The sequence below is a fragment of the Suncus etruscus genome, chromosome 3 (genome assembly GCF_024139225.1).
Source record: "Suncus etruscus isolate mSunEtr1 chromosome 3, mSunEtr1.pri.cur, whole genome shotgun sequence".
NCBI classification, from domain to species: domain Eukaryota; kingdom Metazoa; phylum Chordata; class Mammalia; order Eulipotyphla; family Soricidae; genus Suncus; species Suncus etruscus.
This window is the reverse complement of record NC_064850.1, coordinates 127,537,549-127,679,419: the sequence shown is the minus strand read 5'-3', so window position 1 is coordinate 127,679,419 and position 141,871 is coordinate 127,537,549. Positions and strand designations below refer to the sequence as shown.

Here is a 141,871-nt window from a genome sequence, read left to right as displayed (position 1 = left end):
AACCAGATCCACAGACCCTGGCCATTCGGAGGAGTAAGAGTCGCAGTTCTGAAGGCCCCAGCTTTGGTTGTTTAGAGGTCAGTCCTGTTTCGTGTGATCCTTGGTGTCTTCTTCATCTGTGTATTCCGATGGCTCTTCCCCTGGCTTTAGGAGTCTACCCACATAGTCATATTTTTCTGAAAGATACAGAAGAAATAAGCTGTCAGCTACCCCTTTCCCTCACGTCCCCAGAAGGCACCTGCTGGTTCCTGGGTGCAGAGAGCCCCAGCCAAAGCAGCAGTGCTGTACAGTCTCGGCAAGCAGCCCCACCACCTCTGCTGCATCTGGAGCCCGCCCATCCTGGGCTCTGGGTTGGGTCAGGTCCATGGGTGCCTCTCAAGTGGGCACTGTGGTCTCAGATCAGCTCTAAATCTAAGCACTAGGATGTCTCCAGTCAAAGACTTGTCGCAGCAGAAGGAATTCCCAAGTCTCTAAATCCACGATGAACAATGACTGGGGGATCTGCTCTGGGGAGCATGCACCAACTTCTGGGGAGAGGTGGCAGGTAGGAAATGATAACCTGGAGGGCCCTCAGGTATCTTGAGGATGTACCCTGAGCACCTACAGCTACCTACCTGGGTCTTCACTATGGGAGATAACAGAGGAAAATGCCGGCCCCTCACTCACGAGCCAGTGGGTGCTTCTGAGGTGATAACTGGGAGTGTGCGCTGTCTGAGCACGGAGTGAGTGGGTGAGAGAAGATGGTTCTGGGACAATCATAACTATATTATCTCCTGTCTAAGGCCTGCTTTCAGGGTGCTGATGTCTGTCACAAACCCCAAGCCCCCCAGCCCCAAGTGCAGCCGGTACCTCTGAACTGCATCTCCCATTCGCGCACACTTTCCATCTGCACCGCATTCAGGTCTGACAGGTCGTCATACTCCTCTTTTAGTGCATCCTTGTCCAGGCAGAACGTCGCCAGGCCACGGGACGCATCCCTGCCAGCGAAAATTCCATAAGGGCCCGCTGGGGAGAGGAAACAGGACCTGAATAAGTACAGGAAGCCTTAGGCCTGACCTAGCGGGATCGCAGGACAACTGCCTGCTCAAGGCCATCTGGGCTCGGGGTTCCCAGTCCTGGGCAGAGCCCTGGCCCTGCTGCCCACTGCCAGGACCAAGCCATGTCCAGTGGGGGTACACTGGGTGAGGCAGAAGTGCACAGGGTCACTCAAAGACTAGCCCAGCTCACAACAGCTATGAAGGAAAAGTCCAAGCAAACAGGAGTTTTCGGTGGCCATGACTTTGGGGAAAACATCAGCTGCAGGCTGTTCCCATTCCTGTTGCCCAATGTTAGGCCACCAACCCTGGCCAAACAGTCACTATGACGAGACTCCCACCCACCTAGAGGTACCAAGGTGGGCTGGGCACAGCCTGAGTGCAATTCCCTCAGCTGACACTGACACTCAGGCCTTGTGAAGCCCTGAGGTCCAGGGAGGTAGTGGCAGAGACCCACAGGCACTTCCAGAGGGCACAGTCAACACTGGACTCTCCCCAGCCCTGCCTCAGAGTCACATTCTGCTGCTTAGTCAGTGACTAAAACACAATTCACAGACCTGAGGGTCACAATCAGGGTCAAAGCTAGTTCTCCTGTATGTAGCTCAATGTATTTTAGGGCAGTTTTTTGTTTGTTTATTTGTTTGTTTTTTTGGTTTTGGGTCACACCCAGCAGTACTCAGGGGACCATATGGGATGCCGGAATTGAACCACCGACCTTTTGCATGTAAGGTAAATGCCTTACCAACATGCTATCTCTCCGGCCCCTTTAGGGCAATTTTCAATAACCATGGACTCCAGGTTAAGAACAACTATTCGGGGGGCCAGAGTGATAGCACAGTGGTAAGGAGCTTGTTTGCCTTGCATACGGCCAATACAGGACAGATCCCAGTTCGAATCCCGGCATCCCATATGGTCCTCCGAGCATGCCAGGAGCGATTTCTGAGTGCAGAGCCAGGAGTAACCCCTGAGTACTGCCAGGTGTGACACCCCTATCCAAAAAATAGAACAACTATTCCAGGTCTCCAGCATGTAAGGCCTTGAGTTTGCCTATGGACATGCACACCCTTATTGTCACACATACAAAGATCAAGATACGTGCCTGCTCGTGTGACACCAACTCAATTTGGCTTTCCTCAACATTCTTCAGAGAAAACACAACTGAGGGCAGAGTTTATAGGTTTGGTTGTGTTGTTTTGTTTATTTTGGGCCACACTGGGCAGTGCTCAGCAATTACTCCTAATAGGCACAGAGAGGAGGGCACCCAATATGAGATGCTGAGGCTCAAACTCAGGTCAGCTGTGTGCAAGGCAAATGCCCTACCAACTGTGCTATCATTCCAACCCCAAAAATGTTTAGTTTAGGGGCCAAAGCAATAGCACAGCGGTAGGTCGTTTGCCTTGCACGCAGCTGACCCAGGACAAACCTGGGTTTGATCCCCTGCATCCTATATGGCCCCCTGAGCCAGGAGTGATTTCTGAGAGCACATACTTAGCCAGGACAGGGTGTGGCCCAAAAGCCAAAAAATAAAAAAGTTTATAGTTAAGGAATCAGCAAATCCCCTAGTTACCTAATAGACTCTAAAAATAGCATAATCAGATAGAGTGGGGTGACAAAAATCAATTTATCTTTTATACTATTCTGGTTTGGGGGAACCACACCCAGTAGCACTGGAAATGCTCATCTTGTGACTTTGGTTGAAAGGAGACATATGATCACTGTTAAATAGTCTGGGTTTTGTTTTGTTTTGAAGCCACACCTGGCAACATTTATACTCCTAGCTCTGCAATCAGAAATTACTCCTGGTGGTACTCAAGTGACTATATGGGATGCCGGGATTCGGCCCTGGTCAGGTGCAAGAGCCCTCCCCTTCTGTGCTGTTGCTCTGGCCCTGGGGTCTTCAAACTACGGCCCGCAGGCCACATACTGTATTTATTCCCATTATGCAGTGTGCATAGAAATTTGTTCATAATTTTTGTTTTTACTCTAATCTGGCCCTCCAACAGTCTGAAGGACAGTGAACTGGCCCCCTGTTTAAAAAGTTTGAGGACCCCGGGCCGGGAAGGTGGCGCTGGAGATAAGGTGTCTGCCTTGTAAGCGCTACCAAGGAACGGACCGCGGTTCGATCCCCCGGTGTCCCATATGGTCCCCCCAAGCCAGGGGCGATTTCTGAGCACATAGCCAGGAGTAACCCCTGAGCGTCAAACGGGTGTGGCCCAAAAACCAAAAAAAAAAAAAAAAAGTTTGAGGACCCCTACGTCTGGCTCCTGCAAAACAGTTTGAAAGAGTGAAGAAAATCCTCAATATCTAACAGATATTATGAGCCATACTCATAAACCATCCAATTTCTGCTCTGCTTTGGTGACAGAGCAAGTTAAAGCAAAGACAAAACCAATGCTTGGTTGGGCTGGCAAGTACGGTGGCTGGGGAAAGTGAAGGAGGGGAGGCCCAGCAGCTAATGCTGGGCAGAAGGAGAAAAGGGCTTTGTGTTGAAGACACAGGCCCGAGATTTCAGGCCTGGAGCACCTTCTGTCAGTCCCTTGCAGAGTCCCCGTGGGCACGGCCCCAATGCTGAGCACAGTGATGGCCCCGCAGGCCAGCACTTGCAGGGACTAGGGATGCTCAGACCGGTTCCTCCTCTGAGGGATTGACTTTCTCTGCAATCCTGAGCACGTTCTACCTGTTCCCAGCTGGGCGGGAAGCTCTGGGAAACTCTTCCAGCCAGATTCAGGGAGCTGCGGCAGCCCACAGTTCACTGTGCCAGACACCAAGACTCAGCTTGGAGGAGTGGCGCCACACAGGCATAGCCACAGACAGTCATGGCCACAGACAAAGTCACAGATGGTCATGGACACAGACAGTCACAAGATGGTCACAGCCTGGAGCATGCTAGACGGCCATAGCCACAAAGGTCACAGTCACAGGTGGTTCACGGCCTGAGGAGCAGTATCACACAGCCAGGGCCACAGATACTCATGGCCACAGACACAATTGGTCATGGTCCCAGAGGAGTGGCACCACACACATGGCCACGGCCACAGACACAATCACAGAAACACAGTCACAGCCAAGGATAACCATGATCAGTCACAATGACAGACACTGCCACTGTGATAGGACAAAAATGTCTCAGCCTCAGAGCAGAGGTGGCCTGTTCGAGGTTCTCCTGAGCCAAGCACAGGACAGGGACCGAGAGTGTCAGGGAAGGAGGAAGTTGTATGGGACAGTGAAGAAGACACCATCAAGCCTGAGGCATGGATTGGAGCAACTCCCTGACTTAGAGCGAGGCTAGCACAATCACCCACACCTGATGGAGCTGTGTGAGGCCCTGGAGAAAACCATGTGCTGTGTTCTGATGCTTTCTCGGGCATTTGCAGGTCTGAAGTTACACATTCTAGGGGTGCAGCACAGAACCTAGAGCCTAGGAGAGGCATGAGCTTCTGCGGCAGGAGCAGCTCAGATGGCTGCAGGTCACAAGGAGAAATCCTGAGGACACCCTGACCAGAACAAGGCCAAGATTCCAACAAAGCCCAAACAGTCCCGGGCCCAGGGCGACCATCCCCATCAGGAGACTACCTTGGTGAGGGTCGAGGCAGAGAGCAGACATGGCAGTGATGGTTGCTGCCAACCTGCTCGGAGCCCAGCAGGCACCTCCGTGTCGGGGGAGGGAGTGGGCTGGTCTGAGTTGGGGCAAAGATGGGGCTGCGGCTGCCGGGGAACAGGTCGGCCTGGGCCCATCTCATGATGCAACTCTGCAAAGCAGGGGGTGGTGCGAGGCCCAGTGTATTTCCCAAGGTGCCAGCCACAGAGCACCACCAGACCCAGATGGCACCATGCTGGCCTCCTTGGTGGGAGCAATGCGACAGGAAGGAGAGGCACACAGACACAGAAATGTGGGCTTAGAGCACGGACCAATGGCAACCTCCTGCCGCTCCCAAGAGGTCAGCAAAATGGAGCCAAGTGTTGCATTCAGCTTGGAAACCCACAGGAGACCCCAATCCATGTGGCCCCAGGAGGGGACGGGCTTGGCTCCTGAACATCCTGGGCACAGCCTGCACCTCCCAACCATTTGTGGTACCCAACAAGCTGCTCTGGGAAGAGACAGCCTGGACAGCGCAGGGTGGGTGGGGTGAGAGAGGGAATGGGGCCAGGGCTGAGCTGGCCAGTGGGACCAGGGTACTCAATTCCCTTTGCTCGAAGATCCAGGACACTCAGTCACCATCATACAAAATGGCCCATGCAGGCCCTGGGAAGGGGGTTCTCAGAAGCTGCTGGTGACAAAGACTGTCAGGAGGGCGGGTGACAGGACAGGTACCAAGGTATACAGAAGGGCCAGCCCTAGTTGGGGCCGAGCCCTGCCAGGTGTGGCTTGAAGCATGAAGCATTCAAAAGGCCGTCAGATCTAGGGCAGGGGCACTGCTCTGACTTGCTCCCCATCACGCCACAGTCATTGTCTCTCACTGACCCCTTTCTTTTCTCTTTCCTCACTTGCTGGCCCATGGCCTGAACTGTTACCAAACTGAATATCCAAAAGTAGCTCACGCCAACTGTTGGCTAACAAACATTTACTCCACTGAATTGAACTGTCACTATTGAAATGTCTCAAAACCCAGATTTAAAACATGTGGGAGTCGAAAGCAAAGACTCTTTGGATGCTGGAGAGAAAGTAGATGGAGTTTGGCCAACCAAGGTTCAATTCTCTGGCACCACATATGTCCACCCACCCCCAAAAGTAAAGCTGCCTCAATTATTCTCAGAAGCAGGTCATCAGCAAGCTGACCCCACAGCACTACCGTGAGACATGCAGGAGAGGAAACAGGTCCAGCTGCTTCCCTTAGAATGGGAGATAGCTGGTGGGTTTCGCCTCAAGAGGAAAGAATTCTGAAGACCCACACTCAACTCCTACCTGCTTTATTCAGACTAATGTTAAGGGAGATACCTCTTCTGTGAATGAGAAGTTTCTATTACCAGGGCCAGCTCCAAGATGCCCCAAGTTTCTGTGCGACCAATAAGTGCCAGGACCAGGCTCGTGTGTGGGGCCTGGAATGGGGGTGGGGAGGGGAAGGAGGAGAAGGGCCCCCCAGCTCTGCTGTTCCTGGGGCCCTCAACATAGCTGTCTGCCCGGCACATATGACCCTTATCTGAGTTTTCCATGGCTGCCAACTGGCAATGCCCTCTCTCCTGGCCCTCTGCAGATAGAGCTACAGACTGGCATAGCTGTCAGCTCCGACAGAGACAGCAACGGCAGGTCTTCCGGTGGCTGGTACCTAGAAATTTGACCTGTACAACTTCCAATCAGTCAATGGCTCCCAGGCCGAACAGGTGGGACAAAAACACCATCTAAACCCCGGACTGAAAACAAGAACCTCTTTAATTTGGTCCCTCTGTTTTAAATGCTGTACTTTGGCCGTATTCTCGGCCCACATGCTTTTGGGTAAACACAAAGAGCATTAGCGGCTCCAGTAGCTAGGGGCAGGTAGAGAGACAGCTTTCATAATTTTTTATCTCCAGAGCAAATACTTTTCAACTCTCAACGACTTGAGTTAGTAGGCCACTGTGACAGACAAACAGAAACACAAAAGCTAAAACAGACGTGACATAAGCTACACACACACACACACACACACACACACACACACACACACACACACACGTCTCGCCTTTTTATCTATCTGCAAATGAGTAAAAAAAAAAAAAAAAGAGGCCTGCAGCTGGATTCAGAAGCACGTACTTTTTCAGGTGTCGTAGTAAAAGAAGACCCGCTGGGAACCAGTCTGGGCTTCTTTCTCCATTCACCCCCCCAAACCCCCGCTCCCCTCCGGGGCATTCCTTCCTTCCTTCCTTCCATCCAGGTCGAGGGGGTTAGATCCGCACAGCCTGGAAACCCAGGGCAATTAACTGCTCCACTCCCGGGCACGCCAAGCACCACCAACAGGTTCCGGAGCCGGAGCCTGAGGCCCAAGGGGGAAAGAAACCTTGTGCCTGACAGTGGCCCACGGGGTGGGAGAAGTTAAGTGTGTCTGGCCAGCCAGATCGCCCCGGCGGACGACTGACGGACGAGGGAGGGGGACGGAGGGGTGCATCGCTCACTGCAGGTCCCCCCAAACGGTCGGATGCCGCAGGGGCACGACAGGTGGCGGGGGTGGGAGGCTGGGCGAGGTGCTTTGGAAAAGAGGCGCTGCCCCGAGGTCCCGATCGCTGTCTCGCTCTGCCCCTCGGGGCCCCGCACAGGACGAGACGAGACAAAAAGCAACAGGCGCGGGGTCGGTGCGGGGAGGGACGGCGGGAGGAGGCCGGGCGAGGCCGGGCGCGCTCAGCCAGCTAGCTCACCCGGGCCGTAGAACTTGCGGCCCTTGCTCACGTCGAACACCTTGCCGTTGACGGCCAGCAGGATGCGCGGCGAACGCGCCCCGTCGAACGGGCGCAGCTGCTCCAGGCTGAAGTCGCGCCGCTTCATGCGGGGCAGCGCCGCGGCCGGGCTGTCCTCGCTCGCGCCCGCGCCCGCGCCCCCGGCCCGCCGCCGCCAGCGCAGCCACAGCCGGTAGGCGCCCAGCAGCAGCAGCGCCACGAGCGCCGCGTTCAGCAGCATCTCCCCGGCCCCCGCCGCCAGCGCCGCCGCCCACCCGCCGCCCGCGTCGCCGCCGCCGCCGCCGTCGCCCTCAGCCGCCGCCGCCATCACTGCCCGCCAGCGCCTTCCGCCGCGCCCCGCCCCCGGCCCGGCGCGCCCCGCCCCTTTGCGCGCGCGGCCAATCCTATGGCGCGGGGGCGGGACCGGGCCGGCTTCTGATTGGCTGCCGTTCGAGGGGACGTTGTCGCCCCGCCCCTCGCGCTGCTCGCGCTTCCTTCCCGGCCCCGGGTGGGCGGGGCCCCGCCGAAGCTGTCGCGACGCCGCCCCTCTGTGTGCGCGCGCAGGGCGGGACGGCGTCGCCACTGCGCGTGCGCGGCTTTCCCTCGCCCCTCCCACCCCCGGTGGGCGCCACGCGCTCTCGGGCCCGTTCCTGCCCTGGGAGGCCGGGCCTGGCAGTCGCGGCCCTGCGTCGCCAGCAAGCGCGAAGCGGGACCGTTTGGAGGAAGTGTGGGGCAGGTTCTTCCTGGCACCTGGTGAAGTGGATGTGCGTGGATTCATGAGGTGCAAGGCTCGCACTCCCTCCTGAGTGCTCCCTCACTACTGCTCTTTTTTTAGTGCTCCCGGCTGGCGTGAAGCCCTCACGTGTGCTCCCCTGGAGTGTCCTTCACTGCTGTAGAGCTCTCGCTAGTACTCCCTCCCAAAGTGCTCCCAGCTGCTGTGCAACATCACTCACAAGCCCTTCACAGTGCTCCCCGCAGCTTGGTTGCAATTTGCTGATGCCACAGAGTTGTCTGTCCCTGACAATGCCCCTTGGAGATCTAAGCCTTGAGCGAGTGGGGATGGCGTGGCCAACTGAGGTTCAATCTCCAGCATCCCACTAAGTCTGCCCACAGCCTGCCAGGAGTGATTCCTAAGCACAGAGTCAGGAGTAATCCCCGAGAACCATTTGATGTGGCCCAAAAAGAAAAAGAAAAATAATTAAAGACTGCTAATAATACCGACAGAGCACCCGCGTTTCACTGGGGATCCGTGCTAGTGAGCTCTTGAGTGTGAGCGTGGGAATCGGTGCAGAGACAGTCTCGGAGCAGGATGGGCAGTGGCAGGGCTCCCCATGGAGTGCCCGTGTCCTGCAGAGTATGGTCATCTGTCACAGGACACGCTGTACAGTGGCAGAGTGGTCAGGCCGATGGCAGCAGGGGGATTGCAGACAGGCCTACCACCAGTTACCAGCAGTAACGGAGAAGGATGCTGGGCTCCAGGTCTTTAGTGTTGGTGCCCACGGGTCCCTGGGCACAGAGGGTGTTGCCTAGGATGTCCCATCACACTCCCTTGCCAAGTCTGAGCAGTGCACTGTGGTTTTGGGCACCTGCTTGGATGATGCTCTCTGGTCTCTCGCTTGGTGTTCAGACTCAGGAAGGGAGAGCAGAGAGCTAGAACAGGGCCCTCTCTGCACCTACAAGTGCACAACACCTTGACTCAGACCCAGAACCCTTTTCTGCACCCATCCATTCACCCTGACACAGAACTCTTCCCAGAGTTCTAGTGGGGGAAGCTAGAAGTGCGGGTAGACTGGACTTGAGGGCTCCCAAACAATGCTCAAGGAGTTTGGGAGCCATTCTGACGGTACTGAGCTTGGGGGCCATGAGTGTTGTGAATTGAACTCAGGCCCATCATGGGTGGGACAGCATGCCAGATAGAGACTCTGCCTGGAGTGATCTTACATTAATACGTGCGTGTATGTAATAGGGACATGAGCAAGTATGTGTGCATATGACCATGTATATGTATAGGCATGCATGTGTGTATGTGTGTATATGTCGTTTTATATACGTGTGTAGAATGTAGGTGTCTATGGCTGTATGCATATATATGTATTTTTTGGTTATGGGCCATAGCCGTTGGTGTTCAGGACTTACTTCTGGCTCTGTGCTCAGAGATTATTCCTGGCTCTGTGCTCAAAGAGCACTCCCAGCGGATGCATGGGTTGATGACAGATATCAAACCTGGGTGTGCCATGTGTAATACAGTGCCTTCCACTCTGTACTAGGTCTCCAGTCCCCAGAATATGAGAATGTGGATGGTGCATGAGAACTTAGCCATATTTTGTTTGATGGGTTTTAGTTTGAGGGCCACACCCAGCAGTGCTCAGGGGTCACTCCTGGCTGTGCACTCAGACATTACTCCTAGCAGGCTCAGGAAACTATATGGGATACTATATGGGAATCAGACCCAGGTAGGCTGTATGCAAGGGAAACGCCCTCCCCACGGTGCTATTGCTCTGGCCCTCTTAGTTGTATTTCTGAAATGAGCAGGAGGAAGCAGAGTGAGTGACGAGTCATTCCTGAGTCGGCCTGGGGTTGTGCGATCCAGAGAAGATTCTGATCTAGATCCACAGCACCAGTTTAGAGGACAGTTGGTTGGGGATGTGGGTATTTGGTATTTGTGGGGCTTTATCTGCATTTCTGGCTTGGCCCTCGCTGGTCCTTGGGTCACGGAGATGGGGATCAGGGCATCAGGGAGGAATCTGTCCTCCGGCTCTGTCTCAGCTCTGGGCCTTCTTCCCACAAGCCAGGATCCCTGTGATCATGATGTTGGTCCCCAGGCCCTGGGGCACTTTCCTCTCGAGTGAGCCTGAACCAAGCACTCCTGGACCTGCCCTCAGCCGCTCCTTCCTTAGCTAATCATTCCTGTGAAGGAATTTTTGTTTGTTTGTTTGTTTGTTTGTTTTGGGACCACACCTGGCAGTGCTCTGGGTCACTCCTGGCTCTGCACTCAGAAATCACTCCTGGCAGGCTCCAGAGACCATATAAGATTTGGAGGGTGAAGCCGGGTTGGCTGCCTGCAAGGGATATGCACACACACACACACACACACACACACACACACACACACACACACACACACACACACACACACACTTTGGTTTGGGGCCCACACCTGGCAGCGCTCAGGGATTACTCCTGGCTCTTCATTCAGAAATCAGTCCTAGCAGTCTCAGGGGAGATGGGGATCGAACCCAGTTCATTCCAGGTCGGCTCTGTGCCAGGCAAACACCCTACCACTGTGCTATCTCTCTGGTCCTATGCATATTTTTAGGGTAATTATATTCTGTTTTTTTCTTTCAGATAATTCCATTAATTGAATCATCATGAGATGCAGTTACAAGGTTATTCATGATTGAGTTTCAGTCAGTCTCCATACCCTTTACCAGTGACCAGTTCCTGCCACCAGTGTCCGCAATTTCTTTCATGCCCCTGTCTTGCTGCCTCTGGGGAAGATAATTCTCTCTCTCTTTCTCTCTCTCTCTCTCTCTCTCTCTCTCTCTCTCTCTCTCTCTCTCTCTGTCTCTCTCTCTCTCTCTCTCTCTCTCTCTCTTTCTCTCTCTCTCCCTTCTTTCCCCCTTTTAGGCACTGGTTTGAAATAATGTTACTGAAGGGGTATCACTTTACCTTGTTTTAGCACCCAGTTCCTGTCCAGAGCAATCATTCCCAACTCTTATGGTCACATCTCATTGTCCTTCTATGTAAAATAAAAATCCACGAGTTATGAGATCACCCCCACATGCCATGTTTCTAACCCTTTAGGTGGACAGGTCTGATAAACAGGGTAGCAAAGCAAAGAAACAATACTCCAAGCAGTCAGGAAAGGATATTCATGGTGTTTGTGGCCTTTGCCTCATGATCTCTCTGTCTCCACCTCCAAGCCAGAGCTCTTCCTTCCTTTTTAAAACCAATTCCCCAATACCAGGAGGTGACAGGTTGAGAGAGACTAAAGTTCCAACCAGTAGGCTTTACATATCAAAAGAAGAAGGTTTGGGAAGGAGGAAGTTGGGAAACACCTTTGTTTGGGATTGGCAACTGGGTTTCATCTTCTTGTGAAAGTTTCCAACCATAGTCTGGCCCTCCTCACATCTTTGTTGCCTTTGGAAGAGACCATTACTTTTATAAAATGATCCTTCTCCCTGACCCTTCCTTTGTGGGGCTCCCGAGGCTGTCAGTCACATTCATCCATGCCAAGGCCACCCTGAGCTCCAGGCAGATTTTCCAGCCTTTGTGCCATGCCACTGCTGTCCCCAGGGACCACACCCCAGGAAGCCCCACTCTGGCACCCACAGGGTACTGCCCAGTTCTCTGGCCCAACAGTGCAGGAGAATGGAGCACTGAGAGTTGGAGCCAGACTGGCCCAACAATGCCAGGCCTACATCTCCTGGGAGCGGCCTTGGTCCCGAGTTTGCCCACTGTCTTCCGTGGATGCCAAAGTGGTTTCTGAGAGGGCCCTGTGGGCCACATGCTCTGGTCCCCATGACTTCCATATTCTGACATTGAGGGGACTGTCCCTGCTCATTGGAGACTGGCCTCCCAGGGGACACACAGGCCCTCAGACACTGCCTTGACTGTGTGAAGCCTCACGGCACAGACATGGGCAGGGCCCAGTGCATGGGACCATTGCCCATGAAGGACCACAACAACCACTGCTTCTCAGCCCAGGGGGTGTCTTGGGTGGCAGCTGTAAGATGACAGTCATTTTTGGGTTTTTTCTTTTTTCGATTTTTGTTTTTTTGTGTCATACCCTGCAATGTTCAGGGGTTACTCCTGGCTCCACACTCAGAAATCACTCCTGGCAGGCTTGGGGGACCAAATGGAATGCTGAGATTTGAACCACCGACCTTCTGCATGCAAGGTAAATGCCTTACCTCCATGCTATCTCTCTGGCCCCAACAGCCAGTTATTAACCCAAAACTATGGCATTCCCCTATCTTCCTCTTTCCCACAAACCTCTCCCTGTGATATGTAAAAGCCCACCTGATCTTACTCCATCTTGTCCTGCTTGGTTGTATTTTTGTTTTGTTTTGTTTTATTTGTTTTTTCGGCCACACCCGGTGACGCTCAGGGGTTACTCCTGGCTATGCGCTCAGAAATCACTTTTGGCTTGGGGGACCATATGGAACGCTGGGGAAACGAATGTGGTCCGTCCTAGGCTAGTGCTTACAAGGCAGACGCCTTACCTCTTGCGCCACTGCTCTGGCCCCTTGGTTGTATTTTGTACTGAGTTGCATAAATAAAGAACAGTTCTGGCTTTGAGCACTGAGAGACCACAAAGGGTTTCTGACTCCATGAATCTTTTTTGACTGGCTGGTTTATTTTATCTTTGCCACTACGCTCCTTCTTCAGATCCTTCCGCCTGGGATTGGAGTTACGTGGGATGATCTCACAAACTGTGGGGATTTGTTTTACAGCACAGATGCATAGACAGACCCTGCCCCACCTGTCCAGCCCCTCTGGAAGCCTCATATCCAAGATCAACCCCCCTGTTCCCCAGTTCACTCCTTCTTGCGGCTCCTGTGGTCCTGCCCAGAGGCTGCACTGCAGCCTGGTGGTCCTGTGGAGACAGGAAAGGCCAGAAGAGCCCTGCAGTATCTCCCTAGCTCTCCCCAGGTGCTGGCAGAAGCAGGACAGGCCGGGGGCAGGGCAGAGGATGGCAAAGTCTGCCGCACAGTGCTCCCCACATGGCATGTCCAGCGTGGAGACCAAGCAGTCAGGGACAGGTTGGCAGTGGACTCTTGGACTTAGCTCCCAGCTCCACCTCAGGGCTGGAAGAGCAGATACTGCCTGATGGCCATGAGGGGCCACCTCACCTTCCACAGCGGGGGTTGGGGAGAGAGCACAGGATGGGCAGTGGTGTGAGGGGGAGAGAGGCACTGGAAGGGGCCAGGTTGTCACCCGGACAGGCACTGCAGGAAGTGGATGTGAGGAAATTGGGAAGCCACAGCTCCGCCTTTTCCTTCCTGCACCCTGGATTCAAAGTCCCTATCAGCGGCTGGGTTGGGGTGCAAAGGTGGGATCCAAGCCCCAGCCTGTCCCTGAGCTGCATGAGATGGGAGGATTGAGACAGGATACCAGAGAACTTGGGGAATGCTGTCTCTAAGCTCCGGGAGCCACCCATCACCTTCTATGGTCGCTGGAGTCTGAGGGTGTCCATTACTGTTACAAACTGGACCTGGGTCCCTCTTTATCTCAAAGTCCACAGGCAGGAGATGAGCAGGTCAGAGGGACCTACTGAAAGGACCTTCTGTGGCCTCTCTTCTGTTTGGAGTTTGGGGCACATCTTGTGGTGCTCAGGGTTACTCCTGGCTCTGCACTCAGGAGTCACTCCTGGCAGTTTTGGGGGACCATTGCTGGGGATTGAACCTGTGTTGGCCTTGAGCGAGACAATCGCTTACAAGTCATTGTATGGCCCCCGCAAGGGCATATTCTCAGGTGGGCATTACCCAACACTTAAACTCTGCTTCTCATGCACTGGAGGCACACCCCAGACCCTGGTCCTTTAGCAGCTACTGATTGGGTGGGGTACAGGGGAGGCTCTCAGGCCTGTGTACAGTAGGATCCTGTAAGAGATGCTGCCCCATCCTGCCGTGGCTGGCTTGGACCTAAAGGGTCACCTTCCTTCTTGTACTGGGTTTGGGGCACGCACAGGTTGGGGTGCTCGCTCTTACCCTTGAGACTGACTTCTGCATCTAGAACTGACCCTTATGGCCTGGGAGCTTTTGGTTATTTTTGCTTCTTCTCTTTGTTTGTTTGTTTGTTTGCTTTTTTATTTTTGGACCACACCCAGTGGTGCTCAGGTTAGTCCTGGATCTGAGCTCAGAAATCACTCCTAGCAGGGCTCAGGGGAACTTATAGGATTCTGGGGATCAAATCTGGGTGGGTCACATGCAAGGCAAATGCCCTTCCCGCTGTGCAGATGGCTCTGGCTCCTATTTTTGCTTCTTGTTCTCTCTTCTCCCTACACCCCAAGAAAATGCCCCATCTAGCCTTCTTCTTTGGGGTGAACCACTGGAGACATGCTGGACATGGCACCCAGTCCAAAAGCACTGGCCTCCCCTGCAGGATGTTGAGTCTGGGGATTTCCACCTGCTGCCTCTCCCCAAGTCAGGGGATCCTGTTGGCTTCCATGAGGACAGTTTCCCCCCTCTCCTCCAGCATAATCCCATGACTGCGGATGGGCAGCGGGAAGCTGGGCTGTCCCAGATGTCAGCCTGGACCAGGGATGGGGACTAGTGGGTCCAAGTTGATGCAGCTGCAGGTAAGCTGCTCAGGGACTGCCCAGCAGGGAGTGTCCAGCCTGGATGAGAGGCATGGCCAGACCATCCTCCTGCCCCTAAGCCGGGCTGCAGGCTTGCCTGGGCCCCACCCCTGCAGGGTGTGTATCCAGGAAACATCCTGGGTCCCTGCAGGGTGGGTGTCGGATGCACAACCTGGTCTCCCCTCCCCTCCCAACCTGCCCCCCTCACCCCTGCTCTGCCCACTGTGACTTGTCCCTTTCAGGGGACATTTGGCTGCTCTGCTGTCGCTGCTGACGCAAAGGCGACGTGGATCCCGCAGGGCCTTCTCTTCTCTCGGGGTCAGCGCAGGTTTTGCGGGCATCTTGCCGCCTGATGCAAGGGGACAGATCCACGCTGCAAGGGGTCCCTAGTTCTGTCCCTGCGCTGGGCAGAGTCCCCTGCACTGCCCCGGGTGGACAGCAGAGGGCGCCTGAGCTCTAGCCGGCCCAAGACTCAACTCCCTCATCTCTGTCACTTTCTTTTTCTTCTTTTTTTTCGGTTTTTGGATCACACCCGGCGGCGCAGGGTTTACTCCTGGCAGGCTGGGGGGAACCATATGAGATGCCGGGAATCGAACCCGGGTCCGACCCGGGCGGGCCGCGTGCAAGGCAAACGCAACTACCGATGTGCTATTGCTCCGGCCCCCTCTGTCACATTCTAAGCTGGGGCTACCCTGGGGTGCAGGGATGGAACTCCAGGGACCAGGCAGGGCTCCAAGTTAAGACCTTGGGAGATGTTCTTCCAGGCTTCCTCCTTGGAGCAACTGCTGGGCTGGTGGGGGTGGGTGAGGGGTGTGGGTAGAGACTTCCTGGGCACTGCAGCCACTCACAATACCTAGCAGCACAGTGAGGAGGGGAGGGGGCTGCCCTCTGCCCTAAGTTCCCACTCCAGGGGCTTTGGGGCCAGAGCAGGACTTTGGCCCTGCGGATCTCAGCCTCTCATTGTTGCAGGACCCTATGATCTTGCTTCAAACTACCATGGAGACTCCCCATCGTGCTGCCCTCCCTGTCTTCCCTGGTGTGTTTCTAGAAATCCAGCACTGCTCTAAGCGCTGCCGAGTGGAACCTTTTAGGCTACAGGAGAAAGCTGAGTCTGGGCCCCAGTGCCCTACTCCCAAGGCCATGATCCCACCTGGGCAGCAGCCTGCAGGGGTTGGTGCAGGTAGGACCCAGCCACACACGCCCATCCTTCCCTTTGGAAATTTAATCAAGACGTGTCACCTTACAAACAGCACGATTCCCGACTCGCCCAGCTATAGCAGGTCTCCAGACTTCCTACATAAGCTGAGATCTTTCATGTGGTCTCTTTCAGAAGAGAATCACCCCCAGTAAGTCTCATTGCAGAGTTGGCATCTGAGGTCCGAGAGAGCAAGAAGAAGATGGGCTGGGGGTGGTGATGGTTGGACGGGACTCACCGGGGCCCAGCAGAGAGCCCCACACCAGTTCCATAGTGGGGTGCCATAGACACCTGTTCTGTCCTGTCCTCCATCGCCCTCCACCCTCCATCACCATCCCCTCCTGGGGCTCTGCCCATTGCTCAGACACTGCTCTGCACCCTGCTGGCTCATGCCCTGGAGTGTGGAGACTGAGGGGAGCAGGAGAGAGGGTGAGCCGGGCAGCTGGTGGGGTCTGGGGGCAGACAGCAAGCTTGGGGGGAGCATTCACAGTGGGCAGCTCACACTGAAGCTTCACTGGAAGGGGCTTTGGTCAGGCCTGGTCTCACAACACCCCAGACACCTTGTGAATGGAGGTGTTGGCCCAGCCCCACATGCCTCTGCTGGGCTGACCTCTGAACACTGCACCATGCATGCACCAAAGGTGAGTCTGGCCAGGTAGCCTCCCCAGGACCCTGCAGCTCTGTACCCCCAGGACTCCTCTGGGGGCCTGGGGAGAGGCTCCTGTCTCATTCTGGGCCACCTGGAGGGTGGGGGCCAAGCTCCCCCATGGCCTATGACCCCCCAACTTTGGAACTGGTGTGAGGGTCTCTTCTGGGAATGTTAAGGGAACATGGCCAGCACAGTGCCTGCTCATTTACAGCTGGCATAGGGCGAGGCCTGGTGGCATTGCGAGGATCATACAGGGAATGAATGGGCTTTCTGCAGCCTGTTTCCCAGGAGGTGCTCAAGCTGTGAAGCCCGAGTTCCCGGGTGTTGTGGGCAACTGCAGGGCACATGAAGCCTTCTGAGGAGCAGAAAGGCTGCTAGGATGAAAGTCTCTCAGCCCAGCCCCTGGTCCCCATAATGCACCAGTGAGCTCGCGTTACCGGCAGGCAGGGAGGGGGTGCAGGCCTGAGGCGGAGCCACAGAATCTCGCTGAGTCCACAAAGCAGCTCGTGGGTATTTATAGCCTCAGAAGCCACGGCTGCTGCATGGCTGGCACAAAGGCCTCAAGAAGCATGCACATAGGTGGTCACCGAGCCACATACAATCAGAACCATATACACATATGCACAACCATGTAGATACACTCATACATGTGGTAACACACAACTACACACATAAACTTATGCATTTATACATGTGGCAACACATAGAGCAACAAGTCAGTCACATGTGTGCACAACCACACACATGTGGTCACGCATATGCACAATCACAAGTCACACGTGCAGCACACATATGAACACACACAATCACACATACACTCACAGCGTACTCCCACACAGTCACACATGTACTCACACAGTCATACAAACTCACACAGCCACATGCATGCTCAGTCACACTGTCACGCACAGTCACACCAGATATCCTTACACAACCGCATAGTCCTATACACTTATATTAGTCACATAGCCACACATACTTTTGATTTTTGGGCCATACCCAGTGATGCTCAGGGGTTACTCCTGGCTATGTGCTCAGAAATTGCTCCTGACTTGGGGGACCATATGGGATGCCAGGGATTGAACCAACCCAGGTTTGTTCTGGGTCAGTCCCATGCAAGGCAAATGCCCTACCACTGTTCTATCGCTCTGGCCCAAGCCACATATACTTGCTCACAAACTCACTTATACTCACACACTCATGCTCACTTAATAGATCACTTTAATTTTGGAGGGGGGGGGGCATTCCCATGACGCTCAGGGGTTGCTTCTGGCTTTGCATTCAGAAATCATTCCTGGCTTGGGGGACCATATAGGATGCTGGGGGATCGAACTAGGTCCATCCTAGGTTAGCGCATACAAGACAGATACCTTACTGCTTGCGCCACTGCTCGGGCCCCTAAATATTTTTCTAGAAGGAACAAATGAACTCACTTGAGCCATGAGCTCTGAGGGAAGGAGCCACGGCTCTGAATCCTTTTCTGTAAAATGTAATTTCTTTATTTGAAATGCAGTGAATGCAGCATGAGGACATTACAGGCTCTTGTGACAAGCCCGCCATTGTTGGCATCTGTGCATGTGGTCCTGGTACAAACCATGGTTGTGCGTACAGACCTGTTTCATATTTGTGATTCCTCTCAAATCTGCTGACATATTTTGTCACTATTTCAAGCACATAATTGCTATTTTGCTTTCACAAATGTGTCTAGAGAGTTGAAGAGATTTGTACCTCTTTGTTCTTGTGTAAGCCAGAGGAGAGAGGGGAGAAATGGGGTTATCTTTGAGGTCTGAAATGGCCAGGTGGGTCCCTATGATCCCCCAATCTTAGACGCTAAAGACTAAGGGTACATGTTTGCTGCAGCCGGGCAAGCCTGGTGTCTAAGCCCAGCTCTTCTGCTAACTTTGCTGAATTCTTTCAGCCTCCAGAGTGCTCTATGGAATTCTTGGGGTCCAGTGATGCCCGACTGGGCAGATGTAAAGGAACACAAACACCAGGTCTGATTAAACTTCTTCCACTGGACCTCCCAGCTGTGTTTGGAGGGAAAGTGCACCAAGATGATTGCCTAAAACACCTTGATTAGTTTCTGCCTGTGGCAGAACTCTAAGGAGCTTTTGGTTGTTGACTGTTCAGAAAACTTTGTTTGTTTGTTTTTGAGCCACACCCATCTGAGCTCAGGGATGGCCCAAGGGACCATATGGGGTGTGTGGGATCAAACCCACGCTGGCCACAAGTGTCCTCCCAGTACTACTATCTCTCTGGTCTCTCAGAAAACATCTATTGTTGCTGATTTTTCAGTGACTGCCACAGCAGTGGTGAGAATGCGCAGGGCAAGTGTAGCTCCTGAGTGGGGCTGGACATAGTGAAGCTGGACAGCTTGCCCCAAGGGCCACAGATCCACCCAGCACTGGAACGGGCCCTCTCAATGCTAATATGGCCACATGGCTGCAGGGCCGCCTCCCACCACCAGAGGATCTCTCAACTCTGGCATGGCCACACGGCTGCAGGATCGCCTCCCACCACGAGGGGTAGTGCTCTCAAAGTTGTTATGGCCACACGGCTGCAGCACCACTTCCCACCACTAGGGGCAGCACCACCTCTCACACATTTGTACTTGGCTCCCGCCCTTCACTCTACTGTACTCTTCTTTTTGTGCTACTGAACTAACTTCCCAGACCAGGCGGGAGAGGCTTGCAGTAATGATGGGTCCAGGTCCCTGGGTGGGGGCCGGCAAGGATGCCAAGCAGATGTTTTGGAGTGGAGTGCGGAGAACCCAGAGACCTCGGATGTGTCTGACACCATGTGTACTCTTGCAGAGGTCACTTGGGCCTACCCGAGGGAGACTCACCTCCTCACACCCAAGAGCACCTCTGAGACACGCAGTCACCTCACAGGACATCCTTGTTCTTCTAGGATGCAGTATGGGTGGGGTCCTTCCCACAGTGACTCCCCGCGCACCTCACTCTTGGCTCTCGGTCATTGCAAGCTGGAGCAGTCAGGGCCATGGGGTCCCCACTCAGACCCCTTAGCCTAGAGGAGGCCTCCTTCTCTTCATTCAGCTGGTGGAAGGAAGGAGTGGTGTGAGGTACCCCCTTCCCCAAGGCCCTACATTAATATCATCTGGATGGTCAGACCCACCCACACCTGGGAGAAGACTGCAGTTTGGAATAAAGAATATAAGGTGGGAGAGGAGCAGAAAGGCAGAACACTTGGAAAGCAGCTGAAAGGGAGCCAGAGAGCTCCTGAGAACTAGAGCAGAGAGCTAGAGGAGAACTTAGAAGCTACTTGGAATAAGCTGAGCATAGAAGCCATGTGAGGAGGGGCCAGTGAGGTGGCGCTAGAGGTAAGGTGTCTGCCTTGCAAGCGCTAGCCAAGGAAGGACTGCTGGCTCTTCATATGGTCCCTCTAAGCCAGGGGCAATTTCTGAGCGTCAGGAGTAACCCCAGGAGTATGAAACGGGTGTGGCCCAAAAAGCCAAAAAGCCAAAAAAAAAAAAAAAAAAAAAAAAAAAAAAAGAAGCCATGTGAGGAAATGCACATGGCAGATAGGCCATAGAATAAACCTAGCTGTTTCCTATGAAACTTTAACTGACTGCCTGTGAATTTCTACATCGTTATCCTGAGCCTTCAGACCCATCGGCTGAAGGGGTAAAGGCGCTATGCCAAGAAAGGCCTCACCCCAACACTAGGACTTTAGACTTTATAACTTTATATTTTATATTAAACAACAGAGTGAGATGAGTGGACATGGGGGGCACCCTGGGAAGCTCCTCCTGTTCTTGGATTTGTGGCCTCTGGAACATCTGCACAGGTACATGGTCACCCTCTGAAGTTCCAAAAAGCCTTGAAGATGGGGCCCGAGCTCTGAGCTGCTGTTGCAGACTCTGGGAAGACATGACCTCTCCGGGTCCTCCCAGGAGGATTCAGGGTCCAATAGGCTCAGGTGAGGGGGGGGGTCTGGAATCTCGAAACCACCCCTGAGCCCTGATATTCTCATCTGCACGTGGAAGTTGCCACAGGTTGGCTGCAACCCAAATCTGTCAGCTTCTGTGAAGCTGCACATGAGCCGGTGTCTCCTGGAGGGGGTTTTGCTGCTTTTTCCCACTAGCACCTGCTGTGGGGCAATGTGAGGCAGGGTCATGGGCCAGCAGAGCGGGAGGTGTGTGAAGGTGGCAGGAGATCATGCAGGAACCAAGGGCAGAAGCAATCACACTCCAAAGCCAGAGTGCCCCTTTCTGCTCTGCACTGTTCCGGTGGTGAAAGCAGGTGGTAATCAATGGTGCTCTGTGAAGAGCTCCTCAGCGTTGTCACGCAGTTGAAACGCAGCTCCCACAGTGTCGGCATCTGCACATGGTACAGCGATTAGAAACTTGCATCATGAGGTGGATCTTTCTGGAAAAAGCAACTTGGAAAATCATTGTGTTCACCGCAGTAAGAGGATGGATTTGGGACCGGGCTGGAAATGGCATTGAGCCCAAGCTTAGGAAAGACAAAGGAGGGAGTTTCCGGGGATCCACAGAAGCAGTTTGCACAGTCAGCACACAGTTAGCACATTGTCAGCAGACACCAAGCACACAGTCAGCACACATTCAGGAAACAGTCAATACACAGTTATTATATAGTGAGTACAAAGTTAATAAGGGCTGGAATTTGCAGAGAAAAAGGAATCATCCTCTGGTTTATTATTTTATTTCAAAAGGGCATAATTATAGCAAATCTTCTATATTTTGGTTTATTTTTAGGTCACATCTTGCTATGCTCAGGGGCCATGGAAACTATGGCGGATGGGCCCTGGGTGGGCTGTGTGAGACCAGCGCCCCACTTGCTGTACTATCACCCGCAAACCCTACACAGCTTATCTGAACAAGCCTATCAACAGTTCTTGAGTAAAAAGAATTTTTGCTTTTGGCTTAAAGAGATAGTACCTGGGGGTGGGGTGGGGTGGGGTGGGGACAGGATTCCACCAGAGGTGGGGTATTTCCAGAGACTGCTATTGGGGTGTGTACTGGCCTGGGGCTCTGTGGGCTGAGGACACATGTGCTAAGTGCCTCTCTGCAGCCTATCCCCAAGCATCTGTCCCTGTGATCACATCGAAGCTGACTCTTGCTGTCCGCTGGGTCCTGCCCAGGGAATAACCCTTGCAAATGGGCATGAATGAGGTCCAGTTTTTAGTCAAGAGGATTTTTGTGGGTGTAGATTTGCTTCATGCCAGAGAGAAGATGGTCCAGCCTGGCCTCCAGCACAAAGTCTGACATCTGACCTCCCCACACTTCCCTGAAATTCAAGACCACAACATGGTGAGGTGGTCTACACTCTGTTGATGGCATCTCTATGTGTGTGTGTGTTTGGAATCTACTTCTGTAGTAAGGTATTAAAAACCTTCCCAGGGGGCCCGGAGAGATAGCACAGTTGCGTTTGCCTTGCAAGCAGCCGATCCAGGACCAAAGGTGGTTGGTTCGAATCCCGATGTCCCATATGGTCCCCCGTACCTGCCAGGAGCTATTTCTGAGCAGACAGCCAGGAGTAACCCCTGAGCATCACCGGGTGTGGCCCAAAAACCCAAAAAAAAAAAAAAAAACAAAAAAACAAAAAAACCAAAAAACCAAAAACAAAACAAAAAAAAACCCTTCCCAGGGCCAGAGCCATAGTGCAGCGGTAGGGCATTTCCCTTGTACATAGCTGAACCAGGACAGACCTCGGTTCCATCCCCGGTGTCCCATATGGTCCCTCAACCCAGGAGCAATTTCTGAGCACATAGCCAGGAGTAACCCCTGAGTGTCACTAGGTGTAGCCAGAAACAAAAACAAATGTTTTCTCTCTCCTTTGAAATTGAGCAGTGGTGGTGGTGATAAAATCAGACAGCACTCAGACCCCGAGGAAGCTCAGTGATGCTTCCAAAGGCACATCTTCATACTTTGCTGGAAAAGAAACTGTCGTGTACCACAATTCCAGGTCATTAATTTGAAAGACATGTTAGATGAAATTCACACATATTGGATGGTGACCGTTGACTCCTGAGATCTAGTTCCATATGCTCAGGAATGCCCAGAAAACTGAAAGGTCAAGAATTATTTGGAAAAAAAATTATTTGGATGGACAGATGGATGATGGATAAATGGATGGGTGGATGGATGAATAATGGATGGATTGATGGATGGTTGGATTCATGGATAGAGAGATGGATGGATTGGGAGAATAGGAGCCTGGAAGGGTGGTTGGGTGGATGAATGGGTGATACAGGAATGGATGGTATGGAAGCATGATGGAAGGATGATGGTAGATGGATAAAGGTGGGTGGATGGTGGATGGATAAATGGTGATTGGCTGTAAGGCTGGGTGGGTGATGGATGCTGGATGAGTAGATGATAGAATATGGGTAGATAGATATCTGAATGAGTGAGGGGGGATTGATGCATGGACACAGATTCCTTGAGGAGAACTGGATATAAATGGGAGAGGGGCTTTCTGAGGAGGCACAACTCTGTGAGGAATGGACCTCCACCATCAGACATGCTTCTCCTAGAGAAGGGAATTCCTGGTGAAGATCCCACTGGGTAAAGCCCCTTCCCTCCTTCCAGATCCCCCCATGGAGGGGCACCTGAGGAAGCTGTATGGCAGTAAGTGATCATGGCTGCAGCCTGTTTACCTGCTGGGGAGCCTTCACAACTGTGCATTGATGGGCCCGGAGAGATAGCACAGCAGTGTTTGCCTTGCAAGCAGCCGATCCAGGACCAAAGGTGGTTGGTTAGAATTCCGGTGTCCCATATGGTCCCCCGTGCCTGCCAGGAGCTATTTCTGAGCAGACAGCCAGGAGTAACCCCTGAGCATCGCCGGGTATGACCCAAAAACAAAAAAAAAACACACAAAAACAAAAACAAAAAAAAAACAAACAAACAACTGTGCATTGGTTTTGTGAGTGATAGCAATGCCTCCCACAGGGAGGGACCTGCAGCCACAGGGTGAGGGAGCCAGGGGAAGAAGTGGAAGGGGCAGGGACAGTGCAGCCCAGGGCAGCAGAACTGGGGTCAGGGAGTTGTGGGGGGCGTTTTCCGGAGCCCAGGCCCTGGACTAACACAGCTGTCTCCACTCATCAGCCACCTCAGAGGGTCCTGCATGTGTGTGTATGTGTGAGGACAAGTCAGGTCTGTACACACGCATTGTGTAAGGAGTGCCTTGAGCACCTATGTGCAATGTGGTCCATGTACTGATGCAACTGCTTTGTGTACCTATGGGCACATGTGTGTATTGATGTTCTCTGCATCACATGTGCCCTCGATTCACACATGTAGTACACTTGTGTGCACATGTATATCTGCCTTAGTGTACATGTGTTCTGTTCCATATGTGTGCTAGAGCCAGATGTGCCGTAATTCCTGTATGAATGTGCATCTGTACCCTTGCTATGTGCAGAACACATGGTGCTTAGTCTTCAAGTACACACATGTGCATATGAAAAAGTACACACATGCCTACACATGTGCACACATGTTCCTGCATCTGTAGGGCTTATACATGTGTCTTCTTATACACTGATGTATGTGCATTCACACACATGTATGGTTGTACTAGTATGGGGTATGTTGTCGTACATGTTGCCTGTATATGTGGATGAGCATTGGTTTGTTTCCCAGTGTGCACATGAACACATGTGTTGCCAATCAGGTCCACCTGTGACCTGATTGTGCAGCCTTGTCTGTGGACAGGCTGGGTTTTCACTCCCAAAGATGCTTCCCCACAATGTCCTCGGGTGCCCACATGTCTGTCTGAAGTGCCCAGGCGTGGAAGCTGGAAAAGGTCCCTGAGTCCTCACCCACTGCCAGACCACAGTGCCTGGGAATTGTGGGGCTTGGGAACACTCTGGAGGCCCGGCCAGGCTGAGCTAAACCCAGAACTGCGGCATCTCACAGAGCTGACAGGCTGCTGCCCTATGCTCGCTGGGAGGGTGAGGCCATCTGAGTGGACAAGTTGGGGGCCCCAGTGGCTACTCTGCTGGGGCAGTTTTCTGGGTGCATCTACAGGGGAAAGTGTCCCCACCTGAGCAGAAAGGTGGCCTCCTCAGAGGGCTGGTGGTAGGAGAGCTACACATCAAAAACATCAGCCTTGTGTGCTGTGTGTGCGACTGTGTGTATGTGTGCGAATGTGTCTATGTGTGCATTGTTGTATTACTGGCCCATCCTAATCAATATTCATACTCCACCCTAGGGTGTGATCTGGTGATGAGATTATTGGATTATTCCCTATTTGGTACTCCTCTTCCACCCTAGGGTGTGGTCTGGTTCTTGTAAATAAAAGCAGGGGTCTGAGGAAGGCAGGCACTCATTCTTCGATCTTCCTCCACTAAGCTGCTTTCTTTCTTAGGAGCAGAAGGCTTGTGTGGTGGGATTCCTGGCTTGATTGTTGGTTTTTCTAAACCATTCTTCTACCTTTTCACTTTGTGGATTTCCTGAGTCAACATTTGCTTATAGACCCGCATCTCACCACATCCTCGTTTTGGAGCCTGGGGCTCCTAATATAGTATATGTGTGTCTATGTATGCGTTCTTCTGTGTGCATGCATGTGTGTGTGTTTGTGAAGAGAGAGAGAGAGAGAGAGAGAGAGGAGAGAGGAGAAAGGAGAGAGGAGAGAGGAGAGAGGAGAGAGGAGAGAGGAGAGAGGAGAGAGGAGAGAGGGAGAGAGGAGAGAGGGAGAGAGGAGAGAGGGAGAGAGGAGAGAGGAGAGAGGAGAGAGGAGAGAGGAGAGAGGGAGAGAGAGAGGGAGGGAGAGGGGAGAGGAGAGAGGGGAGAGAAAGGAGAGAGGAGGGAGAGGGGAGAGGGGAGAGGGGAGAGGGGAGAGGGGAGAGGGGAGAGGGGAGAGGGGAGAGGAGAGAGGAGAGAGGAGAGAGGAGAGAGGAGAGAGGAGAGAGGAGAGAGGAGAGAGGAGAGAGGAGAGAGGAGAGAGGAGAGAGGTTATCCAGCCGCAGAAGAAAGGGCCTGGGCCTGGGGCCAGGCCGAGATTCCAGCCTCACAAGAGCCCCTTTGTTGCTGTGTTCCTTGCAGACTAACACAGGCTTTGACCTCCACAGACAAGCGCAGTCCAGCCTCATGGCAGACAGTGGGGACAGATGGACAGACACTAACTCCCGTCACCTCTAGACCCCTGGACAAGCAGGCAGGGTGCAGCTCCTGGACGTGAGGATGGAACAGCCCAGCCCTGAGCAGAAGAGTCGTGAGGACAAAAACACTCATGTTTGGGGCACGAAGCTGTCACAGTCCTCAACTGGTTTGTGAGGCTGTGCTTTCCACAGAATGGAGGTTCTCCCAAACCCCTGAGATAGGCTTAAGTGTAAGCTCATGGACCCTGTTTCTTCCCTTGGAACATGAGACCAGATCCAGAACACGTAGTAGGCCCTGGGACACACAAGACCCTGAGATACCCAACAGGACACCCAGCAGACTGGAACACACATACACATCACAGTAAGCAAACCCATAACACACACACACACACACACACACACACACACACACACACACACACACACGCTTCTTAGTACACACCCACCCCAAGCCCAGCAGCTCTGGAACACACATACACATCACAGTAAGCAAACCCATAACACACACACACACACACACACACACACACACACACACACACACACACACACACGCTTCTTAGTACACACCCACCCCAAGCCCAGCAGCTCTGGAACACACATACACATCACAGTAAGCAAACCCATAACACACACACACACACACACACACACACACACACACACACACACACACACACACGCTTCTTAGTACACACCCACCCCAAGCCCAGCAGCTCTGCATTATGGATTTGAGAATCATGCTGTCAGGGCCCCACAGCTGGACTGAACATCACTGAGGGGTCCCTAGGCCCCTGACTCTTGGAGTTCTCTGAGATTCTTGATTAAATGCCCCCCTAACACTGGGCAGTACCCCCCCCCAAAAAAAACAAAAAAAGTGTGTGGGGGGACTGGAGAGATAGCATGGAAGTAGGGCGTTTGCCTTGCACGCAGAAGGATGGTGGTTCAAATCCTGGCATCCCATATGGTCTCCCGAGCCTGTCAGGAACAATTTCTGAGCATAGAGCCATGAGTAACCCCTGAGCACTGCTGGGTATGACGAAAGAAAGAAAGAAAGAAAGAAAGAAAGAAAGAAAGAAAGAAAGAAAGAAAGAAAGAAAGAAAGAAAGAAAGAAAGAAAGAAAGAAAGAAAGAAAGAAAGAAAAAGAAAGAAAGAAAGAAAGAAAGAAAGAAAGAAAAAAAGAGAGAGAGAGAGAGAGAGAGAGAGAAAGAAAGAAAGAAAGAGAAAGGGGGCCGGAGAGATAGCATGGGGGTAAAGCGTTTGCCTTTCATGCAGGAGGTCATCGGTTCGAATCCCGGCATCCCATATGGTCCCCCGTGCCTGCCAGGAGCAATTTCTGAGCCTGGAGCCAGGAATAACCCCTGAGCACTGCCGGGTGTGACCAAAAAACAAAAAAAAAAAAAAAAAAAAAAAGAAAGAGAAAGAAAGAAAGAAAAAGAAAGAAAGAAAGAAGAAAGAAAGAAAGAAAGAAAGAAAGAAAGAAAGAAAGAAGAAAGAAAGAAAGAAAGAAAGAAAGAAAGAAAGAAAGAAAGAAAGAAAGAAAAAGGAAGGAAGAAAGAAAGACACCCAGAGTTCAGTCAAAGCCCCAGAACCAGTGGCCTGTCCTGTCCTTGGCCCCTTTCTTCCTGGTGATCAGACTATCCCTGGGCCATGATCCTGCTTGCAGCACTGCCAGCCTGAGACACAATGGGAGTTCTGAACCACTGGCCAGGGACCCAGAAAGGGCCCAAGCTCTGAAGAGAAGGAATGAGGGCTGCCCTAGTCTCAGCCTCTGGGTGTGCTGAGGATCTGTGGCACCTGCAGTCAGATAGAGGAGCTGAGGATAGAGCTGGGCTCTCCTGGAACTGTGCAGCAGAGATGCTGGGGGAGACTCGGGTCACAGCCTAATGCAGCGACTCAGGGTCCCACACTGCTCTTCTGGCACTGGCCGTCAGATCCCACCGCTGCTTCTAGTCTTCTCCAAGATTTCCTTTCCTCTCTCTGAAGTTTGCACCTGATCTTCAGAAGGCAGAACAGTAAACATTTATGTGCTGGAGACATAGTACAGCAGGGAGGGTGCTGGCCTCCTGCATCAGACCTGGGTTCTATCCCCAGCACCCTACATGGTCCCTGAGCATCACCAGGAGTAATTTCTGAGCACAGAGCCAGGAGTCATCCCTGAGCACAGATCCAGGAATAAGCCTTAAGCACACCCAGGTGTAAAGAAAAAAATTATAATTCAATGTGTAGAAACATAATTTTACATTTTCATGATCTTCAACATTACTCTGGGACATGAAGTTATCGAATCAATAAGGTCTTAGAGAAAATTAAGGCAGTTTAGACAACCAGCCTTGATGTCTGAAAACTTAAATGACCTGATTACTGCTGAAGTCAGGAGACGAGAGAGATTTCCTGATAATTGCACATAATTATTTCATGTAAGGTGTGTAAATTATTACCACAATTCTTGGGGGCTTCCAGACTTTGTTTAGGAGACCTGGGGACAACATTTAGCCATTTGGGTCAGGCTGCTCAGTGCACACGGGCTGCTCAGAGCACTAAAAACATCTGGGGCCAGGGCAGGGTGGGGAGGGAGCAGTGGGGCCAGAGTTGGGCCTGGATCCTGTTGCCTTCATAGCTCAAGACCTTGAGCGCTGAGCATCTCCCAGCTCCTTAACAGCACATCATGTTCAGTTAAAACCTAGTGCAATTGCTCTAAATACTGTGTGAATTGGGTGTGACATGTTGTGTCACATACACAGATCAGTTATGAGATGCCTTTTTAAGTTTTTGTTAAAAGCATTTTTAAGTTTTTGTTAGAAAGCTAGAAGGAGAAATGTCAAAATGGAGCTTCTCTGGTTTCCAGGAATCCCAGACAGGAAGAATAGACAAACTTATGAAACTGTGAAGATGCGTATACATAATTGACTTTATTGGAACAGGGTCTCTTTCCTGGAGAGGATCTTAGAGTCCTGTTTATAAATTGCTTCTAGGGGTCAGGAACTGGTTTACACATCACAAGGGCGCTGAAAACTTTTCTTCATCCCTGAGCACTTGACTGCAGGCTGGACAGATGTAAACCTGGGTCAGACTTGCTGGTCCAGTTCTGCAAAGACAGAACCTGCCTGGTGGACTGAGAATTATTTCCTGGTGTAATTTGAGCTCTCCAGGAGGAAAATACAGCCAAGGAGGTCCAGGGGCCCTCACTGCCCTTCAGAGACCAGACTGAGGTCAAATCCCAACTCCAGTCTGCATAGCCTTGAGCCATGGCCTCAACTGACTTCAGAGCTCATCCCCACCCCCAGGATCCACTCTGGTTCCTGTCGCTGGACCCAGCAGGAAGAGGAACATCAACCCTGACACCCCAACTCTCCACACACAAGGCCCTTCCTGTCATCCCAAGTGACCAGATGCTCCCACTCCCATGACTCTTTCCCCTGCATGGTGTAGCTCAAGCCAGCACCCCGACTCTGCCCATTCAGGCTATGTGGGTCTGCCACATAGGAACGCTTATCAGATTTGGGGGCCTGACATTGCTTCACTGTCCTCCTCTGCCCATCTGCCCTGTCTTGGCCCTATCCCCCGAGTCAGTTCCTCTGGGGCCAGAGTCTCAGGTCTGATCTCACTAGCCATTGGACTTGGGCTCTTCCCTCCCCTGCCACTCTCCCTCTGCCTTTTCTGGCTTTTCTTGCCTGATCCCTCCTGCTCCTTCCAGCTGCAGCAAATGGCACAGCCTGGTCTTGTGTCAGCTGAGTTGGAATTAGGAGCACTGCAACTTTGCTCCACCCTGGGCTGCTGCCACCTGGGTAGCTTCCAGGTCCCGTACTGTAAATAGTTCTGCAATGAACCCTAGGGCACCCAGTACCTTTTCAAATGTTCCTGCGCTCTTTGGACAGACACCAGAAGTTCAGCAGCAGGATCCAGTGCTGGCTGTAATGAGATGGGACTGGGGCCACAGGTGGTGTGGGGTCAGCATGATGTAGATCAGCCTCTGGTAGCTGGAGGAGAGCTGGGCCTGTCCTTCTAGTCACAAGTATTCAGACCCCGCATGCACTTGCTCACAGAGCTGGAGCGGAGTTTGTGCCTTCTGACCTGGGGTCACAACTCAGGCTGACACTGACACATAGTGACTTCGTGGCACAAGTTGCAATTCCCTGACAATCAGTGACAAGGAGTATCTTCTCTGTGTATGGGCAAGCATGGGGATGGTCGAATGTTGTTGGTGACAGTATTGCTGCTTGTGGTTGTGATAGTGTTTTGGTGGTGACGGTAGTTGGTGATGGTCATTGTGATGCTAGGTCGGCATTGCTGCTGGTGACATTGTGGTGTGGTAATGTGATAGTAGTGATGGTGTGATGTGGTATGGTGTAGTGTAGGGAAGCACTGAATGTGGTGTGGCGATGACCAACTGCCCCTCTCTGGTGCTCCGCTCTCCATCCTGACAATCTGCAGCCACTTTTCACACGGGACTGGAGGGAAGAAGCAGAGGTTCCCTACTTTGGGCCAGGGGTTCTGAGCCTCAGGCAGCAGGAAGTGTGAAGAGCAAGGGAAGAGCCCTTCTGACGGTCTAATAATTGTATTTCACTCAAGAGTGGAGCAAGGCCCTATTCTAATTACCCGAATTAGTTCTCCATTCTAGCCTAATGAGCCCCAAATCAGCAGCTCATGACAGCAACACACAAACATTTGTGCTCATTGCTGCTTCTGGGATCTTTAGTTTTGGGTGCTCTGACTAGGCTCAGAGTGCAGGAGTAGGGGCTACATCCTCAGGAGACTGGAGCCAGGCCCCCAGAGAGCTCCCAAAGGTGGATTGTCTGGGGTGGGGGCTCAGTCTTTTGCTCGCCCTTTCCATGTTCGTGCCACAAGCAGGTAAAAGCAACCTCGCTGGGACACAGTATTAAGATGTATGTGTTACTGGCTGTGTGTTGGGTTGACTTCTGGCACATTCCATTTGCCAGCTCAGAAGTGTCCAGTGCACAGACCAGGGCAGGCAGTGGGTTCTGCCTCAATGAACCATGGGGAAAACCGGGCAGGCGCTGTTTTTTCTGGAACAGGTCCGGGGGCTTTGAACAGGCCCCACAGACAGTGCTGGATCATTCTGTTGGCTCTTGAGTCAACAGTGGCTGTGGGTTTGCTCTTACTCAGCCCATGTGGGTGAAACACATGCATTCTGGCAGTCTTCTACCTTGTATGGAGAGGCTACTGCCTGCCAGAACTACTGTTTTTGTTTTTTTGTTTTTTTTTGTTTTTGTTTGTTTTTGGGTCACACTCAGCAGCGCTCAGGGGTTACTCCTGGGTTTATGCTCAGAAGCTGCCCCTGGCAGGCACAGGGGACCATATGGGATGCTGGGATTTGAACCCTATCCATCTGCATGAAAGGCAAACGCCTTATCTCCATGCTATCTCTCCGGCCCCTTTATTTATTTATTTATTTATTTATTTATTTATTTTTGGGCCACACCCGGCGCTCTCAGGGGTTACTCCTGGCTATCTGGCAGGCACGGGGGACCATATGGGATGCCGGGATTCGAACTAACCAACTCCTCCCTCCTCCCCTATGCTCCCTTTTCCTCCCCTGCTCCCTCCTCCCCACTGTAGTAAAAACAAAAATTATGAACAAATTCCTATGCACACTGCATATATCTTTTTTTTTTTTTCTTTTGGCCACACCCGGCAGTGCTCAGGGGTTACTCCTGGCTGTCTGCTCAGAAATAGCTCCTGGCAGGCACGGGGGACCATATGGGACACCGGGATTCGAACCAACCACCTTAGGTCCTCGATCGGCTGCTTGCAAGGCAAACACCGCTGTGCTATCTCTCCGGGCCCCATATATCTTATTTTGCCTTACCTCTATGCTATCTCTCCGGCCCCATATATCTTATTTTGCAGTGAAGAAACAGCAGTTTAAGGACCACTGCATGGAGACACCCATCCATGCCCTCCCCTTCATGTTTGGAGACTTTCTTGTTCTCTCTGGAAGAAGCGGATAAGGAGAGCTGGGACCCAGGAAGAGTGGGTGTTGCCTGGAACTGAGTCTCTGAGTCTGAACTGGGTTTCCCTCTCTGGAGTCACCCAAGACCTTGACCTGGAACCGCTAAGGCCTTGAGCAAAGCAGGGACTCGTGGGTGTATGTGTCCTCAGTTTCAGGTGAGGCTCATGGATATGGAGGCACTGTGACCGCTGAAAGGCCGTGACTCTACACCACTAACCCCCATCACTGCCCTGGAAGCCCTTAAAAGACATTCTCTGCCTGGACAGGACCTTCCAGCAGATGCAGAGGGGGTAGTCTGGCCACCCTCGCCTGATCCCTCTGCCACCTGGACCTTTCTTCAGGGAATACTGGGCACACGGGCACAGCGGGAACAGGGCAGCCCACAGACCTGCCAAGAGGCGGTGGGCAAACGGCTCGCAGTTTACAAGCAGAGCCATCCAGAGAAAAAGGGATTGTTTGGGACTTATTTAGTCAGTCCCTCTTGCTTCTCAAAATAAACATTTCTGTGAGCAGTTAAAAGCTCTCCAAGATGTTCACAGAGACGGGGAAGCCCTTGCCAAAAGCTTGGGCAGAGCCAGACAGGGCAGCAGTGGGCAGCTGCCAGCCAGAGCTCTGGCACCCCAAGAGGTATCTATGCTCAGGGCCGCAGCCTTCGAGAAGCTCAGCTCAGCTCAGGGCACACCCCCTTCTCAGCAGTGCTGGGACTAATCCATCCTGTACTCATAGCTTTGATCCCTCTGGAGCCAGGCCCTGTGCCATGTGTGACCTTGGGCAAGGTCACATCTCTAAGCAGTGACTCTCATCCACAAAACAGTGATAAAACAGCCCGGTCGCCTTCCAGAATGTTCTGAAGATCTGTGGAATCTGCAGAAAAGCAAATCCTGTGCTGTTAACAGAGTGTGGGAGACTGCGGGAGTGGGCTCTGGCGAGCCCCACAGAGGCGCCTCCCATGTCCAGTGCTCTAGTCCATGGTGACTGTGGACCTCTGTCTCATGGGATGGGCCTGGACAGAAGCTCAGCTCTGAGCATGGCCCACCAGATGCTCTTAGGCTGACACCAGCCCATAGGGTCTGGGGTGTCTGGATATTCCCAGGCTGGAGGTTATCATGTGTCCTCCCTTTCCTCTTCTTGCCCTATTCCCACTGCTAACCCCAGGTCCTGGAGCCCTGATGTGGATTCTATCCAACTCCACATGATTCCACCCCACTCAGTGACTCTGATACCCCAGAGGCAACGACACAAATCCCTCCCTGTTCCCCCAAAATCTGTCAGAGTCACTCATCTAACTGCATGTCTCCAGAGGGACTGAGTGCGATGCCCACCATCTGTCTGTGGGAGACAGTGGGGCTGCTAGAGCTGGGCACCCCAGGCCTGTAGGACCCTCGGGTGCTGGGGATTTAACAGGTTTCATAAAGTTAAAAAGGGGGAGATGTCGGGCTAACCAGATTCCATACTATTCAGGATATGCTTGTTACTTATTGGTTGGAAGCACCTTTGGATGAAGCAGCCTTTGAATTGGACTGCTACCTCACCTATTCTCCACCCTGGGGTGTGGTCTTGCACTTCCCAATACTGGGGAGTTTGCAACACTATCCAGACATGGCTACGATTGTGACAGCTGACAGGGCGCTCAAGGTCACCTGGAAACTTGGGGACATAATGTTCCCTCCCCAGGGCTGGGGGAGAGAGAAAGGCTCTGCCAGCAGCTGGGGTGAGGGGACAGCATAGGGCAGTCCTGGGTCTGCCAGGGCTGGATGGACAGGAGGTGCGGACACTGCCTTCTGTGCTCCTCCTCAGCCTGGGGAGCTGGGCAGGGCGACGCCTCCTGGAAGCCCAACACTCCCCATGCCTACTCTACACCTGTCTCACTTCCTCCATCCTGAATGATGGTCACTCAGTTCTGTTTTATTTTTCTGTGAAATTGGAAAAGGCAAACTCTATGCCTTAAAGCAGGAGTCTCAGATGGTTTCACAGTTATAGCACGGGAGCCTGGAGAGTTGCCTCGACATGGTAAGTGTTAACATATAAAAAGCCCAAGCCTGAAATAGTCGCCTAGTATGATGAAAGTGTTTCCTCTTCTCCTGGATTCTGCTTCTTCTTCCTTTGATCTTTAGCCACGTGGGTGACTGAACTGACAGGGAGTATCTCCCTGAATTAGGGCCCGAGGACCACATAGCCCCTTGCTGGAGGCCAAAAGTGCCACCACCGGCATGTAACAGCAAGAAAAGTTGTCATCCTAAGATGTAACTTCCAGAGAAATGTGGAGGCCATTCCCTTATAGGAGTCACTGTGGGAATGAGCACGCCCATCTCAAGTCCCATCTCTGCAAAACTCAGGAGCCGGTCGGGGTTTCTAGTTCAGTATCCCTCTATGAGCTCCTTCAGAGCTGTCCTGTCCATGGGTCCCTGCTCTGAAGATCACCTGTGTTGAGGTGGCAGAGCCTGTATCTGTCTGTCCACTCGCACTGTCTTTCTGTCCATCTTTGTAGACAGGAAGAGCTTGTCTGGAATTGGTTTCAATTCCACCAATTCTTCGGGCCTCATCTCTGGGCATTACCCCATGACAAGGGAGGGAAAGTAGAAGTGTGAGTGTAAGTGAATGAGGATGTGCAGGCAGCCACTTCCCTTGGCGGCTGTTCAGCACGCAGCATTCTCATGGCACAGAAATAGAGCCTGGCCACACACTCTTTTCCTGTCCCACGCCTATGGCGCATAAAGATGAGCATCAACATTTCCATCTAAAGTTCATTTGTTGAGTGTTGGAGGAGGCTGTGTGGAGAGCAAGTGTCACAGCCAGAGAGAGTCCAGGAGCAGGAGCGCAGCCACAGTGCTAGTCTGGGTGTAGGCCTGAAGGGCACCCTCCATCCATCATGTGTCCTAGATCTAGAAAACCCCTGGAGGGGAAGGCTGTGCAGTAAGGGGGAGGGGGCTCTCAAGGACACTAAAGCACACTGAGGGAGTGTGCAGCATCTGTTATCAATGGCAGGAAGTAGGCTCTCAGTTCTCTCACCCAGCAAAGGCAGGTTAGATTCACCCCTGCCAGGCCTGGGATGCTTGGGGACCCCAAGACCCTATGGAAAGGGGAGTTGAAACATTCTCCTCAGCGTTGATTCAAACAAATGGGCCCAGTGTCCAGTTCCAGCTGGAAAGTGTCACAGGTTCTTCCCTGGGCTCCGTGCCCCACACACCATCACTTTAGCTGTCCATAGGAAGCCATGGTCAGGTCAGGGTCAGAGACATTGTCAGGCTGGAGGGCATACAGGATGGTGAGACCTGAAGGGCCTTGCTTGGTGGGACTCTGTGTGTTGAGGGCATAGGCCCAAGCCAAGGTGGAGCTGGAGCAGCAAGCAAGGGTTCCCCCACCCATTCATTGTCTGTATGTGCTGTGCCCAGGTGTGGAATGGCCTATGGGGAGGTGTATTTGCATGTTCGGGACTGCTTGAGGATTGAAAGTCACTTGAAAGCGAAGCACTGACCATTTTTATCTATTTATTATTTAGATTTCTGGGCCACACCCAACAGTGCTCAAGGCTTACTCCTGGCTCTACACTCAGAGACCACTCCTGGAAGTGCTTGGTAGACCCTGTGGGGTGCCAGGGATTGAATCTGGTCTGACCATATGCAAGGCAAATACCCTACCTGCTATCCTATTGCTTAACATGATGTTGACCCATGCTAGGGTGGGTTTTCATCTTGGATGCTTTTGGCTTCTCTCCAAATTGCTTTCATTGCCTGCTGCTGGGACTCAGCTCAAAGAGGAGTGTTTGGAGATCTTTCTGGGAGGTCATGTAAGGTCTTTTAAGTATTATTGATTTTCATCCAGCTTCAAAGGGGAGGTAACCGCATTTCAGTTCCTTCACAAGTTAGCAGCAACTCGAACATGTTTAAAATTCTGCTAAGAACTGGCCCTGGGTGTGCAAGAATGTGCATAAGGTAATAATTTTCAAATTAAGTTCATATCTCAAATGTCATCAGTTTTGGACTTCATTCCTTGTCACAAATACACACACAAACCTATGAAGAGCAAGGCAGAAGCCTGCTGAAATCTGGTACTAAATTCTTTCTGCTCAAGAATTGTTGATAGAGCCGGGCAATAGTACAGCAGAGAGGGCATTTGCCTTACATACAGTCAACCCAGATTCAATTCCTGGCATCCCCTATGGTCCCCTGAGCCTGCCAGGCGTAATTTCTGATCACAGACCCAGCAGTGATCTGAGCACAGTCAAGTGTAGCCCCAAACCCCCAAAATAAATAAATAAACGTTACTTAAAAAAATGTTGATAGGGCCCGGAGAGATAGCACAGCGGTGTTTGCCTTGCAAGCAGCCGATCCAGGACCAAAGGTGGTTGGTTCGAATCCTGGTGTCTCATATGGTCCCCCGTGCCTGCCAGGAGCTATTTCTGAGCAGACAGCCAGGCGTAACCCCTGAGCATCGCTGGGTGTGGCCCAAAAAAACAAAAACAAAAAAAAATGTTGATAGTGTTTGGTGACAGATGAAAAGTAGAGAGTTTGCTATAATTATTTCCTTTCAGAATAAAATAATACAACTGGAAGATGGGACCAAATATATAGTATAGGAGGTAGTACTTGCCTGGCATGTAGCAGACCCCAGTTGGAAACTAACAGTTCTAAGTACCTTTCCCACGTTTTTTTTTCTTTTTTATTGGGGGAGGGGCATTTTTGGGGCCACATCAGGTGATGCTCAGGGGTTGCTCCTGGCTTGGGGGACCATATGGGACACCAGAAATTGAACCTAGGGCCCGGAGAGATAGCACAGCGGTGTTTGCCTTGCAAGCAGCCAATCCAGGACCAAAGGTGGTTGGTTCGAAACTCGGTGTCCCATATGGTCCTCCGTGCCTGCCAGGAGCTATTTCTGAGCAGACAGCCAGAAGTAACCCCTGAGCACCGCCGGGTGTGGCCCAAAAACAAAACAAAAAACAAAAAACAAAATAAAGAAATGGAACCTAGGTTTGTCCTGGATCAGCCATGTGCAAGGCACATGTCCAATCCCTCCTACATTTTTAAACATGTCTTCAACTTAATGCAAGAAAACATTTTACTGTTTGTGTAATAATGTTCTGGTGATTTGTTTACAGGATATTACAGAATTAAAGGACTCTGAAAGGTTTTATTGAGAATAAATCGCCATATTATGATGCAAACTATGCTTCTCTTTGATAATTATAACACAAAGTTTCCATTCAATGCAGGGTATCCAATAATGTAATTTAGACGACACAGTTGACCCTATTTTTGACACTTCCATTGCTTAAGTGTACACATGGATATAACCCCTATATGCTTATAATGCACCTAAAGCTTTCTTTTTTTTTTTTTTTTTTGGTTTTTGGGCCACACCCTGTGACGCTCAGGGGTTACTCCTGGCTATGCGCTCAGAAGTTGCTCCTGGCTTCTTGGGGGGACCATATGGGATGCCGGGGGATCGAACCGCGGTCCGTCCTAGGCTAGCGCAGGCAAGGCAGGCACCTTACCTCCAGCGCCACCGCCCGGCCCCACCTAAAGCTTTCTTATAACAACTTTTTGTTGTTGTTTGTTTTGGATTCTTTAAATATATATTATTCTCATTTAGTGCCCTCTTTAGCCAGAATCTCATTATTGCTTCTTTTTTTTGTTTTGTTTTTTATTTTTAGTTTTTTTTTGTTTTTTGGGCCACACCCAGTAACGCTCAGGGGTTACTCCTGGCAATGTGCTCAGAAGTTGCTCCTGGCTTGGGGGAACCATATGGGACACCGGGGGATCGAACCGCGGTCCATCCAAGGCTAGCGCAGGCAAGGCAGGCACCTTACCTTTAGCGCCACCACCCGGCCCCCTATTGCTTCATTTTTGTAATAACATTCTATTTAGGTATTTTCCATATATTGGCCCTGCTAAAATAGATACAGCATCTTTCATATGGTAGGTAGGAACCAACAAGGAAAGTTTCCTTTAATTTCTTTTTTTTTTTCACTTTATGGTAAGTAGCAGGTGGGGGGGATGCATTTATAGATTCTTTCTAGGCAAAATTGTGAAGCTAATGACCAACCTGTTTCTACCAATGTGCTATGTCTTTATTTTACTAGAAATGGGAATCATGGCCTCTTCTTATAAAGACAAAAAAAATCACCATCCATCCTGCATTTAGCTGTATTCATATGTTGCATTTCTGTATTTTTTGTTTGTATTGTAAAACATTCACATAATAAACAATGTTGTGATGTAAAAAAAAAAAAAGAAGCCCTGGCACAATCAATATATGATCTCCCAGTACTGTCAGGGTCACTGCTGAGCACAGAGGCAGGAAGACACCTGAGCACTGCTGGTCATAATAATGATAATGATGATGACGACGACGACAACAACAACACTTATATTGGAGGACTTCTCTGCTACGTACAGCCCCTAGAGCAGGGGTCTTAAACTCGCGGCCCATCGGCCGTTTGTGGCCCTCCATACAACATTTTGTGGCCCGTGGCCGGCTTTCAAATATCGCTGTATTCGCCATTATTCGCTTACTGAATATTCGCAATAAAAAGTCGCATTAGTAAGAAAAAAAAATCGCATTAAACATTTGTATACCCTGAACAGAACTGCTCGGGGTATGCGAATGTTTAATGTGATTTTTTTCTTACTAATGCAATTTTTATTGCGATTATTCAGTAAGTGAATAATCGCGAACACTTTACACCTAGCGCAGACGTCATTTCCGCTGCTCCTGCCCGCTGTCCTTTTTTTTTTTTTGCCTCACCCCGACTTTGCCTCCTAAGGCCCCCAGGTAAATTGAGTTTGAGACCCCTGCCCTAGAGGCTATCAAAGCCTTATGCCATTGGTTGAAGTTTAGGGTGCTAGTGACACTGGAGCACCAGCTCAGGTCTTTGGTGATCTAGGAAGGTTCTATCTGCATCCCAGGTGTGGGTGTGAATTCAGTCTTGTGGGAAACACTAACAAATAAGAGCAGCCGCAGTGTCATCAAAGGCCTTAGAGGCAGGTGGAAGTCTGGGGGTTCTGAAACCGAAACTTGGGGATGGGTCACTACCCATTTCAGAGCCACAGGCCCCTCAGTTCTGAGCTAGTAGTGAGGAGACCACACTACTGAGGGTGCTGCTTTCCCAGGAAACAAACCTGCTCTGAAGCTGCTGCAGGGGTGCTTTCCAGAAGTGAGACTAGGGGACAAATAACCCTTCCTTCCTTCCTTCCTTCCTTCCTTCCTTCCTTCCTTCCTTCCTTCCTTCCTTCCTTCCTTCCTTCCTTCCTTCCTTCCTTCCTTCCTTCCTTCCTTCCTTCCTTCCTTCCTTCCTTCCTTCCTTCCTTCCTTCCTTCCTTCCTTTCTTCCTTCATCAGGCCGATGGGCCTTTTTCATTCTGGGGTTCTCTTCTCATCTTCTCTCTTCTCATTGTTCCTAGCTCTGATTACAGGTATCTTTCCCACAAGACTACCTGAGGAGGGAGGTAAACCTTGCCTCCCCTGAAACCTTATTATCCAGCATTGTCCTCAGACTCCACATGGGGTTTCCTCCAAATTCTCTGTCTTCGCTTTGATGAACCCCATGTGAGGAGGAGTAAGCAGTGAATGTGAGAGAGTGGGGTGGGTGGAAGTTCAGAGTGAACTAACACAATTGAACCATTTGGGCCTGTTAATATTCAGAGGTAATGGTGTGAGAGCAAATTGTAACTCCTGGGTTCTTGTGGACGACATGGAATATTAGCATCCCAACCACCAAGGTCCACGTTTCGAATTTTCATTAACTGCCCTTGGTTTGAACCACACTGTAGTTGTAGGTGTAGGTGGCCAGATGGGAAGGACGGAGGAAGGACCAGGGCGAGTGGCAGCACAGCAAGGATGCCTTCTACCTGGAACTGGGCTTATATACATTAGGTATCCTGCCCCCTCAGTCATTTCTGCTACTGGATTGGTCACACTTTATGAGGCCCGCTGAATAAAATAACCAATCTGGTTGCATTCGCTGATGAGGGTGTGGAACAACCAATAATATCACACATGTTTTTATATGTCATTGTAAGATGACCTCATAGGTTCCTCCCACCCCTGCCACACCCGATGATGCTCAGGGGTTAGTTACTTCTGGCTATGTGCTCAGAAATTGCTTCTGGCTTAGGGGATCATATAGGATGCTGGGGGATCGAACCGCTTTCCATCCTAGGCTAGTGCACACAAGGCAGATATGCCTTACCACTTGCGCCACCACTCCAGCCCCTCTCATAGTTTTTTTTTTGCAAATAAGTCCATAGGAAGGCCATATGCAAATTAGGACTCCATCCACCTAGGAGGCTGACCCCTACCTCCTCATTCGTTCTTCCTGTCACTTTCTCTTTGAAGCTGGTGAGAGTTGAATGAGTAGCCCACATGGCTGGCACCCATTTCCCATGCTTGCTCGGTAGACCCCCCACAACCCCCAGCTCATGGCCAGGCTGCCCCAGACTTTCATCTGCTTGAAGCTGGAAGTGGGAGCTCAATGGAAGAACCAACCATGCACAGCCTTCCTCTTAGATGGATCTTCCTAGAAGATACTTTGCATTAGGGCAAGAGCTTAGAACTTGGCTCTCCCTAAAATGTGAAGTCTACTCAAGTTTAGGGACTCTTGACTAATTTCTTTAGCTGTTAGTGCATGCTCAAGCAATTTAGGAGTCACACTTGCCTCTGTTTTCACTCATGCTAAGCCTTTTTTTTTTTTTTTTTTTTGGTTCTTTTTGGGTTACACTGTGAGGTACTCAGGGGTTACGCCTGGCTCTGCACTCAGAAATCACTCACTCCTGGTAGGCGTGGGGGGACCATATGGGATGCCGGGAATTGACCCCAGGTCTGCTGCGTGCAAGGCAAATGCTCTATCTGCTGTGCTATCGCTCTGGCCCCTCATGCTATCCTTCTAATCTCACTGTTAGAGCCTGTTATCAACTAATGTCAACACATAAAAAATTTGGATATGCATCTAATCTAACAATCTAATGAAGTATGTCCTTTATACTTATAGGGGCTTTCCATATACAACTGTAGGCTGTATATGGGTTGCCTTTCTCTGTGCAGAACTGGACATTTGAAATGCATGAGTCATTACCCTGACCTGTATTAATTCATCTTATAGTATAAAGTTTAATGCTCTGCTCTGTGCAACATATGTCTGTCTTTCTCTTTCTTTCTCTCTCACACACACAATCTCAATTTACACTGTGGGTCCATTTGTCTTCGTAAAGTCATTAGAACCTTTTTGATAAAGAGGTTGGGGATGGGGCCGGGCGGTGGCGCTAGAGGTAAGGTGCCTGCCTTGCGTGCGCTAGCCTAGGACGGACCGCAGTTCGATCCCCCGGCATCCCATATGATCCCCCAAGCCAGGAGCGACTTCTGAGTGCATAGCCAAGAGTAACCCCTGAGCGTCACTGGGTGTGGCCCAAAAACCAAAAAAAAAAAAAAAAAAAAAAGAGGTTGGGGAGTCTTTGGACTTGTACTGAATAAAAGTCCTTATGAATAAAAACAATAGAGCAAAATTGGAGATAGAATCTTGGCCTTCATTTCTGGAAACAGTAGCTCCTTTAAGAAAGGACCAGAATCGTTATATTTTTTTCCAGTTCTTTTTTTTTTTTTTTTTTTTTTTTTTTGGTTTTTGGGCCACACCTGGCAGTGCTCAGGGGTTATTCCTGGCTGTCTGCTCAGAAATAGCTCCTGGCATGCACGGGGGACCATATGGGACACCGGGATTCGAACCAACCACCTTTGGTCCTGGATTGGCTGCTTGCAAGGCAAACGCCACTGTGCTATCTCTCCGGGCCCAGTTTTTCCAATTCTTGCAGTACCTATTTCACTCTTGGACTTGTGGCCTGGAAAACCCCTAAGGAGAAAATAACTCTTTGCAGAAAACTCCAGAGTGGAAACAGAAAAGTTTATTGCAGGTTCCACCACAAAGGAGGCATCCTGGGATCCGAACTGCAACTACCTAGCTACCAGCAGAGAAGAAACTATGCCAGACTGGGGTCAGCCTGGACTGCCACCTTCCCTTGCCCCCGGGCTAAGCTGATGAGACTCTGCCTTCACTTTAGCACTTTTTCCCACTGGGAAGGGGGGTGTAACTTGTTTGACGTGGGCCCCTGCTCCCCTTTTAAATGTTCCCACTGTGTTTTCTGTGCTATCATAAAGGATTCAGAAACCCTGAGTTAAGGTTTTTTTTTTTTTTTTTCCATTTAATGTTTATTTTTGCAAGTTCAGCATCTGATGATGTTTCTTCCAGGTATATTATGTACAATGACTATATGCTGCTTTTATGTAAATAATGATCCCTTCGCTCAGTAGGTCTAGCTAGGCTAAAAGTCTAAGAAGTGGAAACTTTTTAGCACATGCAAATGTTTTCTCAGAAAAAATAAGAAATGTGCTTTGGGAGCATAGCTAGGAAACATCTAGAATCATTACACCCTGTTTTTGGAGAAAACTCAGATTCTAAATTTTGAAAGACTCAGTCCCTGGGTCCAACCTGGCACTTTTCTCTTGCCACCCCTGGTTCCCCTATGTGTTAATTCTCAGCTGGGTCATGTCGGACTGGGTGCTGTTAAGTACCTCCGTCCCTTGTGATTCACATCTTTGTCTTGGCTATCAGTGTAACCAGGTGCAGCCTAGACCAAGTTACTTCCAGCCTGAAGGAGTTTTGCTTCTGGTGAAGGAAACGGAGCTACTTCCCCTGTAGAGTCCTATTTTTCCTCTGTGAAATGCTTCGTGTGGCTCAAAAGCAGCCACTTATAATAGTCACGATACAAACTCATGTCTGATTTGCATGTAAAATAATACATTTTTTGGCCACAAAGCATTAGTTTACTTTGTTTTGGTGTGTGTGTGTGTGTGTGTGTGTGTGTGAGAGAGAGAGAGAGAGACACTTTGCTCAGCTTACTCCTGGCTCTGTGCTTGGAGAGTACTCCTGATGGTGCTCAGGGGACCATACAAGATGCCGGGTAGACCGTACACAAGACAAAGGCTTCCTCCCACTATTACTTTCACTCAGACCCCAATTTTATTTTTGTTTTCGAGCTACACAGTTCCCAAGGGTTATTCAGTCTTTCAAGAGATCACCTTTGTTAGTGCCAGAGGACAGTGGGGAGTCAGGGATCAAATCTGGAGCTCATGCCTGAAAAACGTGCTCCAGCCCTTTGAGCAATCTCCCAGACCCACACTTTAAAATGATCCTCAGGGGCCGGAGAGATAGCATAGAGGTAGGGTGTTTGTCTTGCATGCATAAGGATGGTGGTTCAAATCTTAGCATCCCATATGGTTCCCTGAGCCTGCCAGGAGCAATTTCTGAGCATAGAGCCAGGAGTAACTCCTGAGTGCTGCCGGGTGTGACCAAAAAAAAAAAAAAATCTTCAGAGCAAGAAATGACAGGATTAGTTTGATTTCCTTCCTTTGAGATCTGTTTTATAAGCAATACTGGTAGAAGAGTATCTTCGCATAGATTTCATGTTTGTACCAAGTTATGGGGAATGTTGGACTTTATTCGTTGGCCCCCAATGCACCAACAATATCTTTTGGCATTGCTTCTCTTTTGCATAGGCACATTAAAATGGGAAAATAATACATATGCAAACAAGTTCTTATCTAATAAAGATGGGAGCACAAATTTGGTAATGTAATTAGGTCTTTTACCCTGAACATTGGCATGATTTGGCTTAGACCTCAGAAGAATGGGCATCACCCACACACACCTGAACAATGGATACCATCTATGGAAACAACCACAATTGTCTTTAACATTACCAGGATCCAAGCCTCTACCAGGGAAGACCTACCACTGCTTTGGCATTGACTTACTCCAAAGAGTGCTCCCAACACCCAGACGACTCAGCAACACTCTGCATGCAGGGCAGATCGCTCTGCATTGAATGGTATGCTGAAACTAGAGGATGCTCCACATCAGCCTGACATCAATGAAAGAAATGCACAGAATCCAGAGTCTTTAAATATAAGAATCTGATACCAACAATAGCTAAAGTGTGAAAAAGTTTCATCGGGACCTTGAGAATGACTGGAGTTGGACAGACTGGTATGCCTGGAACCCAGAGTCTGTCTTATGCCAATAAACTTCTAGGTATAAGGCCTTTTTGTAATCAGGTCAAGGAGTTTTTCTCCATTTTCCCCATTTTTCTGGACCTATGCAAACAACATCGATTGCCACTATCACACCTTTACTATATATTTTTACTCTTATCCTTTAAGGAAAAAATAAATACAACTTACTGAAGTTAAAAACAAATAACTGTAGTAGAATGCCTGTCTCGAATATAGACAGGGGATGGGAAGGAGGGAGGGGGTAATGTTACACTGGTGAAGGGGGTTGTTCTGGTTATGACTGTAACCCAAATATGATCATGTTATGTAAATAAAAAATATATTAAAAGAAAAAAAGAAATGACAGGGTTAGAAAGCAGCTGTGCAGCTGTTCACAGCCTGTGGCCGGAATCACAAGTGGGTGCCCTGGGAATGGTGCTCACTATGGGGACCAGAGATGCAAGTGCTTCCACAAAGACCTCTGAGTACAGCACCTGCAATGGGTACAGGGAAAACACTCTGCTTTGGAACCCAACCTGGACTAGGCAGAATTCCCCGCTCTTCCCTCCCGCCCCAAACCTGCTCCAGGAGAGATGGAGAAGTGGCAGCAGCCACATGGGAGAGGGAGACTTGACCCTCATTTCTCCCCATCAACTCCCATCATATCCCTAAAGGGATCTGCATAGACCAGCAGCTGAAGTAGAAAGGCAGGTGAACAGAGTGCTGGACATCAGTGACACAAAGGGGCACTTTGCGGGATGGGGAGGAGTCTCCCCATCGCAATCTGACGGTACAGCGTGAAGGCACCTGCCAGGGGTTCAGCCCCCTTAATGGTTGGAGTAAGTCCTGAACACCACAGGCATGTGGGCATGAACCTACAGCTGGGCATTGTTGGAAGGAAATGGGATGGCTGCAGGAATGTACCCCAACCTGGGAATGCACGACTATATGGGGGAGCGGGGTTAGCTGTGGGGGTTGCACCGCTAACTGGATGGAGGACTGGGTGTACGTTCTGAATTTTAGTGCCTGCGGAGGGAAGATTCCAGAAGGAAATTCTTCCCTGCTCTTCCTACGTACTCAAGACCCAGGGGTGAGGGCCCTATAGTCCTGGGTCCCAGGGTCCCAGCGGCTGGCCACGCCCAGTTTCTCTGGATGCCAAGATCAGTGCTGGGCAGCAACAGGTCTGTTTGCCAGGGCTTATACCCAACAACAGCTTGGGGACACTCCTGCGGGGCCACCGTCTCCTCCTGCCCCTCTGCCCTCAGCTCCCATGCACTGCTTGTCTCTCCTCCCACCCCTTGTGGCTCTGCTCTGGCGGGTCACGCCCCAGTCAGCTTACATTGGACCTAAAAACCCGTGGCAGGCCAACGGAAATTCCCAACGACCCTAACGGTCGCGGCTGGGTACTGTGTGGTCTGCGGGACCCACCAATGAGAGGGATAGGAAGGCCAGAATCCTTTGAGGTCCAGGGTGCCCGTGCCCTCGTGGCCTCCTCTCCCTCCGTGAGTCAAATGCTCCAGGCGTGCACCATGTGCTCCAAAGTAGCATATGGAGGGGTTCGAGGGACGACAGCACAGGGGGGGAGGGCGTTTGCCTTGCAAGAGGCCGACGGGGGGGTTCAATTCCGGCATCCCATAGGGTTCCCCAGGACTGCCAGGGCCTGAGCACTGTGGTCCCTGCGCACAGAACCAGGAGGAACCCCTAAGCACTGCCATGGTGATTCCTGAGCATAGAGCCAGAAGGAACCCGAGTGCTGCCGGGTGTGGCCCCCAAACACAATGACACAAAGCAAAGGCCCAGAATAAGCAGCCAGAAGCGAGTTTCTTGGGCAACCTCGGCCATGACGTCTCGTGCGCCAACGCTGCGCCCTCGCACAGTCACATGTCACGTCACGGCTGCACAAGACGTCACCAGACGTCACCTCACGTAGTCCCAAGTCGCCGCAGCCGCCATATTCCTGGCTACGGTCCTGCCGGCATCCTCCGGTGCCCACGAGGCCTCGGGAGACGGCGTGGGCCCTGTCCTCGCGCTGCCCGCCCCGGAGGCCGCTTTTTCGGTAGGTGCGCGCTGCAGCCCCTGCGCCTCTGCCTTGATAGGTTCTGCTCTTTCCTTATGGTCCCCTCCACCCCGCGTGGCCTGTCCTAGCCCGTCCTTGCCCACCCTTATGGTCCTGCCACGCGTGGCCTGTCCTGGAGCGTCTTGGCGAGCCCTGGGCCATCCTTTCCCAGCCTGGCTCGACGTGGCCTGTCCTTGACCCATCCTTGAGATGCCTGGCGCGTGCTGTCCTTTCCTTACTGTCCTGTGCTCTGCCCTGGCACATCTTGGCTTGTCCTGGCTTCTCTCATCCCTATTCGCCCGGTCCTGCCCTGGCCTGCAGGTGGAAGGTGCCCTGGACAGTCTCTGGTCTAGCCCTGGCCCGACAAGGGGTCTTGTATGTGCTGCGCGCCAAGGCCACTTGCCTCACCCTGGTGAGGGTCTTGGCGCTGCTCACGCGGGGCCTCTCGGGTCCCCCAAGCACAGGGCCTCTGACTGTCCAGGTGGCCCCTGCAGTGGCCTTGGGATATGTGCTTGCTCCCAGGTGCGCCGACAGCCCTTGTGCCCATGTCTCTGTTTGGGCACCTCCGTGAGGGCCAAGGTTAGGTCCCTTTCGAGGCAGTGCTGGTGTCCGACGGTGCAGGAAGCAGCTGTTCTTCCTTGGTTCCACCGGGCTGGTTGTCTCCTTGGGGCCCTCTAAAATCCAGTTGCTGGGGAGAGAGGTGAGTGAGACCCTGAGGAAGGTGCAGCAGAAGGCGCAGAACAGACCCTGGCTGCTCTGGTTCTTGAGGCACAATACCAGGCGCAAGCCTGTTGGTTGAATAACTGAAAAGCTCGCTCTGCCTGGGCATGTGGCCTAAATGTCCCCCAAACCACTTGTGGGTGCTTGACCCACATGGACTGTTGAAATGTTAAAATTTTGAAATGTTAAAAATTTGAGAGACAGTACAGAGGGGACCATTCTTCTGGGTGTTCTATACACATTTCGGAGCACTGCCAGGAGTGATTCCTGAGAGCAGAGCCGGGAGTGGCCCAAAACAAAAGTTTTCTAAGGACAAGCCTGTTAAATGACTTGTGACCTGGAGAAGGAGAGAACAAGCTTTTTCCCTATGAAATCTTTGTGGCAGAAGCAGCTGAAGTCACTCAGAAATGACTCTCCTGCTTTTTGCTCCTTTAAACTTTGACAAGGGACTTTAAGGCAAATCCAGGACTTCATAACATTGTCTTCTGCAGGAGCCGATGCTTACTCTTAAAAATAGGTATGTTGGGCCCGGAGAGAGCACAGTGGCGTTTGCCTTGCAAGCAGCCAATCCAGGACCAAAGGTGGTTGGTTCGAATCCCGGTGTCCCATATGATCCCCCTTGCCTGGCAGGAGCTATTTCTGAGCAGACAGCCAGGAGTAACCCCTGAGCACCGCCGGGTGTGGTCCAAAAACCAAAAAAAAAAAAAAAAAAAAAAAAAAGAAAAAGAAAAAAAAAGAAATAGGTGTGTTTCCACTGTTACTCTTAGTAACACACGTTCAGACGTAAACCCAGTCACATCCATGAACACATAACCACTTGCAAATACATACTTATAATAGATACATTCAGCCATATCCACTTACAGACAGAGAGAGAGAGAGAGAGAGAGAGAGAGAGAGAGAGAGAGAGAGAGAGAGAGAACAACTGTTTATTTCAAAAGTTGTTTTGCTCCACTGAAATTTCTTTCTTTTTTTTTTTTTCGGTTTTTGATACTCCTGGCTCTGCACTCATGACTCATTCCTGGCAGGCTTGGGAGCGAAATGGGATGTTGGGCGAACCCAGGTCGGATTTGTGCAAAGCAAATGCCCTCCCCACTGTGCTATAGCACCAGCCCTTCCGGAATTTGTTAAAACCATCATAGTTGGCTTGCCTGGTGGGAACCTGAGATGAAATCCCTCTCCCTCAGCCAGTGCTGTGTTTATCTCCTGGAGCCCCGGTCTGCAACCTGATGGGCTTGACTGAGGGCTCAAGCTGTGCCCTTATCCACCCCACAAACTTTCTGGACCACTCCCCAGAGTCTGGGCCTCAAGTCAGTGAAGTCCTAAGTTTATAAACTCACTTGGCTTTCAAGGACCCACCTGCAGGATGGGCCCTTCCTCTCTGCCTGCTCAGGACCCGGGTGCCCTGGTTCCTACCTAGGACTGCGGTGGAGGGTGGTGAGACCAGCTTCCACCTCTGCCCAGGTAACCCCTTATTCCCAGAGTTAGGGGTCTCAGTGATGGCACCTACTTTCTCTCCCTGCCTAGCTACCTCTCAGAGAAGTGGCCATGCACTCCCATCTCCTGTCTGCAGGTGTAAATGCGTTGAATACCACTGGCCTAATGCCTTGGTTGGTCATGGCTGGGTAGACAGGTTGAAGGCTGCCCTGGGCCCTTTGGGAACAGAGCGTGTGGATTCTCCTTTCCTCCGACTCATTCTAGATGAATGTTTCCCTGAGACTGCAGTGCTAGTGCCTGGCACAGTGGCCCCATGACACCTACCGCACTTCTTGGACCTCCTTTGGGCTCTATTTCTGCCCTCTTAGTAGCGAGGCGGCCATTGTCCGCACTCCGCGGTCCCCAGCTCTGCTCACGGGGCCCAAGTGGGCGCACCCCGAGCCTCGGTGGCTCTGAGCTCTCTCTTGGCCTCTCTGCCGTGGTGTCCTGGGGGTGGCACCGTCTGGGGAGTGAAGGAGTGAAGGAGGTTCGTTCCCAGGTTCTGCATCTGGGCTGCCTCCTGTTCCACTCCCTGCTGAGACCCCCCTCTGCCCAGTTCCTGTTTCCACAGACCGGGGGGCCCATGCCAGAGCATGTGGGGCTCAACCCTGAGCCCCAAAGGAAGGATCTGGTTTTCAGTTGCTAATGTCGGGGTCATCAAGGTGCTTTGTGTGGGAGGAAGCTGTTCTCCAAGAAGGGGGTTGGAAGGGGGCAGGTGGGCAGTGGAGGTGGGGGGAGGGCCAGGGATGGGGCCCAGCCTGGGAAGATGGTAATGTCCCCACTAGGCCCTGATCTGGGGGGTGGGGTCATCCCCCCCACCCTCTTCCCGTCTGCCCCATTCCCTTCCAGGAGGCTAATCAGGTTTTGTAAAAACAGGCCTCTTGATTCCTCCGCTTTCAGCTTCTGTACCCTATTGCACGGGGCCCTTCCAACTGCTCCCCAAAATCTGCAACTCCCTGGGATCGTGTGTTTGCTTCACAAGAGCTCCATGTGCCTGTTGTTTATTTATTTTTATTTTATTTTATATATATTTTTTGGTTTTTGGGCCACACCCATTTGACGCTCAGGGGTTACTCCTGGCTATGTGCTCAGAAATTGCTCCTGTCTTGGGGGGACCATATAGGACGCGGGGGGATCGAACCTCGGTCTGTCCTACGCTAGCGCTTGCAAGGCAGACACCTTACCTCTAGCGCCACCTTCCCGGACCCTCCATGTGCCTGTTGTATGTTCATTGTTCATGCGTGTGACCTTGTGTTTATGAGTTCATGTTTTTGCATGTACTGTGGCTCAGCAAGAGACTGTGGGGATCTGAAGAGACAGCCTGTCGGCCCAGTCAGTACTCTGGGGTGTGAGGAGATATGGAGGAACAGGGTTCCCGGTTAATTGGCCCCATATGACTGGCTGCCCAGGGTAGCCACAACAGTGCAGTGTTAAGACGCTGCCTGGAGTTGGGGGCCTTGTACTGCTGGGAACTTGTCTGCCTTCCTGGTGTGCCGTCCGGGGACTTTGTCCAGGGACTCAGCTGTCCCCACCATCCCCGAAGTATTGGGCCCATCCAAGCCCCCACGGCCCATTCCCCTTTGTTCTTCGCTTGAGCAAACAGTGTGGAAATCGTAAAACAACCTTAACCGAAAACTTCAGAAAATGAAAAGGAGGGGCTGGAGCGATAGCACAGCAGTAAGGAGTTTGTGTTGCACATAGCCAACATAGGACTGAAAAATCCGGACGACCCGACCCCCCAGTTGCCCAGCACAGAATAGTGAAAAAGGCACGTGCTCAGCAAATTGCAGGCAAGTTCCAAGTTTAATCTGATCGATCAGAGGTTCGAAACGTGCTCAGAGCAGAGCAGAGGTTGCGAACCCCAAAGTCTGAAATCAAGGGGTTTTTATACAGTTTTCAGGTGGGCTGTGTTATTTTTACAGAGGAAACAGGAATGGGCTTTGATATGGGGGAATCCGGAGGTTTTGGGGGTAGGTGTGAGTAGGGTCCAGACTTCAAGTCTCCAAGTGAGCGGGATCCAGACATTAAGTCTCCAAGATGTCTTCAGCACAATTAATGCAGGGTCTGTAAAACCATGGGGAGCCAGCAAATGGATCAGCACCTGTAACTCAGTAGATAAAAGACAAGCAGGTAGTTAACACAGAGGGGAGGTTGAGGGGGGAACATTGCATTGCATGAGAAAGAGACAGACAACTCCCATCAGGAATGTGTAGGGGAAAATATGTTTTTCACTTCTTTCATTTCCCACTCCTTCTTGTTAATAATTCTATTCTTAGAATTAACACAGAAGTAACCGAAGTAACCACTGCTAGCCAAGAACATTGAAGGGATTTTGGGCAGACGTCTCTTCTGTAACTACTTCCTGCTGAGGTGGGGCGGAGTTGGTTTCAGGGGTTAAGTTCAAGGTGCAGCAAGTGGTTACTCAGAGTTTTGTGGGTACTTCCTGATATTGCTGTCTTAGCACCATTAGCTTAACTTCCCCCACTTGAGTGCGGATAAAAGTTACAACTCTGTTTACGATACAGGGTCCTACTGCAACTATTAAGAGTACACTTAGCAGTGGACCAAGTAGAGGCAGGAGGTAGGGGAGGATTCCTCCCCATAGAGACCATAACGGTTGATCATAGAGTTCCTCCCTTCGCTTTGCTAATTCTTCCTGGTGTTTCTTTATTCTGTCTCGTACTATTCCGGATTTATTAACATAAAAGCAACATTCTTCTTGTAAAGCTACACACAATCCTCCTTTCTCGGCTAGGATTAAGTCTAGTCCCCTCCGATTTTGCAGGACCACCCGGGCGAGTGAGTCATGCTGGTCTTGTAGGTCCTGGATAGACTTGTAAACCTGCCGGATGTCTGAGGCCAGTCGATCAGATAACTTATTATACCGGTCCAATGAAACTCCTAACCCTGCAGCTCCCATTCCTAATCCTCCGACCACACCTAACGCAGCCAGCAGGGGTAGTAATACTACAGCCCTACGAGTTCGAGTTCGGTGTCCTCCCAGGAGGTCTATGCTGGGAAGAGGGACTGGTTCAGTTCCTGGGAGAACATCAATGTTGGGTAGCAGGAAGGCAGGTGCACAAATGCCTGTGCTATTTCTGGGTAACACTGGATAAGCCAAATTTCCTCCACAGACCCAGACCTGTCCTGGGGGGAGGCATCCCAAGTCCAACGAGACTTCGGAGATGTTAGAGCACCTTGTTGTTGGTACTTGCCCTAAATCTATGGTTAGTGAGTAATTTCTAACATAGCAAGTGGAGGAGTCAAATTCCTGAGGGATTACCTTAAAGGGCTTGGTATAGGTGCAGTTTGAAAAGCTACTTATATTTGGTTTAGGCACAGGTATTGCTAATGGCCAATCGTTACTCATTTTCATGCATAGCCAGCAGTCAGCCGCTAAGCTTGGGTTGGTTTGATTTAAGAGCTTGTGAGTGTACTTTAGAATCTCGTGTATATTTGAATCCAGATCCTCATTTAGCACCCTAGCTTGAAGGGAGGGGTGCTTGGGCCAGTTTGGCATTAGGTTATAAACTTCCTTTTCGGCCCATTCTATGGCTTCCTTTTCTTTTTCTTGATCTGTGGGCCCTCCCCCATCTGATATATGTAAAGGGGCCTTTAGAGGCCAGCAGACCACATCTCCAATATTTGCTAGACAATGTGCTGCCCCGTATGGAGTTTTAAAAGTTTCAGGACCCCATTCACCTCCAGTGCTCCCCTTGTAGGTATCAGTTAGTTTCGCCACCAGGTAGAGTTGGCCATTTTTAACGCACTGCTGATAGGTTTTATAGCACCGTGAGTGTACCTGAGTTAGCTCTACACATCCTGGGGGGCAGGTTCCTTTCGTGTCCGGGGGAAGGGGTTGGGGTTTTTGCTTACATACCCACTGAGCCTTGATTTCACCTGTGGAAGCTGTTGGCTTGAGCTGGAGATAGGCCGTTTTAGTGCCACAGTCGACTGCCTGTGTAGCTCGGTACTCAGGTTTGAACTGATGACCTCCGGGGCAGTCACAGGGGTTACCGTAGAGAGTCCTTAGCAGCTTTTGGTGTTCCACTGGCCGATCAAACCCCCCTAAGACTGGGGGCATTAGAAGTAACCACAGGAGTTGAGGCAGGAGGAGCAGTTTGCTGGCGTTTAAGCCGGATTTTGAGCGGGTTTTCTGCTCGCTCCACTGCCCACTCATTCTGATTAAATTCTATTGGTGCTGGCTTTAAATGTGAGGCGTGTATCCACGCCGCAATACCGTCTACCTTAACTGCAGTAGGGGTCGTGAGGAGGACAACATACGGTCCCTTCCACCTGGGTTCTAGTGTTAGAGCACGATGTCGCCGCACGAGGACTGAGTCTCCTGGCTTGTAGTTGTGTGGTACTGTCAGGTCCCCGGGCTCGTATGCCTGCTGAAGATTTTTCCAGATGCACTTTTGCAGCGTGGTGACAGCAGCCAGTCGGGCAGCCAAGGGGGAAGAGGAAGCAAGAGAAGGTTCATAAGTATCAGTTATAACTTTTACTGGGGGAGGAGCCCCATATAGGATTTCAAAAGGGGTTAAACTACACTGGGAGGGGAGAGGGGTGTTTCGAGCCCGGAAAAGGGCTGAAGGGAGGAGGGAAATCCAGTCACTTACGCCAGTCTCTAGAGATAATTTAGTTAAAGTCTCCTTAATAGTTCTATTCATACGCTCTACCTGTCCTGAGCTGTGGGGATGATAGGCACAATGTAGCTTCCAATTGATTCCCAGAGCCCTGGCCAATCCCTGACTTACCTGGGCCACGAAAGCAGGTCCGTTATCGGACCCGATTACCTGGGGAAGTCCGAACCTGGGGAAAATATCATCTAGAATTTTCTTAGATACCATTTGCGCAGTTTCATTTTTACAGGGGTAGGCTTCTACCCAGCCGGAAAAAGTGTCCACAAAAACTAATAGGTATTTCAGTCCATATTTGGTGGGCTTGATCTCGGTGAAGTCAATCTCCCAGTGCTGTCCAGGTCGTGTTCCTCTTAATCGTTTTCCCATTTGGATTCTTCCAGGGTAGGCATTTACCAGCTGACATGGCTGGCACAACTTAACAACTTGTTCTGCAAGTCTTTTTATTTCCTCGGGGCGCGTGTCCCCCAGCCAGTCTCTTGCAATTTCTAACATTTTCCTGGGCCCTAGGTGGGTGAGGCGATGGAGTGTTTTTAGGTACTCTTGAATTCTTGAAGTTTTCTCTTGTCTAGGTACTTCCTTGAGTGGCAACAACCTTCTTGCCTCTGGGTCAGGCTCTTCTATTTCTTCCGGATCTAGTTCAGCAATTTTTGTAGTTTTCCACTCCGGCTTGAGTGGAGGTATAGGGATGTCTTCTCTGACCCATACTAATGCCTCCTCCTGAAGTGGCCTTGGTCCTGCGACGGGGCAGGGCAGTAGTCCCTCAGCTGCAGCCTTTGCCTCTGCATCTGCTTTTCGGTTCCCTGCTGCTACTGCTCCATTTCCTTTTTGATGTCCGGGGCAGTGAACGATGGCCAGTTCTTTGGGGAGTTGAAGGGCAGATAATAATTCCAGTATTTCCTTTTTATTTTTAATGTCCTTTCCCGCTGAAGTCAGCAGCCCTCGTCTTTGATAAATTATGCCATGGACGTGGGCGGTTCCAAAAGCATACCGACTATCTGTGTAGATGGTGGCTTTCTTCCCCTTTGCTAATTTTAAAGCTTTTGTTAATGCAATTAGTTCTGCCCGCTGAGCAGAAGTTCCATCTGGCAGCCGTTGGGCCCAAACCACTTTATGATTGCTTACTACTGCTGCTCCGGCTCTTCTTTCTCCTCCTTTTACAAAACTGCTCCCGTCTGTAAACCATATCACATCTGACTGCTTTAACGGCTGGTCCTGGAGATCTTTTCTGGTACTGCTTTCCTCAGCCAGTATGTCTTGGCATTTGTGCAGTACCGGCTCTGCTTCTTCTTCAGGCAGCAGAGTGGCCGGGTTTAAGGTGGCGGGTACTCCGATATGAATTCTGTCTTTGTCTAGCAGAATACTTTGATAGTGTGTAATTCTTGCGTTTGAGAGCCACCGGTCCGGAGGCTGGCGGATGATGCTTTCCAGTGCATGTGGGGCTACTATAGTTAGCTTTTGCCCAAGGGAGATCTTGTCAGCATCTTTTACCAAAAGGGCCGCGGCTGCAATTGCCCTAAGGCACTTGGGCCAGCCACTGGCTACTGTGTCCAATTTCTTTGATAAGTAGGCAACCGGTCTTTTCCACGGCCCGAGTGTTTGGGTTAAGACGCCTCTGGCCACCCCGCCTCTTTCTTCCAGAAATAAAGTGAATGGCTTACTCACATCAGGTAGAGCCAGCGCTGGGGCGGACAGCAGGGCCGTCTTGATTGCATCGAAGGCTTGTTGGCAATCAGGAGTCCATTCAAATGCTGCATCTCCCTTTGTGAGATGGTATAGAGGTGCTGCCAGGTTGGCAAAACCCGGAATCCATAAACGGCAAAACCCTGCTGTTCCCAGGAACTCACGCAGCTGTCGCCGTGTTGTTGGTGGCGGGATTTGGGCAACTACTTTTTTCCGAGCCTCCGTCAGCCATCGTTTGCCATCACGTAGGGTATATCCTAGGAACGTTACCTCCTGTCTGCATAATTGGGCCTTCTTGGCAGAGGCCCGGTATCCCAGCTGGGCTAGCTCTTGTAGCAAATCTAGAGTGGCTTGCCTGCAACTGCCCTCGGTTTCGGCAGCGATCAGCAGGTCATCGACATACTCTAACAGAGTTACCTGTGGGTGTTGTTCGCGAAAAGCACTTAGGTCCTGATGCAAAGCTTCATCAAAAATGGTGGGGGAGTTTTTAAATCCTTGCGGGAGTCGTGTCCATGTCAGCTGGCCTGAGATGCCGGCCTCCGTGTCTGTCCACTCGAAAGCAAACAACGGCTGGCTAGCTGGGTGCAAGGGTAAGCAGAAGAAGGCGTCTTTCAAATCCAACACAGTGTACCAAATTCTGTCTGGACTGAGGGTACTAAGCAGATTGTAGGGGTTGGGCACCGTAGGGTGAATGTCTTCCACCCGGGCATTAACTGCCCTCAAGTCCTGTACTGGTCTATAGTCCCCGGAGCTAGGTTTCTTGACAGGGAGGAGTGGAGTATTCCATTGGGACTGGCATTTTACCAGAATTCCTTGCTTATAGAGCTTTCTGATGTGGGGAGTTATTCCCTGCTTTGCTTCTTGACTCATGGGGTATTGCCTGATTCTTACAGGGGTTGCGGTTGCCTTTAATTCCACCACTACTGGTGCCTGTAGTTTTGCCAGCCCTAGTCCAGCAGTCTCGGCCCATGCTGCTGGTGCTATTTCTAACCACCAGTCCAGATCTGTTTTGGAGGTATGGATTTCTTCCTCAAATATTCTATACTCGTCTTCAGCTCTCATGGTTAAAATGGATGTTCCAATAGGTTGGACTTTTGGATTCCTAAAAATTACCTCAGGGCCTGTTTCCTCAAAAGTAATTTGTGCCCTTAATTTAGTTAATAGGTCTCGACCCATTAAAGGTGAAGGACAGTCTGGAATGACCAGGAAGGAGTGCTTTATTTCTCCTCTCCCCAGATCCATTGTACGACTAGTAGTCCAGGGTCTGTACTTGCTTCCATTTGCTCCCTGTACTAAAGTTATTTTGTTTGCCAATGGCCCTAGTGGTTTCTTCAGGACTGAATATACTGCTCCTGAATCTAACTCAAAATCCACGGGAGTCCCCTCCACTTTAAACTTAGCCCTGAGCTCCGGGAGGGGATTGGAGCCCCGACCCCCTCATTCGGAGTCTATTGCTAGGGTCTTTGTTGAGCGAGGTTTCGGGGGTTGGGAGCACTCCCGTGCCCAGTGCCCTATCTGTCCACATCGAACACACTGGTCCTTCTCGAGCTTGCGCGGCTTCCGTCGTGATCCTAAATCGCGACGCGGGCCTGAGCCCCATCCCGGGTTCTTACGTGGGCCCAGGTCCCTGTCTGCCCTTTCTGCACTGACTGCTACGGCCAGGGCTCTTGCTATTTGCTTAGTTCTCCTGTAATCTCTCCGATCTTCCTTCCGCTCTCTCTCTAATCTTTCTTTCTCTTCCTCTTCCTTCTTACGCTTTTCTCTCTCTTCTTCCCACTCTCTACGTTCCTTTTCTAACCTTTCTTCTCTCTCTTCTTTTGTTTCTCTTTTCTCATATATCTTTTCTGCCTCTTTTAACACATCCTGCAAATTTTTGCCTTGTATGTTTTCTAGCCGCTGTAACTTCCTTCTAATATCTGTTGCTGACTGTCCTACAAAAGCCATGATTACTGATGCCTGATGGACCTCAGAAGCAGGGTCAAATGGGGTATATCGCCTATATGCCTCCATTAGTCTTTCTAGGAAGACAGCTGGTGGCTCCTCTGGCCCTTGTATTATTTCTTTTACCTTGGCTAAATTTGTGGGTTTCCTAGCAGCTTCCCGGAGACCTCTCATGAGTGTCTGGCGATAAGTGGACAGATGTTCCCTACCTCCAGGAGCGTTGGGGTCCCAGTCAGGTCTGCGCAAAGGAAAGATGTCATCTATTTCATCAGGCCTGTCGGTGATTAAACCACCATTCCCAATCACATTTTTCCGTGCTGCGGCCAGGATTCTATTTTGTTCCTCAGTAGTAAAGAGGGTTTTTATCAGTTGTTGGCAATCATCCCAGGTTGGTTGATGAGTGTTCATTAGGGAGTCAAAAAGGTTGATTAATTTAGTAGGGTCCTCTGAAAAAGAAGGATGATTTAGCTTCCAATTGTACAAATCAGAGGAGGGAAAAGGCCAGTACTGTAAGGTAGGCATATTTCCACCATGCCCATCGGGCAAAGGAACGTTGGGGACCACTGGTCTTAGTGGCATTATAGATGCTGCAAGAGGGGCAGAGCTTTGTCCTCTTAGCTGGCTCCGGGTCCCTGCAGCTGGTCCTGTGCGTCCATCCCCTCCCTCTGAGTCAGGGGGGGAGGGTGGATAGTATGATTCCTGTCCGTCTGTTGTTAAAACAGAAGGCAGGCAAGGGGCCCGGTCATGCCCCTTGGTTAATAGTGGTGGTGGTGGCTGGGGAGGGGCAGTGGGAGCTGACAGTGTGGATGGTTCCCCTCTCCCAAATGCAGGCGCTGCGGTGAGCCGCAGCGTCCCCTGGTCTGCACTTCCTGCATTCCCGCAGATCGAGGCAGGCGCTGGGGTGACCCACCACGCCCCCCCGTTTGCCCTTCCCTTCTCCGAACTTTCACAAGTTGAGGGAGACGCAGGTTGGGCAGACGCTCCCCGCTCTGCAGACCCGGGAAGCGGCCACGCCCCCTGACCTGCTCCCTGCTTCTCTGAACTTTCGCAAGTTGAGGGAGACGCAGGGGAGACAGGTGCCTCCCGTTGTGTGGATGCAGGCTGGGCGAATCTCCGTTCTGTGGGCCTGTAAGGGGGGGGCTCGAAAAGAAGAAGATCAGTTGTATCTGGATAAATGTTGGGGAACTGTGGTGGGCATAGAGGTGAGCCGGGAGGGGCTGGCTTCGTTATCTCCTCCGGGGCGCCTCCTTCTTGGGTTCTTACGGGAAGAATGCTATGGTTAGTAGGTGGGGGTAAGGAAGAGCGCTCAGGGTCAGGCGGCAAGGCGACCAGGCTGTCGGGAGCTGTTGGAAACAGAAAGGGGCGCATCCATTCCGGGGGGCTTTCACACAAATCTTCCCAAACAAGAATATAGGACTCCTGTTCTGGGTGTCCCTCGGGTTTGGCGCGGTAGATAACGCTTTTTACTTTCCGTACCGATGGCAAATGAAAAGAGCCTTCCTTAGGCCACCCTACACCAAAGGAGGGCCATTCAGAAGAGCAAAATGCCTGCCATTTTCTCTTCTTTATAACCCAAGACTGTTTTTTTGCCCTTTTATTAACTTCTTTCCAGTGCTCTAGTGTAAGAGCAAGTGGTGTGGATTGTACCTGTCCCATTGCTGCCTGGTCTCACCAGCCTTATGCACAAACAGCTGTTACCAAGCCTCTCTTTCACACAGCAATATATCAAGCCCTCTTTCCACACCTAACAGTGTAACAACCAACAAGGAATAAAAAAAACACAATACAGAGTCCGATTTGGAACACGAAAACAAGGGTAGGGTGTTCCGTAGAGAGAAAACAACAAACTGGGATGAGTGTACCAGAATATGAGGCTGGATTAGTCCAGTTACAAGTAAGAGGACAGAAAGAACTAGTCACAGAAGACATAGAAAAAGAGAATGTCCGACCACTTGAGGGAGAAGTGTATTGCTTAAACCAATGTGTTCCTAACCGGAGCTCAGTTTGTCTTGCTGGAGGGCAAGTCTATCTGGAGAGACTTGACTGAGACCCTTTATTCTTCACCAGGATTTATCTATCGGACCACGTCTTTTATGGAGAAGACGGGGTACCTGGCTCCGGGGGACTTTTGCGGTCGGACTCAGTAGCGTTAGTTTAGATACAGTTAGTGAGAGATCTTAAACAGAAAGTTTTTCGGCTCAACAATCAAAGGACGAGCCCCAAGGGACTCACAATAGAGAAACACAATGACGATATCAGAATTGCCAGATATTCAACTCAAATCGCAAGCCAATATTCCAACAACAGTTTCAAATTCAATAATAGCGACAGAAAGCAAACCTACGACGCAGACAAACCTTTACACAGACAGACCTCCTTCCTGCAACCAGGGAACGTCTTCCCCGTTGCTTTAAATCGCCTCCTAGGCACCCTGGTGCGCGCGGCCAGGGATGTGACTTTGCGTTGGAGTTCGTCAACTCCTTTGCCACTCGGTATACGCATCGAGTGGGAACCTCAGTCTGGGATTCCAAAGTCACACACTTCCACGACTAAGCCCCTTAGTCGATTATCAGGTCTGTTTGCAATAGCGCTTCCCACAGATAAACCCAGAGCAAAGCACACGGGGAACTAGAGAGTGAGCTAAGGGGAGGAGGAGGGAGAAGGGATCCCAGGGAACTCACCAAGCAGACCTTGTTCACTCGTCCGGCTCGGGTGGGGTGTGTAAGGGTCTCCTGGCTGGCTCGCCAAAAATGAAAAATCCGGACGACCCGACCCCCCAGTTGCCCAGCACAGAATAGTGAAAAAGGCACGTGCTCAGCAAATTGCAGGCAAGTTCCAAGTTTAATCTGATCGATCAGAGGTTCGAAACGTGCTCAGAGCAGAGCAGAGGTTGCGAACCCCAAAGTCTGAAATCAAGGGGTTTTTATACAGTTTTCAGGTGGGCTGTGTTATTTTTACAGAGGAAACAGGAATGGGCTTTGATATGGGGGAATCCGGAGGTTTTGGGGGTAGGTGTGAGTAGGGTCCAGACTTCAAGTCTCCAAGTGAGCGGGATCCAGACATTAAGTCTCCAAGATGTCTTCAGCACAATTAATGCAGGGTCTGTAAAACCATGGGGAGCCAGCAAATGGATCAGCACCTGTAACTCAGTAGATAAAAGACAAGCAGGTAGTTAACACAGAGGGGAGGTTGAGGGGGGAACATTGCATTGCATGAGAAAGAGACAGACAACTCCCATCAGGAATGTGTAGGGGAAAATATGTTTTTCACTTCTTTCAGGACAAACCCCAGTTTGAATCCTGGCATCTCATATGGTCCTTTGAGCCTGCCAGGAGAGACTTCAGAGTTCAGAGCCAAGAGTAACACCTGAGTGCCACTGTGTGTGAACCCCCCACCCCCAAATGAGGAGAAGAAAGAATGTGGAGAAGCAGGACATGGTTTAGCGGGTCTGGCACAATGTGGAAGACTGGGCAAATCCCCCAATTTTGGGGCTTCCTTTCCATCCAAGTCGCAGCACCTGAAAAGTGAACAGAAATTCACTCTTTCCCATCATTCAGCTGTGAACCTTTTTTTTTTTTTTTTTTTTTGGTTTTTGGGCCACACCCGGCGGTGCTCAGGGGTTACTCCTGCTGTCTGCTCAGAAATAGCTCCTGGCAGGCACGGGGAACCATATGGGACACTGGGATTCGAACCAACCACCTTTGGTCCTGGATCGGCTGCTTGCAAGGCAAACACCACTGCACTATCTTTTTGGTCCCCAGTTATGAACCTTTAACAGATACTCGAGGACCTTGATGCTCTTCTTGAGTTTCATTTTGGATGCAAATTCCAAGTTCCAGACAACTGAAGAATGAGGAAACTGTTTGTTTCTCCAGAGGAACCAAGTGGTCAGGACTCAGCATGGGTAACAACTTCAGAACCCTCAGGAGCACACGGATCTCTGGCCACAGTCATATTCTCCTCCCTAGAAGATATAGATGAGCCCACTCATTGACCTCCCTGGGTTTAATCGGGCCTGGAGTCAAATAGGGAGTGTGAAAAGAAAGCATAAGCTTTCATCAACAAAATCCCAGGATTATGGAAGCAATAATTCTGTGGTGTGGAACCTGTGGTGGAAACTTAGGATCGTGGGGTCTTTCCTGACTGCTAACACCGAGCCTGTGGACAGGTGGGACAGGGTCGAAACTGCGTGGTAAGATCTTTCCTTCCCAGTGGTCCATGCTGAGGCAGGGGATCCATTAAGGGCTGTGAGACTGGCAGGGCAGAGTGGGCTGGTGAGGGCTGAACCTGACCTGATGACCCAGCTTCCGCTTAGAAGGCAAGACATGTCTTGTTTAGTCATCGATGGTGACGAAATGTGTCCTGTGTCCTGCAGCCCAGTTGGCCCCTGTGGGCTCCAAATGGCCTCGCTCGCTTTGGGCTCAGAGTATCCTGGGTGTTGGGGACAAGGCCCCACACCTGAATTGTGTCCAGCACCAGTGGGGGCTGTTTGTCTGTGTGCCTATTTCTGTTTTGGTCCTGCCTGGGAAGGGAGTTTGTGCCTGGGCCTTGCCCTGTGCAGTCCCAGGCCCTCTGACCTGCCCTGATTCATCCTTTGTCATGACTGATGCTTGGGATGACATGGGGGAAAGTAGGTGTAGAGCCTTAAGTGGCTTGTGTGATTGTTTTGTTGGGAGGGGAAGGCTGGAGAAGGGAGTGGGGACCAGCTGTGTCTCTGGGTGCAGTGGAAGGGGGAGCCAGCCTAGGGTCTGCAGGACTGCGAGGCGGAACTCAGCCCTCTTATGGACTCAGTTTCTAGGGGAAAAGGCCCGGAGCAGCCCCTGGAACATTTGCCCAGATTCACCTGCCCGGGCTCCTCCCTGATACGACTAAATAAAGTCTGATCCTGGGGCCTCATGTCGGACTAAAGGCAGATCCAGAACCTCTTGGCAACTTTCCAGCAAAGACCATCCGGGTGGTGTAAATACACCCAAACCTGTAAAACCAAGTTCTCAGCAGCTCCAGGGCATGTGCCCCTCCCTGTTCTCTCTGTTTTTGGGCCACACCCGGCGGTACCCAGGGTGGACTTCAGTTTCTGTTCCTTGAAGTTTCTTTTTCCTGCTGATTTTCTCCGGAATTCCGGGAGATTCCTCTCTGGCATCACTATCTGAAAAAAATCATTCCCCCGCCCCCCCCCCCCAACAGCTGGAAAGGTGATGTCGGGCTGACAACGGTGGGAGCTGATTTGAACGGTGGCGCACCTGTCTGAGAGCCAAGGTTACCCCCAACTAGGTCGGAGCCTTTGCCCTTTCTAGGAAAGTGAGGGTTCCCCGAGAGTCGAGAGCCGGCCCAGCTGCGGGAAATGGACCGTGGAGCGGCCTTCCCGGGGACTAGCTCTGTCTTCAGCAGCCACTTCTGCGGGTGGGATGTGAAGGTCGTCCAGGGTTCAGCAACGCTGCGGGGGCTGCGCACGGTTTCTCCGGGGGGCTCATGCGGGAAGGGGGGTGCACCTCCGCATGGGGGTACGACTGGATGCCCTGGAACACCCCGTGTTGCGCGAGTGTCCCCGGGCACCACGGGTCCGCGTGGAGCCCCCACGAGCGTCTGGCGGGCTCCCAGGGAACGCGAAGTCCTCGAGTTCCCCGCAGTGACTCGCAGCTCGCGCGCGCGCGCGCGCCTCCGCGTCCGTCACTGCCGGCTGCCAACTCCGGGAAACGGGGACGCTGCTCCCTCCCGCGCCCGAGCGGGGACCCCCCCTCCCGGGGGAAAAGCGCGCGCCGCGCTACTCCCGGCAAAGTGGCACCTCCACGACCCGAGACCAGCTCCCGCCCCGCCGCCCGGACCTCGCGGCCGCCTCCCTCCCCAGCGCGCACGGCGCCGCGGGGCCCCGCTGCTCCGAGCGGCGACGTCAGCGCCGAGCTGGAAGTGGGGCAGCTCGGGGCGGGGCCTGCGGGCGCCTCCCGGCTCTCGGGGCTCCCCAGGGCGCCGAGGGTTAACGGCGGAGGCGCCGGGACCGAGCGCTCCCCCCTGTGGCCGCCGTGACCCAGAAAGGAGCGGGCGGGCTGTAGCCCCGCGCGCGCGGCCGCCGAGTGCGCGCCCAGAGCAGCCGGGCCCGCCGCACTGGCCCCGGCCCCGGCCCCCGTCCCGGTCCCGGTCGCGGTCGCGGTCCTGGTCCCGGCCGAGCCGTCGCCGCAGGTGGGCGCGGGGCGAGCGAGCGGGCGGGCGGGCGGGCGCGGGGAGGCGCGGGGCGCAGCGCAGGGCGCGTTCCGGGGCCGGGGCCGGGCCGGGCGCGCGGCGTCGCCGGCGAAGGTCGCGGACGTCACTAACATGGCGCCAGGCGGGGGAGCGCGGGGCGGGCCGCGGGGCGCGCGGGGCGCAGGGCGCGTTCCGGGGGTTGCGCGCTGCCCGCGCCCCGGCCTGGCGCGCCCAGTCCCCCGGCTCCTCGCGCAGCGGCGGCCGGGTGTGGGCCCGCGGCCGGGCGGGCGGGCGCAGGGGCCGCGCCTAGGTGGGTGCGTGTGCGTGTGCGGCCCGCGGCGCCACTTGTCGCGCCGGCCCCACCAAGGGCAGCGCCTGCGAGGCGTGCGCGCGGCGCAGCGCGACGCGGGGGAGACGCGGCGCCCCGGGGCGGTGAACTTGGCGCGGCCGCAAGTTGCCGAGAGCCGTGCGGGACACGTGTGCGGGGTGCGGGGCCCTGGGGGGGACGAGGCCCCGCGGCCGGGGCAGGTGCACGGCGGCCGGCGGGAGCCGCAACTTGCGGAGCGCAGCACGTGGGGGCACGGCCGGCCCGGGCAGCCCCTAACGGTCCGGCCCGGGCGGCGCGGCACAAAGCCCGGCGCTTCTTCCCCTCGGCCCCCCAGGCACCGCCGGGCCCGGCCGTTGCGTTGCGGGCCGCGTTGAGCGCGGCGACGCCGGGATTGGTGCGCCGGCGGAGGCGAGGCGGGAGGGGCGCGCGGGGCGGCCGCGTTCAAACGCGCCGCGGGAGGAGGAGAGGAGCCCTGGTCCCTTCCTCGCCCCGCGCCGGGACACGCGCTTACCGGGCTGCAGCCGCGCGCGAGCGGGAAGGCGCGAGGCCCACCTGTGGCGGGGAGACCTTGGCCCGCGCCCCTCCTGCGGGCAGCCAGCCCCCCCCCCCCCCCCCCGGTTCGCTGCTGGCTGCGCTGTGCCGGTGTAGTTTGAGTCGCCCCGGCTGGAGGGTTTGGGGGAATTGGTGTAGGCGGTGGCGCGGGTGTCCCTGCGTGTTCTGGGGGGACACGCCACTCTGCACCTCGCTGACCTCTGATCTCACATGTGGCCGGGTCACCCTGCCCCCTCCGGGGGTGCTGGCCTTGCGTGTTGGCTGCCCGCTCTGAGTCTTTTCTAAGGCCACCGCCCATATTCAGGTCTTGCTCCTCTGAGTGACCTGAGCCTGGGTGCTGGGGGTGGTGGTGGGACAGCCTTGTTCTCCGAGGCGGGTGTCTGAGCTGGAAGGGACTCGCCAGCAGAGTCTACTGCTCTACTGCTTGGACCGAGCACTTGAGATCATAGGGATTCCCCCGGGGTGCCACCTGCACGGTCAGTCTCTACCTAGACCCCTTCGTGGGGGACACTTGGCAGGACTACCACCCACCGCTTGTTTGTTCTGAGGGCGGTGTGCTGGGGAGTAACCTCTACCTTTGATTCAGCTGGATACTGGGTACTCCCCCTTGCTGGGAGCCCCCGGGTACACCTTGAAGATGTTCTGGGAGCAGAGGCTCAATCTCAGCCCTGCAGGGACATGGCCCAGACATGGATCCCCTTTGGATCTCCTCAGGGCACCTCTGTCTTCTCCCCCCAATCCCCACCCCGCTGCTTTCCTGGATGCTGGACCTGGGGGTGGGGCTCTAGACTCCCTCAGAGAGAACACCAAAGTGTCTGGAGCTGCTCCTCTTAAGTGGGAGAGAGCTGGGTGGGGAGCAGCATCTGAGATCCCACGGACACCCTGAGCAGGGCCAGGCCTGGTCCCTGTGCTCCCCAAACCATGGGTCTGCTTGGCAGGGAGATCCCTTGTGTCTCATCGTGCACACGATGGAGAATGGCACAACTTCTGGTCTAAACAATGCTCACAAAGTGGCAGCACTATGTGTGCATGTATGTAGGTGTATATATATGTCTGTCTATACATGCATGTGCGCACACATGCTAGTACATTTGTGTGTGCGTGTATATGTGTGTGCTCAAACACTCAGCCCAGTGTCACCGCCGGGCAGGTGCTAACCTGTATTTTCTTCTGAAATGGGCAGGGGGTCAAGAATGTCTGGGGACTTTTGTGGGGTGAAGGTGCCGGTGGGGGTCACAGGCTGGGATGACTACTTCCTCCCTCCCTGCCCTCTTTTCTGTTGCTCCTCCCTGACCAGCCCCCTTCCCACTGCCCTCCCTCCCTGCTGTCCTCCCAGGTAGAGACGTGGCCAGCCCCCACAAACTAAGACCTTCTGGATCCAGGGTGGGACTGCATGAACACTCTGGGACCAAGTGTTGGGGTGCTGTATGTCCCCTGCCCCCAGTGGAGTTGCTGACCGGCCAGTGGTTGGGCCCACAACTGGTGGGGCTAGAGGACTGGGGTGTCGGGAGCTTCTGGACACAGCAGTGGGTGCCCTGATCACACAGGTCACTGAGGTGGGAGGCTGTGGGGTAGCAGGTGGAATTTCTGGGTGTTGGGCTACATGGTACTACGCCATAGCTTGAAGTCGAGGCTGGGAAGGGGCGGGGAACATTGGGCTGTGGCCTGGCCTCTGCCTCGGCCCGGGCACAGTGCCTGCTGTGGCCTCGCCAAGAAGGGCTGGAGCGGCCACCTGCTGCCTGCTCTGGCCATGCTTGTTCCTGGAAAGTACCGGCTCTTGTGGGGCTTTGGGCTCAGCTACCCTGTCCTGGGCCAGGTAGGCACCAGGCTCCTCCTGCGGCAACCTCTGACCAGCTGGGCCTCAGGCCCTCTGGGGTGGCTGTGTCCCTTGATGGCCCGCGGATGGGGGCTCATATCGGGTACCCCAAGCTGATCCCTGTCTTGGCCAGGCCCAGCTAAGGCTCCCTAAAATCCTGTAGCACATGAACATGCCCCCCACTTGCGAATACGTGTTACATACATGCATTCACTAGCACACAATGCCTGCATACACATACACATTTGCACACATCATAAGGGTGCTAGACCTTGCCAGGGTGGAGGTGAGATCATGGTGTGTGAGCACATGATGGTACCAACTGTGCAGGGTCATGGTGTAGGGCCTGTGTGGTTTGCCCTCTGATTGTCATTTGTCTCCTTTGCAGACCACCTGCTATTCCCCAGGGACCATGAAACGCTGCCGCGTGCCCAGCAGCAGTGAGGACTCGGATGCTAATGGCAGTAAGTGCCCGTGTCTGGGGTTCCCTGAACTCGAAGCTCTGTGTCTGGTTCTTTTCATGGGATCGGACGTCTGGGCCTGTGCATGAGACAAGCACCTTTCCTGTGCCTGAGACAATCACCCCCTCAGGACAGGCATTTAGGTCAGGCGTCCTTCAGGTCAGATGCCCCCTCAGTTCGGGTGTCCTCTCAGGACAGGTACCCCCTGAGTACACGTGTTCCCTCAGGATAGACATATTCTCAGGACAGATGTTACCTCAGGTCAGACATCTCTTCAGGTCAGGTGTTCCCCTCAGGTCAGATACCCCCTCTTGTCGGGATCCTCTTCAGGACAGGCACCTTCTCAGGTAAGGTGCTACCTCAGGACAAGTGCCAAAACGAGAAGACACTCCCTCAGGACAAGTGTTCCCTCAGGTCAGGCACCCTCTCATGCCAGGCTCTCCTTGAGCCAGGTTCCTCCTTGGGCCCCTTAGGACCCCTCAGGATGGGTGCTCCTTAGGAAGGTTCCCCCACTGATCAGGAGCTCCCACAAGACAGGCATTTCCTCAGGCTAGGTAATGGGTTAGTGACTGAGCCACTCTTGTTCCCTCCAGGCCTGTCCACCAGCTGGTCCCAGAGCTCCCGGGCCTCGCACAGGAGAGGCTCCTGCTCCCGCCATGAGGACCGGAAGCCATCAGAGGTAGCCCCAGGCTGCTTTGTCCCCTGAATGCCTTGTCTCCTGTTGTTGGGGGGAACCCCTGGGTGTTGTGGGAGGGAGGCTTGAGGGGTGCTGCTTGCACCTGTAGGTGTTTCGCACAGACCTCATCACGGCCATGAAACTGCACGACTCATTCCCGCTGAGCCCCGATGACTACTACGTGCTGGCTGACCCCTGGCGGCAGGAGTGGGAGAAGGGGGTGCAGGTGCCTGTCAGCCCTGCCACCATCCCGCAGCCCGTGGCCAGGTAGGCCCCAGTAGGACGTGGGCAACCCCTGTACCCAGGACTCTACATGAGCAGTCAGGACCTGGCTGAGACCCCAAGCCTGACTCTGGCCTGTGACCCCCCACATGTGGACTGAGGGGCCTGGGGACACATGGGGCCTTGGCAAGCCTGTGTCCCAGGAGATAACTCTTGTGTTCCTCAGGCCCAAGAAGCCCCTGACAGCTTCAGCTGAGGCACCTGTGCTGGGCTGCATGGACGTCCGCGCTCTGGCTGATGGCACGTGTCGCTATGATCTCAATGACGTGGACGCTGCCTGGTTGGAGCTGACCAATGAGGAGTTCCGGGCGATGGGTGAGCCAGGGCGGGGGTGACCCCAGGTGGTAGGTGAGCCCTGGGCAGTGGATGACCTTGGGTAGTAGGTGACCCTGAGTGGTGAGTGGCTTGGGTTAGTGGTTGACCCTCGGTAGTAGTTGAGCCCCAGGTGGTGGTTGACTCTGGGCAGTGGATGATCTCAGCTTCGCTCTAGCATCTCCCACTTGTTATCCTGGGCTTCTCTGGGGGTGCTGGGCCCTGGAACCTGGGTCCCATGAGTCAGGCAGAGCCATTGCCTGTGCAGGGATGCCAGAGCTGGATGAGGGCACCATGGAGCGGGTGCTAGAGGAGCTGGAGCAGCGGTGCCATGACAACATGAGCCGAGCCATCGAATCTGAGGAGGGACTAGGCATTGAGTACGACGAGGACGTGGTGTGTGATGTCTGCCAGTCCCCGGAGGGCGAAGACGGCAATGAGATGGTCTTCTGTGACAAGTGCGACATCTGTGTGCACCAGGTACGTTGGCGCCCCACCTATGTCCCTGCCTGTACGTGAGTCCCAGCACACATGTGCCTCAGCCTGCATGAATATCCCGACTTTCAAACATTTCTCAGCCTATCTGCATGTCCGTAGTCCACATGCGTATTCTAGTTGTCAGGAGTCTCCTAAGGCTACATATGGCCCAGCTTTCACATACAGTCCAGCCCACCTGCACACATCTCAACTCAGACACATGTTTCAACCCACATACATGTCCTGGCACGCACAAGTATCCTGGCCCCCACACACGTCCCAGCCCACATACATGCCCCAGCCCATACGTGTGTCTCACCCCACGTGTCTGAGCCCACACATGTACCCACCACACACACGTCTCCATCTGCTGTGCCCGGGAGCTCCGTGCTCACCAGCATCTGCTCTGCCCCAGGCCTGCTATGGGATTCTCAAGGTGCCCGAGGGCAGCTGGCTGTGTCGCACGTGTGCCCTGGGGGTGCAGCCCCGTTGTCTGCTGTGCCCCAAGAAGGGTGGCGCCATGAAGCCCACACGCAGCGGGACCAAGTGGGTGCACGTGAGCTGCGCGCTCTGGATCCCCGAGGTGGGCGCCCCGTCTGTGGTCCCCAGTTGTGTCTGTGCTTGTCCTTCGGTTCTGGCCTGTGGTCTCCCCCTTCCCTTCTCTCTCTCTCTGGTTTGTGGTCTGTCCTATGGTGGGGTTTGGGCCACTATCGCAGAGCCTCTTTCCACTACGTGTACTTGTGGAGCTGCCCCCAGGCTGCCATGCATGGCCCAGAGCTCGGGAGGGTCCTGGTGTACTTCCTGCTGGGGCCTGTGGGGGGCCTGGCACTGCCTGACACTGCTGGGCCCTGGCCACAGGTGAGCATTGGCAGCCCCGAGAAGATGGAGCCCATCACCAAGGTGTCCCACATCCCCAGCAGCCGCTGGGCACTGCTCTGCAGCCTGTGCGAGGACAAGGTTGGAGCCGCCATCCAGGTAGGTGCACACAGCTCCTCTCTGGCCTGCTTTACCCTGCCCTGCCCTCCTCTCCCTAAACAACTTTAACCAAACACCCACACTTGGCAAATCAGCTCTTGTTGAGGCTGAGAAAGATTTTGTCACATGAATGATATGGGGTTTGTCAAAGGTTCTCTTCACCAGTCTGGAGTCTGGGTCAGGGAGGAGAGCAGGTGGGGCCTGGCTGACCTCAGAGGGTTCTTGTGGGGTCAGCTTCTGTGCATGAGCTGTTGCTTTCTGGTCCCCCCTGAGTGCGATGGGGTTCACTGTGGTTACCCTGGAGGTCTCTTGCTTTGAACTGTTTGTGGGGTACACAGCTGTCTGCCTGGAGCACTGCGTCTCCCTGGTCAGGAAGGAGTCCCAGGCTCCATCAGGACACTGCCAACTGGGCTGGTCCTGAGCTGGTCTCGCCTTTCCCTGCAGTGCTCCGTGAGGAACTGCCGCACGGCTTTCCACGTTACTTGCGCCTTCGAGCGGGGCTTGGAAATGAGGACCATCTTGGCCGACAACGACGAGGTCAAGTTCAAATCCTACTGCCCCAAGCACAGCTCTCCGCGGCCGCTGGAGGACACACGGGAGGGCGGGGCAGGCGCCGGCTCTTCCTGGGGCTCTGCGCAGCCTCTGCCGGACCGAGACCGGGACCGAGACCGGGGCAGTGCTCGCAAACAGAAGCTGCAGCAGCTGGAGGACGAGTTCTATACCTTTGTGGACCTGCTGGATGTTGCTCGGGCACTGCGGCTACCTGAGGACGTGGTGGACTTCGTGTTTCAGTACTGGAAGCTCAAGCGCAAGGTCAACTTCAACCAGCCACTTATGGCACCCCGGAAGGACGAGAACGACGACCTGGCACAGCGGGAGCAGGAGGCGCTGCTCAGGCGGCTGCAGCTCTTCACGCACCTGCGGCAGGACCTGGAGCGGGTAATAATGCTGCCTATGCCTGGTAGAGCTGTGCACAGCACAGACATGCACACGAAGACACACGTGCATTAGATGGGAGCACATGCACACAAATACAAACTCACCAGTGCACACTCACAAATGCACAAACATGCTCACGCACACGAGTGCATGCCAATGCACTCACCAGTGGGCACACACACAAGTGTACACAAAAAACAAATGCACACTCACAAACAGGTGCACATGTGCACAGCACTGGTCTGTGTTCAGGGTGCCCTACAAATGCCCCACACTCTGGTGTCCCCATCCTACAGTTGGGTGTCGCAGCCGTGACAGGGTCTAGCAGGGCTGGTGGGGATTGAGACAGATCTGGAAGACGCTTGGTGCTGCCCCCCACCGCCCATGCACCAGTTCAGGCCTCGCTGGGAGGAGCAGGCCCATGCAGCAGGTTCCGGTGTGTCCTGGCCTTGGGGTTGCTGGACCGCATTCTGGGGAGTGATTGTGTCGCAGTTTCCCTGGGCTCCCGGGCTTGGGAGCCTCTGGTGACTGGTCTTCACTGAAGCTGTCCCCACTCTGCCCCAAGTCCTGCTAGGTCTCTCCTGGGCCTAAGAGCAATGATTTGTGAACAGGGCAGAGCCAGGCCGTTTTGAGTTCCTTTGGGGGGGTGTGTGGGTTGTGCTGAGTAGGGCCTAGTGGGAGCTGCAGGGGCCAGGTCTGTTTCCCCAATAAATGTGTAGAAAACGCATGGTGAGCTGTCTCCTGAGCACTGTGCGGCCGCCTCTGCGGTGTTAGCGGGGCTGGTGTTCGGGAACACTGGGCTCTGCTGAGCCCAGAAGCCCCTGTGGAGGGTTCAGTGGGTGGAAATGCAACCTCAGGGGCTTAGAGGGCCACTGGGGCTGAGGGGATGCTGTGTTGGGCCACATACCTAGTGGCTCTGGAGTGGGCTCTGGGGGACCAGGTGATGACCCTGCCCCCTGCACAAGCAAGGACCTCGTGGGTGCAAGAACAGGTAGGGGTGGGGACAGGTGGGGGTGGTCCTGTGTGCCCATCTGGGAAGAGGACAAGGCTCCTGCCCATGGAACCCCACATTTTGGGTTGGGCTGTGGCCCGAGAACTGATATCTCTGCGTGCTTGGTGTGTTAAGGGCCCTGCACTGAGTGAGGTTCACAGACTGGGCAGCTAGTGTGGACGGACACAGCTGTGCTGAACTGCCAGGCCAGTGAGCCAGGGGTTAGGCAGCCCCACATGTGGTGGAACTTGTGGGGGTCCCAACAGGCCTCTTCAGGTGCAGGTTGGGGAAGAGGAGCATTAGAGCCACCGATAGCCTGCATGAGGAGGGAGGATGGGAGGAAGAAGGGGAAAACTGAGGGTGAGTGGAGGAATGGGGGAGGCCAGAGAGCTAGAGAAGACAATGGAAGGAGGGGGTAGGATTTGAGAGTGTGACGAGAGGAGAGAGGAGAAGAGGGCTGAGAGGGGTGAGGGTAGCTGGGAGCGCCACAGCCGGCCATGGCTTCGCCCTCAGCCCCTATGCCTGCCGCAGGTGCGGACACTGACCTACATGGTGACACGGCGGGAAAAGATGAAGCGCTCCGTGTGCCGCCTGCAGGAGCACATCTTCACCCTCCACACTAAACTGCAGGAACAGGAGCGCGTTGCAGGTACGATCAGGCTGACCCCGCCCACCTCCAAGGGGCTCTTTGGCCTAGTGTTCCCCTAAGTTCTGGCAGACCCTCATCTCCCTCATCACCGTCAGTCCCCCTCATCCCCTTATCTCCCCTTTAGTCCCCCTCATCCTTTCCCAACCTCCCATCCTCCTCAGTCCTCTGTACCCATTTCTGCAGGTGTGCTTGCGTCCCCGCCCTGCCCGGCCCTGGACAGCGCTCTCCTGTTTGCCAGCCCTGCGGGCCCAGGTGTCCCGCGCATAGAAGACCTCAAGTGGCACTCGGCCTTCTTCCGCAAGCGTATGGGTACCTCGCTGGCACACTCGCTCAAGAAGTCCCCCAAGAAGGTCGGCGCTGCGGGGGGTACGCTGCTGAAGGCCCCATCGCTGGTGCCCCCGAGCCTGCTGAGCCTGGAGAAAACCCTGGCCGAGGCCCGGCTCCTGCTGACCCCGCCGAGAAATGGCGTGGGGACCCCAGGGGCCCCAGATGGCCGCAAGCCCAACCTGCGCCTCCAGCAGCGGCCGTGCAGACCTGCACATGCCCTGCACGGGGATCGGGCCCGGGGCCCCATGAGGAGGGAGGCGACGCCCGTGCGCCCCAGCGCCCCCCTATCCCCAGCCAAAGTGCCTACCACCCCCGCCGGCCCGGGGAAGAACTGGGGGGGCTTCCGGATTCCAAAGAAGGGGGAACGGCCGCCTCAGGGTGAGGCCTGCCCCCCACACTCGGACTGCCCCTGCCTGGGCCTCAGTCGCCTACCGGCCACCGACAGGCTGCACAGCCCGCTGGCGGCGGACCCGGACAACGATGGCTATGTGCCTGACGGGGAGCTGAGTGACTCCGAGAGCGAGGCCTCCGCCAAGACCTTTGGCCTGGGCCGCAGGACAGACGCCATCCGCAGGAGCATCCTGGCCTCCTGATGGTGGCCGTCTCTGCCGTTTCCCAAAGCACAAATGCGGCCCCTGACCCACCCAACCCCACACCCAACCAGCTGGGCCGCTAGGGTCAGGAGAGGCCTCAGCATATCCGTCCGGTGTTGCCCGGACCCCCATGGCTGTGCTGGCTTGTCCAAAAGCTAACATGTAAATAGAGCCAATGGGGGGCCGGGCCTGAGGGTCAGCGGGGGAGATTCAGGGTGAAGGAACGGCTGGTGACCATCCCCGATGCCTGACCTCCAGCAGGACAATGTCGACTGGCATTTAAGCCATGAGCTTCCCGGCTCTGGGCCCAGCATATCTCTGAGCCGACTACTGGTACTTACGTCCAGGAATCCAACTTCCCATGTGGATGGATTCCTTCAGAAGAGAGAAAAAAAACTATAAATAAAAAGCAAAACAGGTTATATATATGGAAAACTGTTGAGAGGCAATAAACTGCGCCGGCCTTTGACCCCGACAAGGCCAGACAGGAGGGAGCCGAGGTGTGTGGTAGCATTCCTGGAGTCGGGATTTTCAGCTGGGACTTTCCAGTTGTAAGCGGCAATAGCAAGTTCTCAGCAATAATCAATTTAGCGTTGACTTTAAGTCTGGTCTTGTTTTGCGCTCTCGGCAGTGCATCTACCGAGATGGCCGAGAGAGCCTTCAGGGTCCGTTTCTTTTCTTTGCAATTCAGTGTAGCTGCGACTCAAACTTGAGAGTTCAGTTGTGATGCAGTGTAGGATTCCGGGCACCACAAACGAGCCTCCAGGGTCCCCTGTGTGCCCCCTCAGTTTGTTAATGTCAGTATTCAGTCTTGATTCATCTCCATGCCTGTTTCCAGGGGTAGGGATGTTCTGATTCTTTTTGAAGAATTCTCAGAGTTCTCTAGTTCCCTCCTGTCTTCCATGGGACCCGCAGCCGCATGCCAGGCGTGGTGGATTTTGATGAGAGGATTAGCAGGAAGACCTGATGCAGGCCTTGGGGAGTTTTCAAATCCAGCATTTCCTTTCGCCATTGGTTTTTGTAAGGCAGGTTGGACAGAAAGGGACGACCCAGTTTTGACTTTCTGAGTGAGGGGCTTGTCAGAATGCTGTGTTGGGAAGCTGCTGCTACAGAGATGGATGGTTCTTAGGAATTCGAGTTGCACATTCACAGCGTCACTTAAAAAATGGGTTTTGTTTTGCATTCGAGCAGCTGCCTTTGGCTGTGTAGACAGAGGTGGGCCCTGCCTGCATCAGCCTGGCCGAGCTCTGCAGAGGATGGAGGAGGGCACTGTGTCAAGCCATAGAAAGGAAACCTAAATCAATTCTCGGGAGTGGACGGCCTCCCCAAATCGGAGGCCCCAGATTCATTTGCACTATTAAGAATGCTAGTTTTGTGCAAAAAGGAAAAAAAATGCCTTACCTGTTTTTTCCCCACATTTAGGTTGAAAAGCTTTCAAGAGTTCCAAGTTATGCTGAACCAAAAAAACAAAAACCAAAATGAAAACAAACACTAGACAGAACACACACAGAGACCGCCTACCCTTATGGTTCCTTCTCAGAAAGGCAGGGTTGGGGTGTAGGGTACGAAGGCATGGTTCTCTGACAGTGTGGTGGCAGGATGGGTGGGTGGTCACACTGAGGAGTTGGGGGACCCGGGTCTTGGCCAGTGCCAGCTGTACCCCCCACCTTCTGTGCGCTGCCTTCACTGAACCATTGGCTCTTTGCATTTCTCTTTTCTTTCCTTTAAAAAGAATTTCTCTTTCCTTGTGCATCTTGACCAAGAAATATCTTTGATTATGATCAATGTATTATGTCCAAATGTAGGTTAGTTAAACTTCTGTAAAGTTGCCTGGAATGTCATTTGTTAGGTTATAAAACACAAGTTGGAAATGAAGGTTCTATGTGTTTTGTTGAATTATTTGAAAATGGACAAATCTGTCATCACATTTGTCCCCCTGTACAGAGGAGAGGATCTTTCACTACGTGCCTAGCCTGGTGTCCATTCAGCTAATATCGAAGAAAAAAAAAAAGGTGCATGAAGAGTTAAGAAAAATCAGAAATTAAAGCCTATGTAGAGATAACTATTTTATATTATATCACCCAATCCTGTATTTATTTCCGGTCCCATTTGGGAAAGTATTTATAAAATTAGTCGAGGACACCTGTATTTTTTGGTTGAACTATTTAGTAGAATTGTGCCTTTTTGTCTGTGAATAAATGCTGTACATTTTGCAATACACTCCGCCCTGCCATTTGTGATCTGGTGCTGAGGGAAGAAGTCCGAGGTGACTCACCTGCCAATTTGGGTACCTGGCTTTAGGGATTGTGCCCAAGGTTACCTTAGTCTTGGTTCCTAGCCCTGAATCTTAACTCTCAGCATTTGGGTCCAGCTGTGAAAAAGGGACTGTGCCACCTCCCGGCACTGGACAGCACAGCTGGTTCTCAGTTCTGAGACAAGGACGATGTACCCAGCGTCATTTGTTGGTGCATCTGAGGCTACAGGAAGGACTTCCCCAGGGCTGCTTGCCCACACGGTGCTGGCCTGGATACCTGCACTTGGCCCCTGCCAAAATGGTCCAAGCACATCATGCTGGGATGAGCCCCTTCATGGGGCCTGTGCACTGAGCTTGTGTATATGGGTTGCCTCCAGGTCTTCACTCCCTGCAGGCCTGTGTCAGAACTTGATAATCGGGCCAGTTTCTGAGCAGTGGATTGCTGATGGTGTGGCTGGAATCTTGTCCCTCCTGTGGAAATGGATGCCCCTGCCTTCTGTGTCCTTAGCTCGTCCCGTGGGAAATAAGGTGCTTGGGCCATCACTGGCCAGACCATTCAGGAAACCCAGATCCTGCCGGAGGTCACTTCAAGGTTGTTCGTTGGTAGCCCAGTGTCCCAGATATGTGTCTCTAGGCTGACCCGTGGGGGTGGCAGTGCTTCCATCACTGCTCCCTGCAAAGGTCAAGGTTGATTCCTTAACCTCACCTGCTTGCTAGGTGCTGAATTTGGGGTCTGCTGGTTCTCGGAGTCGTGTGTGTGTGTGTGTGTGTGTGTGTGTGTGTGTGTGTGTGTGTGTGTGTGTGTGTCTGCTGGTTTCACGGTTCTGAAATTTGTTCATTTCTATCTGCCAGCCTGACTCTCTGGTCCTGTGTGCATCATCCTGGCCCCACCTAGTGAGATACGGGTGGGGCTCTCTTCAAAGGTCTGGTTGAGCCAAACTGTCTGCAACCACACCCAGGCTGTGTAAAATGGCCAGTATGTTACCCCTTCCCATAGCTGCTGGGCTAATCTGCCTCCTCTCTACTCCACTCGCATCCATGAATGCAGGGAGAGCAGGAGGTTCCAGTACCCATCTGAATGACAGACGCAGAAACCTTGGCTGTACACGCAAACTCAAAGAGCAAAAAAGGGTTTTAGAAAGTGCATGATTTATTACAGAGACACAGAGATGACTTCATAATAAAGTACTTGCAAAATGAGTGCAGTGACACTCACTCATTTCCAAAAACAAAACAAACAAAAAAAACCTTCAAAACTGAAACATTAAAATCCTAGTTTCCCTAATTTCTTTCTCATGATTAGCACTGCATGAAATCTGGCTCTTCCTTGGGAAAACAGGGCAAGAATAAAATTGAGAGGGGATGAAGGCACGAGCATTTCTTGGTGGCTTTATTCCCCTGCCACTCATGGTGGGACAGGCCCGTCTCCCTCACTGGCTGCCTGTGGTCCCTGCATGGCTCGCCAGTGTCCTTAGATGGTGTCCAGGTCCAGCATGGAGGCAGCTCGTCTTCGCTGCGCTGTCAGCACGCTGAGCTGCAGACATACAGACAGGTTAGGGCAGCGGGACTCTCAGGAAGGGCCCTGAGATAGTAGACCGTTGAGGTGGGCGGGAGGAAGGGGGGGCTTAGCAAAGACTCAGGAGCTGGGGTGTCTGGAGAACAGAGATGCCCCCCCACCCTGCCCGATGATGACTAAAGCCTTCAGGGACCCAGTCTACGGTGGCCAGAGACCGAAGACCTGGACCCACCTGAAGGTCTAAATGCATGAATGATCGCTGCACCCCTGCACGTGAATTCGGTCTCCAACAGCACCATGACCTGAGAGGCAGCTAAACTAACTCTGGAGTGGGGTGGGGAGAGGTCAGGTCACCGCTGGGCTCCTTCAAGTGACAGCCAGCCTACTCCCAACAACTCAGTGCCTCTCGCACCTCAGACATAGGGTCTATAAAACATAATCGCTGCTGGGATTCATTGACCACAGGAGCTGCTGCTTATGGAGAAAATGCTCTTTAGTGTAGAATAGCATTGATTTTTTTCTGGGCTGGAACACTGACCAGATGCAGCCAGAGATACATCTTGCTTGTGGTCTTTTTTTATTTTAGTTTAGTTTAGTTTTGTTTTTGGGCCACAGCCAACAGTGCTTAGAGGTTATTCCTGGCAGGCTCGGGGACCCTATGGGATGCCGGGGGATCAAACCCTGGTCTGCTGTGTGAAAAGGCCCTCCCTGTGCTGTCCCTCTGGCCTCAAGATTATTGTCTCTTTTTTTTTTGTTTTGTTTTTGGGCCACACCCGGCGCTGCTCAGAGGTTACTCCTGGCTGTCTGCTCAGAAATAGCTCCTGGCAGGCACGAGGGACCATATGGGACACCGGGACTCGAACCAACCACCTTTGGTCCTGGATCGGCTGCTTGCAAGGCAAACGCAACTATGCTATCTCTCCGGGCCCTTCTTTTTTGGATTATTGTCTCTTATCTCCCTCCACCTTTAGAATCTCTGGGCTGAGCTCATCTTGCTCCTTGCCAGAGGCCCACAGAGCCTATTGCACAGGCTGACATGACACTTCACGGAGGTGACATGTGAATATTACCCCTTCGAATTGCACAGAGGTTCTGGATTTTTCTCTTTAATTTCCTGTTGGGTAATTTCTCACTGTATTTTTGATTTGGGTCTTAAAGCTGACTATAGACCAAGGAATGCTTATCCACTAAGGGAAACTAAGGGGAATGGGGAAAGGCCAGCTGCCATGGTCCCCCAGCGATCTGTGGAGATACCCATGGTCCTGCAGCTTAACGGTGGGTGCCAAGGCTGGCAACCACCAACTCGGGGTGTGTGGGTCTCCATGGACCCCACTGGAAAAGGATGCGGTCCATTTCTCTCTCTGACCCTCTGCTGAAAGGGCGATTGCAGAACGTTCTGGAAAGGCCTTACCTGCTGGGCTGCGGCAGCTGCTCTTTGCTCTGCCTGGCTCAGCCGCTGCTGCAGCCTATCAGCTTTTTCTTGGTGCTCTTGAAGGAGCTGCTCACTCTGGGGGGACAAAAGGTGTGTCAGGGACTCCAGCACTTCCCACCCCTGGTGCTGCCACTAAGTAGGAAGGAAGCTGATAGTGAGGTGCCTCGCACAAACTCTGGGACATCCAGAGTTGGAAAGCACCAGGTCCGGTCTCCATGGAAACCAGGCCCCCCACTGCTGACCGCAGCAGTTAGCTGTAGGGAGACAGGCAGAAAACACTGCGCTGCAAGGGGTAGGAGGGACAGCACAGCAAGAAGGGCATTTGCTTTGCACGCAGCCAACACAGGTTCGATCCCTGGCAACCCATAGGATCCCTCGAGCCTGCCAGGAGTAATTTCTGAGTACAGAACAGGACTAACCCAAGTACTGCCAGGTGTGGCCCCAAACAACAACAAAAGACCCCTCAAGGCAGAAATCTTGACCTTTGTGTTTTAATTCTGAATGATTTTATTTTATCTTGGTTTCGAGGATTTGAACCTGGCTCAAACACACACAAGGTGAGTGCCCTGCTGCTGAGCTGTGGCTCTGGGCCTGTGAACTCACTTCTCCAGGCTGATCTGGGGACCTGACTGCTGGCCCCTAAGCTGCGGATCCCCTAGTGCTCTCAGGCACCACCCATGAGGGGCCAGCGAGGCATCAGTTTGTAGCAAGCACTGTGGCCACAGATGTTTTTTTTTTTTTGGGGGGGGTGTGTAACACCCAGCAGCACTCAGGGGTTCCTCCTGGCAGGCTCGGGGGACCATATGGGATGCCGGGATTCGAACCACCATCCTTTTTGCATGCAAGGCAAATGACTTACCTCCATGCTATCTCTCCGGCCCCCCACAGATGGCTCTTGGGACCCGGCAACCTGTTCTGGCATGCATGCTGCAGTAAGCCACTTGATTACAAAAGTCTTTATCTCTGGGGGCACAGCCAGAACATTCTAGAACATTTTAGAACAAGTGTTTGAGCTGGTGCATGAGCATCTCCTGGGAGAGCAGTTCTCTCACCTCAAGTGCCTTCTCATTGGCTGTCTCCAGCTGAGAAACCAGCTCCTGGGCATGCAGCCTCTGTCGACTCAATTCACTCCTACAAATGAGAGAGAGAGAGAGAGAGAGAGAGAGAGAGAGAGAGAGAGAGAGAGAGAGAGAGAGAGAGAGAGAAAGAGAGAGAGACAGAGAGACAGAGAGAGACAGAGAGAGAGACAGAGAGAGACAGACAGACAGAGAGACAGAGACAGAGACAGTGTTCAAATGCTGCAACAGAACACCTGGACTCAGTAGACAACCCCAGCACCTTCCTCTTCTCTCCTCTTGGTGAGGGACCATGTCAGTCCTGTCTTCTCACACAGGCCATGGCCTGGTCCCTCCCAGTAGTACCGGCCCGCGTATCCTCCTCTGTGATGCTGATGCCTAGAGCCAGGTGATAAGGGGGAGAGTGCTGACCCAGAAGCCACCCAAGCCCCAGTGGACTCACTTGAGGTTGCCGATTCTCATCTCGGCACTTTCTGAAAGCTTCCTGGCTTCCTCCCGCCACCGACTGGCTGCCTTCTGCTGTGCCAGCAGGAGCTGCCTGAGCTCTGCCGTGCTGTCCTGGTTACTGTCTTCCAGCTCCCGCAGCTGTGCCTCCAGCCCGTGTGTCTTCACTAAGAACTCGTGCTCCATGGTGCTGATCTGATGGGCCAGACACAGCACAGCACCTCCTTGCCATCACGCCAGGACATACATTCATTGGTCACAGGTGCGCACACACACAAACACACAAGATGCACAGACACATAAACATGGACACATATATACAAATACATGCACATGGGTACACACAGGGATACAGGCACATGAACACATGCAAACACATGGGCACATGCACATGAACACACATGGACACATATGAAGACAATGCTCATGGATATAGATGCATACACATAGACACAAATGAACACACTACACACATGCACACATATCAACACATGAACTTGGGTACACATAAACATGGACAAACATGCACATATTGACACGGAAACACACACATATTCACACTCCTGCCAGGCTGTGCTTTGTGGGGTTGCTCTAAGAGTCCCCTCTCTGCTCTGGCCATCAGCCTAGGGCTCTCCTGGCTGGAATCACCTTCCCCTCTGCAGAACCCACCTAATTCGAGCCCCTTGGGGTTCTCTTTGTGTGATGGTCACTTTGGCAGGGACATCTTCCACCCCACCTGCTGCTCTGAATCACCTGGACTTTTGCTTTCTTCTGGGCCTCCAGCGCAACCCTCCTCAGGCCATCCGCCTCCTCCTGCAGCCGCTCATTCTCCTGCTGCAGCCTCAGTCTCTGCTCACTGACAGAGCTGCAGCTCTTGCGCTCAGACTCCAACAGACCCTGAAGTTTCTGGATCATTTCCTGGCAGCGTGAGATCTCTTCCGAAGAGCTGAGTGAAAGAAGAGCAAGAGGTTCAAAAAGTTTTGGCTGAGGGGTATGGAGAGGAGCCTAGCTCTCTCCATTCCCAGGGGAGGCCTTATCACAGTCCTTCTCCCTTGCTCTGGGCTCCTTTTGTGGGGGTTAACCCAGCCCTGAGCAGTGTAATGAGCCCCGTGATTTCCAATGACAGGAGGGAGCAGGTCCCAGGATAGCATAAAACCCCAACTGAGCTCTGCTCACAGACCATGGCATTAGGGAAGGAGGGGGGAACTGAGGCTGATAATTGAAACATTTCCCCAGCACTCCACTCCTAAAGTTTTCAGACAAATTGTACTTAGCCCACATTTTCTTGTTATATGCCTTAGAAAGTTTTCAGGGGCTGGAGCAGTGGCACAAGCAGTAGGGCATCTGCTTTGCATGTGCTAACCTAGGATGGACCACAGATTGATCCTCTGGCATCCCATATGGTCCCATAAACCAGGGGCGATTTCTGAGCGCATAGCCAGGAGTAACCCCTGAGCATCACCAGGTGTGGCCAAAAAAAAAAAAAGTTTTCATAAAACTTCTGGCTTGATTACAGTTTGATTGCCCAGTCAATGGGGTAGTGTCTCAATGAAATGCTGTTTTCACTGTAGTTTCCACACAGGTGATCACACATGGGGTCCTTCTTGGTCAGCGACTAGCCTGGGGAATCTATCTGCAGACCTACAGTCCAATGACCTGAAGGCAGATTCCTAGTCCCTGCTTTCTTACACATAGCCTAACTTTTTTTGTTTGTTTGTTTGGTTTTGGGTCACATCCAGCAGCACCCAGGAATTATTCCTGTAGGGTTTAGGGGTCCATATGGGATGCTGGGGATCAAACCCAGGTCAGTCACATGCAAGGAAAATGCCCTACCTGCTGTGCTATTGCTCTAGCTCTATGACCCTTATTTCTATTTCAGCCTGAACTGACAAAGTTCCTCATCAGGTATGTATTTAGGCAATGATGATCTGAGCTCTGTTAGATGGAGAGATGTCAGCAGAGGAACCACCATAGATAGAGGAGTCACTAAGCAGTAGACCCCAATCTCAGTATCTGTGAAGAATCCTTTACCCCCCAAAAGGGGGACCAGAGCCATAGCACAGCAAGAAAGGGGAAGGGGCTTCCCTTAGGGCCACGATAGTTAAGCAGCATTTCCTTGCATCTGAGTCCTTCCAAGGCTGTCAACCTTGTTTCTCTGAGGAGCCCAGGGAGGATTTCCTGGTCTGGCCATTTCCCTGACAATAACCTTCTAGGGTACAAGGAAAAACCCATCACTGATATATCTTTAAACACAGGCTTTGATTTCCTCCAAGGAAGCAAAACTCTGGGAGATGAAGGCAGAACAACAACCAGAGTGGACACCCCAGACGATAAATCCATCAATATTAAGGACAACAGAACCAACAGGTCTGAGGAATCATCACAGAATGGTCAATACCCGAGAAATAGAAACAGAACATAGAAGCAGTCAGCATAAACTAGTTCCTACCACAGACACATAGTATTAAAGCCAAAACCAAAGCCAAGACTCAGGACATCGCTTTGACTGCTGATCCATCAGGGGCGTGGAGAGGGGTAAAGTCAACCCAAAATGAACTAGAATTGCTACATCCTTTCTTCCATAGTAAATCGCTTTTTGAAGAAGCCCAGTGCAGGTGCTAGGTCTTCCTTTCAGCACAGGAGATGACGGCCCAGTCAGGATCCACATAGGATCTTCAGATGCCCAGCTGGACTCACTTGACCTCCAGCAGCTTCATCTTGCTCTCGGTCATTCGCAGTTTCAATTGCAGCTCATCCTTGGCCCGTTCCGCCTGCTGCCAGTGGCCCAGCATCTCTTCCAGTTTCCCAGGACTGCTGTCACCTGCATGTCCTTGCTGGCTGGCCTGCAAAGGGGGCACATGTCACCGTGGGGCAGGGCTCCGGGCTAGGGTGTGGGATGGAGAAGCGGAGTCCAGCATGCGAATGTTGACATGGATGTGAATGTGGACATACATGGATGGATATGTGAGGGAAGTAGACATTGGTGCTGACTGTTTGTAGTTGTGTCTTACATGTTGTTTCTCCCCTTTTTCCTTTTGTTTTTGGGCCACACCCAGTGGTGCTTGGGGGTTACTCCTGCCTCTTGGCTCAGAAATCCGCTCCTGGCAGGCTCAGGGGACCATATGGGATGCCTGGGATCAAACCCAGGTCCGTCCCAGGTTGGTTGCATGCAAGGCAAACACCCTACTGCCATGCTATTGCTCTGGCCCCCATCCTTCTTACCTTTTCTAGTTCTTCTTCCATTGCTTTTTTCTCCCTAATGGCTCGATCGATTTGGCTTTGTTTTTCAGCGCATTCCTAGAAATTCAAGGAAGAAAAACGAATAGAGTGATCTGTTCACAGTGAGAAAAGCACACCTACAGCAGAGCCATGGATCAAACAAAGACAAAGAGATGGAGAGAAGGCTGGGAGTAATGAGAGCAGGAGAGATGGGGAGGGGACAGAGGGTAAGAGGCTGGGATGTGCAGTTTCCAGGTGCTGAGTTTTGGGACTTGCCTCCAATTCGAACAGATACTCTGAGACAGCACACTTGTCCTGGAGAGAATTAATGACTCCTGGGAGCAAACACAAACTGACAGATAGACAAAGTCCTTTCTCATTGTAGAGTTTCTTTTCATGGATTTTTTTTAGGGAGTACAAGGTAAAACATGAACCCAACTGTTAATTTTTTTCTTCAAAAAACTTATAAACAGGGACCAGAGCAATAGCACCACGAGTAAGGTGTTTTGCCTCGCATATGGCCAACTCAGGTTCAATCCCCAGTGTGAGATTAATTGGAGGGCCCGGAGAGATAGCACAGCAGCATTTGCCTTGCAAGCAGCCGATCCAGGACCAAAGGTGGTTGGTTCGAATCCCGGTGTCCCATATGGTCCCCTGTGCCTGCCAGGAGCTATTTCTGAGCAGACAGCCAGGATAACCCCTGAGCACCGCCGGGTGTGGGCCCCCCCCCCAAAACAAAAACAAAAACAAAAACAAAACGAGATTAATTGGAATAATCCCACTCAGTATATTCCTTATTACTCATTGGTTGGAAACATCTTTGAATGTAATACCTTGGGTTGATGTTCAGACCACCTAATCCCACCTCTGGGTGTGGTCTGTTCCTTCCTAGTAAATACTCTGGGTTTCAGGAAAACGCTTTCTTGCATTTTCGGACTTACCACAGAGCTTCCTGCCTTTTAGGAGCTGAAGGCTTACATCCTGGAACTCCTGAACCTGTTTCACCCTCTTTAGTGTGTATGTGTGGATTATTTCTTACACTGACATTTGCTTCCAGACCAGCGTCTCTCTAGCGTCCTAGCTTGGGAACCTGAGGCCTAATTCTAGCACCTGGCATCCCATATTGTCCCCTGAGCACCACTGAGTGTGGTCCAAAAAACAAAAACAAATAAAAAACACCCAAAGGGGGCTGGAGCAATAGCGCAGCAGTAAGGCATTTGCCTTGCATGCGGCTGACTCAGGATGGACCTCAGTTCATTCCGGCATCCCATATGGTTCCTCAAGCCAGGAGCAATTTCTGAGTGCATAGCCAGGACTAAAACCTGAGCGTCGCCGGGTGTGACCTAAAAACCACAACCAAACCAAAGGAAAAAGAACACCTTTATGGATAGTTCATGAAAAAAGTAAAAGTTGTTTACTTAATAGTGAAACTAGACAATTAATTTGCTGAGTGAAATATACTTAGAATACTTAGATATGAGGGAGAGAGAGAGACAGAGAGAGAGAGACAGACAGAGAGACAGTGTGTGAGATGACACCCAGCTATTAACCCAAAACAAAGGCTATAATTATCCCAATTTCCTTTTTTCTTTTTACCTAGCCTACAGGAGAAGAGAATGGGAGAAGGCCTCTGGAAGCATCTCCTTCCAACCTTTTGTAATTTGCTGCCTTCTCTCCCTGCAGGTCCCACAGGAAACCTAACAAGCACCACCCACTTTCCCAGTCACACCTGCTCTGTCCCACAACTGCTCAGGAGAGGTTTATTTTCACTTTGCACTCTTTTCTAGCACACAGCTTAGTATGAATCTTTGGAATGAACAATACAACAAACATACAGGATAACCAAGGGTGGATCTCTTGTTCTTTAAGCAGTGTATGGGGTAAAAAATAAGAAAAATAACTTTCCAATTTACCATTTGAAGTGCTGAGAGTTCTTCTGTCATTTGGGAAAGCTGCACATTATATTGTTTTCTCACATTCATCACCTGAAAATTAAAAATACTGGTGAATTCCTTAATCCTCTAGTAAAATCATAAAATACAACCCAACATTAAAGGCAGAAGTTTTTTTGTTTTGTTTTTTTTTTTTGGTTTTTGGGTCACATGAGGCAGCACTCAAGGCTCTGCACTCAGAAATCACTCCTGGTAGTTTCAGGGGATCCTATGGGATGGCAGGAATCGAACCTGGGTCAGCTGCAGGCAAGGCAAATGCCTGACCTGCTGTGCTATCACTCTGACCCCAAAGGCAGAAGTTCTGATAAACAATTAGGTGTCATGTTGATACCCTGACAGAAGATGCAGCTGCTGGGGGGGCAGAGGGGGAAAGGAGATGGGGTGGAAGGATAGTGTGTGCTGGACAGCAGTCTCCAGGCTGCGGGACACATGCCTGCTCATGGGAGGCCCAAGACCTCACAGCTCCCCGAAGTGGCCAAGCACACTGTGAGCTTGAATCACAAGCAAGAACATGAGCTCGACCTCTGATGCCTTCGGAGCAGATGTGGTGCTTCTGCAGAGGAGGAGCTCTGACATTTAAGCTCTTACCTGGAACATGGAATTTAGCAGGCAGGATGTTCTTAAAGATCAGGGGCACCCCATCAGGAGAGCTCCGAAGGCCTATTCTGTTTTCAATGTGTGTCTCATACTCATGCCTTTTCAAAAAGGTCATGAGGAACAGTGATACTAGAGTTAGATCATCTGTAAATATTTACCATCAAAGGTATTTGACAGTCGATTATTAAAGTGGATAATTTAAAAAATGCAGTAAATCTTTTTTTTTTTTTTTGGGGGGGGTCACACCCGTTTGATGCTCAGGGGTTACTCCTGGCTAAGCGCTCAGAAATTGCCCCTGGCTTGGGGGGACCATATGGGACACCAGGGGGATCAAACAGCGGTCCTGCGATCCTTCCTTGGCTAGCGCTTGCGAGGCAGACACCTTACCTCTAATGCCACCTCACCGGCCCCAAAATGCAGTAAATCTTAATCTGGCAATGGAGTTATCTGCAAAACATAGTGGTCTTATCTGGCTTCTGGTTTCCTCTTTGATTCTGGAGACCAGCTCTTGCCAGGTATGGGGTTTGGGGAGGCCCCATACCAGAGCCTTTCTCCCTAGCCTGGGGAGTGCTGGGAGGCTTGGCAGGCCCCCAGCCGTCCTTGTCTTTTTCCCCTGACTCTAGGCCTTCCCTGGGTGCCAGCTCAGGTGGCCAGAAGTGGGTTCAGGTGGACTCTTAGTGGTCCTCAGGTTCCCCCCTCCCTCCGTACTCCAGGGGGGAGATGCATGGGGAGGAGGGGGGCAGACATCTGGCTTCCGATTTTGTCCTTGATTCTGGAGACCAGCTCTTGCCAGGTATAGGGCTTTTCTCCCCTGGACTTTAGTTTTTCCCTGGGCACCGGTCTAGGTGGACTCTATAGGTGTCAACAGGCTTTCCCCCTATCTCTCCCTACACTAATGGTAATGCGCTCTGGGAGGAGGGCAGGCTGTTCTAGCACTGGTTTATATTGGGAAAGTCAGTGGAAATTTTTTCTCTTTGTTTTCATATTGATAGTATTGTGTGCATATATTCTATATATCCATAATATCCATCTTGTATTGGGACCTTGATACTGTCCTACAAAGCTCATTTCAAATATTTTACTGCCTCAGTCCTTACCCTTACTTCCCCCCATCCTCCCATGTAGGTGCAGCTCATGACATGAAGCTCACCACACAGAATGATAAGTGCAGTTAGAGAAATAACTACACTGAAAACTATCATAACAATGTGAATGAATGAGGGAAAAAGAAAGCCTGTCTCGAGTACAGGTGTGGGTGGGGTGGGGAGTAGGTAGATCTGGGAAATTGGTGGTGGGAATCCTGCACTGGTGAAGGGGGGTGTTCTTTACATGACTGTAATCATACAACTACAATTATATTTGTAATCACGGTGTTTAAATAAAGATAATTAAAAAAAACATAGTGGTCTTACATAGGCTCTATTCCAACAACCATCTGTGACACACTTTATTATAAATCATGGTACTGATGATCAATCCCCTTCCCATTGCTGAGGAGCGATGACCACACAGACTTGACTGAGGGCTTGTGTCCTCTGACACTGTCCAGAGTATCACTGTTGGATTAACTGGGTCCTACCCCAATCAGTATTCGTTCTCTACCCCAGAATGTGATCTGGTGTTGGATTACTTTGGATTATTCTTTTTCTACTCTTGGGTGTAGTCTGGTTCTTGCTAAGTAAAAAGCCTGGTTCTCAGGAAGGTTTGGCATTTGATCTCTGGTCTTCTCCCACTAAGCTACCTCAGTCTTAGGAGCAGAAGTTTTGTGTGTTGGAATTCCTGAACCCATTCTACCCCCTTTCACTATGTGGATTATTTCCCATGTCAGCATTTATTTTCAGATCCACGTTTCTCCAGGTCTTGGTTTTGAAACCTGAGGCTTCCTTCTCATGCCACTATCTCTAACTTCTTCAAGATCAGATCAAGAAGCCATTATGCTCGTTATAGAGATGAAGGTTAAAGCACAGAGAAATCAAGTCACGGAGGCTCCTAAAACATGGATTGTGACTCAGTCCTGTCCACCTCTCACATTATTAAAACAATTTCTTTGAGCCCCTAGAAACAAGGCTGCTGCCCTCCTCTCAGCACCCTGTCCCTATCCAGAGTGATCGGTTCCAATATCATTGCCAAAGAAGTCCCTTCTCTGCCCTAGCAGCTAACAGGAATGCCAATTGGCCCAGCCTTTTGGGAAAACCATATGAATATTCTTAAAAAACTACTAGAAACTGAGCTTCCACATAGCCCTGCAATAGAATCCTGGGAACAGACCCTAGAAACAATGCAGAAAAGCACTCTGCATTTCTATTTTCATTGCAGCACTATTCACAATAGCCAGAATCTGGAAGCTCAAGTGCTCAAGAACAGATGATGGGTAAAGAAGCTGTGATATGTCTACACCATGAAATACTGTGCAGTATAAAGCATGAAGTCATGAAGTTCATTTAGATATGGACATGTAGAGTATCATGCTGAGGGAGAAGTTAGAGGGAGATGGGCAGTGACACACTTATGCATTTGCGAGACCTGACAGAAGGTAATAACATCTAAGGGCCTAGTGGTAGCACAGTGGTAGGGCATTTGCCTTGCATGTGGCTGACCCAGGATGGATGCGGGTTCGATCCCCGACATCCCATATGGTCCCCTGAGCTAAGAGTGATTTCTGAGAAAGCAGAGCCAGGAGTAATCCCTGATTGCCACTGGGTGTGGCCCCAAAACTAAAACAAAACAAAAAAAGAAGGTAATAACATCCAGATACAACAGAGATGAGGGCCATGAGGGGATGCTGCTCACTCCCCCCTCCTCCCTACTGTGCTTTTCCCTCCTCCCTCTACTCCAAGCCTGAGGTGATCTTCATGGGCAGAACCTGCTGGGCCCAGTGGGTGGACACTCGACTGCCCTGTTTGCCTGGGTCTGCCCTGGGTAGGCCCTCACCTCCTTCCTGGTCTTCATGGCTGCATCCTGGATCATCTGGGTCATGGTTTCCCTCATCTTCTCTATATTTTCCTCCTTGTGCTTCTCCTCAAGCAGGGCCTGGGGAGGCCATTGGAAAAGATCATTACTGGCCACGGCACCCAATGGAGCAACAAGACATAGGCCAAAGATGAGGAGCCGACACTATCTGCTCCCCAGGGCTGGGGCTGTTGGGACCACAGGACCCCTTTCCCTTCCAGTCCCAGGCAGGATGTCCCCTGGCCCCTGACCTGGCTTTTCTGCAGGTTCGCCTCCTCCAGAAGCTGCAGGCTGCTCCGGGCCCTCTGGATGGCCTCGAACTTGTCACTTTCTAATTCACTGCACTTGGCCTGTAGCTCTGAGGTCTGTTTTTCCAAATGTGTCTTTTCTTCCCTTAGCTGGCTGGCGTCCTGCAGCGCCACACATAACCTGGAAAATGCAGGTGGTCAGTGGCTTCCAGGGCAAAGGGGGGAACAAGAGAGGCGTCTGGTACCCCCCCCCCCATTAAGTGCCGGTCCCAGCACTGGCATGGTCCCCTCTGCACTGTCTTCTAAGAATGCTGGCTACACAAAGGCTGGCAAGAACAGAGCCCAGACAGAGCTCTGTGCAGCTAGGCTGGCATCTGAGCTGAGGGTCAGTTTATCTGGGTCTTTCCTTGTGTCCCTCTCCCGAGAAAACTGTACCAGCATGTGGGTATCTCTCAGCCTTTGTCCGGTTTTCTGTACGGCATCTCATCTCACACGCATGGGCACACACACAGCATTACGAGTCTAGTAGCGTTTTCTCCTTTTTGTGGGGGTAGAGGTGGGGGCACCCCATGTATGCCGCAGACCTCCTCAGCCGTGCTCCGGTCCCCAAACAAGGACAGAGCAGCCCAGGGGAGGAAAGTGACACCCAGAAGGCGTGTCTCCTGGGGATTCTAGTGGCTCAGGGTACCTTCTCTAGGGCTCTGCCACCTGTGTTCCCACAAGCTGCCCTGGCTCAAGGCAGACCCTCCTCCCAGGAGATGGGTGATGAGGGAGGGGAACTGTCACCCCAGAGCCTCTTCCTGGCTCACCTGCCAGCCCTGCCTCTGGACTTCTCTTCGTGGCTCAGCCTCAGGGACTTTCCCTGTGTACAGTATTCAAGGGAAAAGAAATTGAGTGACTCAGAAGTTATCTCAAGAGGCTGATACTGAGACGATCCCCAGAACATTCGGGTGGTGGGCACTGTACAGTTAAAATAGAGCATATGGGCATTCTGAACCACAGGGCCTAGGAAAGTGGTGCTGAGTTATACATTTATCTTGGACTTTGAATGAGGACAGTGAGAGAAGAGAGGGGAATGTGCTAAAGGAGAAGTGTCTGAGACACACACGCACACACACAGAAAGAGACAGACACAGAAAGAGAGAGAGAGAGAGAGAGAGAGAGAGAGAAAGAGAGAGAGAGAAAGAGAGAGAGAGAAAGAGAGAGAGAGAGAGAGAGAGAGAGAGAGAGAAAGAGAGAGAGAGAAAGAGAGAGAGAGAGAGAGAGAGAGAGAGAGAGAGAGAGAGAGAGAGAGAGAGAGAGAGAGAAGCTACAGGAGTAGTAAAGGAGTGCCTGATTCTGACTCAGAATAAAATAGCCTTTGGTGAACAACATGACATCTTGAACTGGTTTTAGGCTGCTGGGGCCAGACACCTCCTGGTATTCTGTCCTCCGGAGTGAGAAGGAGTGACCAGTCAGTGAAGGAGAGCCCCATGGTCCAACTCCCTTCAACATTGCCCATCTGGAAACCTCACACTGGAACTGGGGTACCACGGTGAGGAACATTGGGTGCTGTGCATGTCTTGGATATCTGCGTGGTCTGAATTCAATAAGGAGCTGGAAGATTCTAGCTGAGGCTACTTGGCTGGGACCTCAGAACTCTGAGCAGAGGATGCTCAGACATGAACCAGGTTGGTGCATGTCCTGGGATTTTCCCATGGGGCTAGTGGCTATGACTCGGCTATCACGAACCTGGCCTCGAGCTGTCGAATGCTTGACTGTAGCTGCTGCAGGCGCCGGTCTGACGCGTCCTCTCTTCCTCGTGCAGATGCTGTGTCCTCCTCCTGCAATGTACAGAAGCTAGAAGCCTGAGCGAAGACCAGGATAGGCAGAGTGCCCAGTGGTGAAAGGTGGGGATGTGGGGACACTACGAACAGCATCATGGGCTGCAGACACTTGGTCCATGACCAAAACACAAACAAACAAGCACTACCAATGAGACGTCTTCATTGAGCTGAGCTGAGCTGAGCTGGGTCTAGGCCGGGGCAGCAGGGGTGCAGAGCCCACTCTGAGGCCATCTGCATTTTTCCGGGATCCTCCTCAACCTCTTTCCAGCAAGAGATTGAAGAAATCAGGAAAAAAAATTACTTCCCTTCAATAACAGGGATCTGTCTGCTTACAGCTCTGGGCACATTTTACTCCCCAAAAGAAAAGTGGGGTGTGAAGAAGTTCTGCAGCTAGGAATTGGGGTTCTCAAGGCCTAGACTCAAGGTTCCCAAGGCCTGACCATCTTTCTGACATGCCTGAGTACATGGGAAGGACTCAGAATCTCAGACCAGTGCAGATTCGTGGACCCAAAAGAGAGTTGCTCTGACTCAACAGTGGCAGCAAAGGCTCTTCTGGATGCAAAGCCAAGGCCCAGCCTGCACTTTCTCAAACAGGTGTTTCAGTGATGATGTGCTAAAGGCTGATAAAGATGCTTGTGGCTTCAGTGGTAAAAGTCAGTGGGAATGAAAAGTGACTTCCTGCATTAGGATGGAATTTCCTAATCTGATGCGTTAGAGGCCAGTAAAATGCTTAATTTCACCTACTAGCAACTTTCCTCACCACCTAACCCTGAATAGGTGGATGGTGAGGCTCGTAGAGAGCCAGAGACAGCAGGTACCTTCTTCTGCACCTGCTCCTGGAGGTTCCCCGTCTTCCTGGTCAACTCGCCCAATTTTGCTGTGGCACTTCGCAGATCTGACTTGGCCTCCCTAAACCAGAAAGGAAAGAAGGTAATGGTTCTCCCAGGTTGTCAAGAATAGAGGACGAGAGAGCTAAATCTGGGTAGATCTGCACTGACCGTCATTCACCTGATAAAAAGCCCAGGGTAAGCCAGAGAGACCAGATGTTCCTTCCCATGAATGGGGCGAGTGGATGAGGAATAGTGTGAGGAGAAATGGAGATGGACAGACAGAGGGCAGAAAATGGCATGGGGCTCATCCACAATTGAGCACTTGACTGTATCCCTGGGAAAGACTCTTGCTTCGTAACCAATCATGGGAGCAAAATACCAGCGAGCTAAGTGCCACACCAGAGAGAAATGATTGAATCTCTCCATGCCCATGATCCTGCATGCCAGGGGTTGACAGTGGAATGCTGATGGGCACTGGTGACTGTAGTTGGAAAGTGCACAAAATTTCCCATGTTCTGAGAAAGTCAAATTTCAAGGCTTTTCTTGGGTCTCCATAAAGAGTTGTATCAGAGTTCAAGAACTTTCTAAGGGCCTGAGAGATATGCAGGGGTTAGAACACTTACTCGCCTTACATGTGTTCTACTCTGACTTGATTCTCAGCATCAAAGATGGTCCCCTGAGCACTACCAGGAGTAGTAGATCATTGAGTGCATAGCCAAGTGTGACCTCCTTGCACTATTGGAGGTAACTTCCCCAAAGAAAGAAAATAAAAATGGTCTGAAACATAAAAAAATACTATTATTTCTTTCTAAATAAAATAACATTGCTTTATTCTATGTCAGCTTTATTAACAGATTCTTTTTTTTTTTTTTGGCCACAGCCAGCAACACTCAGGGGTTACTGCTGGCTCTGCACTCAGAAATCACTCCTGGAGGCTCGGGGGACCATATGGGATGCTGGGAACCAAACCTGGGTCAGTCCCTGGGTTGGCCGTGTGCAAGGCAAAATGCCCTGCCACTATGCTATTGCTCTGGCCCTTCTTTTTTTCTTTTTAGGTTTTGGGCCATACCTAACAGCGCTAGGGGTAACCAGGCTCCATGCTCAGAAATTGCTCCTGCAATTTCAGAGGCCCATATGGGATGCCTGGAATCAAATCCAGGTCCATCCTGGGTGGGCTAAATGTAAGGCGAATGCTCGACTGCTGTGCTATCTCTCCAGCCCCGCTCTGGCCCCTCTTAACAGATTTTTTTTGTTTTGTTTTTGGGTCACATCCAGCAGTGCTCAGGGCTCTACGCTCAGAAATGGCCCCTGACAGGCTCGGGGGACCATATGGGATGCCAGGATTCGAACCATCGTCCTTCTGCATGCAAAGCAAACGCCTTACCACTGTGCTATCTCTCTGGCCCCCTCTTAACAGATTTTTAACTAAACCTAGACATGGTGTTTTAATTTACTAAAAAAATTTTTTTTTATCGTAACACCGTGATTTACCAAGTTGTTCATATCACAATTGTTTCAAGCACTTGTCTGGTCCAAGCACTTGAAGCAGCCACCAAAGGCCTGAAGCATTATCCAGGCCTGGGAGGAAAACACGGGCCCTGCTTGGCACCTCAGATCTGACTGCATCTCCTCATGACTGCTCTGGGGACCCCCGTTGGAGAAGAGGGAGAGGCAGTGATGTGCATTTTCCCTCCACATCAGAGACAAGGCGGTTCAAGTTCATTCAGTCATACCACCTGCTCACACCCATCCCAGAATCCGAGAGAAGATGGACGGGGTCGGGGACACAGGGCAGGACCTGGTGTGGGACCCACACTCCCTCCCATTCACTTTATACCACATAGCAGCACCTTCCTACATTCTCTGTCAAGTATGGGGTATATGCAGAATATATAATATACTAATAATCCCCAACTAAAGGCACTGAAAGACACACCAGTAACCACTGTGCTCAAGTGGGTGAAGCTCTAGGTGTGTGTTTCTAGAAGCACAGTCTCTGTCCCTTTAAGGGTATGAAGAAGATACAGAAACATTCTTAGTAAGGGGGTGAGCAACTCCTTAAATGACAGTGAAGATATAAACAGCGTGAAGTGACAGGCAATGAGAGCCAGACCCCGGGTCTTAGGTGAGAAACCATTTTTTGTGCCTGGAGAGCCAGTAACTGCCAACATGGAAGGGACTGTCTCTCCGACAATCCTCACAACCAAGCATGTCTGCTGAGGGCTGCTGCTTGCTGGGAGAGATTCCAAGATACATCATGAGTCAAAACCAGGCATCTGTGACTTCCACAGAATTTTCATAACAGAAGGCTCAATATTATTCAAACAGGGACATGAAACACCTGAGAGCAGGCTGTTAACTGAAATGAAAGTGTTACGTGGCGAAGGCACACAGAGGTTAAAGTCACCAGCACAGACACGCAGTGGAGAGGAGCTGTGCCTGTGAAAGGGAGGTAGAAGCAGCCCAGGGTGGCACGGAGAGGCAGAACTGTGGCTGAGGTGCTTGTGTGAATGGAGCCAACCACGGTTCAAACCCAACTTCACTGGGAGGGATCCCGGAGTACACATGGACTGTGCTGCGTCCCAAGCACCACTGCGTAAGGCCCAGAAAACAAGAGAAAAAGAAGCAATATGTTTCTCAAAAGGACAAGGACAGTTGTCCTGTGGGGCCGGTGCCTGGGGAGAGGGGACAAACAGGAGGCCAGAGGGGACAAAGGACCAGCAGCTGGACCAAGATTGTCAAGGTCATGCTGGAGACACTGGTAGAGGCACAAGCTGGCACCAAATTAGTTCCTGTGATATATATATATATACACCTCACATATACACATATATGTATATACATATATGCATGTGTATTCATATATGTATATATAGTATGTACATATATACATATATTTTGCATCATAGTATCAGACAGCTATGAGAAGGGTGTTGTTTTCTTTAGTGCCATACAGTCTGACACAGCTCTAGACTGAGAGCTTCTGATTTAGCAGCAGTTGGCACCACTAGTTGGGCAGCGCCAGACTCCAGTATGCTCGCTTATTCCATGGTGCCCGTCACAAAGGAGCCGGGACAGGCCCGAGTGCAGAAGCAGCTGCTGGGCCGTCTGCTCCTGGGGCTGTGGCAGGAAAAGCCAGCCTGGGATGTGTGGACCCATTTCACTGTGGCACTGGAGCAGAGTCAGCAAATTGCTCCAACCCCCAACCCCAGATGGTCCCGAGCCTGCTAGGAGCAAGCTGTGAGCTCTGAGTACAGAGCCAGGAGTCATCCCCCAGCTCCCCTGGGTGTGGCTCAACCCCCACCCCCCAAACAACAACAACAACCATTTACCAAGCTGGCCTCTCTTTAAAAGGTCCTAAATTTAGGTTAAGTTTCATTTAAATTTTTTTATCTAGTGCTGATTAAAATTTTAATAATAACAATAATAATCAAAACTAGTGTAGGGCTAATTGTGAGCTGTTATTTTATAATTATTGAAAATACTTTTTTTGTTTGTTTGTTTGTTTGTTTGTTTTTGGGCCACACCCAACAGTGCTCAGGGGTTACTCCTGGCTCTCCACTCAGAAATTGCTCCTGGCAGGCTTGGGGGACCATATAAAATGCTGGGATTCGAACCACTGTCCATCCTGTGTTGGTCACGTGCAAGGCAAACACCTTACTGCTGTGCTATTGCTCTGGTCCCACTTTTTATGATTTTAATTTGTTTCAGAAAAAGCAATAAAAATGATTATCTTAAGCAGGAAACAGGAGCAACAGTGAGAACTGACACAGGATTTGAGCCCTACACACCATAACACACACACACATACACACATACACACACACACACACACACACACACACACACACACACACACACACACACACAGTCCGCTTTACTGAGATGGAGAGGTGGATCTGATTTTCAAATATCACTAGGAGGAAAAGGCTGTGAAAGGGCATGGATATCATTCAGCACAGGGCTTGTATCACTCCAGGACATGTACCACACTTGCAGGGGTCTCAAACTCAATTTACCTGGAGGCCGCAGGAGGCAAAGTCGAGGTGATCCTTGAGTGCAAAGTCAGTAGTAAGCCTTGAACATTGGTGGGTGTGACCCAAACAACTAAAACAAAACAAAACAAAAAGATTCCTCTAGGGCAGGGCCACAAAATGTTGTACGGAGGGCCGCAAACAGCTGCGGTCCTCGAGTTTGAGACCCCTGCTTTAGAGGCTGTAGAGCCATCTCTAGGCAGTGAGACCGTGGGATTTCTGCTCTTGCTGGGGTTGGGGCAAGGAGACTCGGTCTGCTCTGTTCAATGATTGATAAAGGCAATAACTTTTTGCTTGTTTGTTTTGGGGCCACACATGGCGGTGCTCAGGGGTTACTCCTGCCTCTCTGCTCAGAAATTGCTTCTGGCAGGCATGGGGGACCATATGGAATGCTGGGATTTGAACCCCCTTGGCCCTGCATCAGCTGCTTGCAAGGCAAATGCCCAACCTCTGTGCTATCTCTTTGGCCCAATAAAATATTTTTAAAATGGCACAAAGTATTTTTTCAATAACATTATTTTGTGAGGTGAAATATACCATGGTGGGAAACACCAACAGCAAAGACCTGTTCACATGTGAGGAGCCTCATTTTTTGTGGACTGTAAATGTGTTCCAGCCCATGTATCTCAGGGGTCCTCAGGGAAGGGCCCAGCATCCAGGACTGGATATGGGACTGTAGCTAATCACCATTTTTTATGGGGGGGGCGCACATCCGGGTGACGTTCAGGCGTTACTCCTGGCTATGGGCTCAGAAATCGCTCCTGTCTTGGGGGACTATATGGGATGCAGGGGGGGGGTGATCAAACCGTGGTCTGTCCTAGGTTAAAGCATGCAAGGCAGATGTCCAACCACTTGTGTCACCGCTCTGTAATCACTCTGTTTTAAGACCCAGAGAACTCCCCCTGCTTTCCTTAATCCCTTTTCCCTAATCACAGAAGCACACACCCTGTAGTAATCCCCTCACATCCACCCAATTAGCTGGCACAGAACTCACACCTTACTCTCCACCTTACTCTCCCCTAATATAAATATTCCTTTCCCACCTATAATAATAAACTGAGTTATTCTCCCAAAGTGGCTTCTTTATGAGTGCTCTACTCGCCTGAGATCCGACCTCACCAGTGACTTCTACATCCAGCAACTTCTACATCTTGGGATCTGACTTCACCTGCATCATTTACATAAGACATGGATATGCCAGGAGAGTACTAATGGGAAAAGTGGGGACAGGTACGCAAGCGCGCGCATACACACACACACACACACACACACACACACACACACACACACACACACACCAGCAGGGGCCACGCACACACACACACACACACACACACACACACACACACACACACACACACACACACCAGCAGGGGCCACGCAAAGGTACCAAGACACAAGTCTGGACCTACCTCAGCTGCCTTCGGAGCTGGCTGATTTCCGCACTCTGCTCAGACATGGTTTTCAGAAAGTGCTGGTTGGTCTGTCACACAGGAAGGGGAAAACCGATCAGATGAAAACAGGGTGAGGGCCGTCCAGCAAGTGACCCAAAGGTCACATGCAATGAGTGAAGGGCTCTTCTGAGGAAGGAAGGCTGTCCCATGCTACTTCAAAAAGACACATGAGTCCTGACTTGAGGAAATCTCAGAAGAGAACATCTACTTTTTTGGGGGGAAATCTAAGGAGGGGATGTCAGCTTTCAGATCACTATTCTTTGGGGAGGTGAGAATATCTTTCACAGCGGATATTCAGATCAGAGGCCAAGGAGTTGCAGAGCCTAAATAGAGGGTGCCTGTCACATGGGGGAGGGTGGCTCAGAGGGTCACCCTCTCTGGTCACCTCCCCAGATACTGTCTCAAAGCCTCAGGAGCTGCAGGCACTGTCTGTACCTTATTGTGCTCATAGATGACATTCTATGCACAAGCTGCCTTGGTGCTAGCACAGGGAACATACCTGTTTGCGTCTACCTGGGAGCACTATGAAGACACACAATTGAAGCAGGTACAAACTGAAGTGGTGAATTGTAGAAGATAGAGATCAAAAGTTTAACTCAATAATGAGGACCTCAATAAGCCCATTAGTGTAGGCACTGTGTTATGTCTGGATCACACCTCAGCATCCCCGAGCACGAAGGCTCCTGACAATGGGGGAAGTGGGCCAGGCAGGCTCCCTTCATCCCAGTACCTCTGCCTAGTAGATCCTGGGTCCTTCGGGTGAGGAAAGGGGTGGGACTGGGGAGGTAGAGGGAGAGACAAAGGGAGAGCCTGGATCACAGGATGCAACTGAGAAATACTTTTTACGGAGATAAGCAAATCCAAGAATCCAAATATGCTTACAAAAATAGCATCTCTAGGAAATGTGAATACTCTGCCCCAAGTATAGTCAAAATAAATATAAAATTGTGGGGCTGGAGAGATAGCATGGAGGTAAGTCGTTTGCCTTGCATGCAGAAAGTCAGTGGTTCAAATCCTGGCATCCCATATGGTCCCCTGAGCCTGCCAGGAGCGATTTCTGAGCCTAGAGCCAGGAGTAACCCCTGAGTACTGCTGGGTGTGACCCAAAAACTAAAAAAAAAAAAAATTGTACTTCTAAGTACTTCACCACTCCTGCTGTACTATGGTTCTAGACTAAAGGTAATGCAAAATTGAATAATAAAGAAACATTTTATGGCACAATCTTCTGTTCTTATTAGGTATTATCGATAATCAGCAGAATGGGGTCGGAGAGATAGCATGGAGGTAAGGCATTTGCCTTTCATGCAAAAGGATGGTGGTTCAAATCCCAGCATCCCATATGGTCCCCCAAGCCTGCCAGGAGCAATTTCTGAGCATAGAACCAGGAGTGACCCCTGAGCACTGCTGGGTGTGACCCAACCACCCCCCCCCCCCACAAAAAAAAAAAAGAATCAGCAGAATCAATCATTAAAATTAAGGTGGGAAAGAGAGAAATTAGCTGGGAAGTCATAATCATTTTGACCAACTAACAGGTAATCCCATCTGTTAAAATTAGTTGAAATAAAATGACAAGTAAAAAAAAAAAATAAAAGCAACAGGAGATCAATACAGAAAAATTGAGGGTGGGGCCGGATCAGTGGTGCTAGCCTTGCGCACACTAGCCTAGGACTGACATGGATCGATCCTCCCAGCGTCCCATATGGTCCTCCAAGTCAGAAGTGATTTCTGAGCACAGAGCCAGGAGTAATCCTTGAATATCACCGGGTGTGGTCCAACCCTCTTCCCCCCAAAAAAAAGAAAAGAAAGATTGAGGGGGCAAAAGTGAATCATACAGAAAGAGTGATCATATTCCCTTAGTACAGAATAAAGGAAAATTTTGGTGACCTGTTAGTGTTCATGGTCAGGTGATCTCCTTGGTCTCCTTTAATTGTTTTGCTTTTTTGGGGATACTTGAGGTTTCTTAGGGCTGACTCCTGGCTCTGTGCTCAGGATCAGACCAGGGTTGGTGTGCAAGGTGAGTACCCAGCCCAATGGACTCCTGCTCTGACCCCAAGTAGTCCTTTCATTTTTGGAGATGGGTCCTCACTCTGCCAGCAGACCCTCCTGTTTAGCTCAGAGCACAGGTTGTTCTGAGGGTAAGTGGCCCAAGTTCGAAGGCACATGCACAGAGAACACAGATTTCCTGGCAATGGCGCAATGTGCTACTGGGTGTGAAGGGAGAGACAGATCAGAGGAAGGTGGCTGCAGTGCTTCCTGGTTCTATGCAGTTTTGTTGTTGTAGGTGTGCATTAGTGTAAGCATTTGACCATCACTTTTATGATGATGCTTTCTGGTCATCAGCCCAACCCTACTAAATACCTGCATTCACTTACCATCTCCATGTTTTCATTAGAGACGTGAAGTTGCTGGGTCAACTGTTGAAAGTTGCTCAGCTGGTCCTAGAGGAGAAAGAAGGGCATTCATGGTCTTTTATTTGCAACGACTACAGATTTTGTTTGTTTTGGGGCCACACCCAGGGGTTCTCACGACTTACACCTGGCTCTGAGCACAGGGAGTGCTGGCGGTGCTCAGGGGGCCATTTGGGGTGTTAGGGATTGAACTTCATTTAGCCACATCCAATGGCTGCCAATACTGTCCCATTAACTATGCTCCAGCCTGTCCCCCTACCCCACATTTAAGTGATTAAACCAAAATGTCTAAAATCACTGTCTATGTCTAGATGAAAATCATTTGTATTAATTCTCATTGTTTGATTAATATTGAAGATATAGATTCTAAAAAATTACAAAATGTAATAAAGTGCCAATATTGAAAGTTATGTAGCGACTTATGTTTCAGGAAAACCATTATTTATAGAAGTCCTACCAGACTCCATCAAATACTGAAAAATCATATTCTAATGTTCTCAAACCTCTGACACCACCATAGCAGGGATTTACTGACTCTCTTCCCTCTTTTATTTTTTGTTTCTTGGGCCACAAAATATTGAGGGGTTACTCCTGCCTCTGTACTCAGAAATGATTCCTGGTTGATGTTCAGGGAACCATATGGGATGCTGGGAATGGAACCAGAGTTGGGTCTGTGCGAGGCAAAAGCCTTAACCACTGTACCATCTCTCTGGCCCCTACCCCTCTTAAATCCTCTTGGATTCAGGCTGGAGATATTGCAGCAGGGAGGTACTTGCCTTGTAGGAAACAGATTGAGATTTGATTCCCAGCATCACACATGATTTCCTGTGTATCATCAGGAATGAACCTTGAGCATAGAACCAGGAATGAGCCCTGAGCACTTTTAGGTGCGGCTACCCACCCCCATTCCCCATCAAAAATAAAATAAAATAAAGTCCTATGAATTAAGTACTTCTAAGTTATGTATAACCTGATTATATTATATATAACCTGATTCTACTGAGCACTGATGAGCAAGTGACACGAAGTTAAGAGGTCTATATGTTATAAAGTCAGGTCTACACTAGACACTGCTTTAGTTACATACCTGCCTATCAAAGATCTATTTCCTGCTAGCATAAATAAAGCAGAAAATTATGGCATTCCATTCAGGGTGAGTTTCTTACAAATGCAATTCTGTTATTGCTCTACAAGAAAAACATGCAATGCAAGATTACCTTTCGCTTCTGACTTTCAACGATGTGAATCTGGGCCTGGGTCATGTGCTCCTGGTAGAGCCTCTGCAATCTTTCCAGCTCTTGGGAAGCAGTTTGCCAGAGTTCCACAGCTTGACTCTTCTCCTACAGTACAAAGCATGGGCAGAGCATTCACCCAGCAGTAAGGGTCAACCGCCAGAGTGAATGGATCTTCCTGAATTCCTAAATGAGTCCTTCCACGAAAAGTCATGACATAGAAAAGGAAATATGGCCATACTTGAATGATTTTGATAAGAATAAGTTGAGACTAAACCTAATGATTAAAATTCCTCTGAAGTTTCTTTATTCAGATTTCATAGCTGAAAATAAAAGCTCTGGATCAAAATATAGATTTTGTTTTTGGTTTTTGGGCCACACCTGGGTGCACCCAGGGGTTACTCTGGCTCTGGGCTCAAAAATAGCTCCTGGCAGGCTCAGGGGACCATATGGGATGCCGGGGGTCAAACTCAGTCTGTCCTGGGTCAGCCATATGCAAGGCAAATGCCATACCACTGTTATCGCTCCAGGCCCAAAAATATGGGTTTAAATCACTCTCCTTGTTTCACAAGATAGTGCAAATCTTAGAAATTACTGAAGAAAAGGAAAACTTCCTGGTGATGCATAAGACTTGTTTCCATGATTGCAAAAGAAATAAAATGTTCATGACAGTTAAGTAGAGAAAAATCAAGACAGCCTGAGTTGCCCAGACTATTAGCCCTGGAGATGCTGCGAATGTGTCTATGGTCATTTCCAGGTACTGGACATAGTCCCATCTGTGACATGATTTCTATCTTTACTTTCTATGATGTCAGGGACCAAATCTAGGATCCATAGGAAACCTCTGGTAAGTTGTTGGGCTGCATTGCCTGTAAACATGACTAAATGTGAATTGGAGGAAGAGTCTTATTTATTTTTTTTTTTGAGTAAAATTGGGATATGTACGGCATGCTAGTCATTCATATGGCCTCCACCCAGTGTGTGAAATGGTCAGATTACATCCTGTTCTGTCCCTCAACAAGGCATCCCCACTGTAGTGTGGGGATGGGTGTGGCTGGGGTCCCTGAATCAGGGTGATGCTCCCTTGAAGACATGGTGCGTTTCTCCACTCTCCTCTCATGGAGGTACAGCGAGTTCTCAAGTTTGATGGTAGCATGCGACATCATTGCCCTGTGGGTTACTTGCCAACTATTTGCAGCCCCCATAGGAAGTTACTGAATATTCATTTTGTTATCATTTTACAGATTCATAAATCCTAATGAATATAGGTGCTTATAAAAGCCGTTTATTCCAGCTGTCATTTAAAGAACATGTCACTCACCTGGTTGGCGAGTTGTAACTGTTCTCGGAGGTTCCTCACAATTTCATCATCCACGTACAAGTCGTCCCCTACATCTGTGTCGACCGGCAAAGCCTCCAGTTGCCTCTGGACAGCGTCTTTTAACTCGTGGTGCAGCCTTTGGGGGACACGGAGCACAGCAGAGTCACATTCATTCTGCAACAGGACTATGTGGGAGTCAGTGAAGGAACCATGTGGGACTCAGTGAAGGAACATTAAGCCCAAAAGGCATCTTAGGCAGACTCAAGTCCAGAAGTGCTGAGCCACTGTGACAGACAATGCTGACAGAAGGCCAAGGCTCCCTAACCTGAAGTAGTGAGCTGCCAGTTTCGGGCCTTGCAGTGATGTGATGATCCTCTCTGGGCTGGCTGGAGCACATGCTATGCCTACTGAAGTCCCGAGTGCAGCCTCTGCCACCACAGGGTACCTGAGCATGGGCCTGAAGCAGCCTGTGGTATCGCCCTGCCTCCCTCAGCTACTGGGTTGCAGGTTTGTTTGTTTTTTCTGTCCCTCGATCCCGGCCTCTGACAGAGACACTCTAGGGCAGACTCAGCCCTGGGCCCCTTTCTTCTCCAACATGTCCCACTGGGATGTGGGGGAGCCTCACAGGCAGAGAAATAGGGAAATGGGGGCAGGTTTGAGGAGGTGAGAGGAAACTAATTGCAGAGGGGTTTTCCCCAGGCCAGTGTGGGCACACTCAGAAAGATACTGGTGCAAGGGGACAGTTCAAGTCAGCCATGGGGCCCAAATCCAATGACAAGAATGCCTGGGGGCATGGGAGGAGGATTCCCAAGCCAGCCCCACCTTTCGTTCTCCTGGATGACTGTGTCCAGCTGCGCCTTCAGCTTCCCCAGCTGTTCCTGGAAGAAGAGACGAGCTTGTGGGCCACTGCAGACAAGGGTGGCTATGCTGTAGCTCTCTGACATGTGAGACACCAGACTCTGGTCCTCATCTAAGGATGGACAATCATTCCTTCCTTCTAATAGGCAATATCAAATAGGTATTTTATGATACACAGAACACAATAAAACAGTCATTCTGAAGATAACATGAAAATGTTGCATGATACACTGAGAATATTTATACATGCCATTCCTAGGATTGACAGATGCTCATATTAAAAACAAATGAGGGACAAATTCCTGGAGAAAAGACTTTCTTCTAGCAGTGATTTACTCTCGTACCTGAGCTATCACCTACATTGTCTAAATCTTAGATTTTAGAACTGCTTCACTAAGAAAAATTTTAGTAGAAAGAATTAAAAGGGGCCGGGAAGGTGGCGCTAGAGGTAAGGTGTCTGCCTTGCAAGCGCTAGCGTAGGACGGACAGCAGTTCAATCCCCCGGCGTCCCATATGGTCCCCCCAAGCCAGGGGCGATTTCTGAGCGCATAGCCAGGAGTAACCCCTGAGCGTCAAACGGGTGTGGCCCAAAAACCAAAACCAAAAACAAAAACAAACAAAAAAAGAAAGAATTAAAAAAAAATCCTTGGGACCAGAGAGAGAGCATGGAGGTAGGGCATTGACCTGCAGAAGGACGGTGGTTCGAACCCCGGCATCCCATATGGTCCTCTGAGCCTGCCAGGGATGATTTCTGAGAGTAGAGCCAGGAGTAATCCCTGAGTGCTGCCAGGTGTGACCCAAAAACAAAAACAAAAACAAAATCCTTAAAATAAAAAAGAAAACATATACTATCAAGGGAATGAGAAAAAGGTACAGCACAGCAGGTAATCTGAGATCAACAGAGTGTGAGATTTTAAGAGGCAGGAAGGGGAAAGAGCAGGTGAAGAGGGAAAGTGAGGGGTATGTGTGCAGTCGATCAGTACCCAGAGGAGTTGGGAGTCAGCGTGGAGGAGGCTGAGGGGATCCGTAGATAGAGCTGGAATGCTCAGGGAGGCTGGAGCAGTGGGTTAGGCTGACACCCAGCTAGCTGAAGTCGGGTGAGGGACAGATTTACTCCCAGGGGGCTGACCATGGGGGAACCAGAGGTGGTCTCTGAGGTGGTGCTAAGGGGTTGGGACTCCATTGCAGCAATGATCCCCAGACTGTGCTCCAAAAAAAGAGCTTCACAAGGTGCAGAAACATCCACTGTTAGACATTAAGCATCTAGCAAGGAGCCTGATTAAGGAGCTGCAGGAACCAGATCATAAAGACCAAGTTTAATTTCAAGAGAAGCAGCTATTCCGTTTTATATCAGCTCTCATGTCATTATACGATCCTGAGAGAGCACATTCAGCAGAAACCCCACTTTCCCTGAGTCTAAAAAAAGAAGCAAAAACGCCATCTGTGCAAAAGAGAGCTTTCTGTTGCTCCTTAATTGTCAATTAGAAAAATTAAATGACATTATTGTTGTTGTCACAAATGATCACAGGCTTTTTGAAAACGTAGCACATGGCCAAGACTAGAAAACAATGTACTATAAACCCAAAACAGCAATGGAGAGTAATACTAGTCTCTGAAATGTGGGTTTACAGTGGCATTCTGCAGTGGATTACAGTAGAGGGTTAACCTTGGAAATGAAAGCATGAGAAAGCCAAAAACCATGACAGGAGTAAGTGCCGGAGCTCTCAGGGAGAAGAACAGAAAACAGACCACAGCCCCTGGACAAACCTGTACAGGCTCCTATTTGCCAGGCCCCTTCACCTGCTCTGCCCTACCTTCATTCACAAAACAAGCCTGAGGGGGACTGTGGGGGAGCAGGAAGGCAAAGGACAGACAGATGCAGAGACAGAGAGATGGTGTCTGTATCCTCGTCCAGAGTCCCAGCTGGGGACAAATCCTCTCCTGGTGTCCCCTCAATCTTCCTGGTCCTGCTGCCAACACACAGCCAAGACTGGGGAAGGTGGCCATGGGGCATAATCCTATATGGGGGAGGGCTCAGAGCCTCATCTGGTTGAGTGCGAGGAGCCCAGGAAAAGGTGGGGGCATCTAGTTGATACTGCACAGTCTGCAAGGTGAGAAGGTGTGGGAGATGCAAGAAGTGACAAGTCCATGCTAGCACAGCAGGGAGGGCATCTGCCTTGCCCTAAGCCAACCTGGGTCTGATCTCTGGCATCCCATATGGTCCCCAGGAACAATAATTCCTGAGCATAGTGGGGTGTGACCCCAAAACCAACCCTCCATAAAACAACAACAAAACCCGTCCTAAACTCCCAACAAAATCGAAACCCAAAGAGTGACAGAGATGAGGTGCAGCTATGCACTGGTCGCAGCTGCTCTCCAGGGTCCATTAGCACATCCAAGCCTTGGAGATTCTGGGTGCAAACTGGCAGTTTGGCCACACAGACAGACAACCAAAGAGTTGCTTCTCTAACTCCCACAGTCCTAAAGAAAAATCTCAAGACAGAGCAGCTCCAGAAGAAACACTACAGCACCGAAAACCTATGACTGGAAATTAGAGAAATATCTGCCTTCAAATGATGAGAAAAAGTAGAACAAGTCTACAGTCTTTCTTTTTTTTTTTTTTTTTTGGGCCACATCCGGCAATGCTCGGGGTTACTCCTGGCTCTGCGTTCAGAAATTGCTCCTGGTAGGCTTGGGGGACCATATGGGATGCCTGCAATTGAACCTGGGTCTGTCCTTGGTTGGCTGCATGTAAGGCAAATGCCCTACTGCTGTACTATTCTGTGGCCCCACAGCCTACACTCTTCACGGTGAGACTCCACAAGAGACCTTCTAGGGGCTGGAGTGGTGGCACAAGTGGTAGGGTGTTTGCCTTGCACGCACTAACCTGGGACAGATGCTGTTCGATCCCCTGGAGTCCCGTATGGTCCCCCAAGCCAGGGCAGGGTCAATCCGAGTGCATAACCAGGAGTAACCCCTGAGAGTCACTGGGTGTGGCCAAAGAAAAAAAAAAGACCCTTTTAAAGGGATGCGAGATGGTTTAGGAATTTTCCAGGGGAAAATAAGGAGGTTATAAAAAAAAAAACCCCAATAATGAAGAGATGCCTTGTCATAAAGCAGGAGCATGGACAGACTAAGCAAAAACAAACCAACTGAAAATAGTTCTACATAAACACACACACACACACACACACACACACACACACACACACACACACACACACACACACACACACACACTCACTCACAGTAGACCAAGGATTGAGTGTCTACAGCTAAACTAGTGACTTCCTCATTGAAGTTCTTGAGAAGAGAGAGATGATAATTCACTTTTTCTTTCTCTATTAGTAAACTTCCCAAGGTGTGTAGAAACAATGATGTTTATACCTGGTAATATTTCAGCTGCGTATTTAGCTCTTCTTGATGGTTCTCATATTCAGCAATCAGAGTAACTAAAAAACTAATGAAAAAACACACAAGTAAAAGCAGGGCAGATTCTGTTGAACAGAGTTACCAAGGGGAAACAACTGCATATGAATGTTTGAAGGCCGGGTCTGCCCTTGCCCCCAAACCAAGCATGCATGCATGGCCCTAGTGGACTGAGCTGTGGGTTGACCCTCCTTCAGGGCATGGAGGACTATCCAGGTATGTCCATCTCATGTCTATTGTCAATGACCCGCAGAGCCTATGGGGAGTGCTCCAGACAAACAGACAGAGACAGACAGACATAGCCTTTGCCTTTTCTGGTCAGCTCACTGACAGGCCCTTAAATCTACACCAAAAGGCCATCAAAGTCCCCAAACTTGATTTTGGGGGGGGGGGGGCACACGCAGTGATACTCAGAAATTTCTGGCTCCATGCTCAGAAATTGCTCCTGGCTTGGGGGACCAGGTGATGCAGGGGGATTGAATAGCGGTCTGTCCTAGGTTAGCGTGGGCAAGGCAGACGCCTTACTGCTTGCGCTACCGCTCCGGCCCAAAACTTGATATGTTTTTTTGGTCACACCTGGCAGTGCTCAGGATTTACTTTTTGCTCTGTGCTCAGAAGTCGCTCCTGGCAGGCTCGGGAGACCAAATGGGATGCCGGATTTTGAACCAGGGTCCATCCTGTGTTGGTGGCATGATAGGCAAAAGCCTTACCACTGTGCTATCGTCTGGCCCCCAAAACTTGATTCTTTTAGCAATAATAGAGAGGAAGATGGGGCCAGAGAGATAGCACAGCAGTAGGGTGTCTGCCTGCCTGCCTTCCTTTTCCTTCCTTCCTTCCTTCCTTCCTTCCTTCCTTCCTTCCTTCCTTCCTTCCTTCCTTCCTTCCTTCCTTCCTTCCTTCCTTCCTTCTCTTTCTTTCTTTCTTTCTTTCTTTCTTTCTTTCTTTCTTTCTTTCTTTCTTTCTTTCTTTCTTTCTTTCTTTCTTTCTTTCTTTCTTTCTTTCTTTCTTTCTTTCTTTCTTTCTTTCTTTCTTTCTTTCTTTCTCTCTCTCTCTCTCTCTCTCTCCTTCCTTCCTTCCTTCCTTCCTTCCTTCCTTCCTTCCTTCCTTCCTTCCTTCCTTCCTTCCTTCCTTCCTTCCTTCCTTCCTTCCTTCCTTCCTCCTCTTCCTTCCCTCCCTCCCTCCCTCCCTCCCTTCCTTCCCTCCCTTCCTCCCTTCCCTTCCCTCCCCTCCCCTTCTTCTTCTTCCCTCCCCTCCCTTCCCTCCCCTCCCTTCCCCTCCCCTCCCCTCCCCTCCCCTCCCCTCCCCTCCCCTCCCCTCCTCTCCCCTCCCCTCCCCTCTCTCCTCTCCTCTCCTCTCCTCTCCTCTCCTCTCCTCTCCTCTCCTCTCCTCTCCTCTCCTCTCCTTTCCTTTCCTTTCCTTTCCTTTCTTTTTGGTTTTTGGGCCACACCCAGTGATGCTCAGGGGTTATTCCTGGCTATGTGCTCAGAAATCGAGCACCTGGTTTGGGGGACCATATGAGATGCCTGGGGATCAGACCTCGGTCTGTCCAAGGTCAACTGCTTGCAATGCAAATGCCCTACCACTGTGCCACTACTCTGACCCCCAGGGGCAATTTCTGAATGCAGAGCCAGGAGTAACCTTTGAGCGCTGTTGGGTGAAACCCAAAAACTAATCAATCAATCAATCAAGTTTAAAAAAAAAAAGAGAGGAAGATGTCCCATCAGGCCTCCACCCCCCTCACCTTTGGTCTGCTCCCAAGTTTTCTAATGTGCCAGCTTCATCACCTTTGAAGATTGCTTTCTGGAACAGAAATATATCATCTTAGAATGTACTCTCCCATCCTTCTAGCCCATAGAGATAGTAGTTTCAACGAAATACAACTAAGAGTTTTGTGAATATAGAAAAATCCATTTATGCAAATAAAAATAGAGAATGAAACAAGCATCTCAATTGGTGCTAATTGACAAGAGTCTAGTCAGCACTAACATCATACTTAATATGCAAGTTCTCTTTTATTTGGCTTTTGGGCCACACCTGGTGATGCTCAGGGGTTATTCCTGGCTATGTGCTCAGAAATCACTCCTGGCTTGGGAAATCATATGGGACATGGTAGGATCGAACCGCGATCTATCCTAGATTAGTTGCATGCAAGGCAAATGCCCACCCTGCTTGTGCCACCACTCCGGCCCAATATGCAAGTTCTTGTCAAATTTGTTGAATGTTTCTGGTTTTCTGGCTAAGAAATAAGTACTTTATTTAGAAAATAAATTTATTTTAGGTACTGTGGGTTACAATATTGTTAATAATGTAGTTTCTTGCATAAAACATTCTAGCACCACAGCAAGGAGGACATTTTTTTGGGGGGGTTAGGGACCACACCTAGGGACAGTCAAGAGATTATTGTTGATTCTGTACTCAGAAATTACTCCAGGTGATGCTCAGCGGACCATATGGAACACTGGGGTTTGAACCCAGTCAGTTGTATGCAAGGAAAAAGTCCTATCCTCTATATTATTATTCTAGTCCCCAAGGGCTTCCTTCCTTCCTTCCTTCCTTCCTTCCTTCCTTCCTTCCTTCCTTCCTTCCTTCCTTCCTTCCTTCCTTCCTTCCTTCCTTCCTTCCTTCCTTCCTTCCTTCCTTCCTTCCTCCCTCCCTCCCTCCCTCCCTCCCTCCCTCCTTCCTTCCTTCCGTCCTCCCTCCCTCCCTCCTTCCTTCCGTCCTCCCTCCCTCCCTCCTTCCTTCCTTCTTCCCTCCCTCCCTCCCTCCCTCCCTCCCTCCCTCCCTCCCTCCTTCCTTCCTTCCTTCCGTCCTCCCTCCCTCCCTCCTTCCTTCCTTCTTCCCTCCCTCCCTCCCTCCCTCCCTCCCTCCCTCCCTCCCTCCCTCCTTCCTTCCTTCCTTCCTTCCTTCCTTCCTTCCTTCCTTCCTTCCTTCCTTCCTTCCTTCCTTCCTTCCTTCCTTCCTCCCTCCCTCCCTCCCTCCTTCCTTCCTTCCTTCCATCATTTTTGCTTTTTGGGCCACACCTGGTGACGCTCAGGGGTTACTCCTGGCTATGTGCTCAGAAATCGAGCTCCTGGCTTGGGGGACCATATGGGATGCCGGGGATTGAACTGCATCCCGTCCTAGGTTAGCTCATGAAAGGCAAATGCCTTACCACTTGCTCAGGCTCCCCAAGGGCTTTCTTTATTATTTTTTTTAAAGTTAATTTGAACTCTGTGGTAACAAGGTTGTTTTTTTTTGTTTTGTTTTGTTTTTTTTTGGGGCCACACCCAGCATTGCTCAGGGGTTACTCCTGGCTGTCTGCTCAGAAATAGCTCCTGGCAGGCAAGGGGGACCATATGGGACACCAGGATTCGAACCAACCACCTTTGGTCCTGGATCGGCTGCTTGCAAGGCAAATGCTGCTGTGCTATCTCTCCGGGCCCAAGGTTGTTTGTTTTACTATTTTTTTCACAGATAAAAGTTATTCATGATTGGGCCCGGAGAGATAGCACAGCGGTGTTTGCCTTGCAAGCAGCTGATCCAGCACCAAAGGTGGTTGGTTCAAATCCCAGTGCCCCAAATGGTCCCCGTGCCTGCCAGGAGCTATTTCTGAGCAGACAGCCAGGAGTAACCCCTGAGCACAGCCGGGTGTGGCCCAAAAACCAAAAAAAAAAAAAAAAAAAAAAGTTATTCATGATTGAGTTATAGTTATACAATGTACAACTACCTCCACCAGTGCGCATTTTCTGCGACCAATGTCAACAGTTTCCTAAGGACTTTCTTAATTTGATAAAGAATATACCTATTGGGGGCTGGAGCGATAGTGCAGAGGTTGGGCATTTGTTTTTCAAGAGGCTAAACCAGGGCAGATCTTGGTTCGATGCCCAGCATTCCATATGGTCCCCCAAACCAGGAGCAATTTCTGAGCACACAGCCAAGAGTAACCCCTGAGTGTCACCGGGTGTGGCCCCAAAACTAAAATATATATACCTATCAGAAGTTCATGTCAACTATATTCTTTGCGCATGTGTGAGAGTGAGTGAGTGAGAGGAGAGAGCGAGCGAGCAAGCAAGCAAGCGAGTGAGAGAGAGAGAGAGACTCAGAAGTGCTCAGGGCTGACTCCTGGCTGGCTTAAGGGAAATCATGCTGCTGGAGACCAAACCAGGGCCTGTCACAGGCAAGGACTTCTCCAATGTACTATCTCTCCAGCCCTTCAACTACAGTCTTCATGATTAAACTCCAGAAAACATTTCAAGTACTGCTTTAAATTCCGTAGTAATGCAAGTTTCTTTCCATTGGGGTTCATGTTTAATGTACACTAGAATTTTTAGTCAATGCAACCTGTTAAGGGAAAAAGGGGTGGTAATACTACAAAAGTTTATAAATAAGATCATTTGCCCTGAAAACTATACATAAAATCTAGCAATTATAAGATCAGATATATCGCCTAACTTAGAGGAAAGATTTCCTAAGAAGAAAAAAAAAAAAAAGGAAGATTTCCTAAATTACTCAAGATATGAAAAAAAATATACTCTGGGGCTGGAGAGATAGCATGGAGGTAAGGCATTTGCCTTGTATGCAGAAGGTTGGCAGTTCAAATTCCAGCATCCCATATGGTCCCCTGAGCCTGCCAGGAACAATTTCTGAACATAGAGCTAGGAGTAACCCCTGAGTGCTGCTGGGTGTGACCCAAAAACCAAACAAACAAAAAAACAAAGAAAAAATACTCAGGTCCCCATAATAAATCAATCATGGGACCTGTGAGCAAAACACCACTTAACTGCTGCAATCACTTTATGGAAATAACTCCACTGAAGTAACATAACCATACCCTGTAGAAACAGGCATAATATACACACATATAAGCCCACAGGACTGTGTAGGCACTGCTGTAGCAGTGTAAGAAAATTTGCTGGAGGGGCAGAGAGATAGCACAGCAGTAGGGTGTTTGCATTGCACGCAGCTGATCCAGGATGGATGGTGATTCCAATCCTGGCATCCTATTCCCCTGTGTCTGCCAGGAGTGATTTCTGAGCACAGAGCCAGGAGTAACCACAGAGCGCTGCTGGGTGTGAGATAAAAACAAAAACGAAAAACAAACAAACAAAAAAAGAAAATTTGCTGTAACTAATGTTCCAGGAAAGTCTGTAGAATAGTTTATAAAAATTCATTAGACCTGGGGCCGGTGAGTGACGCTAGAGGTAAGGTGTCTGCCTTGCAAGCTCTAGCCAAGGAAGGACCGAGGTTCGATCCCCCAGCGTCCCATATGGTGCCCCCAAGCCAGGGGCAATTTCTGAGCGCTTAGCCAGGAGTAACCCCTAAGCATCAAACGGGTGTGGCCCTCCCCAAAAAATTCATTAGACCTAAAAGTTCCTATAAATTAGTAAATGTGGGGGCCAGAGAGATAGCATGGAGGGTAAGGCGTTTGCCTTTCATGCAGGTCATCGGTTCGAATCCCGGAGTCCCATATGGTCCCCCGAGCCTGTCAGGAGCAATTTCTGAGCCTGGAGCCAGGAATAACCCCTGAGCACTGCCGGGTGTGACCCAAAACCACACACACACACACAAAATTAGTAAATGTGCAAGAATAGACAAAATAGGAAAGAAAAGTAGGAAGAAAAGAGGGAAGGGAAGGAGGGAGGTAGAAAGGAAAGGGGAGGGAAGGAAGGAAAGAGAAAAGGGAGGGAGAAAAAAAGAAAAGGAGGAAGGGAAGAAGGAATGAGGGAAGGAAGGAAAGAAGAAAAGAGGGAAGGATGAAAGGGAGGAAGGAAAGGATTTTATGAGTCTAGAGGCAGGATAAAAATCATTCCACAGGGGCCGGGCGGTGGCGCTAAAGGTAAGGTGCCTGCCTTGCCTGCGCTAGCCTTGGACGGACCTCGGTTCGATCCCCTGTCCGATCCCCCGGTGTCCCATATGGTCCCCCAAGCCAGGAGCAACTTCTGAGCACATAGCCAGGAGTAACCCCTGAGTGTTACCGGGTGTGGCCCAAAAACAAAAAACAAAAAAGCATTCCACATCGGGCCGGGAAGGTGGCGCTAGAGGTAAGGTGTCTGCCTTGCAAGCACTAGTGTAGGACAAACCGTGGTTTGATCCCCTGTGTCCCATATGGTCCCGCCAAACCAGAAGCGATTTCTGAGTGCATAGCCAGGAGTAACCCCTGAGCGTCGAATGGGTGTGGCCCAAAACCCAAACCCCCCCCCCCCCAAAAAAAAGAAAAATCATTCCACATCTATTCAACATCTGGCACGAAGTCTTTCCTGTGAGCAGTGGGCATGCAGTCCGGGTTGACATTTATTTTTTTCACCTCATCGCTTATTCGAAGAGCCTGTCAAGACTTTGGCCTGTTTTCCTCGAGGGTATTCTTAGTATTGATCTGAAGCTAATCAACTCAGTTAATTCAGAGGCGAATTAGCTGATGAAGACAGCCAGTCTTTCCTCAGGGTCAACCTGGTGTGAACTAAGGTCGAGGAAACAGCCCCAGTACGACAGCTACAAATTAAGACACAGAACTGTGGTGGCCCAGAGAAACCCCAAGCACCTGCTTCAAGATGGGCCGCACCATCTGCTCAGCTCTCCAACACCACCACCGCCATCTCTATAGACAGGAATTGGTCACTTCAGGAATGTCACGGATGAAGAATCAATGAGCCTCAGTCAAAGGCATGAGCTCCTGAGCCTGGCTTTTCTCTTCTCCACCCAGCTTCACTTCCTGCACGAGGGTTGCATCAGTCCTTCTACATCCTGCATGGGGATATGTGTCACCCTGACCCTCAGTCTCTGCAGGGCGCCGGGACTGTCTCCAGTTGAGGGCTGTTGTGAAGAAAGTGGCTCTGGATATGTGCATGAGCAGTCTCGTTGATGTTGTCCATCTTAGACGTTCGTTCAAGTTGTCATTTCCCTACAGAAGCACCAAAGATCATTGTCGGGTTTCCTTCCTACGAAAACTATAAATTGTTTTCCAAAGGATTACGTCACTGGCAGTAGATGGATGAGCCCGTGTGTTTTCTGTTTATTGGCCAATCTAGGTTTCTATGCTACAGAATTGACTGTGATGGGCTGAGGAAAACCCAAAGATGTTTATGCTCTGGTCGTTGCAGTTTCATTCTCTGGAGAAATACATGCAGAATGGATTAGAGGGGAATCTTGGCCTATGTTGGAGGGCTCCAGAGGCTTCTTGGTCAGGAAGCAGCTGATGTGGCTAAAGCTGAGAAGCAGAGGAGAATGTGTGCTGCTGGGTGTGGAGGAGGCTGAGTCCAGGTGAGTCCAGGTGAGGCCAAAGCTGCAGGATGGGAGAGGGTGGGAGGGCCTGGTGGGTCCCTGGGGTTACCCAGTGACCTGCTACCTCAAATTTTGACCTTCAAGATGACATGCTAATCGTGGGTGCTACATTTGGTTCTTTTTTTTTTTTTTTTTTTTTTTGCCACATCAGGCAGTGCTCAGGGGTTATTCCTGGTTCTGAATCTAGGATTAACTTCTGGCAGGCTTGAGGGACCATATGGTATTGGGATGCCAGGGATCGAACCTGGATTGGCTGCATGCAAAACAAGTGCCCTTCAGGTTGTACACAGCCACTCTGTTACAGTAACAATATAAAAGTATTTGAGGGGTATGATCATACCTGGTGGTGCCTCAGGGGACCATATGGGTTCTGGGGATTGAATCTAGGTACACTTCATGCAAGGCTAGAGCCCTCCCGGCTGTCCTATCTCTCCAGTCCTGTTGCTACAGTAATAGTATAAAGTATTTGCAGGGTGGGTCACACCTGGTGGTGCTCAGGGTATCAATGTTGTAGCAGCATCAAATGCAGGCCTCTTCCATATGTGTAAAATGTGTGCTCAGTTCCCTCCCTGTATCTCTCCAGTCACAAATATTTATTCAAGCTAGCGTTGGTGCACAGTCTGCCTCGCAATTTCTTGAGCAGAGAAAAAGTTTTTAACTATTGACAATAACTTCATTTTAACTTTTTCCTTGTTTATGGAACTAACACTTCACCCAGGATCCAAAGAGCATTTCCCATTATTTTCCAGAAGATTTTATTTGAGATCTTAGATTTAAGTCTGAGCACTTAAGTTTATCTTTGTATAAAGTTTAATGTTTTGATATGATTCTGCTCACCTTTGGCCTCTCTTAGTTTGTTTTGTATATGATGACAAGAAATTTAAAGTGCCATTAGCAGGAGGTGTAGACAAAAGGACCTCAGCCTAATCATCCTGTAATGCAGACAGGTTCAAGTCTGATTCTCTTTCATTCAACTATATATATTTAGTTTGATATAGTGTCTTCTCACTAATCGGCCTCTAGAAGTATGTTACTTACTTTCAAAGTAACAGAGGATTTTCTAGTAATCTTTGTTATTGCGTCAAACTTTAATTCCACTGTGGTTAGGAAACAAGTGGGGTCAAAGGAAGCCCTTTAAAAATTTACGAGACAGGGGCCAGAGTGATAGCACAGCAGTAAGCGTTTGACTTGCATGTGGCCGATCTGGGATGGACCTCGGTTCAATCTCCAGCATCCCATACGGCCCCCAAGCCTGCCAGGAGTGATTTCTGAGTGCAAAGATAGTAGTAACCCCTGAGTGTCACAGGGTGTAGCCCAAAAACCAAAATAAATAAATAAAAAAAAATCTACGAGATAGCAGACCAATACCTGGTCAGTCCTGGTTGAACTGTGTGTGGGCTGGGAAAGCACCTGTACTGTGGGTGTTGAGTTGGCTCTTCTAGAGATGTCCTTTGGTTTGCTCAGTTTAGTGTTTATGTTTTGGGGTTTTTTTTTTTTTTTCCTGGCTTTTGGGTTAGACTTGGCAGTGCTCAGGTTTACTCCTGGCTCTGCACTGAATAATCCCTCCTAGTAGGCTCGGGAGAACCTATGAGATTCCAGGGATTGAACCTGGGTTAGCTGCATGCAAAGTCAGACTGCTCCCCACTGTGCTATTGCTCTGGCCCTTTGTATTTATGTTTTACATATTGTTACTGATTTTTCTTTTTTTGGCTTGTTTTTTCCACTGAGCAAGCAAAGTATTTTAAATCCTTTCTTGAATTTTATTTATTTTTTGTTTGTTTTTGAGCCACACCGGTGACACTCAGGGGTTACTCCTGATATGCGCTCAAAAATTACTCCTGGCTTGAGGGACCATATGGGATGCTGGGGATTGAACCCAGGTCTGTCCTGGGTTAGCCGTTTTATTTTTATTTATTTTGGGTTTTTTTGCCACACCCAGCAGCACTCAGGGGTCACTCCTGGCATGCTTGGAGGACCATATGGGATGCTGAGAACCGAATCCCGGTCCATCCTGAGTAGGCTGCTTGCAAGGCAATTGCCTTGCTGCTGTGCTATCGCTCTCGCCCACTTCCCTGAATTTTATATTTGCTTTTTCCCATTCCTTTTTCTTTTATTTTAAAGCTATGTAATCACATGCCTGTGGACTCCAAATGCTTTCAAGTGCGTTGGTGTTTGGATCCTTCCCATTGTAGACACATGCTTTCTCTAGCAGCATTTGTATCCAAGGTCGGCTTCGTCTGGTACCAATTACATTAAGCAATTTTTTCCCTGGTATAACTTTTTCTTGTCTTTCATTTAGTTCGTTCGTTTATTTATTTATTTATTGAACCACACCCATTTGACACTAAGGGGTTACTCCTCGCTATGCGCTCAGAAATCACTCCTGGCTTGGAGGGGACCATATGGGACACCAGGGGATCGAACCGTGGTCCATCCTAGGCTAGCGCTTGCAAGGCAGATAGATGCCTTATCTCTAGCACCATAGCTCTGGCCCCTATTCTTTTCTTTTAAATCTTTCTGTTGTATGAGTGTGTGTAAGTGTGGATGCCCGGAAATACTGAGCTCATTCACAACTCATGTAATCACTATTCACGGTTCTTTGGAAGTGAAACCAGCCAAGTTCCTGTGAATCTTTTTGGTTTACGAAGACCTGAGCTTTGTCAGCAACAGTTGAGCACTAACCCAGCCATGGACCAGAGAAGGACACAGATCACAGATGAGGCTGTATCCAATTCACTTCCACTTCACTAAGGAGGTAGTGGGTGAGGTTTGGTCAGTGGATATAAGATGCTGAGACCCTCAGTTATGAAGTCTCTTAGGGAAAGGAAAAAATGCTCAAAGCTTGAATATCTAGCAGAGCAGAAATCTCAGACACTTGCTTCGATACCCAAGAAGCTCAAGCTGAGGCCCAGAAATAATCTCAGGCAAGTTCCAGCTGTCGGGATCAGGGTCATGGTACGTGGTGAAGGGGCAGAAGAGATTCACCAAGTTGCAGCCTATGTCTATGAGGGAAGTGCGGCTCTGGCTCTGGGGAAAGTACCAGCTGTCCAGTAGATGTTGGGCCCTTGGCTGCCTGTTAAGAGGGGAAAGGGACTCACTGAAATTGACTCTCTGGGCCGGAATGCGGAAAGATATTTATGCCAGTGCAGGACTTAAGCACAGCAGAAAAACATTGGCCTGCCTGACACCACTGAGATGAAAACTGCTCTAATGAAGCTTTAAACAAGGAGAATAAAGTCACAAATGAGAACTTCCCATGTGTCAACAAACAAAGCATGAATATGCAAAATACAAAACAGGAAATGAGATCACGAACAAAGAAAAACAAACATACCCCGGGAAAAGAGGGACAAAGAAATGACAAAATGACAAGATTGTGCTATCACTCATGCTGGTCCTGCTGACAGAAATAAGATGCCTGGTAGTCAGACCAGCAGTTCAGAGAGTGTTTCACACTGAGCCTTCTCACATTCTACCCAAAAGGATTCCAAAGTATCTCTACCTAACAGAGCGCTTGTTTGTAATGCATTTCCTAGTAAATCTAAAAAAAAAAAAAAAGAAAAATGCCACCCTCTAGGGTACAAATGGACACAACATTCAAAAATGTGTTTAAAAGTATTGTTAAAAAAATGACAGCATCAGACAAAGCCAAGGTCAAAGGTCGACTCAAGGTAGGCAAAAGTTAAACACAGTGTGTCATCATTTAAGTTTTGAAACTTGTCTGATGATCTGACAAAATGATTTTGGCTCTGAGTGTACATGGTATGGATAAATAGTGGAGGGCAGACAGGGATGAGGGAATGGCAAAGAACGAAGTGCACAGATTTCCTTTACTGCAAGATTTTATTTCTTTAAAAAAAAAAAAACAACCTAGAACATGCGGAACAAGCTGAACAGAGGGGAAGAATGGACACATCAGGCATGGCTGCATGGACATTTTTATTTTCTTCTACTGATATTGATATTTTATTTTTTAACATATTTAAAATGGTTTTCAGACGTAGGAATAATATGTATGTCAAAATGTCTGGTGTACTTCCTAACACACTGAAAGCTCTTAATCCTAGCTCTTTATTCAATTTTTTTAATTATTTGGAAAAATATTAGTTAATCGAGGACCTGTGTTACAGGCCCTTAACCAATGCCAGAAAGACAAACCAACAGGGCAGCTGGTGTGGTTTCTGCAGAGCCTCAACGGGGCTGATGGGCTCACGAGGTGAGCTGGAAAGACATGCTGGGAAGCCCAGAACCAGCGTTGGGGGTGGCTCAGGAAAGCACTTACTCAGTCTGGATTCTACAAAACAGCCAAGCACCTCTGAGAGCAAAGGGAGAGACCAGTTAGAGCTGTGAGGCTGGGGAATGGAGGTCATGAATTGAGAGAAAAGCCATGCTTTAACTTTCCATTGTCTGACCATGAGTCAAAAAGCTTTTTTTTTTTTTCCCGAGCAACCAGTTATTTTGATGTTTAAAGATTATTTTTCAAATTTCTTCTGAATTTTTATAAAAGCAAAATAAAAGTAAACTCCCAATGTTATAACTGATAGCTAAGATAGGAGGAGCTGGCCTCTTTAACTTCACACTGACCAGTTCTCACTTTCTGATGCTGCTATTTGTCCTCTAGTCTTTGCCTTGTCCACATCATTCAATCCACAGCATTTAATTCACCTCATGCATCAGTGAATTGCCATGATCCCAGCATCTAACAATGTGGCTTATAACGGGTGGAGATGTGAGAAATAATTTCTCCCGGGGTCCTGATCAAAGGAAGTCTCCTAAGGAAACTGAGTATTTCCTAGAGCTTATTAAAGCAAATCCACACTCTATACTTGGCCACTGAAGGACTATTCTGAGTAGAAGACAACCCACCCCATGCCATCATTTGTCAAATGCAGAGACCCTTCAGCTGTTGTCCATCCCTAACTACAGCCCTCACTATCCCATCCCACCACTGAGCAACCCCCAAGTGTCTCCTGAAATCCTACCGATTTTTGGTACTCTTCAGCCATCTGGACTCTGCACCCCCCACACTCTCCAATGAATTTTCCCCATCTCTACAACTACCTACCTTTTCCCATACTAGGTTTGAAGGCTCATAAGATGGAAACGATATACCCTTTGCATAATTATTAGTACTTTGGCTCATTTAATTTTTTTTCTGTTTTGTTTTTATATTTCCCAGTAATTACTACTTCATTTTACACACAGCCAGTCTTCCCTAAGGATCAGCCATCAACGTCCAGCACAAGCAGCTCTTGCTCCTTTCACCTGGATGCACCAGAGCTCAAACCAGTAAGGCCCTGACTGCAGGCTGTCTTGTGGTACAGGCTACACTCCAGAGCGGGGATAAAGCCTGTTCAGCCTGTGTGTCTGTGCATGGATTACTTAATAATGTGAGTGACATGGCTGCCTTTCTTCCAGAACTGATTCAAGACCCCACACTGAATTCTTTTGTTTTTATTCTATCCTTTCTTTGCTTCCAATTTAGTATTTCTTTCCTCCACCCCCAATGAGAACAGGTTTTTTTTTTTGGGGGGGGGGCCCACACCCGACATTACTCAGGGGTTACTCCTGACTGTTTGCTCAGAAATAGCTCCTGGCAGGCACGGGGGACCATATGGGACCCCAGGATTCGAACCAACCACCTTTGGTCCTGGATTGGCTGCTTGCAAGGCAAACACCGCTGTGCTATCTCTCTGCCCCCCCCCCCCCTTTTTTAAATGAGGACAGTTTTAAACCTACTTTGATTCTGGGCCCCTTCACATGACATCATCTCATTCTTCACCTTCCCTTTTCTCCCTCAGAGAAGGCCCACAGTACCAAACTCTGTTCTTCCTAGGGACATGCTTTAGATTTTTACCTAAATTTAGTATATGGAATCCTATTTCTTTGCTATTTCCCAAGAATTGCATTATGGCTTGAACTAATAAAGCTATTCTCTTGGGAAAGGTTACTTTAGTAAATGTGTTAGAATTCTGAAAAAAAAAAAAAAAAAAAGGGAGGGGGCAATGTTTATGGATAAAGCACTTATATTCATTGCAGAAAAACAAGCTTTCTTATAAGAACTAGAACTGTAGGCAACATTTCAAAGTATTGAGATAACATCCCATGAAACAAATCCTAATAAAAACACATCCTGCGCTTAGAGTCACGTAGTCATATCTGAACTTAGTCAGCTAGACGTGAGTTTACATACCGGTATTGTTGGGCATTTGGTACTATTTTCTTTCGGCTTTTCTCCAAGAAGTTCATGAATTCGTGTTTCTGAAACCAAGAGGAAAACCGATATGTAAGCCCATAGGGTCACAGGAAGGACTAGAAAGCAATTTACTCTCTGATCAGTACAGTGCCAACTCCTGGTCTGTGATGTTTCCCCATAACAGCCGTGAGTGTCACCCCCAGGTCTGTGGGGCTGGAGAGGAGAGGCCCCAGAATTCACTGCTAGTCTCAGGCATCTATCATCTCTAGCTCTGGGTATCACGCTCCAGACAGTCCTGAAGCACATCCCCAGGGCCGGGAGGGAGGGAATTGGGCTCGAAGGCCAGGAACCAGTGAAGAAAGGACTAGTCTGGAAGGAACACAACCCACAACCCCATCCTTGCCAGAGGATACGGCTGGAAGCAGCAGCCACAGAAAGGACTTTCCAGCGCGCTGTTCACCGGCCTTGTCCCCCGCGGCTGGTCTGTGGCTCCCGGCTCTGTCCCACTTGGGGTCCACTTTAGGGTGGGCACTACTGAAGGGCCCCAGGACCCTGCTCTGCCCCAGCCCCAGGGGGGACCAAGGGAGCCGGGTAGGTAGGGAGGCGGGTCCGACCACAGGGGTGCAGCTCTGACCCAGTAGGCTCAACTAGGCCCCAAAGGATAGGATCCCTCCGGCCACAATGACACTTCTCTTCCTCTCTGTCCCGGGGGTCTCAGACCCGGGGTGTCCCCTGACCCGGGGTGTCCCTTACCCGGCTCCCGCCGCAGAGCCGTGTCTGAGGCCATCGCGGTCCCAACCCCGCTCGGGTGACCCTGGGGCAGCCGATCAGGGGACCCGCCGCTGAGATCCCCGGTCCCGAGCGCAGCCCCGGTCGGCCCAAGCCCAGGCGACCCGCCCTGAGACTTTGAAAACGGTGCCCGCCGCGCTCCTAGGAGACGGCGACGCCGTTGCGTCATGGCCATACGTCAGCGCGCTTCTGCAAATTACTAGCTCTATTGGCTGACCGCCTTTTGGAGGGCGGTACTAGGAGGGAACGGAGCCAATGGCGGAAGCATGGAGGCGGGACCTGCAGTCGGAGGTGGGGCTAGTTGGGGCGGAGCCACTGGCGGAAGGTCTGGGGGCGGGGCCTATCATCGGAGATGAGGCCAGTCAGAGGCGGAGCCACTGGTGGAAGCTGAGGGGCGGGGCTGACGCGGGGGCGTGGTCATGCAGGGGCGGAGTCAATGGCGGAAGGTCTGGGGGCGGGCCCTGAAGTCGGGGGCGTTGCCTGGTGTCGGTTTCCGTTCGTTTTCTCCTGGAGTCTCTGCTAAGTCCCCCAGAGCCCGAATAATGGGCGGCTGCTTTGGGGCTGGAGCGAAGCAAGGATGCTGTGCCAAGTGTTGGGCGAGGCAGTCCCCACATCCATGTGGCTTGCTTACCTGCAAGCTGAGCTCGCTCCTGGCTCTGGGTCCCAGGGGAAGTGACAGCGCCAAGCTTGCGAATCTTTGCTTCCTCAAATTGCAGAAAAAGCAAACGCATGTCTTGGGCTAGAAAAAAACAAAAGCAAAATAGCCTTTAACGCGCAGTTGACAATGTTCATTTTTAAAAGTTTCTTTTGTCGGGGTGGGGGGCGGAGAGATTGCGCAGCGGTGGGCCGTTTGCTTTGCACGCTGCTGACCTAGGACGGACCACGGTTTGATCCCCGGCGTCCCATATGGTCCCCCAAACCAGGAGTGATTTCTGAGTGCAGAGCCAGGAGTAACGCCTGAGCATCACCGGGTGTGGCCCCAAAACCAAATAAATAAATAAATAAATAAATAAAAGTTTATTTTGTCTGGCTTTAAAACTCCTAGACTTCCTTTTTGTTTGTTTGTTTGTTTGTTTTTAAACAGACAACCTGGGATTATTCACTACCAGCAAAGAAAAAGCATTACCTTGCCTCTCCCCACCAGTTTCTTAATACACGATGTGTGTTTATGGACTGAAAAAAGTTCCACTACCAAACTCAGTTCAACTCTGTGCAGCAGAAAAAAGTTGGTTCAAATTTCCTGTCTTTCAGCCTTGTATATTGTTTTCATTTGATCTAACTTTGACTCAAACGAATTCATGTGATTTGGGGGTGGAAGGTTCTGAAGGGAGGATAAGAGACTGAGCCATGCAGACAGTGCTCAGTTGAGTGGAGCTGACCCAGGCTGTGTCTCTAGACTAGAATTTATCTAGACTAGAATTTATGCATGTATATGGAAATGTAAGAAAATACTATGCCTGTAATGTTTAAGGAGTTACGTAAGTTTTATGGCTTTAGATTGCCTTGTGTACTGTTAAGAAATATTATAATGTGTTACAATCTGGGGACTTGAGGGACAAAGTAATTGTACATGGATTCTGTCTTATTTATCTTAATGTTCTTTGGCTGAAATTTCAAAGTTAAGATATCAGCAAGGGGACTTCTGAGAATTATGTTATGGGTGATTGTCCTTCCACTGTAACTTTACCTTGTCCTCTTTCTTTGCACCCTTGTTCTCATAATTAAAAATAAAAATAAAAAAAATTATAAAAAAAAAAAGAATTTATCTTGGTAGTTCAAAGTCCCAAAGGCAGAACAAAGGTCCCTTATAGTCTATCTAGCTGGCACCCTCTCTGAAACAGGATTTTCTGTTTGTTTGTTTTGGTTTTTGGGTCACACCCGGCAATGCTCAGGGGGTACTCCTGGCTCTGTGTTCAGAAATTGCTCCTGGCAGGCGCGGGGGACCATAAGGGATGCCGGGATTCGAACCACCATCTGTCCTGGATCTGTCGCGCGTGCAAGGCAAATAAATGCCCTACAGCTGTCCTATCTCTCCGGCTCCTGAAACAGGATTTTTTTAATGATGGGAGTCTAAGGGCACTTTTCTGCAGAGACAGCAGACAAATCCATGTCCTTGTCCCTCTGTGGATGCTTCAAAAGTCCAATCACAACTTCGAAGGGGGGTGTTATTTAAAAGTCCCCTTTTCAGCAACTTGCTGAAGATCACAAGCTGCAGAGTGTGATCTGCCAGAACAGGAGGTCTAGTGATGTCGACGTTGAAGTCAGGGTTTGCAGTGGGTGGTATGGGGCCTGGAGTGCGCCCCGGAGACTTGACAGCAGTCGTTGGACATTTCCAGGGCTGTGACCCGGCCCTTTCTTCTCTTGGACCTTCCCCCAAAGGTCCGGAAAGTAAGTGCGTCTGCTCTGAGCTCCAGTCTAGCCGGAACAACCCAACCCGGAGCAGCTGGGCGGGTCCTGTTGGAGTCCGGGAAGAAAGAGCTGGCGGTGTTGACGGAGGAGGGTTTCCTGCTCTTCTCGGGTAAGCTCTGTGGCTCCGAACATTGCAGCGGTAAGGGGTTTTCTCCCTGTTGGGTCCTGAGCTCTGCAAACCGGCTTCTTCCCTATTATGGGCCCCTCCTTTCGTGGTCCCCTTGCACAGAGGAAGGAAGCAAGGAAACGGGAGCTTCTGGGGCCAGGGACTGTGACTCCAAAGAGCTTGCTGGGTGTCTGGGCTCCCTTTGGGCTCTGCAATACAAACTAGAGCGGGTGATTTCTGTGCATGGAGGCGTTTGGACGTTTTTTTCCTTCTTTGGATTCTCCTCCGTTGCCATCCGCGTCTTGGATCTTTCCCCTCTCTTGAGTGCCTGGAATTCTCTCGCATCTTTCCCTGGCCAAGGTCTTTACTTGGTGCAAGAAAAGCAGTACCAGGCACTTAAAAAAAAATCACAGTTGGAGAGCGAGGATGTGGAAAAGCAGCTTGAAGATCAGAGGTTGTATTGTAAGCCAGTGTAGGTCAACATTGGATGGAAGCTACAACTGTGGCTTTGTTGGGCAAATCCAAAGTCAAACTAGGTGGCAAAGAGAAAGGAGTTTATTCGGGTAGTTCTGCCAACTCTTTACTTTTATGTCTGCAAATGCGGAAGCCAGCTAAGAAGCAGGCAGATAGGCAGACACGCAGACAGACATACAGGCACAGGCAGACAGGCAGTTAGACAGGTGGACAGGTGGGCAGGCGGGGAAGCAGACAGAGAGGCAGAGAGACAGACAACCAGGCAGGTAAACAGACAGGTCGACAGGCAGATAGGCTTACACAAGCTGAATTGCCGGTAAGGCTGATGTGTCTTTGAAGAACAAAGGGTTTTGCACTAACTGTTTGGCTTCAGTTTCTAAGCTCAGAATTCTCCATTCTCTTCCTTCACTCTCCCCTTACACTACCTACATCTCTGCCCATTCCCTCAATTCTCAGATCCCCATCAATGTCCCTCAAGGCTTCTTCTAGAACCTCAACACTCCTTTTCTGGCAGGGCCCCGAGTTCATTCTGATCTCTTAGAAGAGCTTAGCGTAAACTACTAAAGAAGGCAGAGAGATTGGGAGGGTGTGTGTCCCTGAACATGGCTGACGAGGATGGGAGGCGGGAGGAAATCAGGCCCCCTGCCCAGTGCTGGCTCTATATCCCTCCCTTCCCAGCATTGCCCATGCTCGTTACATCCCTAAATCTGGTCTCAGCGGCATTTTTCAAGCTTTGGTTTCTTCTTTTTCTTCCTTTGTAGTTAGCAGGTACTAGCTAGCACTGACTTCAGAGGCAAAGACTTGGCATCTATCTTTGGAGATTGTGTTTGGCCATTTTTTTGCTTGTTTCTTTTTTTTTTTTTGTGGTTTTTGGGTCACATCCGGCAGTGCTCAGGGGTCACTCCTGGCTCCATGCTCAGAAATTGCTCCTGGCAGACTCGGGGGACCATATGGGATGCCGGGATTCGAACTGATGACATCTTGCATGAAAGGCAAACGCCTTACCTCCATGCTATCTCTCCGGCCCCGTGTTTGGCCATTTTAACTAAAGAAAACAAGAAACTTACTATTGATAAAAAAAAAATACAAGTATTGCTCCTATTCGATAAATTTAGTCTGACTCAGAGGTTATGTGGCAGCTGCCTGTGTTCCTCATCTCCCTGGAAAGAAGGGCCCACACATGTGGTCAATTATATGGGACTCATCCACAGGAAGGTGGAGGAAGGTGACCCGAGACCAAGCAAGACAGGAGCTAGACCAAACTTAAGAGGTTGGAGCTCTGTCTGTCTCTCACCCGAGAAGAACTGGGCTTCTACAGAACCTAACCAAAAGGAACTACCAGCCATTCTGCTGACTCAAAATGCTTCTCTAGAGCAAATGGAATGAATAAAATCTAGTTCCCGGGAACTCTGTTATCAGACAGCTAAACAGTTTCCAAGATAACAGCAGCACTTACACTTAGAGCTTAGAGTTATCAAGCATGCTGTGATTTTCATAGTGAACTTTTATTTGTTGTTGCAGTTTTAAAGTGATGTTGTTTGCTGCTCACAGGCCACTTGGGCTGCTGCATCCAGACTTAAGGTCATAAAGCTGCAGGACCTGCGAACCCCTTTGCTGGGTTCCCAAGCATAGGCTGACCTTTGGAGCCGTGTCCAGCCTGCACTGCGCCTGCTGCCTTGCCCCAGGTGTCTGCAGTATCTTCCTTCTGCTTACCTGCCTCCCTGCATCTCCATCTGGGTCCTGCGATGGAGTTCAAAATCAGGCACACATGGGACGGGGTTCCTGTGATGCATGAACCTGTGTGTGTGCACCTGCACCCCCAGACTGGAGGGGTGATGTTGGAGGTCACGGCTCCGCTCTTCAATGACCCCCCAGCTCCTGCTGGAGCCTCCGGGGAGCCTTTCAGTGGGCTGTGGGACTATGAAGGTGAGTGGACGCACCTCATGGCAGGCTTGGGCATCACATGCATTCTAGAGCTTTGCCATCTCCCTAAAGGCTACCCTCCCATGCTCTTCCTGCCTCTCCTGGGATGGAAAACAATGATGATGAATTTCTTCATATTTTCTTTCCCAGGGAGTATCATTTATTTTTTTATTATTCATTTAAAATACCTTTTTCTTTCTTTTTGGTTTTTGGGCCACACCCTGTGGCACTCAGTGGTTACTCCTGGCTCTGCACTCAGAAGTCACTTCTTTTTTTTTTTTTTTTTTTTTGTTTTTTGGGCCACACCCGGCGCTGCTCAGGGGTTACTCCTGGCTGTCTGCTCAGAAATAGCTCCTGGCAGGCACGGGGGACCACATGGGACACCGGGATTCGAACCAACCACCTTTGGTCCTGGATTGGCTGCTTGCAAGGCAAACACCGCTGTGCTATCTCTCCGGGCCCCAGAAGTCACTTCTTGCAGGCTTGGGGACCATCGGTTGCTGGGGATCAAACCCAAGTCAGTCCCAGGTCGGCTGCTTGCAAGGCAAATGCCCTACTGCTGTGCTATCACTCTGGCCTCTTAATTATTTTCTTTGTCCTTTCCCTATTGGAATAGAGTTATGATTTAAAAAGAAAAAGTTAATTCATTTTCTTTTTGTTTGTTTGTTTGTTTGTTTTTTTGTTTTGTTTTGTTTTTAGGCCACACCCGGTAGTGCTCAGGGGTTACTCCTGGCTGTCTGCTCAGAAATAGCTCCTGGCAGGCACGAAGGACCATATGGGACACCGGGATTCGAACCAACCACCTTTGGTCCTGGATTGGCTGCTTGCAAGGCAACCACCGCTGTGCTATCTCTCCGGGCCCTCATTTTCTATTTTTAAGGAATAGAATATTTATTGCTGGAGAAATAATTTCTTCTTTTATTATATCTTTGTTTTCAAAGTTGTGGAAGCATTCTTCCTGAATGACAAAACTGAACAGTATTTAGAAGTTGAACTTTGTCCGTGAGTATTCAACATTTTTCTAACTCATTTCTAAAGAATCTGAACACATGATTATTTAGTTATAAGTTATATGGTAAACTTTGAATTCATTAGAGGGATGCTAACTTGACTTATTCTGAGTTATAGACAGTTATTTTGAAAATCTGTTTGACTTAGAATATCTCAAGTGCACCTGGTAAGTATTTGAAAATCCTGTATTGAAATTAGTTTCATTTCACCAATATAGTTTATTCTAATAAATATGAAAATTATTTTGACTGATAAGAAACTGCAAAGAAAAACCTTTTTTTTTTTTTTCCGAATTTGCATCACAGGGGCTGGAGAGATAGCATGGAGGTAAAGCGTTTGCCTTGCATGCAGAAGGTTGGTGGTTCGAATCCTGGCATCCCATATGATCCCCCGAGCCCAGGAGCAATTTCTGAGCATAGAGCCAGGAGAAACCCTTGAGCACTGCCGAGTGTGACCCAAAAACCAAAAAAAAAAAAAAAAAAAAAAAAAAAAAGAATTTGCATCACATATTAGCTATTCAGAAGTAAAGAGGAAGATAGTGATAAGCTACTGACTTTTTTTTATGTTTCTCTAGGGGATTTTTTTTTTTTTGGCCACACCTGTTGACACTTGGGTTACTCCTGGCTATATGCTCAGGGATTACTCCTGACTTTGCGCTCAGAAATTGCTCCTCGAGCCGAGGTCAGCCGTGTGTAAGACAAATGCGCTACCCCTGTGATATCACTATGGCCTCACTAAAAGGATTTTTTGAATGACCAGATGAATGAAAATATTGTATCATTTTGACACAGCAGCAGGGTAGAGACTAGTGCAGACTCACCAAGACTGACTTTTCCTAGACTCACTAAAATATCAACCCTGAACACTCAGTACTGATTGAACCAGGCCCTTTTGACATTGGGAGCCCTTTTGACCTTGACATGCATTTTATCTGTAGGTTTGAAGTTATAGATTTATACCCACCTCCCATCTAAATGCTAACAAAATCTAAAATTGTAGAATACTGAGCAGTCACCTTCTTCATCGCCAATGCTCCTCAGTAGTAACCATTCCACACTCTCACATCCTGTAGCTGTTGGTCTGGTATTTTTGTAGGCTGGGTAGAAATGGGAGATTATGGATTTCAGCACGAGTTTAGACAGCACTTCTTTCCCCATACTTTGCTTCCATTCTAGCTGTAATCTGGGCAGCGTGGTTGACCCCAGTTACCTTTTTCAGAATAATCATGTTCTTAGCATACGTTATCAGTTCACTTGCCACACTCTTTGTTTTGTCTGTTTTTTTTTTGGGGGGGGGGACACCCAGTGCTGGTCAGGGGTTACTCCTGGTTTTGTGCTCAGAAATAGCTCCTAGCAGGCTCAGGGGATTATATGGGATGCCAGAGATTGAACCCGCATCCATCCTGGGTCATCCGCATGCAAGGCAAATGCCCTACTGCTGTGCTACCACTCTGACCTATACATGCTAAAAGGTCTGTCATGAGGATTCCCACTGACTTGTGACAGCTGAGTTGGTTGTACGATTGTTGGCTCCTTGCAGCTGCCTGGGATGCTCAGAACTTCAGATTGTGATTTGGCAGGAAGACCTGGCAGGAGAACTCAGCTCTGCTGGTGACCTAAAGTGCATCCTTTGAGTTAATTGTGCCAGATGAAGATATCTACTTATTTTCATCATGAGTGGCTTCAGATATAAGATAGGATAATTTGATTGTTTTCATTCTGAAATTGGACTATAACTGTTATGTATGAAAGTGATGAATTTGGGAAATTAAGAAGCCCTCAGAGAGACTAGCTTTTGGGTCTCCCAAAGAGTTCTTAGGAGCTCCTGGGCCCCCACCAGTGATTCTCAGCCAATGCAGCTATGGGTCCAGTGTGAGGGTCCAGTGTGAGGGTGCTTGGACCATGGGGTGGAGGTCCCTGGGCCACTTTGGGCTGCTGGCATCTGCTCAGATGACCTGTGCCTCAGGCATAGGCATGCACAGTCAAAAGAAAAGAGCAGCCTGGGAAGTCAGTTCCTTCCTTTTAGCTCATGACAGTTGTTCACTTTCCAGCCATGGGCAGCATCTGGTGCTCTTACTCGCAGGAAGGAGAAACGTGTGGAAAGTAAGTAAGGGGAAGTAGGAGACAAAAATCCTCAGAAGGACACGCCACATGCACACGTATGCTCACAGATGCTGTATATGTTGATTCCTGTGACTACAAGTCACATATGTGAACACATATAGACTCATGAGTGAACACATGCATGCAACTACACATAGTATACACATGAGCACACATGTATCACATGACACAACACACACAAGCACAGACACAACATAGCATATACACGAATGCATGAACATTTACACACAACATAGCATATAAAGAAAAATACATTTATATACAACATAGCATATACATGAGTACAACATGACATGTACATATGTATACACATACACAGGCACCCATATGGCACATTTATATATCACATACACACATAGATGCACATGCTCTTACATGTACACACACACACACACACACACACACACACACACACACACACGGTCTTCAGTTGACTGAGTTTTCCTGTGTATCCTGTCTTCTGTGCAGCAAGAACTTCCTCTGTCCTTTCAAGTATCCAAAGGAGAGACCCAGTGGGAAGGCAAAGCTTATCTGCCCTGGAGTTACTTCCCACCCAGTGTGACCAGGTTCAACTCCTTCGCCATCCACGGGTCGGGCAGCAGAAGGATCTATGAGGCTCTCTACCCTGTACCTCAGCAAGAACTGCAGCCTGGACAGATGCCTGATTTGTAAGTGGAGACATGGGGCCACTATTAGCTACAGAATGGGGCCCTGGGAAAGCCATGGGCATGTTTTCCTGGGCCAGGGTCTTGGGGTCTCTCATGGTGGCAAGGTCCCTGGGTGCTCTCAGCATAGGGCTCCCAATTTCAGTGTTTCAGGGCATGAGCTGGGGCTGACATCAAACTATGAGATGCAGGCAGCATGGCTGGACCAGGAAAGCGTCCTGGGCAAGTTACATCTGGACAGTGGGGCCTGGAGTCAATGGAGTAGCTGAGGGGTCACTGTGATTTTGGGAGTTCCCTTGAATAGGCCTGTGCCTGGTGGGGTCATGGCGTCACCATGAAGACCAGGCATCCAAGGGGCAACAGGCCAGGGGCAACCTCAAACCCTGGGTGAGGAGCAGACTCCGAGCCTCAGCAGGTGTTTTCCAAATCCAACAGGAGAATCTCTCTCAGGGAGAGTCTATCAGGAGTCTCTCGCTCATGGAGTTCCTAACGGAGGCTTTCTAAAAGAGAGAGTCTCTCGGAAGAGTCTCTTAGGGGGCCATTTTCTCCAAGAGTGTTTTAGAAAGACTGATCAATCCAACAGAGTCTCTCAGGGGCCCAACTCTCTCACCAGCCCACTCATCTCTCTCCCACTCTCTTGTCCTTTCTTGTAGCCACCGCCTGGAGTACTTCCAACCCCTTCAATTTAGTGTGATACTAGGGGACCAATGGAAGCAACCCGAATCGACACTGTGGCCCAAGCCTACACCCTAGGATACATAGATGGCTGCCCAGTCACCTCCTCATTGCTCCTCACTCTGCAGCTAGACATACTGGTTCATGACTGATCTTTTGGGCCTCTCTGGGCCAGGCAATATGTGAACTGGCAAGAAAACAGAACTTGATTGCTGATTTTCTGATCACTGCCTGAGGTCCTCAACCCCAATTTCTTTATCCAGTGATTTGTTCCTTCGTTCTTGAACTGCTTCCAGAGTTTGGCTATTGGAATAATCATGAGAGTAAATGTCATTTCAAAATAATTGGTGAATGTGAAAACTTTGTTCTTCGTTCTTGAGAAGTAAGAATGGATACTTTCATAATGCCAGGAAGGAGGATGTGCAAATGTCTCCACTTTGATCTGGAATCATCCAACAGGCTGGGATCAGAATTCTCCAGTTTTCTGTCCTTAGAGTTCAGAAGCCCCTACCCGGCCCACTGAACCCTGGTGCTCTCCATGGTCCTGAATTCCCACAGCCTGGCCTGCAGAAAATCACCTGCCAATGTCCCAGGGATGCCATCCTACCACGCACTTTCCTGCTTCTTCACTGGCAGGCATAGAGACAGTAGGGATTCAGTTCAGAAGTGACACATATCATTGGATCCTGAGTGCTTTTCTCCTCTACAGAGACAGCTCCTCATCAACATGGTGTCAGAAGTATGTCAGATCGAGCATTGATTCCACGATTCAGTGTTTGGTTTGTCATTCCAGGTGTCTTTCTGCATGTCTTCACTTGGGAAGAAATAAAACAACCCATTTCATTTCTCCAAATGCATGAAAAGACACTGCAAACCCAGTGATAAATGCCACAAGGCTCTTTGATAGAAATGGATGAATCATGTCAAATGTTTTGTTTGTTTGTTTTTGGTTTTTGGGCTACACCAGTGATGCTCAGGGATTACTCCTGGCTATGCACTCAGGGGACCATATGGGATGCTGGAGATCAAATCCACGTTCATCCGAAGGTCAGCTGTGTGCAAGGCAAACGCCCTACCACTGTGCTATCACTCTGGCCCCTAATCATGTCAAATTTTATACATAAATGTAAAGAACTTTCAAAGCACCAGCTTAGTTTTTGTTTGTTTGTTTGTTTTTTTGGTTTTTGGGTCACACTTGGTAGTGCTCAGGGGTTACTCCTGGCTCCATGCTCAGAAATTGCCCCTGGAAAGCATGGGGGACCATATAGGATGCCGGGATTCGAACCACTTTCCTTCTGCATGAAAGGCAAACGCCTTCCCTCCATGCTATCTCTCCAGCCCCTACTAGCTTAGTTTTGAAAAAGGCACAAAGTTGGGGGGTTGGTGCTACAAACTTCCAGTGGTTTCAACTTTCTAAGCATCAGAAGTCATGACATATCAGGGCTGTATATGTATGCTAGATGCTTCAGGGGTATGGTGTGACCTCCCATACCCACCAGAGAGCCACTACCCCCTCACCACACAGAGATCCTTTAGACCCAGTTAGCACAACCCCCCATGTCTTGGTGCCTCAGTGTTCAGTGGTGAGGATTTAAGGCTGTCTCTTACCATGCTTTCTTTCTTTATGTCCCACTTATGAGCAAGGCCATCACATATTTACAATTTTTCTTTGCTATTTATTTTGTTTAGTATGGCCCCCATCATTTACATCCTTTAAAAAATAAAAGTTATTTATTCATTTATTTATTTTTTAGTTTTTGGGCCACACACACCACACTCAGGGGTTACTCCTAGCTCTGCACTCAGAAATCTCTCCAGGCAGGCTCAGGGACCATATGGGATGCCGGGAATTGAACTCAGATTCGTCCTGGGTCAGGAGTGTGCAGGCAAATGTCCTACCTCTGTGCTATCTCTCCGGCCCCTAAAATAAAATTTAAAACCATACATAGTCTCACTTCAACTCATATTTCCATGGGGACAGAAAATTTGGATGTACCTTTTTCATTCTCAGGACATGAGTAATAAATTCATGTTAACCGCTCTTCAGCATTAAAAGCTTTCATTTATCACTTATCTGCCTACTTGTTCTTTTTTTTTTTTTTTTTGGGCCACACCCAGCAGTGCTCAGGGGTTACTTCTGGCTGACTGCTCAGAAATAGCTCCTGGCAGGCACGGGGGACCATATGGGACATCGGGATTCGAACCAACCACCTTTGGTCCTGGATCGGCTACTTGCAAGGCCAACGCTGCTGTGCTATCTCTCCAGGCTCATACTTTTTGTTCTTTTTTTATGCGCTCAGAAATCACCCCTGGCTTGGGGGACCATATGGGACACCGGGGGATCGAACCGCGGTCCATCCGCTTGCAAGGCAGACACCTAACCTGTAGCGCCACCTTCCCGGCCCATACTTTTTGTTCTTTAATAGATATTTTTAAAGTTATGTTTCTGCTTCTTTCACTTACATTTTCCTGATTATTTCTGGAAATTTTCAGGTGATATTTTCTAAGCAATCCCAAAAAGTCAAAACAAGAACCTTGATATAATTTTAATTGTTTATTGGCTACAAGATTGTTTATAAAAATTATTATTGTTTAAAAAGGTAAGCTATAATAAAAAGAAATGTTTCCCCAGAGAAAATTAGTTTCAGTTCTCTCTGAAGATCAATATATTGCAAAATTTCTGTTACATGTTCAGCACCGTAAATAGTAGCATTTTCTATTCATTGAATACCTCTAATTTTTCAGTATACTTATATACATTATATACATGCATTCCTCATGGAATCCTGATCAGAGGGGTTTCATCCTTATCCCTTTTCTGTGGAGGAGGACAGTGGGCCTTAAAGTCTGGAGATTAAGAACCACTATCTGCTGAGACCAGAGTGGTGGTACAACTGGTAAGGCATCTGCCTTGCCTGTGCTAGTCTAGGACGGATCGAGGTTCGATTCCCCAGGGTCCCATATGGTCCCCCAAGACAGGAGTTATTTCTGAGTGCATAGCCAGAGTAACCCCTGAGTGTCACCAGGTGTGGCCACAAAGCCAGCCAAAAACCAAAACCAAAACCAAAACAAAAAACAAAAAACCACTAGCTGGTGTATTTGCACCTGATTTTCCTGAACTTTGCTCTTTGTGATTTGGGCTTGTGGCTACAGTGACCCACCAACATCCCCTGTGTGGTCAGGTTGCATGGAAACCTTTGGGGAGGACATACAGTTGCCATTAAGGTGTGGAATATGGTGATATAAATAAAATGACTCACATCAACGCAAAGTCATCACAGGGCCCTGGGTCACCCTCATCCTGGCTCTCTTAGGTACCATGTGCTGATGGTGGAAATCACTTAATAACTGGTAGTGAAGCTCCAGGCCCTTTTAGGTGGCTGAAAGGAGATGAGGACTCCAGACATACCCCAGTGACCAGGCCCCTTCCTGGAAGATGACCCCCCATTTCCCAGATGATATATGGTATTTCTTCAGCTTTTGCCTTCCCCTCTCCTCTGCATCAACACTCTGTTTCCCATTTCCCTTCTCCCTCAAATGAAGCTGAACACCAAATGCCCTTTGACCCACAGCTGTCTGCATGGGAGAAGGGGGCAGGACCAGGGAAAGGCAGGACAGGGTCATTAATACCATTGCACTCAGATCTGCTTGGAACCTGGGTGGCCAGGCAAGTCTTTCCATCAGGGAAACATGAGGGAACAAATCAGTGAAATGGGCAATATGGACATTGAACATGGGCATCAAAGCCTGCATGGTACCTACTCATCCTTCCATATCCTATCATTCATCCTAATTCATCCCACACTCTTCCAAATGCTCATATCTTCCCAACATGTTACTCTCTGCCTGGCTCTCAAGCAGGACCACAGGATATACTGCAATCTTGGAAAGCATTTTTAAATTTCAGCATCACCCTATCTCTGACTTTCTAAAGCATGGCCCTGGAAAGTGCTAGAAGTGCTGGCCAGTAAAGCACATATGAGCAGACTTAGGACTGCTTGTTCTCTGTCACCTACAGAACAGCCCTGTCAGTGCAGTGATCTACTGTCCATCCTTTGAACCCTGCCTCTTCTCAACCTGGGGTTTAACCTCTGCCTCAGATCCTCAAGCATTTCCAACTGCCTGTTTGAGCAAACACTTCTTACCTGGCAGTTCCTGTGGGTTCAATTTCTTTTAGTGGAACTGGTTCTTTGCAGTGGGATCTGTTCCTTCCAGTGGACCCTGGTGGTTAGAACTTGATGAATCTTCTTAGGCACATTCATCTTATTGCTGTGGAATGGAGCCCTTCAGGGTGTCCTCTACAACTCTATAGGCAAAATATACCTCAATTCCAACTTAATGCAGAGTGAGGTAGTTGCATGCAGCAGAAGTGGTTTACAAAAAGTTAAAAAATGTCGAGGAAATGAAATATATTGACAGTTGCTCCAGCTTCAACCACCAATTTGCTAAAATGATTTTTTTCTAATCATTGCACAATATTCTCACCATGTAAACCATGTGTGGGACACTCTGCCTCAGCAGTTCTTTGGGTGACAGTTAGGACTATGGTCTTAGTAGGATATTGTTTCTTTTTTTTGTTAAATTATTTTTATTTAAACACCGTGATTACAAATATGATTGTAGTTCTATGATTACAGTCATGTAAAAAACACCACCCTTCACCAGTGCAAAATTCCCACTACCAATTGTTTTAAAGCACACAATTGAGCTGGGAAGAATCGCAGAGGCTAAAGCACTATTTAGAGGTGAAGAGGAGACATTCTGGGATAGTGGAGCTTTTACTGAAGATGAAAGAACATCACTAATGCAGTGCTCTGGTAAGGGGCATGAGCACCTGTGGGATGCATGGTAAGGGCAGGAGTCACAGTACTGTTGGGCCTGTCAGCAATACATTCTCCATTGAAGAAGCTCAGTTCTGACTCTGAGGCAACTCTGGTTTCTTTCAGGTGTCTTTGTGGCTCCTGCACCATTTCCACTCTTACCAATTGTTGAAAGAGGTCCACAGGCCACTGTTGGATTTACAGAGTTCTACCCTATTCAGTATATGCTCAATACTCATTGATAGGAAGCACCTTTGGATGAAGCACCTTTTTTTGTATTTTTGGGTCATACCCGATGGTGCTCAGGGGTTACTCTTGGCTCTGTGCTCAGAAATCGCTCGGGGCAGGCTTGGGGGACCATATGGGATGTCGGGATTCGAACTGGGGTTCATCCTATGTTGGCCATGTGCAAGGCAAATGCCTTACTGCTGTGCTATCGCTCCAGCCTCTGAAGCATCTCTTGGATTTGTGCCTTAGACCACTTGTTCTCCACCCTAGGGAGTGGTCTTATATTTCCTAATAAAGATCCTGAATCTCAGGAAAAAGCTCTCTTGAGTTTTTGACTTTCCACCACTGAGCTATCTGCTTCTTAGGAATGGAAGGCTTGTGTGTGGAGTTTCTGAACAAGTTTTATCCTCTTAACCATATGTGGATTATTTCCTGCATTAGCATTTGTTTTTGGATCAGTCTCTCTCCAATGTTCTAGACTTGGGGCACGAGGCTTTCGCTTCAGGCCACCAGTTTCATCACACCCCAAAGTTCAGTAATTAACCTGTAAGACATAATATAGTCTCATGTACCTTCACCCTAGGACCTAGGAATGAGCCATGAGAGCAAAGATTTGGGGCCTAAGATTATAGATAGTATAAGAGACCTGGTTTTAAAACCCAACCTCAAGATGTGATTCCTTTGACCTTGTTTATTCTTGTAGAACAGCAACTGCCTATTAACTAAAGGTTGTAATATTACCTTTAATGATTCTGAATTCACTGCCAGAGATTTTGAAGATCATCCTGTTCTACAGTATTGGGGTTTGGTATATTTGGGGTTTGTTATAATTGTACAGCTCAGTGAGGGTCCAGGAAAGGTCTCTTCTAAACATAGAAGCCAGATCATTCCTAAATATTTGTATCTAGGTCACCACAATGGCCGAGTGTAGGAGAAATTGCTTCCATTCTTCTGGATTCTTTTTCCTGGCAAAGAGGCATAGACCAACCAAATGAGGGTGTGAAATCTCCTGCTGATGTAGTGTTAATATGGCTTGCGCAATGATTTTTTAGGGTTCATAGTTGTCAAAGTCTGAAATAGAGAAATGGCATAGATTAGTTAAGCGGTTTTAGTAAAATAGATTCTTCACTTAAAAAGTAGCATGTTGAGAACACAAACTGCTATAAAAATAGGCTTCCTCTGCAAACACACTCATCCAGTTTCATTCCACATATTTTCTTGTTGACACTTGATAGTCCTAATAATTTAGGACAACTAACATTTCCTACAAAATTAAGATGAATTTGATGACCTGACTTTTAATAAAGTTAAAACTTTACTAAAATTTTTGAGTCAATGGGAAGTAGGCCTCTTACCATTTTTTGAGATTTTATAAAGTAATACTCTCTTTATAAAGAAAATTTTCTGTATAACACATTAAAATTGCTCCAACTTTTTTTCTAATTAAAAGTATCTCAAAGATATCTAGCTTGAGAATATTTAGGTAAAAATACATGAATACATTGAATTCCACACTTTTGTACAGACAAATTTTATTCACTTTTATGATGGGATAGTTTTCAAAATGATTGTTAGAACCCATAGCATTCAATGCTGAGAGTAATTTATCCTGGGCTTCAGGTTTTGCTTTATATTCTTACTCAAAATTGCTTTGATTAATTTTCTTTTTAGGTCTGGAGAAATGAATAACTGATATTTGAGGAGAATGATGTTGTAGAGAGGAGAAAAGAGAATGCCATTGTTACCGAATTGAGTGCAGATCTGTTCTTTGGGATTACTCTCTCTAAGACTCTACAAGACTCATTTGAAATAAGTACTCTAACTTTGAAAACAGTTTTGGAAAATGGGAGAGAAAAATAAGATTTGATTTTGATTTTTTTGATTCTTCCATGTACTCTTTGGATTTTTCTTAAACAAATAGGTCAGGATGCGCCATGCCTACATCCTTTCTGAAGCCACAGGTAGCTGCAGCAAAAACTTTGAGGCCCCTCTGCAAGCACTAGCAACTACCTCCACTTTCCCTGATCCCCCACCCCATAGCCGGCCTCAGATGGCTCTGGTTGCCCCTGACACCAGGCTGCAGATACAGGTGCCCCCATCCCGCAATTCCCGAAGTTCTCTTTAGCTACTTCCTTTTACCAAGGGCCCTGCTGCAGACTCCTTCACACCTGAGAAGCTTGGCAGTCTTTCCATGAAGATGCTGAGTACAGTAGGGTTGGGCCAGTTGGCAGCAAGGGGTGGTGGTTCCCCAGACCAGGGGAGACCAAGACCTAGAAACTCCCCAAGGTCTCCTAGAGTCGCCCTCTAGTGTGCCTGGGACTATCCATGCTGCCAGAGGCAAAGCCAGGGAGGCCATTTGCAAGGAAAGAACCATATCAACCCCTGAACTATTGTGAAGCCTAGAGTAGAAGGGACTGCATTTTGTCAACTCATTGTTGTTTTTATTTAAGGCTAACAAGGCTAAGTTTTGATGCAACCCCAAGGCTTTATATAAGCCACAACATACTGCCCTAGACATCTAGCCATAAAATAACATGATGAAAAATCCTAGAAAACAATCAACTTAAAGGTCAAGACTTTTTGCTTTTAGCCCTATAACCTGGCTTGTGACCGGAGTGGGGGATCACCTCCTGCAGGAGGTAGCCCTGGCTGGCCAGCTTTTAAATGTTGGTTGATGAAATAAAGCTTTGCTTTGCTTTATTTCAATTGTATGGTCTTGTCCTTCGACTTGCACATAATAATCCTAACATTATCTCAACTCCTCGAGAAGTGGATTGATCCATTCTTAGGCTTCAGCTGTGCCATGTTATGCTTGAGCCTGTATATATATATATCATCGTGGGCCCCCTAACTTTGAAGCTCTGGTCCCTCCGTGTTCCTACCAGCTTGGCACTAGCTATGTGACCCATTCCCTTCTGGAATCACCAGCTTGTTTCTGTTTTCTAAGACTTTGAGCCTGTTTGTTTTCTTTCTTTGCCCCAAGATTTCTTTTTTTGGAGATGGTTAGGGGTGGAGGGTGTGGACCACACCCAGAGGTGCTCAAGATTTACTTCCGTCTTTACGTTTAAAGATCACTCCTGGTGGGCTTAAGAGACCATAAGGGGTGCTGGGATCCAACCTGGGGAGACCGCATGGAAGGCAAGTGCCCTCCCAGCTGTCCTATCACGCCAGCCAGCAAAACAATTTTTTTTAAAAAAATAATACCTTTATTTAAACACTACGGTTACAAACATGACTATAGTTGGATTTCAGTCACAAAAAGAACACTCCCCTTCACCCGTGCAACATTTCCACCACCAATGCCCCCATATCCCTCCACCAGATAGGCATTCTACTTATCTCACTCATTAAGATTGTCATGATAGTTGTTAGTTATTTCCATAACTGCCTGAGTGGTGGCGCAAGTGGTAGGGCGTTTGCCTTGCACGTGCCAACCTAGCATGGACTGTGGTTTGATCCTCTGGCATCCCATATGGTCCCCCAAGCCAGGGGCGATTTCTGAGAGCATAACCAGGAGTAACCCCTGAGCTCACCAGGTGTGGCCCCAAACCTCCCCTCAAAACAAAACAAAAACAAAAAACTAACAAGAAAGTTTTATTTTAAAGACTGGCCCAAAAGTACAGTGGGTAGAGTGCTTGCCTTGCATGTGGATGACCAAGTTTGATCCTTGGCTCCCCATATGGTCCCCAAGACCACCAGAACTATTTTGGGTGCAGAGTGAGGAGTTACCTCTGAGTTCTGCCCAGTGTGGCCTCAAAATACAAATAAACAAAAAAGAAAGTTTAAATTTACAGTGGGGGGGATCCTGGGGCTGTGATGGATGGAGGAGAATGGAACTGTGCCCCTAGGGTTGATGGTGCTTCATCGTAGATGAGAGAGAAGAGGAAGAAGGCTGCCTGGCATTCCTATGATCGACTCCTAGGGATGCCTAAGCTGTGCTCCCCTGCAGATGTGGTTAGTCTTTTCACAGCAGAATCTTTGTGAGGGTCTTGGAAACCTCCAATGAGAGGAATGGAGAAAGGAATGGGGTCAGAAAACATGTGCTAAGCATTTTAGATTGGGTTTCTTTACAGAAAGGAAACGACTTCAAAGGCCAACTGCGCCTCAAAGGAGCCCAGGAAAGGAGGACAGAATGTGTATCACCTCTTGGCTTCTGATTAGCAAAGGCTCTGTTTGTTGGTTACTTTTCTAACTGACTTCCTGGCATCTTAAGGTTATGCTCTGAACATTTGGTTTGTATCTGCCCCCTCCTTCTTAGGGATTGATGACAATGTATTAAAGATCATTTGTGCAGTATCTTTTCTTTTAAATAAAGTGAATGGATTTTTTTGCATCTTGCCTTTACTGACAATTTTGCAAATTGCCAATCTTTGCTCTTTTCTCTCCCTCCCAATTTTTCAGGATGGTAATTAAGGACTGTAAATTTCACTTTATCATTTCTTGTTAGGAATAGTGGCATAAATCATAGTAATAGCACCGTTTATTTCGGTAATGCCAGCCTGTCTGTGAATCACTTGTAAATTGGTTCCAGGAATGTACCTCTATCAAATTAATCAAAAACCCATCTGCATCTATTTCCTGGGCTTCTTTCAAAGGCTTTGTAGCACTGAAGAGAAAAGTCTATTGCCAACCTTCCTCTTTTATTTATTTGTAAGCTTTGAGTGGCCCTTCTTAGGTTTTTCTTTGGAGCTCTGGCAAACATTGAACTGAGCACTTTCCTTAACACTTTTTTTTTTAAACACAATTTGGGATATGTTCCCCCCCACCAAACATGTCTACAGATGGTCCTTCTGTGGCCCAGACACAGTAACAATGATGTATGATTGGGCATAAAATGATATTCCACTCAGGACTTTGCAGGAAATCATGCTTCTGTGCTGAGGAAAGGTTTATCAAGCCAGATGGGTGTTTTCCACTGTAGTCAGGTGACAGACACTTGTGGATGTTCCCTGTACCTGGATGGAGATGCCGATCCGGCACTCTGATTGCAAGCAAGGAGAAAGAATAATTTCTTCATGGCTGCTTCTGAACCACACATGACATTGTGGTCCAGGCAGGACTTGGCCTGGGCACAGCTCCCTACTCCTGTGTTACCCAATGTGGATGAGACGCTGCATCCAACTGGCCTGTCAACACCAAGATTTGCACTCCCAGGATTGGGAGCAGCCAACAGCTCACAGACATTTTCCAGTTTGGTCTTGCCCTGGCTCATCAGTCTTGGGGGATGGAGGACAGGTTATTTATTTCATTTTCACCTCCGGAATTACAATGACTTCCCTCCCCAAAGGAATGCTACATAGATTTAGAACTCAGATAATTCATATTTTTTGGGGGTCCCACCCGGTGATGCTCAGGGGTTACTCCTGGCTATGCACTGAGAAATTGCTCCTGGCTTGAGGGACCATATGGGATGCCAGGGGATTGAACCATGGTCTGTACTAGGTTAGCTGCGTGCAAGGCAAATGCCCTACCATTTGCCACTGCTCCAGCCCCAGATAATTCATATTCTAATAACAAAGACAATGTTTCATTTTATTTATTTATTTATTTATTTATTTATTTATTTTGGTTTTTGGGCCACACCCGTTTGATGCTCAGGGGTTACTCCTGGCTATGCGCTCAGAAATCGCCCCTGGCTTGGGGGGACCATATGGGACACTGGGGGATCAAACCGCTGTCTGTCCTACGCTAGCGCTCGCAAGGCAGATACTTTACCTCTAGCGCCACCTTCCCGGCCCCATTTAAATTTCTTCTTTCTTTCTTTCTTTCTTTCTTTTTTTTTTTTTTTTTTTTTTTTTGGTTTTGGGCCACACCCGGCAGTGCTCAGGGGTTACTCCTGGCTATCTGCTCAGAAATAGCTCCTGGCAGGCATGGGGGACCATATGGGACGCCGGGATTCAAACCAACCACCTTCGGTCCTTGGTCGGCTGCTTGCAAGGCAAATGCCGCTGTGCTATCTCTTCGGCCGTTTTATTTCTTTATTTGGTTTTGGGGACACACTCAGCAATGCTCAGGGATTATTCCAAGCTCTGCACTCAGGAATCACTCCTGGTAGTGCTGTGGGACCATGTGGGATGCGGGAGATTGAACCTAGGTCAGTCACAAGCAAGGCAAGTGCCTTTTCCACTGTTCTATCTCTCCAGCTCCTCTTTTTTATTTTTCTCAACAGTAGAAATAGACTTTTAAGAATTTAGACAGGGGCCAAAGCAGTAGCACAAGCGGTAAGGTGTCTGCCTTGCCTGTGTTAGTTTACGACGGACTGCGGTTTGATCCCCTGGCATCCATACGGTCCCCCAAGACAGGAGCGATTTCTGAGTGCATAGCCAGGAGTAACCCCTGAGTGTTACTGGGTGTGGCCCAACCTCCCCCCCAAAAGAATTTAGACAAATTTTAACATAAGTTATAAGAAAAAATATTACAAAGTACAAGGGGAATATATGGACTATAAAACATTCACTAGGCTTTTTATTTAAATAATATCTTTATTTAATCACCATACATTCTATTTCTCTCACCCACTACCAATGTCATGATAGTTATTAGTGTAGTTATTTCTCTAACAGCACTCACCACTCATTGTGGTAAGCTTCAGATCATGGCTGGTCCTTCCAGTCCTTGTCTCTATTGTCTTTGGGTATTATTACAATATTGTCTTTTATTTTTCTTAAATTCCAAAGATGAATGAGACTATTCTGTGTCTATCTCTCTCCCTCTGACTTATTTCACTCATCATAATAATTTCCATGTCAATCTATGTATAGGAAAATTTCATGACCTCATTTTTCCTAATGGCTGCATAGTATTCCATTGTGTATATGTACCACAGTTTCTTTAGCCACTCATCTATTGTTGGACTCCTTTTTTATTTTATTTTATTTTATTTTATTTTATTTTATTTTATTTTTTTATTTTATTTCTTTGGTTTTTTTGGGTCATACCTGGCGGTGCTCAGGGGTTACTCCTGGCTGTCTCCTCAGAAATAGCTTCTGGCAGGCACGGGGGACCATATGGGACCCCAGGATTCGAACCAACCACCTTAGGTCCTGAATCGGCTGCTTGCAAGGCAAACGCCGCTGTGCTATCTCTCTGGGTCCTCCTTTTTTATTTATTTTTATTTTTTTGTTTTTGTTTTTGTTTTTGTTTTTGGGCCACACCCGGCAGTGCTCAGGGGTTACTCCTGGCTATCTGTTCAGAAATAGCTCCTGGCAGACACAGGGGACCATATGGGAAGCCGGGATTTGAACCAACCACCTTAGGTCCTGGGTCGGCTGCTTGCAAAGCAAACACCGCTGTGTTATCTCTCCGGCCCCCCTCCTTTTTTATTTTTAACATCTATTTCTTCATATGTCAGTTCCTTAAACTTGCTTTTGAAAAATCAGTGGATTCAAAATTTCAATGCCTTTCTATCACTGTAGAATCTTCAAGCTAGATAACAGAAATACATAGAGGAAACTTTGCATCTAATTAATAAGATGACAACAAATTTCCTTTATGTTCTTTATGGTTATGTCTAGTTTTAGTCTGTATATTTTCTGCTCTTTTTTTTTTGTTTTTGTTTTTGGATCACACCCAGCCGCTCAGGGGTTACTCTTGGCTCTACATTTAGAAATCGCTCCTGGCAGGCTTGGGGGACCATACAGGATGCTGGGATTCGAACCACCGACCTTCTGCATGCAAGGCAAACTCTTTTACTTTCATTCTATCTCTCCAGTCCCATATTTTCTGCTCTTAATGTCCTTCGGTTTCCTAGTCTATCAGACAGCTCACCTCTGGGGGGTTGAAATAGATGGTGAAGCAAAGCCCTTCACGATCCCTTTTCTTTTCTCCCTGATGAACTTACAAGTAATTGGCAATAACTTAGTCTGAGGAATTTTTTAATTATTAAAAAAAGAGAGGAGAGTAACAGATTGCTTTGAATTTATCTATTCTCTGAAGAAATTAGTCTAACTGTTTTATCTCTATGTAGCCAATCTGGAGAGTCCCATAGAGAGCTTTAAACAGTTTGAAATGCTGTTGAATAATTGTTTCAGTGACTATTTTACAGTGAAACTAAAGTAGATATGCAAGAATTCTCACTGAGAAAAGGGACAGAAAGCAATGCCAGGATATTAGGGAGGAGATTTAAAGAATGACAATTCTATTTACTTTTTCAGAAGTTAGTGTCAGAGAGATATAACTAAAATAACACTCAGAATGAATAACTATGGACTAATATGCAGGTCAATCTATCAGTAAATCTACTCATGAAGGTATTTGTAAATGTGCACATAGACATCATAGTTTATTGATTTGACATCAATATCAAATTATCAAATATAATTATTTTTAATGTACACATATTCATTTTTAACATGAATATAGTAATCCAATTTACTTTATTAAAGCAGAAGAGAAATGAACATGAGTGATTTTTTTATAATAA

General features: G+C 49.8%; 3 protein-coding genes across 3 annotated transcripts; 2 read left to right on the top strand and 1 right to left on the bottom strand.

Annotated features, from left to right (window-relative positions):
* The first annotated feature begins 64,818 nt into the window (after window positions 1-64,818).
* On the top strand, window positions 64,819-73,914 carry JADE1 (jade family PHD finger 1). Its single transcript, XM_049770033.1, has 11 exons — window positions 64,819-65,012; window positions 65,401-65,476; window positions 66,067-66,152; window positions 66,259-66,416; window positions 66,598-66,746; window positions 67,012-67,223; window positions 67,636-67,803; window positions 68,079-68,195; window positions 68,640-69,134; window positions 70,657-70,774; window positions 70,958-73,914. The coding sequence occupies exons 1-11, from the start codon at window positions 64,947-64,949 to the stop codon at window positions 71,692-71,694; spliced, it is 2,382 nt and encodes a 793-aa protein (XP_049625990.1). The 5' UTR covers window positions 64,819-64,946; the 3' UTR covers window positions 71,695-73,914.
* A 1,369-nt stretch (window positions 73,915-75,283) lies between these two features.
* SCLT1 (sodium channel and clathrin linker 1) lies at window positions 75,284-119,169 on the bottom strand. Its single transcript, XM_049770196.1, has 21 exons — window positions 118,980-119,169; window positions 118,224-118,291; window positions 106,515-106,573; window positions 104,732-104,804; window positions 101,309-101,364; window positions 100,487-100,622; window positions 99,151-99,273; window positions 97,898-97,963; window positions 95,484-95,554; window positions 90,026-90,116; window positions 89,113-89,204; window positions 87,385-87,562; window positions 87,116-87,214; window positions 83,549-83,620; window positions 81,639-81,713; window positions 81,114-81,259; window positions 79,170-79,362; window positions 78,415-78,611; window positions 77,949-78,027; window positions 76,876-76,971; window positions 75,284-75,482 (listed from the first exon to the last, which is right to left on the bottom strand). Exons 1-21 carry the CDS (start codon window positions 119,011-119,013, stop codon window positions 75,420-75,422), a joined length of 2,067 nt encoding a protein of 688 aa, XP_049626153.1. The 5' UTR covers window positions 119,014-119,169; the 3' UTR covers window positions 75,284-75,419.
* Window positions 119,170-123,549: 4,380 nt separating this feature from the next.
* Window positions 123,550-128,795, top strand: C3H4orf33 (chromosome 3 C4orf33 homolog). The gene is made up of 5 exons (XM_049770199.1): window positions 123,550-123,930; window positions 124,869-124,929; window positions 126,989-127,040; window positions 127,530-127,729; window positions 128,380-128,795. Exons 1-5 carry the CDS (start codon window positions 123,750-123,752, stop codon window positions 128,477-128,479), a joined length of 594 nt encoding a protein of 197 aa, XP_049626156.1. The 5' UTR covers window positions 123,550-123,749; the 3' UTR covers window positions 128,480-128,795.
* The last annotated feature ends 13,076 nt before the right edge of the window (window positions 128,796-141,871 follow it).

What these genes read in the sequence shown, in the direction of transcription:
- JADE1 (XM_049770033.1), top strand. Translation starts at nt 64,947, where the DNA reads ATGCTTGTTCCTGGAAAGTACCGGCTCTTGTGGGGCTTTGGGCTCAGC. An exon ending in GGACTCGGATGCTAATGGCA is followed by an intron (nt 65,477 to 66,066) that starts GTAAGTGCCCGT and finishes TGTTCCCTCCAG; the next exon opens with GCCTGTCCACCAGCTGGTCC. An exon ending in AGGTTGGAGCCGCCATCCAG is followed by an intron (nt 68,196 to 68,639) that starts GTAGGTGCACAC and finishes CTTTCCCTGCAG; the next exon opens with TGCTCCGTGAGGAACTGCCG.
- SCLT1 (XM_049770196.1), bottom strand. Translation starts at nt 119,013, where the DNA reads ATGGCCTCAGACACGGCTCTGCGGCGGGAGCCGG. An exon ending in CGCAGCTGAAATATTACCAG is followed by an intron (nt 101,365 to 104,731) that starts GTATAAACATCA and finishes CTCTTCTTCCAG; the next exon opens with GAACAGCTGGGGAAGCTGAA. An exon ending in AGAAGAAAGCAAAAGTCCAG is followed by an intron (nt 78,612 to 79,169) that starts GTGATTCAGAGC and finishes CTGGCCCATCAG; the next exon opens with ATCAGCACCATGGAGCACGA.
- C3H4orf33 (XM_049770199.1), top strand. Translation starts at nt 123,750, where the DNA reads ATGGAGTTCAAAATCAGGCACACATGGGACGGGGTTCCTGTGATGCAT. An exon ending in TGGGCTGTGGGACTATGAAG is followed by an intron (nt 123,931 to 124,868) that starts GTGAGTGGACGC and finishes TTGTTTTCAAAG; the next exon opens with TTGTGGAAGCATTCTTCCTG. An exon ending in GAAGGAGAAACGTGTGGAAA is followed by an intron (nt 127,041 to 127,529) that starts GTAAGTAAGGGG and finishes TCTTCTGTGCAG; the next exon opens with CAAGAACTTCCTCTGTCCTT.